A 144,179-nucleotide genomic window follows, 5' to 3' on the forward strand; every position below is an offset into this window, starting at 1 on the left:
TTGAGAGGCCAGGATTTTCTATAGTATTGTGTCATCTGCAAACAGTGACAGTTTTACCTCTTTTTTTCCAATTTGGATTCTCTTTTTGTTGTTGTTGTTTTTCTTCTCTGATTGCTGTGACTAGGACTTCCAAAACTATGTTTAGTGAAAGTGGTTGGGTCCTGAGTTTCGGCACCAAAAACAGAACAACAGCAAAAAAAAGTGTTCTTGCTCTTAGAGGAAATGCTTTCAGCTGTTCACTGTTGAGTATGATGGTAGCTGTGGGTTTGTCATATAATGGCTTTTATTATGTTGAGGTAAGTTCTCTCTATGCCCACTTTCTGAAGAGTTTTTATCATAAATAGATGCGGAATTTTTTCAAAAGTGTTTTTCTGCATCTATTGAGATGACCATTTGGTTTTTATTCTTCAGTTTGTTAATGTGTATCACATTGATTGATTTGTGGATATTGGAAAATCCTTATATTAGTTTAATAAATCCCACTTGATCATGGTGTATGATCCTTTTAATATATTGCTGGAGTTGGTTTGCTAGTATTTTTTTTGAGGATTTTTGTGTCTTTGTTCTTCAGTGATATTAGCCTGTAATTTTCTTTTTTTGTGATATCTTTGTCTGGTTTTGGTATCAGGGTGATGGTAGCCTCAGAATGAGTTCAGAAGTGTTCTTTTCTTTGCAATTAAAAAAAATACTTAAGAAAGGATAGGTGTTAACTCTTCTCTAAATGTTTGGTAGAATTCACCTGTGAAGCCATCTGGTTCTGGACTTTTGTTTGTTGGGGGTTTCTAAATTACTAACGCAATTTCAGTACTGGTAATTAGTCTGTTTATATTTTTTGTTTTTTTCCTGATTCAGTCTTCGGAGACTGTACCTTTCTGAGAGATTGTCCATTTCCTTGAGGTTGTCCATTTTATTGATATATAGTTGTTCATAGTAGCCTCTTATGATCCCTTGTGTTTCTGTGGTGTTGGTTGTAACTTCCTCTTTTTCATTTCTGATTTTATTAATTTGGGCCCTCTCCCTCTTTTTCTTGGTGAATCTAGCTAAAGGTTTATCAATTCTGTTTGTCTTTTTAAAGAGCCAGCTTTTAGTTTCATTGATCTTTTCTATTTTTTTTTTCAGTCTCTTTCATTTATTGCTGGTCTAATCTTTATTTCTTCTACTATGTTTGGGTTTTGTTTTCCTTTCTCTAGTTGCTTTAGGTGTAAGTTTAGATTATTTATTTGAGATTTTTCTTGTTTTCTGAGACAAGCTTGTTATCACTATAAAATTACTTCTTAGAACTACTTTTGATATGTCCCAGCGTATTTTGATCATCGTATTTTTGTTTTCATTTGTCTCTAAGTATTTTTTGACTTCTTTAGTGATCTATTGGTTGCTTCGTAGCATATTGTTTAACCTTGGTATGTTTGTGTTTTTTTGCAATATTTTTTCTTGTAGTTGATTTCTAATCTCATAGCATTGTGATCACAAAAAATGCTTGATATGACTTTAATTTTTCTGAAATTTCCTGAGACTTGCTTTGTTGCCCAATATGTGATCTATCCTGGAGAATGTTCCATGTGCACTTGAAAAGTATGTGTATGTATTCTGCTGCTTTTGGATGCTCTATAAATATCAATTAAGTTTATCTGGTTAATTAATGTTCCCTTTCAGGCCTGTTTTTCCTTTTTAATTTTTTATCTGGATGATCTGTCCATTGATGTGAGTGAGGTGTTAGAGTCCCCCACTATTATGGTTACTGTCAGTTTCTCCCTTTGTCTGTTAACATTTGCCTTATATATTGAGGTGCTTCTATGTTCAGTGTATATATATTGACAAGTGTTGTATCTTCTTGGCTTGATCCCTTGATCATTGTACAATGTCCTTTGTCTCTTGTAACAGTCTTTGTTTTAAAGTCTGTTTTGTCTAATGTAAGTATTGGTACTTTAGCTTTCTTTTGATTTCCATTTGCATGGAAGACCTTTTTCCATCCCTTCAATTTCAGTCTGAATGTGTCTCTAAATCTGAATTGAGTCTGTTGTAAGCAGCAGATTTATGGGTCTTATTTCTGCATCCATTCAGTCAGTCTGTGTCTTTTGGTTGGAGCATTTAGTCTGTTTACATTTAAGGTAATTATCAATATATATGTTCTTATTGACATTTTGTTTATTCTTTTGGATTTGTTTTTGTAGGCCTTTTCTCCCCTTTTCTTCTTTTGTTCTCTTGTGAGTTGCTGACTCTCTTTAGTGTTATGTTTGTCTTCCTTTTTCTTTTTTGTATGTGTCTTTATTATAGATTTTTGGCATGCAGTTACCAAGAGGTTTTGATATAGCAGTCTGTATTTATTTTGATATAGCAGTCTGTTGATGCTTTAAGTTGATGATTTTTTAATTAAATTAAATTTTATCTTAAATACCTTGTATTTGTATTCTCCTCCTCTCACAGGTACTGTTTTTTATATCATATTTTACATCTAATTGTATTGTGTATCCCTTAATTGCTTATTGTGGATACAGATGAGTTTACTATTTTTGTCTTTTAACCTTCCTGCTAGTTTGTTTGGTTGATTTCCTACTTTTACTGTATGTTTGCCTTTACTGGTGAGCTTTTCCATTTCATAGTTTTCATGTTTCTAGTGTGGCTTTTTCTTCTGCACCGAGAGAAGTTCCTTTAGCATTTGTTGTAAAGCTGGGTTGGTAGTGCTGAATTGTTTTAGCTTTTGTTTGTCTGTAAAGCTTTTGGTTTCTCCATCAGATTTGAATGAGAGCCTTGCTGGGTAGACTATTCTTTGTTGTAGGTTTTCCCCTTTCATCACTTTTAATGTATCATGCCACTCCCTTCTGGCCAGCAGAGTTTCTGCTGAAAAATCAGCTGATAGTCTTATGGGAGTTCTCTTGCATGCTTTTTGTTACTTTTCCCTTGTTGCTTTTAATATTCTCTCTTTATTGTTGTGTTTTTGTGATTTTAATTATAATGTGTCATGATGTGTCCCTCTGTGGCTTAATCCTGTTTGAGACCCTTTGTACTTCCTGGACTTGGGTGACTGTTTCCTTTCCCAGGTTAGGGAAGTTTTCAGCTACTGTCTCTTCAAATACTTCTTCTCAGGCCCTTTCTCTCTCTCCTCTTCTTTTTGGACCCCTATAAGGTGAGTATTAATGCTCTTGATGTTGTCCCAGAGGTCTCTTAAATTGTCCTCATTTCTTCTCATTCTTTTATTTTCTCTTCTGCAGTAGTGATTCCATTACTCTGTCTTACAGCTTCCTGATCTTTTCTTTTGCTTCATTTGTTTACTATTGATTCCTTCTAATATATTTTTCATTCAGCTATTGTATTCTTCAACTCTGGTTGTTCCTTATATTTTCTAACTCTTTGTTAAAAACCTCTAACTTCTTACTCTGTGCATCCATTCTCCTCCCAAATTCTTTGATCATCTTTGCAATCATTACTCTGAACTCTTTCTCAGGTAGATTGCCTGTCTCTTCATTACTTAGTTCTTATCAGATTTTGTATTGTTCTTTTGTCTGCAACGTATTCCTCTGCCACCTCATTTTGTCTAAATTTCTATTTGTATTTTTATGTATGTGGTTGGTTAGTTATGTTTCTTGACCTTGGAGAGGTGACCCTCTGTAGGAGATGTCCTATGCATCCTGGCAGTGCACTCCCCCTCTTGTCACCCAAGGGCCTGGGGACAGCTAGTCCTGAGGTAGGATCTGGTCTGTGTTGCATACTTGTTCCACAGGCTTCAGGATTGTAATTTTCTTGCTTCTGGTGTCTGCCTCTGGTGAGTAAGGCTGGTTTAGAAGATTTTGCAGGCTTCCTGGTGGGAGGGGCCAGTAACTACCCACTGGTGGGTGGAGCTGGGTCTTGGCCCTCTGGTGGTGGGGGCAGGGGCATGTCTAGGAGCATGTCTAGAGGTGGCTGTACACTCAGGAAATGTTTAGGCAGCCTTCTCTTAATGGCTGGGGATATGTCCCCACCCAGTTAGTTGTTTGGCCTGAGGTGTCCTAACGCTGGATCCTATAGGCTGTTGGCTGGGGCCAGGTCTTAGTGTTAATGACTCAAGCAAGATGTAAGCCTCTAGAGGAGTTCATGCAGATGATTACTTCCTGACATATCTGCCACTGTGTCTCTGTCCCCAGGGTGAGCCACTACCTCCCCTCCTCCCCAGGAGACCCTCCAAGACCAGTAAGTAGGTCTGGCCCAGGCTCCTATGAAATTACTGCTTTTACCCTTGGTCCCAGTGAGCATGAGGTTTTGTGTGCATCCTTTAAGAGTGAAATCTCTATTTCCCCAATCCTGTGGCTTTCCAGCAGTTAAGCTCTGCTGGCCTTCAAAGCCAAATACTCTTGGGGCTCCTCTTCCCAGTGCCAGAGCCCTGGGCTGGAGAGCCTGACGTGGTGAACAGAACTTACTCCTGTGGGAGAACCTCTGCAATGCAATTATTCTCCAGTTTGTGGGTCACCCACCTGGAGGGTATGGGATTTGATTATATTGCAAGACTGCCCCTCCTACCTGTCTCATTGTGGTTCGTACTACATGTCTTTAGTTATGGAAGATCTCTGGTAGGTTCCAGTCTTTTTTTTTTTCCAGTTTTATTAGGTAGAATTATTACAGTTTGACTGCACATACACATTATATTGCATGTCAATACATATATATGGTATACTGCACATTTTTTTTAGTTTACATATATGTACTGATTATTGCTTCTAAGAATAGATTAGATCTTTAGCTTATTAAGCTTACATAGTCATCAAAAGAATAAAGCCAACTACAAAATAAGAATCAACAGAATGTGTTAATCCAATCATAAAGGACAGTCAAATGTGCTTACACATATTCAAGAAATCAAAATAATAATTAGTTCATTTGTGTCTTTATTATTGTTGTTGTTATTTTTTTAGATTCCTCATATAAATCATGTCATATGGCACTTTTCTTTCTCTTTCTGGCCCACTTCACTTAGAATGACAATCTTCAGATCCATCCATATTGCTGCAAATGGCATTATTTTATTCTTTTTTATGGCTGAGTAGTATTTCATTGTATTATGTACCACATCTTCTTTATCCAGCATCTGTTGATGGACATTGGGGTCGCTTCTATGTCTTGACTATCATAAATAGTGCTGCTATGAACATTGGGATGCATGTGTCTTTTTTAATTTTATTTTTCTCCGGATATATGCTCAGGAGTGTGAGGTTCTAGTCTTTTTTATAGATGGTTGTTCTGCAGTTGTGATTTTGGTGTCTTCATGAAAGGAGGTGAGCTCTGGCTTTTTCTACTCTGCCATCTAGGCCAGCAGCCGGTTTTGCTTGGTTTCCTTGGAGCAACTTACTCCCTTTGGAATTTCAAGGTGGGCCAAGGGTGTAGGCAGGCCTAGTAGAGTGCCTTGAGTCATCCCATCCCACCTCTGCTGAGCCATGCAGAACCTCTCTTGGGGTCTCATGCCAACTCTTCCAATCTGCAAAGCTCATGAGAGGAAAGAAAGGACTTCTCCTACAGTTACTGAGCCAAGTTTGTTTGCCCAAGGCACAACATGCCAAATACTTAGAGAATGCCAAGGATTGCAGCCTGTTGTCTCTTAGATAATAGTTATTCTTATAGGGTATGTGGTGATATCTTATTCTGATTTTGATTTGCATTTCCCTGGTGATTAGTGAAGTTGAGCATCTTTGCATGTACTTGTTGGCTATTTGGACATCTTCTTTGGAAAAATGTCTATTCAGATCTTCTGCCCATTTAAAAAGTTGGGTTGTTTGTTTTTTGCTATCAGTTTGTATGGGCTCTTGATATATTTTGGACATTAACCCCTTATTTGACATGATTTGCAGGTATTTTTCTTCCATTCAGTAGCTAGTCTTTTCATTTTGTTGATGGTTCCTCTGCTTTGCAGAAGCTTTTCAGTTTGATGTAGACCCACTTGTTTATTTTTGCTTTTGTTGCCTTTGCTTTTGGTGTCAGATCCAAAAAATCACTGGTAAGAATGATGTTGAGGGGCCTAATGCCTGTGTTTTCTTTGAGGACTTTTATGGTTTCAGGTCTTACATTCAAGTCTTTAATCCACTTTGAGATAATTTTTGTGCATAGTGTAAGATAGTAGTCCAGTTTCATTTTTTTGCATGTGGCTGTCCAGTTTCCCCAACACTGTTTATCGAGCAGACTGTCTTTTCCCCATTGTATATTCTTCACTCCTTTGTTGTAAATTTATTGACCATATATGCATGAGTTTATTTCTGGGCTCTCTATTCTGTTCCATTTATCTATGTGTGTGTCTTTTTTTTTTAATTGAAGTATATTTGGTTTACTATGTTGTGTTAATTTCTGGTGTACAGCAAAGTGATTCAGTTATACATATGTTTTTATGTTCTTTTTCATTATAGACTATTACAAGTTGTTGAATATAGCTCCCTATCCTATACAGTAGGATCTTGCTGTTTATCTATTTTATATATAGTACTTAGTATCTGAAAATATCAAATTCTCAATTTATCTCTTCCCACCTTCTACCCCCTTGGTAACCATAAGTTTGTTTTTTATCTGTGAGTCTGTTTCTGTTTTGTAAATAAATTCATTTCTGTCTTTTTTTTTTTAAGATTTCACATATAAGTGATAGCATATGGTATTTTTCGTTCTCTTTCTGGCTTATTTCACTTAGTATGACACGTATTATATATGTCTATTTTAATGCCAGTACCATTCTGTTTTGCTTACTATAGGTTTGTAATGTAGTTTGATATCAAGGATTATGTTGCCTCCTGCTTTGTTCTTCTTTCTCAATATTTCTTTGGCTATTTGGGATCTTTTATGGTTCTATACAAATTTTAGGATTATTTGTTCTATTTCTGTGAAAAATGCCATTGAGATTTTGATAGGGATTGCAGTGAATCTATAGATTGTTTTGGGTGATGCGGACATTTTAACAATATTAATTCTTCTAATCCATGAGCATGGAGTGTCTTTCCATTGCATCTTCTTCAGTTTCTTTCATTAATGTTTTACAGTTTTCAGTGTACAGATTTTTCATCTACTTGATTAAATTTATTTCTAGGTATTTTTATTTCTTTTTTGATGCAATTGTAAATGGGATTATTTTCTTAATTTCTTATTCTGATGGTTCTTTATTAGTGTATATAAATGCAATAGATTTGTATAGTGAAATTGTACCCCACAGATTTCATCAGTTTATTCTAACAGTATTTTTGTGGCATCTTTAGGTTTTTCTTTTTATAAAATCATGTTGTCTGAAAATAGTGAAGTTATACTTCTTCCTTTCTAATTTGGGTATTTTTTAAAAAAATTTCTTTTTCTTTCCTAATTGCTCTGGCTAGTACTTCTAATATTATGTTGACTTTAAATTTGTGATTTTAAAATTACTTTTTAGTTACCTAAGTGATTCATGAAATGAACATCCTCCTTAAAACAAATAGAAACGTGGTAGATAAGGCTAAAGGCTTCCTTAACCACACCCTGTAACCTGTTTCCATCAATCCTGGTCCTTACCTCCTCTCCTCAGATGTTATCAGTCTAATGTGTTTTCTGCCAGCCTTATTTCTATGTATGGACACACTTGTGTATGTACCAATAGGAAATCACAGAATTGTGTGTGAATGTTCTAAAAAAAAAAAAACCCGTAAGTATCTGCAACTTCTTTTATTTATTAAAAATGTATTTTGGAGTCTCCCCATATTAGTTTGTATAAATCTGCTTCATCTATTTCTAAAGTTTCACCTTCAAGTTCAGTATTTTTGGTAATTTTCTGGCAGGTATACTCTATAGAGTTCAAAAAGTTCTCTTTTACTTTTGGTTTGTGAAGAATTTTTGTCTTAAATGAATGATGAATATCAAATGCTTTTCTTTGCTACTTTTTGAGATGGTCACATAATTTCTCTATGTTCTCCTTTTAATGTAGTAAATCGTAATGACACAGTTAAATACTGCACCATCTTTTGCTTCCTGAGGTAATCCTACTCAGTTTTGAGAAACACTTTGGTCATATCCTATTAGTTTTTATATGCTTTTGTTGTTATCCCATGTTTATTTTGATATATATTTTTATTTTATTTTATTTTTTAAATTTTTTAGGGAGGAAGTAATTAGGTTTGTTAATTAATTAATTAATGGAGGTACTGGGGATTAAGCCCAGGACCTCATGCATGCTAAGCACACACTCTACCAATTGAGCTATACCCTCCTCCCAATGTATGTTTTAAAATCTTCAGTCTCATGAGTTGTTTGTAGTTTTATTTCAGTTTTAGTATTAGGCTTATGCTGACCTCCTAAAATGAGTTAAGAAGTGTTCCCTTCTCTTCTACGTCCTAAATTTTTTTTTAAATACAAGATTGACATTACTTCTTTTTTAAATGTTGATAGAATTCACTGGTGAAACCATAGGCTTCTGGTTTTGATAATGAACTAAATTTCTTTTAAAGATGTAGGGCTATTCAAAATTTGTGTTTCATCTTGTTTCAAGTTTGTAAGTTATAATTTTCATGGAATTTGTTCATTTCAGCTAAGTTGTCAAATTTGGTGGCATAAAGTTGTTCATAAATACAATCTTACTGTTCTTTTAATATCTGTATGATCTATAGTGATAATTGATTTCTGATTTTGATGATTTGTGTTTCTTTTTTTCTTCATTATTATAACTGGAAGTTTTCTTTTAAAGAAACAGCTTTAGGCTTTATTAATTTTCTCTGTTGTTTGTTTTCCATTTCATTGATTTCTGGTTTTTATTATTTTATATGTCCTACCTTGGGTTTATTTTGTCCTTCTTTTTCTAGTTTCTTAAAGTAGAACCTTGAATCACTGATTTTAGACCTTTCTTCTTTTCTAATATAAGCATCTAAGGTTAAAAATTTCCTTCCAATAATTATTTTAGCTGAATCCTGGAAATTTTGATATATTGTATTTTCATTAGCATTTAGTATAAAATATGTTTAAAATTTCCCTTGTGATTTCTTTTTTGATCTATGGATTATTTAAAAGTATGTTTTTAATTTCCAAATACTTAGTGTTTTCTTAGATATATTATAGTAATTGATTCTTAATTTTGTTTTGGTTAGAGAACATGTATGATTTCAATTATTTTAAATTTATTGACTTGCTTATGCCCCAGGATATGCTCTATCTTGGTGAACATATGATGTGCAGTTGAAAAGAGTGTATATTCTGTAGTTGTTGGGGTTAAAGTCCTATAAGTATCATTTAGGTCATAGTGGTGATTGGTAGTGTCCTTTAGATCATCTGTGTCTTTAATGATTTACATAAAATTTTAAATACAGATAAATGAGAAACAACATACTGAGAGTCAGTTTTATAATATATCACATATAACAAGCAAAAGGTTGGCATTGGTAGGAATGGATATGTGCTGCTGTCCAAGTTGCCCTCTTCTGTCTGATTCTTTATCCTTACCTACTATTGTTTCCAGTCTCTCCAAATACTCTATCCAGTTGAGGATAAGATATGTGCACTGTATTTTTAAAGTCCATTTATACTATTAATTATAAAAATGCATGTAGGAAACATAAACTTTATTATTAATATCCTAAAAATCCACAAATAGAGCATGTGTCGTAGATGGATTGTAACTTCCAGAGTTCACAATGAGAGTTCAACAAATAATATATTGAGCCCCTACTGTATCTCAGGCTGTAATGTAGGAGACAAGATACTAAACACATAAATAATATTAGACAGTGGTTAGTGCTCTCAGGAAAATGAAGTAGGGTACTGAGAAGAGAGGGGCACAGATAACTTGTGAGTGTGTGTGTGTGTGTGATCTGTTTCCTCCTGGGATTTCATTCTCTTTATAAGGGTCACTTGGGGTCAGAATAGGGATAGCAAGATTGGATAGGGTGGTGCCATATATGATTGAGAAGGCATCAAACTTGGGAAGGTCTGTGGGGAGAGTCTCTGGATAGAAAATGCAAAGGCACTGAGGTGGGGAGAAGCTTGATGTGTTAAGGAAGGAAAAGAAGTCCATGTGGCTGGAACATGGTGCCAGCAGAGAAGGGAAAGATAAAGTCAGGGAAGAGGTGAAATCATGTAGGGCCTTGCAGGCTTGGGTGAGGATTTTTCTTAGTGTAGTGGGAAGCCCTTGGAGGATTGTAAGCAGAAGAGAGATATCTATTTCTTGTTTTTAAAAGATCACTGAGCATTTTATATGTAATAGATGGGCAGTCACCACACAAGGAAGGTTAATTAGGAGACTAATACAGTAGTTCAGGTGAGAAATAATGATAGCTTGGACTAGAGTGGTAGCTGTGGAGATGGAGAGGGTGATTAGATTATATTTTGGAGGAGTTGACAGAATGTGCTGATGGATTGGATGTGGGAGGGTGAAGTTTTGAAATGCCTATGAGAGGAATGTCAAGTAACTAGTTGAATATCCACACTTGGTGCTTTGAAGTGAAGCCATAGCTGGCGATAAAATTGAATCATCAGCTAGAGGACTGGATGAGACCACCTAGAAAGAAAGAGGAGATGGCAAAGAACATAGATTGAGCAGTGAACATAAGTTTTGCAAGATGCAGGTCCATGATGACTTGCTCAAAAGCAGTTTTGGTGAAAAGTTTGAGTGTGAATGTATTGAGAAAAAGTGAGGGGAAGAAGGAGAAACAAATGTACATAACTCTTTCAGTAAGTTCTACTGAAAGAGGGGCAGAGAAATAGGGCCAAAGGTGAAGAGAAATTTTGTAAATTGAAAGATCCTCTAAGCAGATTTATGTGCTGATGAGAATGATCCAACAGAAAGAAAGATACTGAGGTAGATGTATGAGTAATTTCCAGAATAAAGTCCTTGAGAAGGTGGGAGCTGATTCAGAGCATAAATGGAGAGGTTGTCCTCTGACAGGAGCAGGGATGCATCCTCAACTGTAGCAAGAGGGAAGGAAGAGAATGTGGGCTTAGGAGAAAGTATATTAGTGAATTTGGATGGAGAAAGTTGAGGGCAAATCTATGAGTAATCTATGAGGCAAGATCTTCAACTGAGAATAGATAAGGGGGAATATTAGAGGTTTGAGATGAGAAGATAAGATGTAAAACAGCCCAGAATTGGAAAGTCAACCTTGTAGGAAAATGCAGGAGGGAATCGCTCTGCTATTTTGAGTGAACTTACCAATGTTTATCTGCTCCTGGGCAAGCAAGGAGGGGTCCTTTTCCCTCTTCAGAGGAGGGAGTTAAGGTTTTCTGTCTATGGAAAGTGATGAAAAGACAGAGTTTATGTTGACAAACTAGCAGATATTCAAACATTTTATTAAATCCTGGCAATATTTATCCACTTTTAATATTTTTTTATGGGCAGAATCAGTAAATAGCTTAGAGCCTTGACATTGTCTAAGAAAGAAGTGTTTTTCAAACTATAAGCTGGAGGACAGGCTTACTTTGTATGAATCATGATTTCACAGTTCTCTGCTGGAAGAGAGATGATATTTAAAGTTGGTGAGTATTCTGGAGGGTATTTTAATAACTGGCAAATATTTATTCAGTGATAACTGGGAGCCTAGGTACAGCTTCAAAAGATTACAGTCTAGTTGGAAAAACACATAATTAAGAAAAATTAAATATTAATTACCACAGAATTTCAGTGTGAGTTCCTGGAGTTAAGGAGTGCTTCAAAGAGAAATAGGCAGAAAAAAGTTGGAAGGGGAGGGATAGCATAAACCAGCAGTTCTCAAAGTGTGGTCTAGGGACACTGGGGGTCCCTACGACCTTTTTAGACATCTTCAAGGACAAAATTATTTTCATAATAGTACTAAGATGTTATTTGTCTTTATTTATTCCCATTCTCTCACAAGGGTACAGTGGAGTTTTCTAGGGGTTACATGATATGTGATAGGACAGATCGAATGCAGAAGCAGAAACTAGAATCCAGCTGTCTTTTATTAAGCCAGAAATAAAACAGATTTGCAAAAATATTAAAAATGCCATTCTTTTCACTATTTGGTGGGGGATTTAGCTGTTTTTCTTAAAGACATTACCCATATTAACATGTAATAGTTTTTAAATTGTTATTCTTAATGAATTAATAAATAAATATTTAAAAATTGATCAGTTTTAATATAATATAGTATATATCAATAGATATAACCGACATAAACAAAAGCTCTTTGTGGATTCTCAGTAATTTTTAAAGGTTTAATGGGATCTGAAGACAAAAAATTTGAGAATTGAATCAACTGTTAGAACTACATATTGTGATGCAAAAAAATTTTTTTGGTTTGTTTTTTTTTTGGGGGGTAGTTAGGTTTGTTTATTCACTTATTTATTTGCTTATTTATTTAACAGAGGTACTGGGGATTGAACCCAGGGCCTAATGCATGCTAAGCATGTGCTCTACCAGTGAGCTATTCCCTCCCCTGTGATGCAAAATTTTGAGAAGGAAAGTATGCAACAAGGCATTTCACTAACTTCAGATATTGAAGTTAATGTCAATTCTATGAATTACAGTAGTATATTGCATATTGATAAAATCAGACACAAAGTATTTTGAGGTTATTTTGTGCTTCAGGATACAAAATACTGCATTAAAAGAAGAAAAAAAAACAGTCTCTGCTAGTCTGTGAATTAGCAAAAGCCACCTCTTCCTCTGGCCTCTTTACTGCCATCTAGTGGAAAATAATTATAATAAATATACAAATATTTAAGACTAGTGTGAATGATGTCCCAGAGAGTTAGGAAATAAATTTTTTAGGCAGAGTAAGGTCAGACCATCAGAAATCTTGAGATATGCAGTAGGTAGCCATTGAAGGTTCTTAAATGGAGTGCTAGAATGTAGGAATAGTTTGGGAAGCTCAGAGGAACAGTGGCTGGCAGGATAGATGGATGGGTGGGTAGGTAGATGGATGGTGTACGGATGGTGGATGGATAGGTAGGTAGCTGGACAGCCATCCAAGAGCAGGGTGGTCTTGAGAACGGGAGACTAGGAAAGAAGGCTCAAGTGTCTTGATACAGCCTCTCCTTAGTTGTAGCTGTTACTCTTGCCATAAACGGGCATGGGAGAATAGGGATGTCCTGTTATAGATGAACGCTGAGTCTAGGTTTTTGATTAGAAAAAATGAAATAATTGCCTTGAGTTTTTCAGTTTTCTGAGAGGAACACTGAGATAACTGCTTTGTTTCTGAAAGAGAGGTGAGGTAAAGTCTGATTTTCAGATATTTGGCAAAGTTAACATACTGTTCAGATCATTCTTTAATTAAAGAAAAGTTTTACTCTGCTGCCCTCTTCTGGATGTTGTGTAATTCTCTAAATAATTCCGCTGAATTGCCACTGAAATACAGGAACTCAGCTGCAAGAAAAAGAAATAGAGAAAATGGATATCAAGATAAAATGCAAAAAGAAATAAAACCAAACCAAGGACTATTCATACAGAAATATTTTCCCAACTTTTTATTTTGAAAATTTCTAACCTACAGAAAAGTGCAGTGAACAACCATATATCTGTTACATAGTTTCATCAGTTGTTAATGTTTTGCAACATTTCCCCTTCCCTTCCCTTTCTCTATATATGTATATGTATGTATATGTGTATGTACATATGTTTATATGTGTGTTTATGTACACATATATGACATTTTCTACATAATAACAGTACCATTATATCTTTAAAAAAGAACTGTGATTCATTATTATGAATATGTAGTTTATATTTAAATTTCCCTAATTTCAAAAATACCTTTTATAGCTGTTTGTTCTTTTGTTATTTGCTTTTAAAATTGGATCAAAGTCTAATTTAATCTACCCCCTGCTTTTATTTGTTTTTCATGACATAAAACTTATAAGGAGACACAACATTGTAAAATGACTATAACTCAATAAAAATGTTTTTAAAAAAACTTATAAAAAAAAACTTATAAGGGGATCAGGCCTGGTGTCTTGTATAATTTCTGTGTTCAGCATTTTCTGATTGTTTCCTCATAATTCAATTCAATTCATTTTTGGCAATATATATGTATATTTATGATATCTATGATATTAGATGTTTATGATATATATCATATATAAAATGTACTTCTTACTGTATCACATCATGAGTCATATCATTTCAGGCTGTCCCACCATTTTTTTTCAACATTTTTTATTTAGTTATAGTCATTTTACAATGTTGTGTCAAATTCCAGTGTAGAGCACAATTTTTCAGTTATACATGAACATACATATATTCATTGTCACATTTTTTTTTCGCTGTGAGCTACCACAAGATCTTATATATATTTCCCTGTGCTATACAGTATAATCTTGTTTATCTATTCTACATATGCCTGTCAGTATCTACAAATTTTGAACTCTCAGTCTATCCCTTCCCACCCTCCTCCCCCTTGGCAACCACAAATTTGTATTCTATGTCTATGAGTCTGTTTCTGTCCCACCATTGTTGATTCTAAATGTAGCACTTTTTTAAAGTGACAACTAATAAACTTCCAGTAATCTCAAAATGCTCTGTGGCCTTGTGAATGTCCCTTTTCCCAACAACATTTCACTCACTGATCAGCCAGGATTTTTGCCTAAGTCAGTTATACTGGAGTTCACAAAGTGATGTATTTCTAGTCCTGTCCCCCTTTCTATATTTGTTAGATAGTTTATTAGCTGACATTCTTCTGTGAAGAACAGCTTTCCCTTTCTCATTCTCTGCCCTCAAATAATCACCATGGGCTCATGATTTTTTTTTTAATTTAGTGTATTAATATCATTATTCCATTTGATAATCAAATTGTCCCAGACTTGTTCTGTAGGAATCCTATCAAGCTGTGTCCTTTTGATATGTCCCCATTAGTCTTATGTACTAGGCTCACTTTCTATTTTATTGTTCAAGATCTGGAACCAGCCATTTATATAAGGAGCCCTGTTTTTTTATTTAGGGAGTCAGCCTTAGAAGCCAAGATCTAGGAGCTAGGTGTGATCATTGTTACTAAAACTGTATTTGAAAAACCATGAATTCATATCCAGTTGCAATTTGATGTCTTTGGTATCATTTGATTTTCTCTTCCTTCTCCCATTCATATCTGGCTTCCTTCTCCCGCAGTGAAAACCCTATTTCCTAATGACATCAACGTATTTACTTACTTACTCTATCCCATAATACACAAAATACTTTCAGAATTACAATACCATTACCAAAACCAAATATTTCATTGCTTTCTTTTTGTTCTTTGAATATATCCCACTAAATGTATAGTCAGAAAACTGTATTAGTCAGAAATCAACTATATTTTTTTAGTCTTTGCCATTTTGTTCAACAGATCTAAGTTGACTATATTAGCTCTTACATTAGTCACAGAGGTAACAGAAATAAATCAGATACTGTTCCTATAGCTGCAAAACTCAGTCTCACAGAATAAAAATGACCAGTAACCCAAACATTATAGTACAGCAAGGGAAGGACCAAAAGAAGTTGACTTACGAGTGCTAAAGCATTACAGGAGAAAATCATCTAACACAGCATGGGTAGGGGTGACTTCCTAGAGAGATTAAGAGTAAGTCTTGAGGAACAAGTAGGAGTGAATCTAGTGAAGAGAGGGACATAGTTCTGGTAGAGGAGTGTAATAGCAAGAGAGACCATGCCCTGTGCTGGGAAACAGCAATAGCTGGTAGCTGGTAAGGTGTCTTGGTCATGAGAAGGTGATAGTTCAGGAGGTGAGAGAGTTGAGAACCATAGAAAGAACCTTTTAAACTATGCTAAGCATTTGTGTTTCCTTCTCTGAGCGTATGCCCCCTCTTTCTAGACTACTTCTTTTCGTTCTTACTCCTAGACAAGGTTTTTTTGTTTGTTGGTTGGTTGTTTTGTTTATTTTACATATAACAATATTACATTATGTTTTGGGTGTGCAACATAATGATTTGATATATGTATATATGGCAAAATGATTACCAAAATAAGTTTAGTAAACATCTGTCACCACATAGTTACAATTTTTTTTGGGGGGGGGATGACAGCTTTTAAGATTTACTCTCTTAGCAGCTTTCAAATATACAATACAGTACTGTTAACTGTAGTCACCATAATGTACATTACATCCCCAGGACTTACGTTGTCACTGGAAGTTTGTAACTTTTAACTACCGTCATCTACTTGTGCGACCTACCTAACCTCCACTGGTGGCAACCACCAATCTGTTGTCTGTGTATGTGAGGTTTTCTTTTTTCTCAATTTCACATATAACTGAGATCATACAGTATTTGTCATTCTCTGTCTGATTTATTTCACTTAACATAATGCCCTCAAGGTTCATCCATGTTGTAGCAAATGGCAGGGTTTTAGTCTTTTTTATAGCTGAATAATATTTCATTGTACATTTATACCACATTTTCTTTATCCATTTACCCACCCATGGACACTTGGATTGTTTCTATGTCTTGGCTGTTGTAAATAATGCTGTAACAAATGCAGGAGTTCAAATATCTTTTTGAGATAGTAATTTGGTTTCCTTTGGTTACATATCCAGAAGTGGAATTGCTGGATCATATGGTAGTACTATTTTTAATTTTTTTGAGGAACCTCCATACTGTTTTCCATAGTGGCTGCACCAATTTACATTCCCACCAACAGTGCACAAGGGTTTCCTTTTCTCCACATCCTTTCCAACACCTGTTATTTCTTGTCTCTTAGATTAGCCATTCTGACAGGGTAGGGTATGTGGTAATATCTCATTCTGGTTTTGATTTGCATTTCCCTGGTGATTAGTGATGTTGAGGACCTTTGCATTTACCTGTTGACTATTTGGATGTCTTTGGAAAGATCTCTGTTCAGATTTTCTGCTCATTTAAAAAATTAGATTGTTTTTTGCTATTCATTTTTATGGGGCCCTTGTATATCTTGGGCATTAACCCCTTACTGGACATATGATTTGCAGATATTTTCTCCCATTCAGCAGCTAGTCTTCTCATTTTGTTGATGGTTTCCTCTCCTGTGCAGAAGCTTTTTAGTTTGATGTAGTCCTACTTGTTTATTTTTGCTGTTGTTGCCTTTGCTTTTGGTGTCAGATCCAAAAAATCATTGACAAGGCTGATGTTAAGGACACTACTGCCTGTGTTTTCTTTGAGGAGTTTTATGGTTTCAGGTCTTACATTCAAGTCTTTAATCCACCTTGAGATAATTTTTGTGTATGGTGTAAGATAGTCCAGTTTCACTCTTTTGCATGCAGCTGTCCATTTTTCCCAACACTGTTTGTTGAGCAGACTATCATTTCCCCATTGTGTATTCCTTACTCTTTTGTCTTAATAATCTATCCATGACCTAAGTGGGGTATTAAAGTCTCCTACTGTTATCATATTGTTGTCAGTTTCTTCCTTTAGGTCTGTTAACATTTGCTTTGTATATTTAGGTGCTCCCACGTTGGGTACATAAGTATTTATAAATGTTATATCTTCTTGTTGGATTGGCCCCTTTATCATTATGCAAAGACCTTCTTTGTCTTTTATTACAGTCTTTGTTTTAAAGTTTATTTTGTCTGTTATAAATGTATCTATCCCAGATTTCTTTTGGTTTCTGTTTGTGTGGAATATCTTTTTCCATCCCTTCACTTTCCATATGTATTGTGCCGTTACATGTGAAATTAGTCTCTTAGAGGCAGCATATAGCTGGGCCTTGTGTTTTGTTTTGTTTTGTTTTTTTAAATCCATTCAGCCACTCTGTGTCTTTTGATTAGAGAATTTATTCCATTTACTTTTAAAGTAATTACTGACAGGTATATACTTATTGCCTGGTTTTCTGGTTGTTTTGCAGTTCCTCTCTGTTCTTTTTTTCTTCTCTTGCTCTCTCCCCTTTGGTTGTATAATATCCTTTAGTATTATGCTTAGACTTTTTTTTTTTATTATCCTTTGTATATCTACTATATGTTTTTGCTTTATGGTTACTTTGAGGCTCTTACATAACAGCTTACATATATAACAGTCTTTTATTTTATTTTAATTTTTTAAAAAGTTATTTATTTATTTTTTTCAGGGGGTAGGTAATTAGGTTTATGTATTTATTTATTTGGTTTTTCAAATGGAGGTATTGGGAATGGAACCCAGGACCTCGTGCATGCTAAGCATGTGCTCTACCACTTTGAGCTATACCCTCCCCCACAACAGTCTATTTTGAGTTAATAGCAACTTAAGTTTGAATGCATTTGAAAACTGCATTTTTAGTCTGCACATTTTGTTTTTAATGTCAGATTTTATATCTTTTTATTTTGTGTCTCCCTTAACTGATTATGGTAGTTGTAGTTATTTTCACTACTTCTGTCTTTTAATTTTCATACTGGCTTTATAAGTAATTAACCCACTACCTTTACTGTATTTACTTTTACCAGCGAGATTTATGCTTTCAAATGTTTTCTTGTTACTAATCAACACCCTTTCTTTTCAGCTTAAAGAAGCCCTTTTAACGTTTCTTATAAGGCTAGGTTAGTGGTGATGGATTCCTTTAGCTTTTTCTTGTATGGAAAACTCTATCTGTCTCCTTCAATTCTAAATGATAACCTTGCTGGGTAGAGTATTCTTGATTAGAGGTTTTTTTCCCTTTCATCGCTTTGAATATATTAAGCCACTCACTTCTGCCCTGCCAATTTTCTGCTGAAAAATCTGCTCATAGCCTTATGGGGATTTCTTCATATATGACAAGTTGTTTTTCTCTTGCAGCTTTTAAAATTCTTTCTTTAACTTTTGACATTTTAATTTTAATGTTTTTTGTTGTGAATTTTTTTGTCCTTTTTGTGAATTTTGTTGTGGATTCATCTTCTTTGGAACTCTCTGGACTTCCTGGATCTAGATGGCTTTTCTCCTTCTGGTTAGGGAAGTTTTCAGCCATTTTTTCTTTAAATAAATTTTCTATCCCTTTCTTCGTCTCTTCTCCTTCTGACACCCCTATAATGTGAATGTTATTCTACTTGATGTTATCCCGTAGGTCCCTTAAGCTATTTCACTTTTTAAAAATAATTTTTTTCTGAGTGAGTTCCACTGCCCTGTATTCTAGTCATTGATCCTTTCTTCTGCTTCATCTAGTCTGCTGTGAACCCATCTAGTGTAGTTTTCAGTTTTATTGTATTGTTCAGCTCTGTGACATCTATTTCATACTTTCTTATATTTTCTGTCTTTGTTGAAATTTTCATTGTATTCATCCATTCGTCTCTGTTGGAGAATGGAGGGAATGAAGAGTGCCCACTGAACTGAGAAGACATCTTGAGGCTGAAAAACAAGCCAGGCAGCTCTGTATCATCAGTGGATCAGTTTATTATTGGGTGACTTACTCACAGGGTAAGGTCTGGATCAGATGGACAAGGATCTGGAAGCATTCGCAGCTGCACTCTGCACTACCAAGGGGCCATTGGGACAATTTGTAGTTAACCTAGGGTATGGCTGTAGGTGCTTGGTAACAGGATGTGCATTCCTAAGTTAAGATTTATGATTGGGTCACTAGTCTTGTGGGCACCAGGAATACATCAGGGATGGTTTTCATCATTGTCTGGGGATTAACAGCATAGAGGCTACCTGGTCCTAGTGATTATTAAACAATATGTACTAACTACGAGGCCCTTGAACACAGAGAAGTGATTCATTTACACAGTACAGTCTTGGGTAAGGTCAGTGAAAGGACAGGAGAAACTGTAAGGGTCCAAGATGGCATCATTTATGCTAACAGCCATACAATCTCCCAAGTTCAGTGAGCATCTTTATGATCATCACTTTTAACTCTTTATCAGGTAAATTACTTATCTCCATTTTATTAAGATGTTTTTCTGAGGTTTTATCTTGTTCTTTTATTTGGAACATACTTCCATTTCCTCATTTTGCATTACTCTGTGGGTTTTTGTTTTTTTTTTAAATAGGTGAAACATATACCTTTCTCAGACTTGAAGGCATGGTCTTGTGTTGGTTATGAATCTTATGTTTCAACCTTTTTCTAGCTCTTGGTTGTCTCTCAAACCTTTATTATTTTCTAAACAGCCTGGTTTATTTTTCATAAGTTCGAGTTGTTGAGGTGTGCCAAGAAACTCAGTGTTTCATACGGAGGGATCTCAGTTAGCCCCTAGTTTCAGGCTGATTGGAACCAGACACTCAGGCATTCACTTTTAAAGTTTGCAAATATATGCTGTCCTATAGGACCATCACTGTAAACCCTGCTTGCCTGCAGATGAGATGAAGTGTCCCTCTGGACAACAGCTACAAAAATTGGAGCTTCAAATGAGTGTATAAGCTCCCTTCTGGGAGATTCCCATGAGCTGTAGAGAGGCTGAGGGAAAGCTCAAATATGGAGTCCCCTACCCTAGGTTCCCTGAAAGCACCTCCGTAGCTTCTAGATGTGTGGCAAACCTAAAGTCTGTCCCTCTGGCTGAAATTTAAGAACAAGTAAATAGGCGTTTTCCATAGAAAGAATGGAAGTGTGCTTCAGTCTGTTGTCTGTGTGGGTGGTAGACTGCTAAGAGCTGTCTCTCCAATTGTAACAGTCCGGTAGTTCCCAGGGACACAAGCCTCCTATCAGTGGGAGCATGCAGGCCTGGGGCACACCCCTCATCTTTAGTGGGGCAGCAGGAGTCCCCAGAGGCCTCTCCCCTTCTAAGTTGATGCCTTATGATTGGCAAATGAATCTCTTTCACATAGGCATTTTTCAAACTGCTGCTTTTGCACTAGTCCCTAGGTGCACACGAGCCCTTTAAGAGAGGTATCCCAGTTCCACACAGCCCTTTCGGTCCCCTGGGCATGAGCCTCATGGGATTTTCCAAGCCAGACACACTGGGGGCTCATCTCTTCACTGTATGTCCCAAGGGTTGGCGGGGACTGTTATGGGGCACAAACCCCCACTCCTCAGGGAGAAGTTCTAGATTTTTGAGATCCCTCCTGATTTGTGGGTCACAGCACTGAGGGTAGGGTTTTTGTCTCAGCCTCTCCTGCCTGTATCAGTGTGGCCCTTTTATTATTTATTGTGAAGGAGCTGTTCAGTTAGTTTTCAGGCCTTTTACAGGGGGCAATTGTTCCATATATAGCTGTAGATTTGATGTGGCTGTAGAAAGAGGTGAGTTCAGGATCTTTCTACATTGTCATCCTGGACCACCTGTGTGTTTCCAATGTGTAACCATCAAGAAATTACATGTAAAATCCAGATCTCCAGCTTCTTTTGAAAATTTAGAGGCTTTGGCAACACTGGGTTTTTTTTTTTTTTTCCATTTCGAATATGGCCCTCCTTTTAACATGAACTTGGCATTAACTCTCAGGTCAGCCAAAAGCTCTGCTAAGGACACTTCTAGCCCCACAGGCATCTGTGATTTTTAGGTCACTCATTCACTCATACAAATATATATTTTGCATCCAGTGTGCCTGGCACTGTTTCTGAACCGTTTACATGGGTTCTCTTGCTTCTCACAACACTGTTGCTTTCATTTTATAGATGTAGAAATGGAGGTTCAGAAAGTCAAAACAGGGGTTACACAACTGGCAGAGGCAGACCTAGATTAGACCCATGTGATGGCTCAGGCTCTGTGGTCACCAGGTCCACCTTCATCACCTAATTTAAAAGGCCCATCCTTTCCTCCTTTATGCCAATTCAACATGAGATTTTTGCATACAGCACAAATTAAAAAAATGACAAACCTAAAAATTGTAATGGCATGGCAGTTTGCATACATTTCTGTTTGTCACCATGTTCCCAATGACAGCAGTATTTCATGCATTTTGTTTTATAACAAGTGAATTACTGTATCAGTTCACAAATGCATTCATTGGCATTTTTATATGAGCATGATACCCAATATTTTTCTAGATTCCACCTAACCTGCAGATTTGGTCATTTTATAAAACTATTAATATCATTTAAATAGAATCAAGGAATAATAGAATTAATTTATAAATTCCTGTGAAGCAGAAAGTATTAACCTCAAAGTTAATACTTTCCTGAAATGACTGAAGTGTGTCCTTTAGAAAAATATCCAGTGCCTATTTTAAAAATGTGCATTTAAAATCACATACAGAAAGTTTAAAACAAATGTAGAGACACAGAATGGCTTCTGAACTCACAGTTATTCAATGACAGTTACCTGTCTTGCAGGGTTGGATCATCTAGTTTCTGATTCAGCTTGATCATTTGTGAAACGACTACTGAGCAGAAATATGAAGGATAGAAGTGGAATCCAGCAGCTAACAACCACAAGGTACATACAATCTAAGACTAAAACTGTGGGGCAGGGCAAGTGAGTTTCCTGGTGCAGCCTGGATTGCAAAAAGATTGAAATTGTCTCAATTCCTTATTTATGAAATAGAGTATAATCACTGTGTTGCAAAGTATGCCTGACAAATAGTATCTGGTGAATAAATCTTTATTCTCATTCTCAACAGTTTAATATAAGAAGTTTTTTTTAATGCTTTTTTAGAAATGTCATATGATATAGAAAGTTTTATGAACAATATCAATTAGGTTTAATCTGTGCTATCTGGGAACACTAATAGTATTTATGTGCATGTATATAACATGTCAAACTACATAAAGTAGATTTTTAAAAGAGGTATAATTGTCAATGTTTTTTAAAAAGAATACTTTTTAAAAAAAGCTTTTCTTGTCAAAAAGCCCTTTTTTGTTTGTTTTAAATTACATACTCTTATTTTTTAAATTTCTATTTCTATATTTTTTTTTTTTTAGGGTTAGGTAATTAGGTTTACTTATTTATTTCTAGAGGAGGTACTGGGGATTGAACCCAGGACCTTGTGTATGCTAAGCATGTGCTCTTCCACTTGAACTATACCTTTCGCTGAGAAATCCCTGAATCTTCTGCTCATTTTTGCTGTGAACCTAAAACTGCTCTAAAATTTTTTAAAAAATATATTTATACATATATGCGTTTAGGCAAGGGCAGTCTAGCAGGGGTTGGGGCCCATGCAGAGAAGACAGTTGAGTGAGATGGCAGCCTGATGAGTGTCAGGAGATGGTTATATGGGTGGGTGGAGATCTTGAGTAAATAAGTCAATATATTGAGGCAAATGGGAGCCAGGTTTCCTACTGTCCAGAAAAGGAGTTACAAATATGAACAGAGGGAAAGCTTGAATGAACCTGGGTGGTGGTAGACTGAAATTGGAAGATTGTTATGAACTCATGGTTTGTGTGTGTTATGTATAAGTATGTATGTGTATTTTGCATATGTGTAGAAAAACCCTGTAAACACACACACACACACACACACACACACACACACACATATTCTAGCTTTGTTTACCAAGAGGGCCTGGGAGCAGTGACACTCAGGAGCACTGAGCATATCTAGCACCCAGTTTTTTAATACGTCAAAGAAGTCAGGGCTCTTTGGAAAAATGGCTGATCCCAGGGATGAAGCAAACACACAAGATGGGTCTGAAAGTATGGAAGTATTCAGAGAATAATGGTGGCTTGTCAGTCAATAGAGAAGCTAGCTCCCAATGGCTAAATCTGACAATTTGAGCAAATATGTGATGACAGTAATGGATTTTATCTCACTGAATAGGAATCCACTTTGAATAATAAATAATAAATGAAAGAAGAGAAAGCTCTTCCTTACAGCAAAATGCCCATTAATAAAATATAGAAGGAATGTAGGAACTGGAAAACCACTATTTGGCAACCATCAGCAAGAAAACTAAGCACAGAGCTAAAGTTGGTTGAATAACAAGGTACTTATGTAATCTCAAAGTATCACCTCCATAAAGTACTTACTATAAAGGTAGATGTTAATTATAAAGGGAAAGAGTAACTTTATAGCAGCAAAGCCTACTCAGATGATCACAGTTGAGTATCACCAGCAATGGAACAAACTGACCTTGTATGCCTCCTGATGTGAGTCACCGAAAAACACTGCATCATTTCTGAGATACTCCTGCCACAAATGCATCCTCTGAATTGAATCCTGAGGAAGCACCAAACTCAAAATGTAGGACTTCTATAAAACAATAAACTGTAATCTTAAAAAATACTAAGATTGTGAAGGTCAAGGAAGAACTAAGAAATGGTTCTGGATTGAATGGGAAGAAGAAACACATTAACTAAGAGCAACACCTCATCTTGGTTTAGATTCTTTTGCTATAAAGGACATAACTGGGCTGCTGGCAAAACCTGAGTGGGGCTTTTGGGTGAATGGTATATGGGAGTTCTTTGTGGTGTTCATACTTTTTTGTAAGTATGAAATTATTTAAAAATAAATAAAAGTAACAACATTTGTTCAAAAACTTTTATTTACTATAAAGACAAAACACCAAAATAGGTACAAATACTATAAAATTGGTTCAATGGGGTAAAAATTTTAATTAAAATATCTCGATATATTTAAAATAACAAAGGATACATTTAAGCCAAATTTTCTTAACCCAGAGATTTTTTTGTAACATTTGCTTACACAGTAAGGTGCTAATAGAAGTTAGCCCTTAAGCCCTGGAAGTCTTAGGAATCATAGTCACACAGCAAATATAATTTCATTGTGAAAGTGAACTTTGGTAGAAGAAAAATCTATAGGACACCTGAGGTAGTAGAAACTGGAATAAACAGCAGTAGATGTTATTTACAACTTGAGTACCAAATAACATTAAGAACACAAAACAATTACACAATTTTCAGTCCAGCTTTGATCCAAAGAAAATAAGAATATTACATCACATTTGCATTGAAAACAAAACAGAACAAAACAAAACAAAAAACAAACACCACAATTACCAGCAAGCTGAGGGAACTGCAAACAAACTCAAACAATGGATTTTGACATCTAGAGGCAGTTTGAGTTTGAAATGTGGTGGGCATGGTGATCTACAAAGTAATACTGATTAGCTGAGGTTCCTCAGTTTATACAGTTTACATTTCTGTCAGACACAGTATTAATCTGACTAATGATCTTCCAGTACATGAAATGGCAAGAGTGCATCCTTTAAAGCTTGCACATAAGAGACTTGGAAACAATCTTATTAGAATTGTGAAAAATTCTAAGTAGACAAAAAAAAAAAAAAAAGAAAAAAAGAAAAACAAAAAACCAAAAACCAAAAAAACAACACATTAAGAGCTACCAAACTTCACATTTCAGTTCTATTTTTAACTCTTCAAATATTGCCAATCTTCCAACCAAAGGAATGTAAAATTTCACTAAGAAACACATTCATATAAAAAAAAAACTGCCTTTTAAAAATTATATGCAATATAGCCCTGTAAACTTATCTTGTAACTTATTTTACTTCCAATTTGTGTTGTACATTTAAAATGTACTCTATATAGCTTATTTAGTTTATCCTGAGTCTTTGAGAATAACCAATTCTATTTAACTCTGCAACAATTCAACTGGCTTCTGAAGAGTTAAAACTTATCTCAAAAAAGTTGTATTAAATACTTAATCAGTACTTGATTTAAAAGACTTACAAAGAAAAAAAAAAGGATAAAAAAGCTGCCATTTTCCATCAGGATTCCATGCATCTGAATTCAGCTCAGACAAAAACCATTATCTGATTCTGCAAAATCCAAGGAATTTGTGTGTAAATGAAATTCAATTTCACTTTTCTTTCTGAACACATTCTCCAAGTTCAAAGGAAATTTACTGTTTAAAAACACTATTACTCATTAGTTGAGTAATTAAGTCAGTTTTTCTTTTATCAACCAGGCCTACTGTAAAGAGCTGATGCATGGTAGAAGGAAAATAGCAGTTAACATGTTGTGATCAGTGGTGATGATGAATGATGGATTGTTACATACAGAGTAAGACTTAAATGATGTGAGGTTTCCTACAAAAGGAATCGATACATTAAAAAAAAGTCAAATAAGTTTCAAGGTAATCTTGATCTTGGTTGTGAGCTGCATCACAGAGAATAGTTGGTTTTCACTTAATTTAATCTGCACAAGAAGAGCAGTGACTGACTCAATGAAGGTAGTATTTTATTATATTCCAATTTTAAAAACAAATAAAATCTGTTTTAAAAAACTCTTGCAATAGCAAGATATTTAATAAACTCTAGTTCACACCTAGTTCCTTTTTTTTTCTGGTTTGAAAAGATCACCTTTCCCTGAATATTAAACAAAAATGAAGGTGAAATGAAAATACAAAACCATAATTTCCAAAAACGAAATGAATGGGCCAACAGTAAAATGCACAATGAACCACAATTGCCCAGGCATTGAAAAATATAAAGGTCAATTGTGGGTCAGAAAGAAGTTACCAACTTTAAAAAATATATTTATTTACTGCTACTCATAGCATATTCTGACCTAAAAGAGGCAGATACTGATTTTTATAGCCAGTGACAAAAAAAACAACAACAACAACAACAAAAACTGAACGGAATTGCAGAACCCCCTGCTTGTGATCACAATGTGAAATGGAAGAATAATAGAAACATTAAAATAGATCCTGAGCCCCTCAGCTGCTAATATTGCTGAAAAAGTGCTCCAAAAAAAAAATTATGCTTCTGTTAATTCATCATGCAAACTTCATTGCTTTCCTGTTCACCTAGGGCCAGTTCTCTGAAAGGCACGGTTTACAGTTTCTGCACAAATTGTGGACTTTTGCATACTAAGCTTAGGTACAGGTCATGATTTGTCAATCACATACTTAGGTAAAGGTTCCCCACTGGTCTTGTTCATAGCATGAAGGACAGCAGATTATCAGCGTGGTTCCCCACAAGTTTTTTTCTCTTGTTGAGCATCCTGTCTCCATTATAGTTTATTTGTATAATTGGCTACCATGTAGTACGGAAGACTGGATGCTTCAGTAGCTCTCTTGACGGAGGTCTGTCCTGAGGTTGAAGTTCTAAACAACGAAGAGCCACATCTCGTAAACCAGGAGACAAATGTGGAGGGATTGATGGAGCAGTAGTTGCACTAGCAATCTATAAGGGAAAACACTGGTGTTAAAGCTCTCCACAACTGGAACTTTTGATATAGAAGTACATGTGCATACATCTCCTAGCTTCTATATGTGCATCCTATATACAGAGGACTAAAACACAAGTGGGTGGACTTTCTGCTAACAAGGAGTCTATGGAAAAACATACCCACTGGATGGGAGGTTTTCTCTAAGAATCTTTCAAATTTTAGGATTTTAAATTTCTTCAAATACATCCTGATCAGAGGGAGCTACAGTTCTCTTTATTGTCTCAAATGAACAAGGCTAAGTATGCTGAAATCATTAGACAGGTTAAATATTCACTCAAATCAATTCTGCTTTCCTCATATTCACTCTCCCAAGGTTTGTCCTTTTTGGTTCATTGCATTTTGTTTTTTTTTCAGCACAGACAGCTATTCAGAGTAAGAAAGACTAAAACTGCCAGTCAATTAGGTACATCAGTAACACAAGTGCACTTAATTTTTTCAGAGGATTGAGGAAGTTATATAAGCATGGGGAGGACTGGAGGAGGATAGGGCAGGTGAAAGGTGCTGGGGGCTGGCTTGGAGGACTAGTACTGGCCACTTTGCACAGAGGAGACTGTGTATGCTAAGTGCTTTACTCAGGCCCAGCCTCATAATAATAATAATATGAATAATAATATGAATAACTCATGAAGTAGGTGCTTTATCACACCCACTTTATAAACAGAAAACAGGGTAGACAGAATAAGTAATTTTCCTAGTCACATGGCTATTAAAGGATGCAGCCAGGGTTTGAAACCAGATCTGTATGACTCCGAAGCCCAAGGTTTTAATCAGCACATGTCTAACTCAAAAGTTAAAAATCTCAATCACTACCCTATTCACTGGTGGAAATGGGGAGAATGGATTTGAGAGATGTCAGAAAGGTAGAACACACAAGAGCTGGTGTCTGACTTACGTGTGAAGTTTTTAAATATTGGAAATAATAAATCAGATGAAAAAAATCTGTGATTGTACCATACTTGAAGAGCTTCAAGTTTTAATTTGAAAGTTTGATTTGTGTATACATAGGTACATATTTCACCCGGGAGCAGTGATTTAGTATCTGCCAATTCAGTGACTTGATAGCATGTGGCTACTGTGGATAATGAGAACTAACTGTACATGCTGCCAACATCCACCGCACCACAGAAATTCCTGGACATAAATAAATATATATCTATTTCAAGGAGGATATGCCTTCATGTTATTTAGATTGACAGTTAAGGAGAACCCATGAAAATTTGCCTCCTGCCAATTTTAGCAGAAAGAAGTAATTTTAATCTCACAGTTACCTTAAATATCAAAGCAAGATGATTGGAGTGTTTCTCTGCATTCCAAGGTGGTTTAGCACAAGCCATTTCTATTATAGCACAGCCAACACTCCATACATCACAGCTCCTACCATACTGCTGACCTCTTAGTACCTAAAATAAAGCAGAGAGTTAATCTGGAAATGACTCATTAAAAAAAGAGAAAGCCATTCTGCTGTTATGGAGTGTAGTTCTTTAACTTCAGAGGCAAACAATGGTACAAACAACAATTTCACAGACTACCTGATATCTCATTTATTTCATTAATAGGCTTAATCTCCTATGTGGCACAAAAATATTTTGAAGGATTGTGAGATTCTGAAGAGTCATATCAGAATTTCAAAGCAGCCTCAGTGCGCCTAGTAAACAAACTACAGGACAAGATGACAATCAATAATCACTATGAACACAACAGAGGAGGCTGAATTTAGAAGAGCAATGCTTAAACAACTTCAGCTACTACAAGATTTGCTTTTGTGTGCTCATCTCCCTTTGGCATAGAGTGAACAATTTTTAAAATTTCTATTATGTATACTTTGGGTTTACTACAAAACAACCACTATAAATTACCCAATATTCTTTGTTAGAAATAGGTTTTAAAAGATTTGCTTAAAGGCTATGGAAAGGCAGGGATTAAGGGTCTGAAATCAAGGATATCATTGAAACCTTATCTTTAGGGCCATGAACTTCTAATTGGTAAGCATACAGTGGATAACACAGCAAAATTATTTGGCATAATGTGGACACAGAACTCTAAAATATTTTCTTTCATCACACTCAAAGCTGCTTCTCACCTCAGGTGCCATAAATGCAATTGTCCCCAATAATTGTCCCTGAAACTCTCCTGCACCAGTTCCTTTTGATGCCAGTCTGGCTGCAGCTCCGAAATCAGCAATTCTTAGTCTCTGACCTGTGCTATCAATTAGCAAATTGGCACCTGTCAACAGAAACAGCAAATGCCCTTATGTCTTAAAAACAAAAGAACAGATTAAAAACTCAGTAAACTACTACTACTGAAATAGGACAACAACGAAAGAAGTGAACTGCATGTCAGAGATTCAGAGAAATCTACTTTCCTCACTTCACTTCATTACTAAATGGCACACGGGTCTCCACAGTATAAGCTAAATGAAATCCAAAGCCTCAGAGGGGAAATCTGACAATGCATCAAGGCATAAGGAACAAAGGCAGAGATTTGGTAAAACTTTATAGTAAGTGTTAAACCTTTAATATAAAGATTCCTAACAAAAATCTTTCCTCAAAGTTAAAATTTTAGTGTAGTTTACAATTTAAGACACAGTTCTGTTGAAAAATACTGACCTAGACCAATTCAAATTTTACACTGTAATTTCATAATTACAGCTTAATAAAAAATTAATGTTATAAGATTAGTTGAATGTGTTTTGTCTAATACTAGCTAAAGGCATTCATGTCAGAAAACCAAAGTTGCTCTTAATAAACCAAACTGCAAAAGATGTGAAAGGATTTTTCTTAAAAGATTATAATATCCCAGTTATTCTAAATAAACCCAGGAACAGGAACTTCTGGGGAGGCAGTAAGACAGGGAATCAGAGACCTGGATTCTGTATCTGGTTTGCCATCAATCAGCACTACGGCTGTGGAAAATTCACAGTTTCTCTAGGAAGGCAGATTATATGACTCTGAAGGTTCTTTTCACTTCTAATAATTCTAGTGATTTGAATTACTCAGGAGAAACAATCCCATAGTTGATCTCAAGTCAGAAACTATCAACAAAAGTCCAAGTTTTAAAATTACATTTGTTTTCTGCTTATTGATAACAAGCAGATAATAATTAAAAGAATTCCTACCTTTGACATCTCTGTGAATGATCTGGTTTTCATGGAGATATGAAAGGCCACGAAGTAATTGTTCAGTATAGTTAATAACTACTGATTCCTTGAAAGCTCCATATTTACTGAGCAAATGAGCCACCGATCCCCCTAAAGACAAACATGTAATAACAATAATTTATCATAAATGTAAGCCAAAATTAAAATTGTTTATAACACTTTGGTTACATAAGCTTGCACAGCATGAGCTCACATTCACGTTTGAAATGTTAAGTTTATAATCTGCATCAGAAGGGAAAATAATTTAAAACCTAACACAGTCCAGTAATCTCAGAACCCAATCAGTCAGGAGACATTTTCACAGAACACTCATAAACTAGTTTTCTGGAAGGTCAAGATTTCAAAAAGCTTTAAAAGTTAACAATTTTGGATGGAACTGTTTCTCATATGTACAATTCACCTCTCTGTCTTTTTGACCAAGGTATCCAAAATGCCTTTCTTAATGACTTAAGTAAACAGTGGTAACATGTCATTTAACAGAAGGTAAAAAGAATGGGAGGAACTAGAAAACTCAGAGTCAGGCTTCATGTCCTACTGTTTACCAGTTCTGACCTGGAATAAGTCACAAACTCAATAAGCCTCATTTAAAAGTGTTTATAAGAGTCAACCTATATATAACCATCAACCCACCTACAACCAACATCAGAGAATATACTAAAGAACTGATTTGTAAATAGAAATACATTCTTCCAATCTGAAAAATCTAAGAAGTTAAATCGAGCACTTAAGTATTCATTACGTCCCGAGTCATTTATTTTACTGTATATACTGTATAATACAAAATAAAACTCAGTCTTTATTTAAGTAGATGACAAGGTTCAACATTATGCTTCAGTGCTAGTTTACCTTTCCAAATTATATCTTAATCAATTTTATTTTTACAGTCATATTAAAATGTCTCCTAAATCTGTCCAATTAATGATGGAAAGATATGGATCTTATCATATCAGGCTTAAAACAGTTATTCCTATAAAACAATGGTACACAATCATTTAAAAGAAACACTGAATAAGCTTCAAAGGTAAAGGTAATATTTTATTTATATTTAAAGAAGGACTAAATATTTACAGTTTATACTACTATGTTGGGGCAATTTGCTTTTAGAAATCTAAACTGTTTAATAAAAATAAGTGTTCATTAAATGGTTTTCCTAAGTTTACTATCAAGGGAAAAGCTGAATCTATGCACTACTATTTATAATTTAAAATACGAACATACCTGCCATCCATTCAATGAAGAGATTATAATTGCTCTTCTCACATGTGGCTCCCAACATCCTAATGATGTTTGGATGATTCAGATGGCTCATCATTCTTATTTCTTCTCTTAATGCTTCTACTACCTCTTCTTGCTCAGACGATGTATTTCTGACATATGTTACCTGTTTCAATAAATATGTTTACAAAGTTTTGAATTCTGATGAGTTTTTAATTTATAATTTTCACTAGCAATCTGATCTAAAGTGGACAAATCCAAACTAGTTTATATATTAATAGCAGTTGGCATTTATGCTTATGGATACAATATAGATAATTTATAAAAAACCAAATCAAGTTCTTTTAGATAGTAAGAATCCAACTTGAAAAGCAGTGAAATATGAGGAAATATTTAAAAAAAAAATAGTGGGACATGGCCAATCCTTCAAAACTATCCAAAGACAGTAAAAAATGAGAAATGCCCAATCACAGGAGAAGGACTAACATGACTTAAAAATGAAAGGTTTATCATTTTCGTATCTTGATAAGCATGCTTACTATAAAAAGTAAATCACAGAAATCCCAAGATGATGCTGTACCAGTAACATTGCTGAAAGGAGTATGAAACCACACCTCTATTAACCATAAAAAAGCACAAACAAAAAAACACAACCTCTATAAGGACCATCTTGATGGTGCATCTTACTACAACAGTAATGTTTCTACTTTCAAATAGAACTCATGATGCTTTTGGTGCTTTGGCAACATCTACTTTGAAATTTAGGCTTCTGAAAATTTAAAAGAACTAAAATATTTACATGTTGGGATATGTCCTTTATTTTTTTATTTGCTCATGTTTCATTTTTATAATTTTAATCATTTATATGCTCACTAGATATTTACCTGTTTAACAGCCATTAAAGTTCCAGTTCCCACATCTTGAGCCTGATAACAAGAAGAAAATGCTCCAAGGCCTATCTGCTGACCTTTCAGCCATTCAGTGTCTTCTCTGTAAGGCTGTTTTGCTTTGGTATGTCCTGGTAGAGTCTCTGGTGTCTACATATTAAATGAAAGCAATCTTTTTACTGTTAAGTTAATAGAGTAAGAGTTCATGAGATTAGCCTGGCAAGATATTACTCTTATTCAGTCTTGCTTCCCAAACCACCTATAAACTTGACCTCTGAATGGACAGTGTTGGTGACCAATGTCAAATGCATAAGTGATCACCATTGTAGAATCAACCAGAAATGCCTTTGAAATGGGCAACAAGTATTTCTATTCAAATAATGATACAAACACTGTTGTATAATTAATTTTATGTGAAAAACCTGCTTCTGATGGTTAACTCGTTAAAAGCCGTATTTCTGAATTAGACTTATTTCTGCACAATCCAAGGAAATGCTCCAACCTCTTAAAGAGCTATACTTACATCCTGTTGAATAATGATGATATCTTCTCCATTTTCAACCTGTAGTTGAGGAACTATGGGGAGGGCATCCTGAGACGCTGACATTGCCATGGCAATTGCTAAAGCTTCTTCTTCTTCAGCCTCCATCTTTTCTTTGCACTTTTGATTATGATTCACATCATCTTTGTAGGTATCATCATTTTCATCCTTTTCAGGAGACAGCACAGCAACTTCTGATTTAAAAGTTACTGTTGTGTCACTTGAAGGCATAGATGCTTCAAGAAGGTCCTCAATACTGGAGTTGAGCTCTGTATTGACATCTAATCTGCATTTCTCCTCTACTGGGGTGAACACTGTCTCATCACTGGGTATAACAGCATTACTACTACTGCTGCTACTGCCAATGCTGTCATCACATTTGGAACTACTGCTTAAATCAAGTGTCATGCTATTTTTTGAGGCATCTCCCTGTTTACTTGTGTTACTTGGGGTAGGTCGAGATGGCTTTGGCCTGTGTATATTACTGGAGGGCAGGGGTCTTGACTGAGTAAAGATTGGGGAAAGTTTATCTGAGTCTTTGTTTTCGGAAGAGTTTCTCTGGAACTGTAAAGAAAACTTGCGCTGTGTTTGAGGAGATGCAGAAGGTATTTTGCAGGGAGCAAATCCCTGAGGTCTATGCTTAGAGACATCTGTTATGGTGCCAGCTGGTACAGATGGGGAAGATGAAGAAGGGGTTGACAGGGCTGGGAACATGAATTGGGAATGATGCGATAAAGGAGAGGAGTTCAAACACTGACTGTGGGGTCTGCCTTTTGTTTGAACCATTGGCTTTGGTTGCTCCATTGTTGTTGAACTAGGAAGTCCTACTGAAACACTGGCCAGTCGGTCAGAAATGTCCTCTGAACTGGCACTCAACTTTGTAGCACATAATCCTTTTCCAGTTTTCTCTAAATAGTCTGTGTGCTCAAGGGAACTGTTCTCTGTGGCTTCTGGATAGCTGTTAGGGACAGATGCCTGCAAAAGGCTGTCACGTCGACCATCCAAAGTGTCTTCTATGCCCAGGTGGATGGCCTCAGCAATTTCCACCTCATCTGCAATATTCATCAAACGACGACGCATTCTGGTAAAATGAGTGGAACTGGAAACATTCAGCATTTCTAACAGTTTTGAAAAAACATGGGGTACTGAAGTAACCATTCTTGCAGAACTCAAATATATCCTTCGGGAGAGTTTACCAACCATTGAGTGGGAATTATCAATGGACTGTAGAGCAAAGGTTAAGAGGGACAGCAGCTTCTTATACCTGAAAGAAAAAACACATTCAATTATGAAACAAGTTAAAATTAATGTAAAATATATACAAATAAAAAGATGGTACTAATTTATATCTTGTACATTAAAAAATCATTTCAGTACAAAGAATCCATACCTTTTAAATTAGATAGTCTAGACTTCAGGTGTTTATGTCAATCAGATATTAAGGTATTAGTAACCTATATATGCTCTGTAATTTCTGAGTCTTTCATGAATCAAATGTGTCCTCCTCTGGGGGTGGGATGAAGTAGGTAAGAAGAGGAAAAGTAATACATTTTCAGAAGAAAAATTACCTGACTTCAATAGGTTCAGCTTGTGAAACATCAGTACTGACAATATGAGGATAAAATTCAGCAGGAAATTCCAACAGCAGCCTATCTATGAGACAAAGGCGGCCCAGGAGTTCTTGCCAGTTGTTTGATTCAGTTTGGTTTCCAAGAATACAGTTTAAGACGTAATCAACACCGCCAATACCAATGGATCCTACAAAAAGTAAAGTAAAAATAAATAACTGAAAAATAGTGACATTAAAATCTAAAACAAAACATGATCAAATGGTATAGGGTCAACAAAACTACTCTGAATTATATTAATTTAAAGAACTTCTCTTAGATTCCTATTTCTAATGTTAGCTGAGCCAATTTACAAAATTACTTCAAAATCCTGAAGCTGCCCTATCAGAAATCATGGGATTAGACAGTCTGCTCAGGAAAATGATAAAACATGCTATAGTAATTTTAAGTAAAAAGTTATTACCAGCTTTAAGTATTTCTCTGCCAACTGCCAACTCTCCTGCTTGGCCTTTGCACAATTCCAGTAGTGTCGATATAGACAGCTGACTTGTGCGACTAAAAATGAAAGGAAGCAATATCAGATTTGGATCTTGGATAAATATGCATTAAAAGGAGAGTAGTAATGTAGTGATGTAATGCCTTGTGAAAAGGTGGGAACAAAATGTTTTCAGAAGTGTTTGCTTTTCCACCACTAAAATCACATTAATGATGTCAGCATGAATAATATTTATTATTAGATCTAATTTCATAAATTTTATCTTATCTTCTATGTTAAACACAGAATATTCACTACTGGCTCTTGACAGCAAGTGTTATTTAAATGTCAAACCAGATAAAAGGTTTATTTTCATTATCATATCTTGTTAAAATAAAGAAGACTCAGACATTTTGATTTCTGAATTTTCACTAAGATCACTTGAATTAAAAACAAAATCTTCCCATCCAAAACCTTTATATTCTCTTATATAGCCAGAGTGAGTTCCAAATACCATAAAATCTCTTTACCATATTTCTTATGATGTTCAGTCATTCAAGTGACTATGCAGACAGCCTAACTTTAAAATTTCAGAAAGTGGGCAGCACAACAACTGCTACAAAACCACTGAAGTTCTCAGAAAGAAAAATCTATTGTAATATTAAAAAATGAAATGATTTGTCTATGCATTCTGCAAATTACTTATTAGTTTGCTTAATGTTTTTCAGATATTACGGTATTCTAAGCAACAAGAAAACTTCTAATACAATCTGTAGGCTTGTGTAGAGAATAAATAATGGAGGCAAAAGATGGACTTCATGAGATGAGAAACAAGTCAAAGTTAAGTGCTTAATTTTTGAGACCCTGTACAGACTACAACATGTGACTTAGGGAGGAAGACAAGGTTGGACTGAGAGAGCTCCAAAAGGGTGTAATGGCAGAGGTAAAACAAGAGAGATTTGATCTGCAGGGATATGAATTGCCAAAAAAGTGTGTACTGTAGCTATGTTTATTATAGGAAAAGTGGTCTTTCCCTCCCACTTTTTGGAAAGGGGGTGGAGGTAAGATAATCATTGGTCTAATAAAAGCATAGCTTGTGCTCATTTTTACTATCACCATACCTCATTTCCCTACCTCATTTCTTCATACCTCCAATTAGGGTTACTCCTGTTCCTTGCTGATTTTTAAGGATATTGCAGGGATCTATGGAATTTTTGTTGTATTGTTATTTGACATAAATTGTCACAATCAGAGTAAAAGTCCATTGCAAAGAAAGTAATGGAAGGGTTTGTTTTTTTGTTTCTGATAATGCAAAGTAGGTATAATGATTTTATTGGTTCCCATCTTGTGTAACTCATTCTCTACAATGAGACTGTACGTTATACATATGTCAGCTGTTTTTCTTATCAATTGGATTTTAGTTTAAGATACTACTTTAAAATAAAAGAGAATCAGTCATAATACAATAATGAGAAGGTCCATGCAGTTTGTTAGCCTGGTTTTACTTGCCACTAATTCTTCTCCTTAAAGAGCTTTAAGTATTACATATTAATTTCAAATCTCATATTAGAAAACAATATTTGAAGCCTCATCTAATAAGTAGATATTAAATACTAGATGTGAGGCTCCATGCTATTTTTTTTATTGAAGTATAGTTGATTTACAATGTTGTGTTAGTTTCAAGTGTTCAGCAAAGTGATTCAGTTATACATATGTATATATATTTTCTATTTAGATTCTTTTCCATTATAAGTTATTACAAGATATTGAATATAGTTCCTTGTGCTATATAGTAGGTCCTTGTTGTTTATCTACTTTATATATAGTAATGTGTATATGTTAACCCCAAACTTGTAATTTATTCCTACCCCTGCCTTTCTCCTTTGGTAACCATAGTTTGTTTTTTATGTTTGTAAGTCTGTTTCTGGTATGTAAATAAGTTCATTTACATCTTTTTTTTTTTTAGATTCCACATGTAAGTTATAGCATATGATATTTATCTTTATCTGTCTGACTTACTTCACTTAGTATGATAATTTCTAGGTCCTTCCATGTTACTGCAAATGGCATGATTTCATTCTTTTTATGGCTGAGTAATATTCCATTGTGTACACCCCCCCCCAACTTCTCTATCCATTTATCTGTCAATGGATATTCATGTTGCTTCCATGTCTTGCCTATTGTATGTCATGCTGCTATGAACATTGGGATGAATGTATCTTTTGAAAGTAGAGTTTTCTCCAGATATATGCCCAGGAGTGGGACTGATGGATCATATGGTAAGTCTATTTTTATTTTTTTAAAGAATCTCCACACTTTTCCGTAGTGGCTGCACCAATTTACATTCCCACCAAGAATGTAGGAGGGTTCCCTTTTCTCCACACCCTCTCCAGCATTTATTATTTGTAGACTTCTTGATGATAGTCCCTGCTAGCTTTTAATAAAAGAGTATTTGAAGCAGTTCATTAACAGAGCCTTACCTATTGACGTCTGCACACTTGACTAGGATGGTGTCCACAACTGGCCGGAGAAGCCTTTGCAGTTTGATTCTTTCTGCCAAACTATGGCAAGGAGTATATACTAGCATGGCTCTCAATGTTTTCTGGGAGGAGAAAACTGAAGGTCAGTTTAACTACATTTAAAAAGCATCAGAGACAATGGCATAATCTGAGACAATCTGAGAAACAAAATAAATAATGATAGAAACAGATTATAACCCATAAGTAAAATAAGAATCCACAAGTTGATACTGATACAAATAAAAAAACTGAATAAAGAAATAGATAAGGTAGAAAGGAACTATTTCTGTAATTTTTAAAAGTCTGAATTAACTTCAAGATGACAAGTTATTTTAAAAAGAAAATGAGAACAGAAGCCAACTTGAAAGAGCTCCCAATGGCCAAAGCAGGAGTAATTTGAGCAACAAAATAAAAGATGATAGTACTAAATTATAACTCACAGTATAAAATAAAAACCCATGAGTTTTGGTGATATAAGTAAAAAAGTGAATAAATACATAAACGGGGGAGAAGAGACAGCTTTTTACAGAAGATACAGAAGGAATAAGAAAAATAGAAAATCACCAATAGATCCACTGACATGCTAAAATCTGTGGTCAAATGTTGAAGACAAACAAGATATATGTGTATACTCTCCAAGTATCTCCCCCAAGACAATTTTTAATAGTAATTTTACAGTGCCCAGTAGACAGCACCTTAACCAAGTGATGAAGGCTAGCATCACCAATAATAAGACACAATGACACCATGTACCCCCTGATACAATGTACTGAGAAGGGCACATCACCTCTGGAATTCTTGCAAAAAAATGCATAAACAATCTAATCATGAGAAAATCAGATATACCCAAATTGAGAACCATTCTCAAACTAACTGGCCAATTCACTTCAAAAGTGACAAGGTCTATGAAAGACAAGGAAAGATTGAGAGATTGTCACAGATGGGAGAAGATTAAGGGGGCATGACAACTAAATGCAAAGTGAGATCCAGGATTGGATCCTAAAAAGAGAAAAAAGACATGAATGGAAAAACGTGAAATCTGAATAAAGTCTACAGTTAAGCTGTAAAGGATACTGTTGGGACAACTGGGTATATTTGAATATAGACTTTATAGTACATAATAGTATTGTTATTAATGTTAAATTTCCCGAGTCTCTTGACTGCATTGTGGCTATACAGAATAATGTATTTGTTCTTAAGACATACATGCTAAAGTATTTGAAATGTCATGATGCCTGCACATAGCTTTCGAATGGTTCATCAAAAAATGACATGTGGGGAGGAAGGGGAAGAGGGAAAAAAAGAAGGGCAAGGAGGGGAGAAAGGGAAGAGAGAGCTCTAAGGGCAAGAATATTTCTGCCTCCATTGTGCCTGGCACACTAAATAATTGTAGGGGAATCAGAATACAGTATTATTCACAGAGTCCCTGAACTCCAGGAGCTCACAAACTCAGTGGGAAACTATCTGAACTTAGTAAGAAATAACCAGACAGAAAGGCAGGATATTGAGCAGTTAAGTATGTCTGAAGGTTTGTGTTGGAAAATAGTAAGAAGGGGTAAAAAGTTGAACCAAAACAACTGGTCTTCTTCTATAGTATTCTGTAGTATGCTGGTCCCTCCAGATGCTACATAAAAAAACAGACCATGGTAAGATAAAATTGGGAATTAATGCATCTTACCCCATGATTTTATAGATTCTCAATGTATGCTAACTTATTGAAGGTTCCTAGAAGCCTTTCAGTGAACAGACCCATTTCACCTCATGTAATTCAGTGTTCATCCATTTTAACTGAACACAGAACTCCTTCTTCAGGGAACTTTTCATAATCCTGCCAAACTTCCAGAGAATATGCTTTAGGAAATGCTGCTGAAGAAGCAGAAACCTTAGGTTTCTGAGATGGGGAATAATCAAAGTAGCAGTTAAGGAATAATGATGGCTACTGTATATTCAACATTCTTACAGTGTACTAGATATTATGGCTAGAGAGTTCTACACAATCTCATTTCAAACCTAAGTGATAAATATTCTCATTATTTTATACGTGAGAGAGCTAAAGTTTAAGAGTGCTAAAATCACACTGCTAGCAAACCAGAGGACCAGAATTTGAATCAAGGTCTCTATGATCTTGACCACACATCCAGATTAACAAGTAGATTATTCAAGTATCCCAGTTGGGATGATTAATTGTAAGGTGACTTAATTCTGATTCCAAACTAATGCTCATAACTGCCATGCTATACTACCTCTACCTCTCAAAAAGATTCATCCGGTACAGCTATTATAGCATGGATTAGAAAAAGATTGAGAAGCAGAGAGATGACTGAGTTAAAAAAAAAAAAAACAATGAGATAAGAATTATTCTAAAGCGGTGTTTCTGAACTGGGAGCAATTTTGACCCTCAGAGGACACTCAGCAATGCCTGGAGACATTGGTTGTCATAACTGGGGAGAGGAGAGGGTTGCCACTGGTATCTAGTGGGTAGAGGCCAGAGATGCTGCTGAACATCCTACAATGTGTAATACAGCACCCCTAACCCCCAGAAAATAATTATCTGTGTCAGTGCCAATAAGTGCTGAGGTTGAGAAACCCTGTTCTAAAGATATATATACACAAAATGGGGAAAGTCAAATTAGCTTCTGAAATTACAAACAAAACAGCCTCCTCGTCATTCCGTCCCACTCATAAAAGACAACTTCTAACAGGTTGAACTAGAAAAACAACTCAGTAATCTATGTCATGGAATCCTCTCTTGCCAAAAGGCTTCTGAATTTCCATACAACAATGTTTATTAAAAATCAGTTCTTCTTAATGTCTGCTAATATCAAATTTAAAAACATCAAAGTAACTTTGATTGCTTTGCTATCCTACCCATAAAGAATTTTTAACTTGCTCATGTGTAAGGTAAGGCAAATGTAAAGATATGAACAGCAAAATATTGCTACTTAAGGGGAGAAAAGTAAACAGCATATAAGAAAACCTCAACAGATTAAAACAGTAAAATCCAAAGGAAGAGATTAAATGGAAAATTGCAGTTTCCTGGCATTATGAAATAAAAACAAAATTTGGATTTTCTGAAATCAGATAAAGTCATTTTACTGAATTGTAAAAATGATATCTACAACCATCAAAAAAAAAAAACCCCAAAACCCAAACAAACCCACAATACTATGGTTACAGAATAAAGCTACTTACTAAAGCAGCAACGTAAACTTTGTAGACAGGGTCAGCACAGACCATTGACAAAACGTTGCAGCATGCCTCTACCACGTCTCCTGAGATACTGGTCTGGGAAGACCCACTAGCAGCTCCAGCACTCGTGCTGCTTCCGCCGTTGCTCCCAGAATTTCCAGTGCTCTCCCCATTTGCCAATAGCAGAGCCCCACTAACATCGTGGGAAAGACGCCTGAGAGCCATCTCTCTTACATTCCAGTTTCTAGAAAATAAGCAGCCAACGAGTTCCATTCCAAATACCTATCAAAAACAAACAAAATGAATTCAATGTGAAGAAAAACTAATGAACCTAAAGTATTTTGAATTAAGCATGATTTTTAATTACCAGAGGGAAACCGGACATTTCTTAAATCTTCACCATACTATACAATTTCCAAATACATAAATAAGGAGGAATTTTATATTCAAGTTTAGCTGGTAATTATCAAAAGTCCTTAACATTTATTAGTTCAAGTAAAATGAAGAGAATGAACATTAAGTAGATGGATATATATGCATTTCTGTACTCCTATGCTTACCACAAAACAAACAAATCTGTGAAGAACCCCAAATTTGTATTCATATTAAGGTAGTTTACAGAGAAAAAACTGAAGCAAGATTTAAAAAAAAAGCCAAATCAAGAAAGGCACCTGGGCGGGTATTCAAGAGATAAGAGGATTTCTCCTACCAATGATAATGGTGCTTACCTAATTTTTTGTCTTGTACAAAAAGGTTAAAAAAAAACTGTAAAAAAACTACAATGAATGGAGTGGAAAAAAATCAAATGACTAAAGAAAAGCATTCTATGATGAAATCAGCAAAAGATAAGGATATAATTAAAGTACATATTATTACAGTTATTATCACCATGTCTGCAAAGCCAGAGAGTCCCTAAAGGAAAGAAAGGGTTCATGTCTTGACATTATGGACCAGTTAGCTAAAAGTAAACTTAATACCTAAGATAAGATATTATAGGAAAAATTTCTGAACATTAGAGTTGAATAAACACAATTTTGGGGAAAACAAATCACAACATATTTTTCATGTGTTCTGTTTTAAAGTGATAAGTAAAGGAGAATAAATCAATTAGAATATTTGAATTTATTATATGCCTGGCAGTGTTAAATAGCATACCCTATCTAAGTCTTAATTATGTCTTATATGATATTCTAATTTTAAAAACTAGGAATATATAGCCTAGTCCAACCTAAGCTTTAGCAGAACAAACTAGACCACTGCCTCAAAAAAATGGCATCCAACAGCTCAGTTACCAACTTGAGAGTTTTCCTGAGGACTCAAGGGGCAGGTGAGAGCCTATGTTAAATACCATTAATGAATGAGATAAATAGGGTATATTTATTAAGTTGACAAATTTTATTAGATTCATATTAGGTTTTTAACATGCTGAGAAAAGAGAATTCAAAAGCTGCAGGACTCTAATGATCATAAAAAAGAAATGGAAATAAATTTTACTGATATACAAACTTAATGAGTTATTGTGTCTGTTTACAAATTTAATATTTTTAAACAGAATTTACCAGATTATCAAAAATATTTTACTTTACTACTGTCTACTGGAGAGATTATCTGGTTTTGAACTCTACATTAAAAAAAAGTAATGGACTAAGCAGACAACAACAAAATCATCAGAATCCAACCAACAGATAATCTGATTTCCTGGGAATGAAAAAGCATTTAAGCAGAAGAGACAGTCAAGGAATGGAAACTGTCCTTACAAATAAAAATGACTAATATAAGGTAAATACCACATATTTTTTCTTATTCATCCACTTAGCAATTATTAAGTACCTAACATATGCCATGAGAATACAGAAAGGAGAAACTGAGTTTAAATGGCAACAAACAAGAAAAATGACAGCAATTATTCACAGGAATGGGATTAAACACTGGAACAAGTGGTTCTAGTGTCTATCCTTGGATAACTTTTTATGTCTGTTCAGAAAGAGATGTTTCTAAAGGTGGGAGGTGAGACTACAAAGAATTTTTGCAGTTTAAGCTCTATAATAAGTGGCATAGTATTAACACCAAAGGTAAAATTAAAGTTTTTCAATGGAATAAGAGTCATGATGGAGGCAAGCAAAAGTACATTCTCATATTATAAACAACTAGGAGACAACTACATTAATTAGTCTATAAATGCTTCTTTGAGAAATGAAGAATAAGAACGAGTTACCTGAATCCATGGCTCAGCTAAATCTTTATAAGCAGGAGGGATCTGCTGAGTTCCATAATGAGTAAGGTTAAAATTGCTCTCCTGATTCCTTCGTTGTGATCCAGCCAAGGGATGCTGCTGTGTGGTCTGCTGCTGTGCAGCTCGCAAAGAAGGGGAATCCACAGGGCTTGACAACTCGTGGCTAAATAAAAAATTAACAAAGCTTGCTAAAAATAATTACCAGGTTTAAATAACACTTTGAGAACAATTTTATTTCTTATTGAACATAACTCAAATCATTAATTCAAGACGGTTACCTGTAGAAATCATGGGATCGCCACTTAGACCTACAAAGGGGACATATTAAAGGCTCTCTATTTCTTCTACATTCTTCTGCCCCTGAAAAATTAAAGGAAAAAAACTTACAAAAATATAAATGTTTAACATTAAATATTTTTGTAATAATTGTTCATAATAGCTAGTACAGGATTTATATGGAAGGAACCTCAGAAAAATCATCTGATATATGTTTACCTAAAAGCAGGCAGGCACAGCATGTTAAATTATTCTGATGCTTGTAATTTTTGCAAATGCTGTTTTGTTAGTTATACAACATGTACTCTGTTTACTGTTTTACAAAACATTCTGCCCACTTGATAACCTGGTAGTGCTATTCCAAAAGTTGCTTTGATGTCGCCCTCTCTGTAATGCCTGCCTAGGTCTTCTTTTACTCCCTTTCCTCCACGTGCACCTTCCAGATCAGAGTTGTTTCTAATTCTGTGCACGCCTTCCATTACCACACGAATCATAGTTTATAACATTTCTTCACTCACACCGCTCACCTCCTAAGAGATCTTAAACACCAGTTTGTTGAAAACTTCACATAGGACCTAGACATGCTTCTCTTCTTCTCTCACCAGTCTCCCCAAAGGCCATGTTAAAATCCTAAATAATATAGCTTATACGGTAACTGTGTTGGGTAAACACAGGGAGAAAAAGAGCCACATACAAATTGACATGCAGTGGTGGTGCAGCTTGTTCCTGCAGCCGTCTTCACATACTGTCAGACTTTCTTCATCAAGCATGCCCAATAAGCAAATAGGACACATCTGTTCCTCTTCATCTTTTATACTGTAAGGAAGGGGAAATGAAAGCATTAAACATGTAAGAACATAACACCGAATTTATAATGCCGTATGCTAAAAACAATTTTGGCTTCTTTAGAATATGAAAAAATTAATTAGAAATTCTTACTTAGGACCATCTAATTAAACCATTTAAGAAGTATTTCTCCTATTAACATACAGCAATTTTTAATCCGATTCCCACCACCAGTAAGAGTACATTTACTGGATCAATGAATATAAATGTTTTAAAAAGTCACATTACTTTTTTCCAGAGAGGCTATACCACTTTTTTATACAGTAAAGCATATCCTTAGAAGAACTGAACTGTCTCATTACAAAGGATTTAATTCTGTAAATAAATCTGACATCCATATATATTTTTTAAATGAGTATTTCCTTAGTTATTAAGTTGTCTGGACAATTTTCACATGTTTCTTAGCCCCTTGAAATTCTTCTTTTGTGAAAATTCTCTTCATGCCCTTTACCCATTTATGTACTGGATGCCAGGTTTCTGTTTGCAGCTTTTATTTTGTTGGTAAGGTTTTATTAGTTATTTTTTATAAGCATATTCAATTTGTCCCAATTATCTTTTTTATTGTTTCTTATATACCATTTAAAATTAATGCAGCAGTAAGACCTCCAGATTAATTTGTTCTCTTTTTTACTGATTTTAGTCTTAAAATATTTATTTCAGATATAAAAATTTGTGATTACATGAAACAGTAATAAGATTACAATTTCTGTGGTTTCCCCCTGGGATACTGCCAATGCACATGAATCAAACTCCCAAATTATGGCCAGCGCTATTTAGAGGGTACTTTTTTTCATCTTGGAGAGAAACTTTCTATTTTAACTTTTGCTACCTGGTTTTAAGCATTTATTAATTTTTTCCAAAATAAAAAGCTACAGAAATATCAAAAGGAGAAATGCTCTAGAGTAGTTTTGGGTCAGGAAGCTTGAGAAATAAAGCTAACCTTTTCATTCTATTTGAAAGAGATGAGGAGTAAGAGAAAAGAGTCCTGAACTAGAAGTCAAGATACTCAGGTTCGTTCAAATGACTCTTTTGGCTTCATTTATCATTTGAACCATGTAAAGTAGAAAATCTCTAATGTCTCCCAAAACTCACAAAACCCCCATTCTAAAATCAATTCACTTTATAAAAACTAAGAAAATTCAAACATTTACTTTTCCACAGATGAAAAAAATCTCTCAATTCTTTATCACACCCTTGTCCTGATACCACCACTTTCTATTCTTCATGAATTTTGAAGTACTTACAATACTTAAAAGATTGATGGGATGAAAATGGGACTTAATCACTTAGACCACTGCTTCTCAGACTGGGGTGCCTGGGAACACATGGGAGGTGCCCTCCTAAGAGAAGTAGCAGTCCTTTCTGGAGTAATTTTTAAGAAACTCATTTTTACATTAAAACCAATAAGGAAATCTTGGAAAAGAAAGAAAACTCATGTGAATTTTTATGATAGTACTCTAATTTTTTCATACCTGTCATACTGGGTTGCATTTCAGATCCTTCAGGGTTATGAGTTTATTCTTTTCAGTAACTAGGCAATGGAAAAGTTTGAGAAGCACTGCAGATTTTAAGTAATAACTATGATTAACAGCTACCATATCTCTTAATGACAACTTATTATTCTCTTTGTTTAGAAGAGTCTGCTTATGTTCTCACAGATGAAATAGACTGTAATGAGGATTCCCTGAGAGTATCTATGAAAGAAATTAGGATGTCATGAAACTTAAAAATCTTGTATTTGGAAATGATTTTGGATAATCACTTTGCCTTGAAAAACATTTACATAATGCCTCAGCTTCATTATCTGCAAAAGTGATAAAAACTACCTAATGAGACAACATACTAAGTGCTTAGCACAAAGTAATGACTGATAAACAGTAGCCACTTATTTTTTTACCTACCACGTTATTTTTCTTATGACATGGACATTTATTAGATTCTGATATTTAAGGTACTATTTTCAACACTGTAGTTTTCAACACATAAAGTATATATATATATATATATATATCTCAGATGACCTTTAATATTTTTTACCCTTGATTTTAACTTGAAAGCCAAGATTCAATAGTTAAATCATTTTAGAGCAACTTAACAAGTATATACTTATAGAAATTATCCCTAAAATTAAAAAGTAACACTGGATTAATGTTTTTAATTCCTTAAAAAGTACTAACCTGTTTTCTGAACTAGATGTAGAAGTACTAGATGATGACAATGTATGAGAATTTGACATGCGTGAAACAAACTTCTGGATGGTGTTACGAGATGGAGCTTTGATCCTTGAGCTACGCCTACTGTGATATTTCTGGAACAAACTCTCAACCTAACATTGAAAAAAGACAGTAACAATGATATTTGTGCCATGATACACATATGAAGAGTTGAATTATTTGCCTTTTATTTAATAAGTTTTTCATAAAGCCAATTCAAGAGCTTCAAAAGTAAGAATACATACAGCTTACTAAGGACAGTATTTTTACAGCAGGTCAGTGTTTACTTTTTTTCAGTCTATAAGAAAAACCTAATTAGTCAATAGATGATAAGAGAAGTATTTACAAATATCAAGTAAATCTTACATACTTTCACACCTTTGAAATGACCACTGTTTATTTAAATTCAGAGCTCATGGAAAAATTTCAGGAATATACCATAAAAATTTGTTGACAATTTTATTCTAAAGCATTTATTAAAAATTACCTCAAAATTCTTTAACGTTTTTCTCCATAACATTGGATCTGAAGGTTCTAGCTGAAATACCCGGAGCATAACAAATAGCAGATGAATGCAAAATGTTCCACGCCCACAGCTGCAGTTCTAAAGAGTTTAAAACAAACAAACCAACTTAGGGTTTAATAACTCTGCGATTCTATTAGAATTCCTAATTTGGTTCTATGAAAACTCCTAACTTGATCCTTTTTAAAGTATTTCCAAGTTTATTATACTAAACTTTCTATTAATTTGCTTCTTATCCTTAATAGAATAATATATATAAGGATATGCAAGAAAAGCCCACAGCTATCTCCATTAATTAATCTCTTATTTTTGGTTTATTAAATAGACCTAATTTTATTCTGACGTGTATTAAATCCTAGTAAAACCCTTCATAAATACATTAAATAAATATGTTTATTAGTTTCCAAAATATATTTTAAACTCCCTTTACAAGAATTACATAATTGATCTAAATTTAAGAATGTTATAGTGTATAAATCTGAATTAGGACCAGATACCAATAAAATATAAAATGGTGATGAATCCTACCTGAGGCCCGATAAACACGCGGTATTTATTGTCTGGGCTGTCTCCTCCAATTAAGAAAGAGTTGGGTCCTATTTGCTGCAGTAAGTACAGCCTGGCCCGCATCACTTTGTTTACACGGCGGTTTGTTTCCTCAGGGCTATATGGTGAGAAGCCATCTGGTGAAGGCGCTCTTCGAGGTGGTGTGATTCTCCCGCTCTGAAACTTCACAACATTTTTAAAGTTAGGTTACTTGCTCATTTCTCGATAAGAAACAATGACCCCAAAAAAGCCATGTAGCATTTTATATTCTGAAAAAATGGCCCAAGATGCGACAAAATGCATTTGCAAATGCTTTTGTCTGACATAGTTATCATGAGTAAACTTCTAAAATCTCACACACCTAATAATAAATCTTTGGCCAAGAGAGCCAACTATGTGGTAATTTTACAAATTATAAATATCTGACTTCTTTTTAAAGTATTTTGTAAACCAAAATAAAAAGCGTAAGAAATTTGTCTCATAAGCAGGCAAAATGCCTTGTTTTTTAGTGAAAAAAATTAAGCATCCAATTCCCTGCCTTCCACTTAATGCATTTACCAAATGCTGTTCTGTGACTGGTAATTTACAAACAGCACCAAGAAATTCCTCCCATGGTACACCCTGTGGAGAACTAATGGCAAGTGACTCTTCCCAAATTAAGACATCTTACTGGAGGCTGATGAAAACTCTCCTATAGTGAGGGTGATATAGCACTCTCACTCTACTCCACTGATTCCTCTAGAACTTGGTCTTTTCATCAATGCCCAGTGGAAATTCTAGTTTGATGCCTAACTAGTTAAAAGATAAAAAATATCGGTGAGAGCAGGAAGCAACTAGAAGCCGCATACAGTGCTGGTGAGAATGTAAAATGGTGCAACTGCTTTGGAAAACACGATCCAGCAATTCCACTCCTAGGTACAAACCCAAGAGAAATGAAAAGATATGTCCACATAAAAACGTGTACAGGAATGTTCACAGTAGCATTATTCACAATAGCTAAAAGTGTAAACCAAATGTCCATCAACTGATGAGTGGAAAAACAAAGTATGTATACCCATACAATAGGATATTATTCTACAATTTAAAATTGGTAGAGTACTGATTACAAATTATACCATGGATGAACTTTGAAAACATGATGCTAAGTGCAAGAAGCTAATCACAGAAGATTATACATATTATATGATTCCATTTATATAAAATGTCCAAGATAGGAAAATTTAATATAGACTCAGAAAGTGGATTAGTGGTTGTCTAGGCCTGGGGAGAGACTGGTCTGGGGTTTCTTGTTGGGGTGATGAAAATGTTTTAAAATTGACTGTAGGGATGGCTACAACTCTGTGAATATACCAAAACCCAATGAATGGTACAACTGAAACAGATGAATTGTATAGTGTATGAATTGTATCTTAATAAAACCATTATTCTTTAATAGGCAGTTACTAAAAAGTAAAACAAAACCAGGCATACATGTATGCACTATTGGACTTGCTAAGTATTCAGACTACGGATATGCTCACAGATGTACAAAATGACACATTGCATAAAAATATTTTTGCAGCATTATTTTTTTAGTAATGAAAGTTAAGGAGGAGCATAAATGCTCATTAGTATGTAGTTCATCCAATAAGCCATGATTTATCCAAATAATGAAATGCTAGGTGGCTGTTAAAAAGAATAAGGGAGTAACTTTATCTAGCATATATCCCACAGGGGGAGACACACTTCTGTATATACTTGTGGTAGTCTTTTACTTTGATGGCCCCTGTGAACTACAGCTCCCAATATTTACACCCTTCTGTAGTCTCCTATCATTTTAATTCTGGATTTGGGCACGTAACTAGCTTTGGGCAATGAGTGACTAGCAAACAAGATGCAAGGGGGTGGCAAAAGAGCTTCCACATTGGAATTTGCCCTCTTGAGAGACTTTTTTTTTCTGCAACAGAAATTTATTGTCTCACAGTTCCAGAGACTTAAGTCCAAGATCAAGGTGCTGGCAGGGTTGGTTTCTTCTAAGGGCTGTACGAGATAATCTGTTCCATGTGCTTTCCTACCTTGAAATACTTATTGCTACCCAATTTCCATGCTATAAGAGATGCCAACAGCCCCAACTGTTCCAGCTGAAGGACCAGACATGCAAGTGAAAAAGCAGTCATGGATACTGTAGCTTCTGCAGATGCCACAGGAGCAGACATAAGACACTCCTGACCAATATGTAGATTCATAAGCTAATATATGATTGTTCCTGTTTTGAGTTTTTAAAAAGTAGGTAATTTATGTGTCCACATAAAGCCAATAAATACTGTTGAGTATCTTGGGCTTTACTGTAAAATTTTTACTTAAAATTTACTTATTGAAGCATTAATATGCTCTAACAACCTCAAATCCAAGGAAACCCAAATCTCCCCCCTGGGGTCACTATATTTCAGTCATTTTCTCCATTTACTCATTTGCTCTTCAAGGTTAGAAAGTAAGTTTTAACTTGTATTTCTCCCAGTAGAAGTCTGTCTGTCTGTCTGTCTCAGGAAGTTAGCACCTATCTTTTTGCAAATCTCTTTGATGCCTGGCTTAATACAGAAGACAGCTGGATTCTCATTGATGCTTCTGCATTCAATCTGCTATGATATGATATTTTGGTTAAAGAACATGAAGAAAATCTGGCCTCACACAGATAAATAGTTGGAAAAAGTAAGCCTTCCCAAATAATAATGAAAATTCTTCTTTGATACTAATATTAAAGGAGTGTTTTCTTAAAGGAGGCTGTAATGTGGAATCTGAAACCACAGAAAAATTTCTTCTACTATTACAATAAAATCTAGATGGTATATCTTACATACTTTGAATGATCTTACATACTTTACTCAAGAATGATCCTATTTCATGCACTGGTTATACGGAAAACTCTGGTTTACTGAGTTATGCAGATCTTCCAAACATTCACACATTTCATTGAGCAATATACAAATTTGATATCATTGACCTACTAGAAAAGTCTAAGTATTGGGAGGCTATCAAGCTCACAGTGGTAGATACGAGTTTTCCAAAATTCTAATTTTTGCTTAAAATCTCAAATTTTACCACTAGTGAAAAAACCTAATGGTTGTTTTCCTTGAAGTGAATATTAATTCTTAAGTAAAGTGTCTGCCAAATACTCAAGTGAAGAGTACAATGTCTACTGGTATAGCTTTAATTCAGGCAAATGCACCAGCAGCTTTACCCACCATTTAATTGTCAATGCAGTGAAAGGGGCAAATAACATGTCAATTTTATTACAAAATTAATTTTGACCTAATGGATCTATAGAAAGCATCTCAGGGCAGGCCCCCCCCACCAAGAGCCTGTACATCACACTTTGAGAACTGATGCTCTAACAGATGGCTAGCCAATCTTTTCTGTGTTATAAACAAGTTTAAAAACTGTAGGAACTTAACATATTTGCTGAAACATTAACTTACAGGCACCGGGGAAACTCTTTTTCTCCTTACTCCTGGAGATTCTGATTTCACCGTGCGCCCTGATGGGGAGCTGCCGGGGGAAGGACTGCGTCGGCCTTTGGGCGCTGGGGAAGCAGTGCTCGCCTGGCACTCTCCTTGAGACTCAGCTGCCAAGTTATTAATTTCAGATCCATCTCCTTTAACAGGGATTGGTTTTACCACCTAAATTAAAATTCCAGTATTTTTATCACTTAAAATATTTAAAAAATAAGTAAATTTGAACATAAGACAAGAAATGAACTCAGTGAGTTTTTTATTATGCAATATTATACAAATACAACAGATAATATATCAGCTTTTATTTACTATTACTTTATAAACCATAAATGTAAGACTGTTTTTACCCACACAGATTTAATTCATTTACGCTTTATGAACTAGTTAAAATGTTGTCATACATTACTTTAGAAGATTTGGAATTAAGATCCTTAGACCTTACCTTAAAAATAAAACATCAAAATAAAACTAGAAAAATTGCTTTTCTTTTTTGCGTTCTAAGTACAAGATAAATCTCTAATAAAAGGATTTTAGATGCTGACATTAGAGGGCAGTGTTGCTTTAAGCATTACCTCTCCCACCCAACCAAAGGGTTTAGTTCCTAGAATGGTTTGCTTAATGAGCATAGTTTAGCAATGTTCTGTTCAAGTGGCCAGGATCTCAAAGCAAATAAAACTACTGCATTTAAAATAAAGAAGGGAAAAAAGGCTTATAAGAGGATCTTTTTATGCTTAATTTTCCATTTCCTCCTACGCTTTCTTTCTTATAGCAGGTAACCCATAGCCACTCACCACAGGGCCTCTCCTATTTCTCCTTTCCAGCCATTCATGCTTCCAGGCTGGCATACAGGTTGCCTTCAGTTTCTCCCTGATCATTCGTTCTTCTGGGCGATCATCCATCTTGTGCAACCCCTTGAGAGTTTCTTTATTCTCCATCTCGCGACTAAAATGGAGGGAGAAACAAGGAGCATGAGATGTATATATGAAAAATAGTTCTGAGAACAAATAGAACAGCACGGTTCTATTCATACTTTCAGTGGACATGTAAAGCTAAAAAGATAACTGCTAAAAACTCCAATGATTTAAGCAAGATATGAAAATATCATTGTGAAACATATACTACTCTACTGTTGCATTTACAATGTGGATAGTGTTGAGTGTTGCCTGATAACGTGAGTTTAATGCCTATAAAAAGAAAGGTTCTATTTAGAAAGTGCATGCTTACTAATAGTATTAATGCAGACCTTTGTTTCTAGGTAGTTAATAAAATGCATCCTAAGACATTAAAGCACTGCATTAATACATTCATGAAAACTGCATTGTTTCTAATTATACCACTCTAGCATGCTCATATTAGAGACAAATGTTTAGAAGAGTATTTTCTACTCTTTACCCCAGATTCCCAATAATTTAAGTTAATACAGATAAAATCTGGTGAATATGCTCATTTTCTGAAATAAGCTAAATAAGTATTTAATAAGCTAGGTGAAACCTAACTACACCTTCTATGACCTCACGATGTTTTTTCAAAGCCTAAATGATTTAATTTATTTTCTCAGAACATGATAAAGCACTTGGGGTACTCTATATGTAGAGAGTAAAAATTATCTGATACAAAAATTTTGATCTTTATTCCATATATAATGTGGCATTATCAGAATGAAATAACCTACAAGCTGGTAACTTCTGAGAACTAATTCTACAAACTAATTTTACCTAATGGGTAAAACATCCACAAATTTCAGAATACACTCATATCCATATGCAGATCTATATGCAACACAATATATATAGGTATGGATTTTAAAACTTGGTTTATAAGAAACAGTTAAAGCACTGCATTCTGGGGGAAGTAACAATTTTTAAAATACTAAGCTAACTTCAGTAACTATTTTGGAAATTCTATAAGGCTACAGAAAATTTTTTTTTTATAACACTGATAGGAAAAGGAAATAGTCAAGGAAATACCAGAGACGATAACCACCAGCTCACCAAAAAGTCAAATTCAAAATCCTGTAGGAATTTTCCACTAATCCTAACTATAAAGCATGAGTATTTTCAGAGAACCAGCAAAAAAAAAAAAAAAAATCTACTTAAAACGAAATATGCACTAGAAAGGAAATAGTTAACTAGTTCTACAGAAGCATCAGTACTGTAAGGGGAGAGGAAACCAGTATGTTAAATACCTCTGTGCCAGAGACTAGCCTAGATATTTTTAAAGAATGCAAAGAACACATAACATTTGAAACTTGCAAATGGGCATTAAAATGATTTCTACCACACATATAAAAATTGTCACAAAGAAAGAGGCAATATGAGAAGGAAGGAAGGGAATTTGATTTTCTTATTTACTTAGAAGTGTTTGGCTATTTTTCCTGTTCTGAATATATCATAAAGTGTAAATGTTAGGGGTGGATCAGGAGGGAGGGAAGGGGAGAAGAAAGGAAGAGGGGAAGAAGAGACAGGAGAGAGAGAAGGGAGAGGTGGCCGAGAGGGTGAGGGAAAGGAAGGAAGCAGAAAAGAAGGGAGAAGAGGTTGGGAAGGGTGGAGGGAGGAGGGAGGAGGGAGAGGTGGAGGGAGTAGAGAGGACAGAGAGAGAGAGAGAAATGTTTTCTCAGTTTATCCTGCTTAGTCAATACTTATCCAGGGACGCTCAGATTTATATAGGCAACCAAATTTATGGGCTGACTGCATACTAAAAATTTACTCCCAACTCTGGTTTGAAAAGCACTCCCCCTGACCCCCTCCCCCCAGTAACAATGTTATAAGGTGGGGCTAGGTTCCCAGGCTAGTTCTCAAAATAAGTCACCCTGTAGAACTGCAGTGCATTTGTACAGGAGAAACTCCTGTACTCCCTGACAAAGGTGCTTGTGCTTCCCATTGATCCTAAAAGTCTCTCCTCCCCTAAATTTGCTTTATGAGTATCTCTTCTAAGTTCTGTATTTTCAGTCTCCTTCCCTGGTACCCACTCTAACACACAGAGGACTCGCCTATCTAAACAAATCTTCCTGAATGATGTGGCCTCCTTAATGTTAGCATGATTTGCCTCTTCTTTCCACTTGTTTGAAAAATACTATAATCTTTCAAGCCTATTTCTTATTATAAAGAACAGAGGATGAACATAGTAGTAGCTTAACTTTTAACTATTGCACACATCTAAGATTATTTCTTTAGAATAAATGCCCTGAAATGGAATTACTGGGTCAAAATGTACACAAATTAAGACTTCTGGTAATACTGACAAATTATCTTCAAGAAAATACATCTTCCATTCACAACACCCAGGTCAAGTTGCCAATTTAGCTGGTCTGAATTAGTGATAGACTCCTAAGGGGCTCCTTCACTTTGAATTTTACTCCAATCCAGACTTCAGAGCAGCCAAGGTCACTTCCCCATTAAAAGTCTCCCCCTGGGGTTTTCCCCCTGGGGTTAGACTAAAATCCAAAATGTTATGGCCTATGAAACCCTGCACCAACTGGTCTTACCTCAGCTGAAGTCACCCAGAACCCACCTCTGCTCACCCTTCTGTTTTTTTCATTGCCTAAAAAACTCCAACATCTTTCCTGGCTCAGGTCTTTTGCACAGGCTGTTTCTTCTCTACTTTTCACCTCATTAATTTAGCTTTTCTTCAACTCCTAGAGACATTCCCAGTCTCAGTTAGGAACCCCTAGTTCCATTTTTTTTCTTAGCTCTGTTCTTTAAAGTGCTCATTGCAATTTGCAAACCTGTAACAACCGCCCCCTCCCCCCCCTACACACAGACACTCCACGAGGGCAGGGACAACTGCTTCATCTGAGGCTGTATAACCAGTATCTAACCATGTCTGGCTTACAACAGGTATTAAAACAATTATCAAATGAATGATCATTTATTAACATCTTTGCCAGCCCTAAGGGCCTTCCCAGTTTTAAAACTTAATGAGTATTCATGTTATTTAATCTTTCTCTAGTTCTGTATTTAATTAAGACTAGGTTCGCAGTTTAGATGTTATTCTGTAGAACAATTTTTGTCGTTCCTAAATTGATCTGCAAATATAAACCTAAGTGTTTTTTCTAATGTCTTCATAATAATTGTATATTATTAATTCTAAAATGTGCATTTTTCACACTTAATATCTCTGAAATCTGAATGCCTCTTATAATCAAATGTTGTTGTAATTTAATTGGCAGGATTTTATTTCCTTTCTTCATGGTATACAAAATAGTGATACAATTTATAGCCAATGGGGTCTTCGATTAAATGAAATATACAGTGAATCCTTTCTGCTTGTCAGGAAAAAAACCATACCTGAGTACTGAGTTTCATTTATCTCTGAAACTGAAACCAAATGGGGAAGAAAAACAAGTTTTTCTTAGATACTTTTATGTTTTGTTACAGTCCTAACATATAGTCTTTATGGATCAGACATATACAGGTTTTTTTCTTTTTACCAGATATATGTATGTGTGGGTGCATGTATACAGCAGTGATTTGTCATCTTATCTAATTAATATCATAGCTATAGTAGGAAACTTTTTTTTAAAACACAAACTAATCTAAACAGATAGCTGCATGAGTGTTTAGGAGAGTTATTTTTGCCCCATCTATTACCTAGAACCACACTTGTTATTTCAACTAAAATAATAGCTTGTATATTTCTGTCTTTTTAGCAAAGCAAACATACATATTTTGGGAAATACTTTGAAGACTTAAAAATAAACAATAAAATTTTAGCCAGATAATTATAAGAAACTTAAACATTGCTACAGATTAAGCTTTATCCTCCTTTCCTGTTTATTTAGAAAACATGAGGTTTCTTGCTTTTTTTGGTTTCTAAACATTCCTCAGAATGAATCTGTGATTGACCTAAACTTCAAAGCTTTTCCGCCTGAGATTAGGCTGTCTCTTTCTAGACCTATACAGTTTGCCTGCTAAAAAATGAGATGGTTCAATGGCCCCTCCTCAATGATGCCACTTGACCCTCCCTTTATATGACCCACTGTGGCACCAGGCATTGTTGACTGGACTGTCACTCTTGCAGATCTCCCTTCCCTTGTTTTGTAGGAGATGGTTTTTCCCTACTTTTGCTTCTAACACTCTGACTAACCTCATTAGTATCATATACTAGACCCTCTTCCTGGAGCCCCTTAAATGTCAGCCACTGTCCTCTTCTTACAGCACTAAAATATTCCATTTATAAGCGTACTAAGATATTTCATACCCCTCTGCCTTTGCAGATGATTTGTTTCCTGAACAGGAATACACTTTTTGTCATATCATATGCCTTCAGTAAAGAATTTCCTACCACCATTCTACAGCAGTTAGCCACTCCCTCCCAGTATGCTTATATTAATTATCACACAGCAGAAACTCAAGTATCTGCTGAAGTATCTGCTTCCCTCACCACATCAGGAGCTCTTCTGGGACAGGTTACCCCATCTTATTCATTCTTCTATCATCAGTGCCAAATGTCCTGGTCTAGCCACAAAAGGCACCCTACACGAGGTCAGAGGGCCTATCCAGCCACAGCCGCCTCCCGGATGAGGGCAGTGTCTGATGCTTGGGGCACCATTCTTTACACATTTGAACCCAGCCTGCAGTCCACAGTTGGTTGGTGCAAGAATGTGCCCTGATCTAAAGACCTTCTACACTGGATGGTGCTGTACCTCTTAACTAGACTCTTTCTCTATGGGGGTTTAAACACAAGATCCATGGATAGTGGGTCACTGCAGGAAAAATGGCCACCAAAACTGAGGAAAAGAGAAAAGTAGTAACTAGCAGCAATAAGAGAGAAATAAGGGAGAAGAGAGGGAAGTTAGTCAGAAGGAAGATGTGGTTAGAGACGGGAAGAAGGGAAGAAGCAATAAAAGTAAACATAAGAGTTGTATTGTACCTGGGCCCCTGCTATGCTGTTAGACAACTGGTGCTACTTTCCTACCTCCCTGGGTGGTGAAGCCCTATGTTCCCGTTCCCTGGAGGCCGCATGTATGCGCGGCAGGGCAGTGGAGGGAAGTAAACTCTCATGTGTCTTTTGTCCCTGCAACCCCAAAGAGCCTGACTAAAACATTAACTCAGCACACTCCCTGACCCAGAGGACATTCAATAAACACTGAAAAACATACTCCTACCAAGTTTACCATAATTTCTTTAAAGTATTTCTTAAATGGTTCATCTTTAGCATGAAAATATGTTAGCCAACAACTAGTGATTGGAGAAGTAACTGCCAGACATATCATAACCAAAAAAGTAAATGTTACGTGTCAGGCAAGGTGTTAGGTGTTTTATGAGTATAAACTGTACCCTCCCAACAACCCTATCAAGTCATTACCACCTAAGGCTTGGAGAGGCTGGGTTACATGCCCAGGGTCACACAGTTGGTAAGCAGCAGGGACAGGATTCAAACTCCAGTGGATCAGCCTCTGAAGCCTGTGCCCTTAACTGGCCACTGTCAAATCTGATTTTGTACAACAAATTGGCATCGGATATCTATGTTGATATCTATTGATGAGAATACCAAGAAGTTTAAACATGTTATTTATTTATTTATTTGTTTTAGTTGCTTTAATTTTTTTTAACATTTTATTGAGTTATAGTCATTTTACAATGTTGTGTCAAATTCCAGCATAGAGCACAATTTTTCACTTATACATGAACACACATTCATTGTCACATTTTTTTGTCACTGTGAGCTACCACAAGATCTTGTATATATTTCCCTGTGCTATACAGTATAATCTTGTTTATCTATTCTACATATGCCTATCAGCATTTACAAATTTTGAAATCCTACTCTGTCCCTTCCCATCCCCTGCCCCCTTGGCAACCACAAGTTTGTATTCTATGTCTATGAGTCTGTTTCTGTTTTGTATTTATTTATTTATTTATTTTTGATTCCACATATAAGCGATCTCATATGGTATTTTTCTTTCTCTTTCTGGCTTACTTCACTTAGAATGACATTCTCTAGGGACATCCATGTTGCTGCAAAATGGCATTATGTTGTCTTTTTATGGCTGAATAGTATTCCACTGTATAAATATACCACAGCTTCTTTATCCAGTCAGCTGTTGATGGACATTTAGGCTGCTTCCATGTCTTGTCTATTGTAAATGATGCTGCTATGAACATTGTGAAGTAGGGTTCCATCTGGATATATGCCTAGGAGCAGGATTCCTGCGTCATATGGTAAGTCTATTCCTACTCTTTTGAGGAATCTCCATACTGTTTTCCAGTGGCTGCACCAAACTGCATTCCCACCAGCAGTGTAGGAGGGTTCCCTTTTCTCCACAGCCTCTCCAGCATTTGTCATTTGTGGACTTTTGAATGATGGCCATTCTGACTGGTGTGAGGTGATATCTCATCATAGTTTTGATTTGCCTTTTTCTGATGATTAGTGATATTGAGCCTTTTTTCATGCGCCTATTGATCATTTGTATTTCTTCCTTGGAGAATTGCTTGTTTAGGTCTTCTGCCTAAACAAGCAAAATTTTTGGATTGGGCTGTTTGTTTTTTTCTTATCAAGTCGTATGAGCTGCTTATATATTCTGGAGATCAAGCCTTTGTCAGTTTCATCATTTGCAAAAATTTTCTCCCATTCCTTAGGTTGTCATTTTGTTTTACTTATTGTTTCCTTTGCTGTACAGAAGCTTGTAAGTTTAATTAGGTCCCATTTGTTTATTCTTGCTTTTATTTCTATTGCTTGGGTAGACTGTCCTAGGAGAACATTTTTGAGATGTATGTCAGATAATGTTTTGCCTATGTTTTCTTCTAGGAGGTTTATTGTATCTTGTCTTATGCTTAAGTCTTTGATCCATTTTGAGTTTATTTTTGTGTATGGTGTAAAGGAGTGTTCTAGGTTCATTGATTTACATGCTGCTGTCCAGTTTTCCCAAAACCACTTGCTGAAGAGACTGTCTGTATTTTGTTGTGTATTCTTGCCTCCTTTGTCGAAGATTAGTTGACCAAAAGTTTGTGGGTTCATTCCTGGGCTCTCTTATTATGTTCCATTGGTCCATATGTCTGTTTTTGTACCAATACCATGCTGTCTTGATGACTGTAGCTCTATAGTATTGTCTGAAGTCTGGGAGAGTTATTCCTCCAGCCCTTCTTTTTTCTTAATGCTTTGGCAATTCTAGGTCTTTTGTGATTCCATATAAATTTTATTATGATCTGTTCTAGTTCTGTGAAATATGTCCTGGGTAATTTGATAGGGATTGCATTAAATCTGTAGATTGCCTTGGGCAGTATGACCATTTTAACAATATTGATTCTTCCAATCCAGGAGCATGGGATATCTTTCCCTTTTTTAAAGTCTTTTTTAATTTCCTTCATCAATGGTTTATAGTACTCCTTGTGTAATTCTTTCACCTCCTTTATTCCTAGGTATTTTATTACTTTGGGTGCTATTTTAAAGGGGATTGTCTCTTTACTTTCTTTTTCTGTTGATTCATCATTAAACATGACTTTTAAATGGTGAGTTTTACTATAAGAATTAAAGAAGCACATTAATTCTATTCATTAGTAGAGCACTTTGCTATAATAGGAGTAACAAAGACTATAATGATCATACGAAACTTTTCTGGAAATTAAGGGGGTTTAACCCTAGAGTACATAAAGATATCTGGAACAGTTTAGATTATGGATAACTTTATATAAGAGAATCTCAATTCTCTCAGTGTCTGGGTAATGTCAAACAACACTGGAAAATACACTGAATTATTTGGGACAGGCAAAATTCAGAGCCACTCAACTGAGGTCTACTTGTGAAGCTCTTAGCAGCAGGAATTCATATACTAAAACCCATAAGCTTTGTTACTCAGAGGAGCGACAGCAAGGGAGGAACTCTCTCCCAAAACAAAACTAGACTATGGTGGGACCCTTAAAATTTAAATTTCCAGGTGAAAGGCAAGAGAAGGAATGACTTTGGTAAGGATGAGGAGAGTGTGATGAATCATAAAGGCTAACAATAGAGGCTAACAGTCCTTTACCATGGGCAGGGCACTGTGCTAACAGTGCCATGTGGGTCATCTCAGTCAGTTCCCATGAAAATAGGACTCTTCTCATGAGAGTGGGACTCTTGCTATCCCATCCACAGATAAGAAGAAAAGCAGGGAGGTTTATGTCCAAGGTGATAAAGTATAGGTGAAAAATACAGGATTTAAACTCAGATGAATGATTTCCAGGGCAGAAGGAAAATTAATATTTACAAGTGCTTAAAATTTGCTGACCTAGATCTGAGGCCAAAAAATCTGTATCTCAGTCCTGGAACACTATTTTCCCTTAAGATAATTTCTCCAGAGATATACTGTCATTGGCAACTGTTGGCCTTTTCCCTCTTCTAAGCACGGATTAAATAAAATCATTGGTAAGGGCAACCCTTCCATCTTTATGTAATGCAACATTTATAACATATCCAATTTTACATAAGAATAATATGTAGAAGTGGCTCATATTATGAAAATTATCTCTAAGGGATTTCATTCCAGGTTATGCTCAGTAATGTTTAGCCCTGAGAACTAAGGATGGCACAATACCTATTTATTTATACTGAGAAACAGGCTCCCCCACCCCAGTACAGAGTAGACATCTTCTCTTTAGCACAACAAAGGACTCTCGTTTTCTTAATATGAATATAGCCATGGTATAGTCAGTTTTATATTGAATCTCTACCAGAGTCTTTATCAGAGGGAGAAAACTATTTCTAGTATTGTGTGCAAACCTTCCTATTCAGTCATTTGAAGGATACAGGCAAAGAATTTCATCCCCCAAAAAGCTCATTGTTATGTTCTGGTTAGTTACATCAAAAGTTAGCTAATATGGAGATCAAATAACAAAGACAACAATATAGCTTATTATCAACAATTATTATAAGCAGTTTAATTCTGCCTTACTGATTTTGATTGATTCACATTTATAAATTGTTCTAAACTGATTTGTACATACTAAAAATCAATTTGTCTGATATCATGAATTAGTTTCTATTAAAATATCAGTGCATTTGAATTTTAAGATAATAATTATTCTCCAGCAAAAATTACAGGATTCTGAAAAGTAGAACATGGTATAAAAGCTTAAGTATGTATGAAATTAACCAAAATTAAACCATAAGGATTAGTGGCTAATCATACTGTAAATACTAGCTGACCTAGGTCAACCTAGACAAGGAAAGTGGAAGTTCTTTGAGGGTAGGACCTTTCCCCTGGCATGTCTGGCAGCCACAAACAAAGCACCCAGAGCAACAGATGCCATGAGCTTGATAAGCAATTGATGATTTGGAGTTGGAGTAGCTGGTTATCACTTCCAGTCAACAGAGATCTGGGAAGTAACACTGCAGATGTTGTGCCCAGCACATGTAACGGACACACACACAGCCTGTTTAACCCATAACTTCTACCACAAATGAGTGCCTTTTGGACACATAAACAATTTCAAAAAGAATAGGAAGAATCAAAAGGCTTTCTACTTCTAAATTAGTAATCAAAAAAGATTGGTTTAATATCACCATACAAATATAGTAACAAAGAATTTACAAAACACAGAGAGCTACTAGACAGTATCAAACCATTCTTACAGGTAACAACAATATAGAAGGATTTTTTTGGGAGTCAGTTACCTCTGACCAAGTCTATGCAATAAACTACCTATCTCAAAGCCTCCCTTTAAAGAACACAAGTGAATCAAAAAGAAAACTGTATTTTAGCTGTATAATGTTTCTGTATTTTTTATATGTATATGCTAGAAATGTATGAATATACTTAAAGCAATTGATATGCTACAGAATACTGAATAAACTCTAAGGAATTGATTAGTAAATTATTTCTTGTAATTACAATAGTGTGCTACAAATTCGGATACCATTAAAATACATTTTTTAAATGTACATAAGATACTGATAACTACCAATTAGGACATATTGTATGATTAACAGGATATATTAAATGAAGAAAAAAAGACTCTAGGTTTCAAGAATCACATTTTTGTTTAATTCTGTAATTACATGATATTCAGTGTTACTTTGGCTCTGTGGAGTAACACTGAATATCATGTAATTTAATCACTGATGACATCAAATAGTCCATCCAAATCTGGAAAAAAGAATAATTCTTCCTTCTAAATATGCTAAGACATGAACATAAAAATCATCAAATTAATATAAGTATGAAACTAATTATGTGTACTTTATCAAGCTGGGGGATACATAACAATCAAATATATGTACTGACAAGTGTGTAACTGACCAGTCAAGAAAATGTCAAACTGCAATAGAAGTTAAAACTCACCAGGAGGAAAAGATAATTCAGACAGCTCAAATACACAGCAAAATTCAAGGGGAAGTAGCTATGCAGAGATTAGCTAGACTATTAAAATTGGTAAGAATTTTAAAGAAAACTAAAGGAAATAAGATGTATCAAGTTAGGTTAGGAAGGACATGAAAATTCTAGAAGATTGGTAATTTGAAATCAGAAAATACTGTTTTTAAAAAAAGCAGTCAAGGAGAACCAGAGTTGAAGGCAGGCATCTCTTCAAGTTAACACCCCTTATGTGTGCGCATAAAAGAAAACAAATCAGACTTAAGTGAAACCAACATGTTGTCAGTTCTGTAATGTCTTAAGACTCAAGTTCAATGAAATTCACTGACTTGTCACAAATTATGAACTAAAAATTTGATGGCAGTATTTATGTAGACAAGTAAAAATTGTAAAAATGGCCAGAATTGGACAGAAATGAGTTTTGTGATTTTGTAAGATTCACCACCTCACAAAATACATGAAAATCTTAGTGACAGAAAAACAGTAAGTGCACTTCTGTTATCGGTGACAGACAAAACAAATGGACTAACAAGTTACCAGCTGTTACTGGAACATTTACTACTTTAAGTATTTTTCAAAAATACTTCTCTTACTCCTCAAAGTAATCACTTCTGTAACAAAATTTCTAAATATTACTATTCTTCCACCCATCTTTCCATGGGAAAAATTCACACTATTCTCACTCACAAATTCAGAAGATCTATAGGTCTAATGTAAACCACTTTCTGAGAGCCAGTGTTTACAGGGGACAGTTTAAGACCAAAATGGTCCCATTTCTCATTATTTCTTTCCAATATAAACCCATGAAAGCTTCAAATACTTTTAATCCTGTAGGCCTGTATTCTTTTGATATTCAATGCTAAAAATTCCACTGTTTATTCCTTCCTTTGTTGTGTCCTTGATAACTGACGAAGAACCTTTAGCAACCATTGGAAAAAAAAAAGGGACGTATGAGCATCCTCTTCCTTAACTGTTGAATATAGATCAGTAAGCAAGGAAAAGGATGCTACTTTTTTTCATAGTATTTGGCTAAATGTGTATTTCCTTTCAAGAATTCCCCTTTCATGCTACTTGACAAACCTAGGGTTGGGAATGTGTAAAAGACAATTGATACATAAATGTAAGTGAGCTTTTTCACTACATAGAGAAGTAGATCACAACTCCCTACACCAATACTGGGGCAGTTTTCAGCAAAGCAGTGTCCTGTCCTGTCCTCCATCTAAGGGCACTGGTACATAATTCATGGCACAAAGCAGGTATTCCAAGGGGAAGAAGATGGCTGCTCCTTCACCATTTGGGGTTTCATCAGAAAGATCCCAAGTCAGTGTTGGGCAGGGTAGGGGTAGGGGGGTCTGATATGTTTTCCTTTGGAACCTCCTCCAATGGGAGTGCAGCTACATTTTTACAAGTCAATTATTTTGAAAGAAATGTGGCAGCTCAGTTTAAGTATTCTAAGCGATCAAATGAACAAAGCTAATAATTGGGAAATTGATCTGTTACTGTACATGTTCCCTTCCTCCATAGTTTAAGAAAAGAGGTTTAGAGTTTAAAATGTCACATTTTGAGTACCTTTTATGTTAATAAACACCTTTGGATTATTATTTTTTTTAGTTATATATCATTTAATTATGTTTATTTAATTTTTTAAACATTTTTATTGATTTATAATCATTTTACAATGTTGTGTCAAATTCCAGTATAGAGCACAATTTTTTAGTTGTACATGAACATATATATATTCATTGTCACATTTTTTCTCTGTGAGCTACCATAAGATCTTGTGTATATTTCCCTGTGCTATACAGTATAATCTTGTTTATCTGTTCTACAATTTTGAAATCCCATCTATCCCTTCCCACCCTCCGCCCTCTTTGGATTATTTTTAATGTTCCCAGATTAATGGAGGAAAAGGCATATAGTTCTGAATTAGAGCACAAAGTCTTCTACAGCCTTTGCTAGGAGAATGATTTCTTCCAAATCCTGTGGAACAGCTAGCACCATTTCAACAGTACTTCCCTCTAGCTGGTGGAAAGGCACGTTAACTGGGATGCTCAGAATAAGGAAAAACGACTTCCTGACAAATGTAACTTTCCTTCTCTATGCTTTTTGCTAGAAAACCTCTCTGCTCAACGAATGCTGGCATGCCTACTACACGTAAGCCCTGGGCTAGGCAACAGAGATACAAATACAAAGTGGGATAAAGAAACAAAAGATAAATAGGACAGCCCTCTATCCCTCTAGGTGCTTAGTCTAGCAGAACAGAGAAAACAGATGCCAGCTCTGATATAATAGAAGTATTTTAATACATCATAAATAGTTGCAAGGATGGAGTGGATCTCCATCCTTAATTTTATCTAGGGGAATCCTGGAAAGATCTATAGGTACAGGTGCAGTTCTGTTACCAGTGACAGACAAAACAAATGGACTGAACAAGTTACCAGCTGTTACTGGAATGTTTACTACTTTAAGTATTTTTCAAAAATACTTTTCTCTACTCATCAAAGTAATCACTTCCGTAACAACCTACTGTAATGCCTGAATAATTTTAAAGAAAAGAACAGGACTGGCAGGCATGGATCTGATGAAGGCTGAAATATTTTCTTAACAAAAGAAACAGCTTTAGTGAAAATAATGTTCTATAAAATACTAAACAGCTTATAATTCTGCTGTTTAGGAAACACTAGGTAAAATAGTTAAATGCATTTATTTAAAGACCTCTGTGCATCATACTTCTCCAAGTGAGAAAAAGAAAAGGAAAAAAAAAGAAGGTACACAGCATTCTTCACACTTATTTACTTATATGGCACGGAAGTCCTTTTTAGCAGAACACCTCTGACAGAGTAGTAGTCCTTGAATTAAACTGTGAGAAAGCTCTACTGGTTCATCTCTAGAGTCCTTTCTGATTCAAATTAGTCAGTAGGTTTAAGAAGAAAAGTCCAGAGAAGAAACTAACACCAGCTGTTTTAATGTCTTAATATATGACTTCCCAAGCTATCATAAAATTCAGCGATTGTCTTTAGAGCAACTGACACTCCAAGAATTTGAAATATGGGGAAAAAGATTATTTGACAGCCAGCTAGAGACGGGTATATTCACCTGGTACAAACCCCATCCTAAGAGAAGTGGGTGTCAGACATTCAAACTTGGCCCAGTCTAACCACTAGCAGAGGCCAGAGTCTGTCACTAAGATTTGCTCCTGGCCCAGTCCACTTACTCTCTGCCAAAGACTTAGGTCTGGGGTGAAGACAAAGAAGACATTAGCCAAAAAAACCAAAAACCGCCTGACAAGCTATTTTCTTTAAAAATCTTTAAATGTCTAGAGGAAAGCCCCAGAATATGAAATAAAAAAGGGGCCTGGGGCACAGTCCTCACTCCACTGCAAAGCCCTGGAGCGCTGGTGCAGCAGGAGCACCCATGGTCTCCCCCACTGACAGCAGCACTCCTGGCGGTGTCTGCTGGGAAGCAGGTCAGGCGGGAAGCAGCATCAATGCCCAGCAGAGGCAGTGAGACCAATGTGGCTGAAGGAGGTGAGGGCAAGGGCCGAGGAGGCAGTGTTGTTCAGGGGCGGCAATAGGGAACTGACCAAATTCATACACCGGTGCATGGGCAGCCCACACTGGAGAGTTTAGGAAGAGGAGGGTTGTCTCTTAGGGGTATTGAGGGTAACGGCCAAACCAGTAAAATCTGGGTTGTATCCACAACAAAATCAAAAGGGCTTCTTGTTCAACAAAGATGACATAACTTGAAGGACACGTTCCTAGGATAGGGTAGATAAAGAAGTCATACCACAAACATAATCAAGATGTATGGCATGGAGATCAGTGGCATGAGTTCTGGAGCTAGAATGCCTGGGTTCAAATCCAAGGTTTGACACCTACTAGCCATATGGCTCTGGCCCAAGTTATTTAACCCCTCTGTACCTCAATTCCCTCACTAAGAAAAGGATAATAACACCCACCACATGAAGTGGCTATTAGGATTAAATAAGTCAGTATGTAAAGTGCTTAAAAGGAAGTTCACCTCCCTAATTTCCTCCCATTAATTTCTTCTGTAAAATGGAGGCAATAGCTAATATTTATGATGCACTTCCTACGTGCCTTTCATTTTACGCCCTTTACTTACAGTTCTCACCTCATAGAGTTTTAAAATGAATAAACATGGATGAAGCACTTCAAACAGTGCCAAGTGTGCGATAAGCACACAATAATGGAACCTCCATGACCACCACAGTCATCACTGTTTCTGCTGCTGCCGCTCCTCTTCACGGAGCACCTCCCCTGTGCTAGGTACTGCGCCAGGTGCCGCCAACACATGGCCCGAAGTCTCCCACACGGCAAGACACATAGTCTCCACTGCGCAGATAAAGGAACTCTTACAGCGAGATTAAGGGACTTGACTAAGAATCCACGGTGAGTGGGGATTCTGAGTTTCAAAACCAGGTCTCTCTGGCTTCAAAGCCTTGTGCTCTTCCTGCTAGTCTCTGTTGCTTGGTAATTTCCTGTAACATGAAAGTCAAAAAACAGATGAAAACAGCAAAATACAACTATGTTTCTAGTTTCGGGAGGTAACAGTGTTGACTCATCTGGAGTGAGACACCTGGCTGTACAAGGCTGCTACGGGTGCAGGGAGGGAGGGAGACCAAGGAGGTTCTAACTGCTGCTTCAATAATCGATTCTTCACAGACCTAACTGCAGCAAATATAATAAAATATTACCATTTATTAGCCACAGGTGAAGGTTTTATATTATTCTATAATACTTTCCCTCTGTATTTTTCTGTATGGTTGAAATATTTCCTTAAAAATAAACATGTGGTACTGAATTATTACTCTCTACATTGTGGGAGGCTTCATGGAACCAAAGTAAAATAATAGAGGACTGGGGAGTCCGGAGATTCAGAGTCAAATCCTAACTAGGCCATTAACCAGCTACATAGTCTTAAATAATTCACAACATTTCTGGAGTACAAGAACTTACAACTCCCAGGAGGAACATTCAAGGAAGGAGAGACCACAAAACATAGAGTTTAAGGTTGTTGTTTTTTTATTTTTTTTTACACTGTAAACATTAACTTTTCTAGCCTTCTTTTTGTTTTTCATGAAAGAACTACAAATTTCTCTTCCTTAAAAGACACATAACCATTCGGCATATTTAAGTGTGATGAGTCAAAAAGATCTGAAGTATGCCAGAAATGAGAAATGAAGGCTGGTGGTGCTCTGGCCAAGTCTCAGCTCCAGTCGTGACAAGTTTCCAATCTGAATTCTAACTTCCCCAGCCCAGGGCTCTCTGCAGCCACACAGCATGCTTTTCCCATAATCTGCTTTCATAATTTCAGAGACGCTTAATCTGTGTCAAATCACAAAGGCGATGGTTTACTTTTTTTTTTAAAAGGAGAAAAGCTGGGATAGTGTAAACATTTAATGAGTCATTCTGAGTGCTAATCTGAAAACACAATTACTGTTAAAATATTTTTGCTTTTGTATTGTTAAAAATCATAATGTTCTCAGAGAATGCTTGCAATTTAGCCAATTAATACTCCTTATTTAAGTAACATGAGTCAATGTCACTGCAACTTATTTACTTACTTTTTTCATTTTACTTTTAAGATCTACTCTCTTAGACACAATTTACTCTTTAAACTGAAAAACAGAAACAAAAACAAAAAACCCAGTGACTCAACTTTGGTGAATTACATCTGGTGTTCAGGCTATAAGCCTGACATATTTGGGTTAGACAACATAAACATTTTATATGGAATGAATTGTAACACCGTACACTATGTATTTTGTTTGTTACTTACTTCAGGATTTTAATACACAGCATTATCCTTCAGTGGGCTGTACAATTAATCTGTCTAATCAGCAAGTATAAACCAACCTAGCATACACTTCACCTCCTCTTACAGAAATTACTCTTACACAGTCTGCTAAACAAGTGGAAAAGCTGGAGACAATTGACGCCTAGCAACATATTAAGCCAAAACACCACAAATGTGCCAATTAACTGCAGATAATGGCTATGTGAAATTCTCAAATGAAATATTTTACTTCTGATACTGGTGTATTTGCTAGTGTTCTCGTTTTCAACCTTTCATAGAGAGGAACTACCAAAAAGTATCACATGGTTTACTGTGAAGTAGGTATCTGGATCTGCAGGATAACCTTAGGAATCTCCCCAAGTGACCTATGGCCAAGCTGTGACCAAACAATCTCTGTACTAATATCCCCAGTAGATCCTCAATCCCCTTCAGTTATTCCTTGGAATCATTTCTTCCTAACCATTTGCTCACCCATTCCTATTCCTATATATTCCATATATCCATCTTAAAACAAACAATAAACCTTTGGGCCAGTGAATACATTAAAATAATGGAAAGGTTTTGAAGCTTCCAAAGTGCTGAATCATGTTTTCGTTTCAGTTTTATTTTGGTTTTATTTTAACTGGTTTTGGAGGCACAAGCTCCCTCTAAGAATATTAGCCACCCTAGTTAATCCACTGAAAGATGGGACCAGGAGTGAATCTAACTTCTTTGTTTACTGTCTGTCATAAACTACCTATTGGAGTTAACTATAGCACACAGTTGGAGAAACTAAGAATTCAAAGTGAGACAACACTCTAGGAATGGAATGGGAGGGAAGAAAAAATATCTTCATTCAGTAGGTGGCACTCTTTCCTTAAAAATGCAACTTAGGCAACTACTAATATCAAAGATGTCATCTGCCCTCTAATCACTTGAAAGAGAAGCCACAGGAATTCTGATACCCTGTCCCAAATATCGTCTGAATCATTATTTTCTGTCTACCTAAAGGTCTTCTCATTTCAATGGAATTCTGGAGGTGTTCATAAATATGCCAATTTCTTTTCACTGTAGCAAAAGGTACAATTTAGTAGAACCAATTGCATTTATTTTAAACTGGCAGGTTTTGACTTATAATTTAGCCTGGTATATATGCTTCAAAAGATATTCATCCTAACTATTTTCCAATTTTAATGAGTTATAAAATAATCTGAATGGAAATGGGACAAAGGACTGTACCTATAATATGTAAATTATGTTATTGTTTTATTCTCGTTTTAAGACATAACAGCAACTCTTTTTTTCAAAAGCATGCATGTGAATATTCTTTGTAACCAGAAAAACTTTGACTCAACTTTGACTTCATTGTCATTCTGGCTGATACTTAACCTCAAACTTTTAAGTTGAAAAACAGAAACAAAGCAGGCAATTAATAAAATGTGAGTTTATCAGTACACAAAGGGAGCAAAACATAAAAATAAAACTTGCCTGGTTTTCCTTAGATATATCTCTTGGTCTCAATACCCTGTAGTTCCTACCTCTTCACTCAAGTTCCAGGGTCACCCTTTCCTTGGAGAAACTATCCCAGATGCAGCCTTGGCCTTCCGCATTGCTCACGGCCCCTCTAACTCAGTCAGGCGTGAGGAAAGGTCTTCCTCTGCCCTAACTCAGCAAACAGCACTCTGTTATAATGGCTTCTTACTTATCTGTCTCCCACATTTGACTAAGGTCCTTGAGGGCAAAAGTGGGTCTTAACTTTATGTTCCCGCCCTAGCAGAAAATCTGGCACATGGCAGATACTAAATAAACATGCACTGAAAAAAGGAACAGACTGATCTTTCCCCTCGGGCTGTGTTTTACTTGAGAACAAGGCCTGTGTCTTACTCATCCACCACTTTACAGCAGTGACTCTTAATGCTTGGTACTTGTACATGGCAGGTTGTGAGGAAGCAACATCCTTCCAATATGAGTCTCCAGACCAGAAAGATCTCTAAGATATAAATAAGCTTCACTAAGGCCCTTATATAAACCAAGTCCCCACCATTAATTCTAGGGGCACTGCAGAAAGAGAGAGGAGCTGGGAATACCAGTAAAAGTGACAGATTTCATCCCCAGTAAAACATTAAGAGATGGTCAATAAGAGAAGCCCCAAACTATGAGCCTAGACACATGTATTTCAGTGAAAAAAACACTATCCCATAACTTTGGAATTTGTCCGTGTCTTTAATTTTGTTAATGCCTATTGATTTTTCTGTAGCTAATAGAAAGAAAACATCCTGGAGAAAACCCCAAAAGATTTCGTGTCTGGGAGGGGAAAGGCAGAAGCCACAAGACTACATCCCACTAGGAAGCAACCTGAGTGGGAGAAAGGGAACTAGCTGAGGGGGTCCGTGATTAGGGTGCCTCCAGGGAAGGGACAGCGCTAAAACCCCAAATCCAAACTCCTCACACCTGGATTCTCCTAGTTTGGGGGAAACAGCTGGCAGGATGCATCTGAAACCACATCATAAGTATGAAAAATAGAGCATCTACTTTTAGAATGTAAATTTTGTTTCAAGATTTGGGAGAGGGGTGCAGTGATAGTTCTGTGTTAAAAATACAAGTATGACTAAAAGGTAAAATTCAAATAATTAAGGTAAACTCTGAAAACTAGGGACTTGAATCAATTTTGTTCAGTGTTCCCCGGAGGGCAGGCTGCAGAGCAGGCTCCTGGGTACTTTCTCTTCAGCAGAAGTTTGCTGAATGGATGACCAGAACATAATTTATCTATGGCACAACCACTAGCCACACATAAGTAATAAGTCACCCTCTACTTGAAGCAGAGATAAACTGCATTAACTGCCAAGTATCAGCAATATCTCTACCAAGAAAGTCTATCAGTTATGCAAGATAATGAACAATATTTATAGGGCTATTTTCTAAATATGCCCTAAATTATTTTTCTAAAAAGAAATCATTTAAAAATACTGATGTTTTATTATTACCAAGAAAGTATTCTTGGATCACCTCCCCTGGTTTATCACCACACCACGCCTTCAACATCAAAATCTGACTGGCTACCAGTCAGGTATGCTCACACCCAAGTTAACACGGAACCTGGACAGTATTTCTGTGCAGTAACGACAACTGACAATTAGGAAGAGGGTAGAGAGATGCAACAGCCACCAGAAGGCTTCGACAGAAAGCAATCTTCTGAACACATGGACCAGGAAGGTCACTTTAGTGTTCAGGTCATCCTAAGGGAAGGCCACAAAACATGAAAAAAAACGTGCAAGTAGAAACCATGAAATGGGTTCCAAGAACACTTACAACCACATTTTTGTGAAACCATAATGCCTATGAGAACAGGGATTTCTGTCTGTTTCATCACTGCTGTATTCCTAGTGCCTGGCATGTAGCCAATTCTTTATAAATTTCTTGAGTGTGTGACTATTTTGTTATACCATGAGCAATAATAATTTAAACACAGAAAACTCCTACCAACATCTTCTATAACCATGGCAAACTTTCAATCACAGGCTGGCTTCCTAGTCACTATGTGGTCAAGTACCTTCCAAGCTCCCTCGAGAAATGTCAGTATTTCTGAAAACCACACCCAGTAAAACTCAGGTTTTAAAAACCGACCTTGCCTCCTCTCTTTGCTCCATCTCTTCAGCCTAATGAATATTCTTCTATCTTCTTGCCTTAAAACAAAACCCAACCAACCTAACCCCCAAACACTTCTTTACCTTTGCAAATCCTTGGGCTTCCTGCCTCTCTTCCCCTCCATCCTCCTCCAGCTTCTCAAGAGGAGTCATGCTTCCTCACCACCCTGTCATCCCTTAAGGAAGCACAGTGGCTCCAACGTCCATCATTCCACTGAAACTGTTGGTCTTGAGACAGTCCCTGCTGCTCTTGGTCCTGCCCAGTGGGATAGCTACTGCTGACCATTTTCTTCTTGGGTAAAATTCTCTCCTTTACCTCTCAGGTGTCATCTGTCCTGTAGGTTCCTCTCTGCTCTCTTCCAGGAAATCCTGGCACTCCTCAGAGGGAGAAATCTGAGCTAGAATTCCCCACCCTGCTTTCAGAGGTATGGATATGAGCCTGGGCCTACCTATCAAGGAATTAAAATTGCCTATTCATTCCTCATCCTTGGCAATTGACTCTGAGCAACTCAAGATTCAACTGAGCAAAGCTGTCATTAGAGAGAAACACTGTAAGGAACCATGAAACCTGAATCCCAGAGGTGGAATCACTATCAGTAAGACATAAAACTAAACATAGTTTACTTTCTGCAAGTTGTTTAATTAAAAGCTGTATATAATTATAATACATATAATAAAATCATTTTCGGGAGTCTGACACTGAATCATTCTGGATTTTTTTTTTGAGGGGAGTCAACTCAACATTTTTATTAAGAGGTCTTTCTTACAAGTACAACAGTGTTTCTTTCTTCATCTTTTTCCTTCATTGCCTACCCTAAAAGGACAATCAGCAGGCAGCATTTATGAAGATGTCCTCATATCCAGTATATACAAGAATGCTGTCAAATCCAGGTAGAACCTACAGGTTATCCCTCAGTTTTCTCCAAGAGCGTCTCTTGAAACTAGTTACCAGTAATCAATAACTCACTAGAGAACACAACTGAATTATCTTGTTACTCCCCCAGCTCTTATCTGGGGATCAGCTCCTAGCACAGTAGTGTACACACAGTATGTCAGTAAACATTACTGAGTTTGAAGAGACAGTATAAGTTTCCATAAGCAGTACATATATAAGATTTCTGGGACAGCAAACACATTACTATTATTATTTAAGAAAACAAAATAATGGAATATTAGAGACATAGTTAAGGGCACAGATATTTATCTTGTCTTAAAGGAGATTTCAGTTTTACCTGAGTGACCTTTCTATAGTTAAACTCAAAGATAATCTCCTTTGTTGGAAAGGCATAGAGTCAGGGAGATTACTGAATTCTGTCAGAGCCAGTAAGCTCTTGTAATTATTAAAGAAGATGCCTGCTGAACACAAATAGAGATCCCATACTTGATAAGCGGGCATTCATTAACTTATATTACTAGCAGAGAACAAACATCAGTAAGAGAACAAACAAACTGAAGTTCATTTAGGCATAACTTCATATTGGATGCTGGCCCTAGAAATTAGTATCTTTACTCAAGTTAGTAAATAGGCACAACCAACAATCAAAACACACCAACTGAAAGAATGCTGAAGTCTGAATTTAGCTTTAATTTAAAACCACTGAATGAAATGAAAATCACTAGCTATTTTTTTCATGACCTATTTATAAACAGCTCTAATAGCTATGTTTAGATGTAAGAAGTTTCAAAATGCCTGAGGTACCTGAGGCAGCTACCTCAGAGCAGGCACTAGGATGCTCAGGTGTGAGCCCAGGAAAAGGGGAAGAGGAGGGAGTATGTGTAGACATAGAGCAGAGAGCATCAGGAGTTCTGTTTTGTTTTAATTGAAGCACAGTCGATTTACAAGTGTTGTGTTAGTCTCTGGTATACAGCATAGTGATTCAGTTATACACATATGTGTATGTTCTTTTTTGTATTTTTCACTGTAAGTTACTACAAGATGTTGACTATAGTTCCCTGTGCTGTACAGTAGGATCTTGTTATCTACTTTATACACAGTAGTTAGTATCTGCAAATTCCAAACTCCCAATTTATCCCTCCTCTCCCCCTGACCGCCTCTTACTACTTCACTTGGCTGGAGAGGCCCCCTAACTTTTCTGAGGTATTCCCACCAACTGTAAAATGAGAATGATGCCTATGCCACAGGGCGAAAGCTCCCCAAGTGTTAGCAATGACCACCTCTATTGCACATGCACTCAAAGCACATCTCCCATTGTGGGCAAAGGTCTGCGCATTGAAGAAATTCAACCGAATCTGCACCCTGAACCTCTGTTCTTTTCTGACAGAGTAAACACACTGAAGCCTAATTTTGTGTTTACAACTGGTCTTATTTTATAGGAACTTCACATAACAATGAAAAATGTGAAAATGTTTCACTTCTGTTTCCTGCATATTTTGGAAGATCTAAACATAATTTTAAAAATCATCACCAGGTATGATTTTTACTTCAATAAAAGCCAAAAGAAGGAAACGAATAAGATGATGAAATCTGTGCTCTGATGTAACTCAAACCTATCTCCTGATTTAAAAAAAATACAAAAGTATGCATAAAAGAGTACAATCTTGGCATCGAACTGCCAGGGTTCACACCCAGGCTTCACCTCCTAGTAGTTGCCAAGTTAACCTGACCTCTCAGGGTCTCTGTTTTCTCATCTGTAAAATGGGAATAAAAACTGCACTTATGTCACAAGGATAGTACAAGGGTCACCCAATAGTACGGGGTCAGGAGTCACCCAATAGTATGAAGACAGGAAGTCAGCCTGGAGTAAAAAATATGCAGGTAATCTGACATGTAAAGAAGACTTGATCACAAATACAAACACTATCAGTGTTCAAGAAATAATTTATAAAATGAAGTTTATTTTTAATAAAGAACACAGAAATACAGGAAAAAGTGTGAATGCACTGGCTCTATAGGAACATTACTATAGCACAGAATTCTGTGTAAGTTGCTCACCAAAGATCCTGTAAAGACAGGTTCCAGCACAACCTGCCAGTATGGAATGAAAAGTCAGTACTAAGCAAGACTTGTGTGTGTGTGTGTGTGTGTGTGTAGGCATTTGGGGAGGTAGCATGTGTATGTGTAGGGGGCTGGGGGCATAAGAAACAGAGACAGAACTCAGAAAAAACAATTTCATCTTGGCTCAGTGTATGGCCAACCATATTCTCTTCTTAGATAAGAAATTTCTACTAATTTGTCTTTAGTAATTAAAATACATTCAGTATTTTGGGGAACCTTTAACAAGAATAAAGCATTATATTACATAATGTAATTCTGAACACATTTCTTTTGCAAGGTGTTGTATTTAGAGATAAGCTGACTTCATACTCTACTGGTTTTCTATATTATCACCAAAACTTGGCCCAGGAAATAAGAGGGAGAAGAGAAATCAAGAAGTTCTTGAGTATAAACCTTTCTCTTTGATGCAAAAACTGCCTTTTGAATGTAAGCCCAATAAGGGAAGGCTTTGTTCTCATATGTTTTGGGCACTATTTAAAACTCTCCTAGCAAATCCTCTTGCAGTGGAGGGAATGACTATCCACCTATGAAACTGCAGGATGATTTCAGTTTTCATTGTGCAAATGATGGTCTAGCTACCTTATTTATTCATGACCAAACCTGTAGCCAGTTATCATAATCAGTCACAATAGGCTGGAAGAATGGTGCTAAGACAACCAAGACTCAGAAGGACTTTGCTTTCTTATCACAGCCTTGTCTGGAAATCATGTGTTGTTAGCATGCAGTAAGTGCTCACAATACCTGAGTAACTGATCCCAACAATCAGAAATGGAGAACTGCATGGGTTTTGACGGAAGCAGGAAGGGTCAAATATCCTTCACTACTAGGAATCTAAGACAAACAGTAATTACTGCTAGATGTCCATGTGCTCAGCAATGAATTATGAGCAGCTCAGTTCTATGTATGCAAATAGTGAGGGCAAGAGAGTTCTCTGTGAGTATGCTTCCAACTGGTATAACCACAATGATTAAATCAGTTTAAAAGTTCTATTCCAAAATGACTTGAAAGTCAGATTTTCTAGAATTTGAGCCCCAAGTGATTGGATTAAAAAGAAACAAAAGATTCATAGTGAGATTCATACTTTTCAGTAATTGCCAACTCTGTACAAATTATGTGAAAAGAACCCCCTAAATAGAATCAAGTCTAAATTTTCACAACTAGGAAACAATACAACTAAGTGTCACTGAAAAATGCATTTTAAAAAGTTTCAGTAAAAAAAAAGTATGTATACATATGTATATTTATAAAAAGGTCTTTATAAACATAGGAAAAAGTCAAAGGATTGTTTTGCTCATTAGAGGTTATCCCTAGGGAATGTCCCTTCCTTATACAATTAAAGTTGAGGGAGAAAAAGACAGTTCTTAACAGCAGTAAAGTTACCAAAAATTAGACTTAAAGTTATTTTCAAAACTGTGCTCTAAGTATATCTGCTAAACACAAACATGCAAATGACCTTGCCCTATTTTCTCCACTTTGCAAAATACTGTTCTCCCAGCATAGCAACATGCTTTTAAAAGATTAAATATTTTCTCATCATTTAATGTCAGTTAACAAATATGATTTCTCTTTTCTGAGCCTTCATTCCTTTTCATTTGTATTTCTCTTTATAGCTGGTACCCATGTTTAAAATTCCAGGAGTTTATAAGTTCAAAAAAATAATTGTTTCAATAATTAGAACTAAATTTAGCCATAAGAAATAGTTTTCAAATGAAATTTTTGGAATTTAATCTGCCAGAGCTTGCAAGGAACCAAAAGATTATGTAAGCCAACCTCTTCTTTTCATAGATGAGACCTAGGAGACCAGTCTTAGGTCCTCACAAAGTCATGAGAACCCTGATCTTCTATTGATGACATGCTTTCTCCCACATCAGGTAATTCTGAATGCTGCATTTTCCATTATTCTCAAAAATAATTTCAAAATAATAAGGAAAAATATATGGCTCTCAAGATGATGTATAATCTATACAAACTGCGTCTGCTGAACCAATGGTAACTAGTAAGGTAACTGTGAGTCTCTTTACTTCATCCTCATCTGTACAGTCCAAGGGTTAAGGAGCAAATCTTCACAGTTACTTGCAGTGATGTTATTGACAGTTAATGTTTACTGAGTGCTTCATTAACTTGTCTAATCCCCACCACTCACCCCATTTTCAAGATGAGAAAGTTGAAGTTCAGAGAAGTTAAGTGACTCCCTCAGAGTCCAATGGTGGTAAGTGACTAAAAGGTCTGACTTCCTGAACCCAGCTCCTTATCACTACCTTGCACTGCCTCTGAAATGTAATCGCGTAGTTCCAAAACCACATTCAGGAACAGAATGGCTGGGATTCATTTGCCTGAGAACATTTCCCAATCTGTGAGCCTCTGAAACCCTGGGGAACTGTTGAGAGTGCAAGAGCCACAGCTCCCAGACTGTGGCCTGACTGTCCTGCACCAGCTCCCATGTGACTCCTCCTTGGGCCTCCTGACCCACTTCCTAGAGCAGTACAGTTACCTGTCAAACTACAAAGGCTTTTTATTTTGCCCTGAGCAGGGTGATCTAAGGATTGCCAAGGGGAGCAACAAGGAGGAGAGGGCTCTGCATGGTTCTCTGGCCAGAGCCAGGAATTTTGTCCCCTGGCTTGGCTGCTGAGCCCTGTCTACACCCTGCTCTTGGTCCAGACAGAGCTACCTGAACTACTCACAGTCCTCCACATCAGCACACAAGCCTCCCGCAGACTTCTGGGCCTGTGTGTGTTCTCCACACACCCCTGCCCCTATCCCGAGGCCACAAAACCTCCCTGCAAGTCTCTTTCACCTGTTTAACCCTTCTGTGGTCTTCAGGACCTGGTGGACCTCCCATTTCCCAGAAAACCCTCCTTACCCACCTCTATTCCCAGCTGAATGAGGCCAGTACCACCCTTGTCATCAAGTAGACTGTTACCTTGTTCAGCTCTTTCATGGGCTTCATTCCTGCTGGTCCCCCAGCACCTTGGTGCCTGGCTCACAGCAGTCACTCCAAGAGTGTTCTTGAAGGCATGACTCTGCCCTTGTCAGGAGTAATGACAGCACTGACAGTGGGCACTCACCCTGGCATGTTTACTACCCTGCCCTTTCATTTTCTAGAAAGAACACCCACAGACCAGACAAAAAGATTTGGAATGACCCCACATCAGATGTGCTTGTTTTCCTACAACCCATCAGCTCCTGTGGAGGCCAGGCAGCTGATACAAACCTTGTGATGGACGTGTCTAGGCCGTGACCAGCTCTGTGCTTAAAGCACTTGAGCATGTTTGTTCTCTGACTTGAGATGGTCTTGGATTATTCTGGATGACAGCAATACAGTCACCACCCCCCAACCCAGCCATAGCCACAGGACACTGATTCCAGGACCCCTTGAAGATAACAAAATCTGCAGCTGCTCAAGCCCTTATACTGTAAAACTGTGCGGTATGGTTCCTCTGGGTTCCCAAGAGCTCTGCAACCACAGACACTGAGGGCAGACTGCAAGCTGCCTGGCACCAAAATGTCATCCTGAAACTGCACCTCTGAAATTTTAACACATATCAACAGAGAAATCTGACTCACTTTGCAATAATGTATAACTTTTCATAAACACTTGTTCAGTAAGGCATGACTGCATATGCGATTACAAAGGAAAAACTAAAGAGGTTTAAAAGTGGCAAATCTAACTTAGGAACTTTAAATCAAAGAGTTCAGCAGAATTTACAATATAGTACTGACTTCTAGAAATAGCCACATTTATGTTTAGTAGAATATCAATAATTCTTCATTGCAAAGGGACTAAAACATATTTTTTAAAAATCTCACAGAAGAGACAAAATGATTATTCCAGACATAAGAAACAACATTTAGCACATTGAGAAAAAAGGGCAAACTGGGGAAACAAAAACGAGACCTTGGCACTGAATGGCTGGAGCAGGGTGTTCTGGAAGGGGAGCTGAGAGGGGAGCAGAGCCCATTATCAGGAGCTTCTGAGCTACAGTAAGGAGTCTGGACTTTATTGTGAGGATGAAGAAAAGGTTTCATGGACAGAAATGTCAAGATCGGCCCTGCATTGTAGAAGACTCGCTCTAACTGCGGTGTAGAGAAAAGACCAAGAGGACACGTCCGAAGGCGGGAGGCTGGTTAGGAAGAAGACCTGCAAGAACTGGGATGAGGTGACAGGTGTGACCCTGGGTTAGCAGTTGTGGGGGTGGATTCCAAGGCTAGCGGACAACTGGCAACAAGAGAACTGGAGACTGATTGGATGCTGAGGATGAGAAAGCCAGAGGAGGAAGAGCATACCAATTAGGGAGATGGTGGCAGGGATTACCAATGGCACCTCAAAGGACCAGGAGATGTGAAGGGGAGGATGGAGAAGCTGAGAAAGTCAGGGATTCAGTTTGGACACGTGATGTCTGCAGTACCTGGCAGAGCTGTACCTCCTGGAGAAACTATCCCAGAGACAGTTGGATGCAGGGTTCTGTCATTGAAGCCGAGACATTTAGGCACCAAAATATTAATAAGAATAATTCAGCAAAGATACAGCTAATAATCTTCCAGTATATCTTATTTTCTTTAGTAAATGACTTTCTTTAAGAATCTTTGTACAAAACTTGAAATGTAGTTATTTAGGAATTTAGACCCTTGTTGCAAGAATAAGATCTGAAATAAATGAATTCGGGAACTTTCAAATATTTGAAAATTTAGTATGTGATAAAGCAGATACTTTTCATCAATAAACAGTGCTGGGACACCTAGTCAATCATTTGGAGAAAATAAAGTTAGGGCCCTATGTCACCCTTAAACTTCTGATGGATCAGAGACTAAAGTATTTTTTTTAAACCTATAAAAATATAATTAGAAAAGGCTGGATAATCTTGCAGTAGGGAAGAATAATAGCTATTACCTATACAGTGTTCACCATGCACTGTTTTAAGAACTGCTCAAACACTGTCCTCACAACAACTCTGAAGTAGTACCTTTATTTTACAGTTGAAGAAACTCAAGTGCAAAGAAGTTAAGTAGCATCCCAGGTACCCTGCTTGATAGTAGTGAAACTCTGACTAGTACTCGGGCATCTGCACTACACAGCACTCCCTCCCTAGAGGGCCAGTCTGTAAGACCTGAACACAGGAATAATAAAACAAAGAACTGAAATTTGAAGACATATTTAAAGCTTCTTTATGAAAAATACTATAACTGAAATTCATAAGTCATAACACAAAAGTGGAGGAAAACAATTCCAATAATGTGAGAGCTAATATTCTAATATACAAAGGATGCTTAAAAATCAGTAAGAAAAACAATTCTCTCTCATGTGTGAAAGGAAATGCACAAAAGGAGCTTGGAATTTTTAATAAACACAACTGTAATATGATGCTAAAAAGCTAAGAAATGCAAGTTAAAATAATAAATCATCTTTCATCCACCACATTAGCAAAAATGTAAGTCTGATAACATCCAGCGTTGGCAAGAATGTGGGGCAATGCACACTAGCATGTACTGTGAGGTAAATGTACACTGGCACAATGTTTTACAAAGCAATTTGGCTATATGATAAAATTTAAAAATATGCATATCCTTTGACTCGGCAGTTTCACTTCTGAATATTTACTTAACAAAGCCAAATGCACAAACGTATGAAAATGTATATACAATGGTAGTAACTGCAGCTTAATGTAACAACCAAAAAGCAAACAATATAAATGTCTAGAAACAGGAAACTGGTTAATGAGACGGCCGAATAATGGGATAGGATGCAGTTATTAAAAATGGCAGCTCTACGTTCATCATTAAGGTAACTAATAAAATACTATTGGGGAGGGTATAGCTCAGTGGTAGAGTGTGTGCTTAGCATGCATGAGGTCCTGGGTTCAATCCCCAGTACCTCCCTTAAAAAGGTGAACAAGTAAAACTTAATTACTTTCCTCCAAAAAAAAAAAACAAAAAAACTTAGAAACTACTATTAAGAAAAAAGCAAACTGTACAGCAGTCTATGTAATACGGTCCTTTGTTAAATGATAAATACATAAATATTTAAAAAATTGTTGTTTCTTTCAAAAGGATTGTCTAATTATTTTATTAATGAAGTTTAATTCTATAAATTCTGAATCCCAGAAAAATCATAAGGACTTGTATAGGTGCCAGTGTACCACAATAACTGAAACATTTTCAAAGTTCAAAATAAATTTAGATTAAAACACTAAAACTTTTTTCAAGAATATTAATATCTATATTAATATGTCACATCTTTTTTACAATCCAAGGTTCAGTGAAAAACAATTACCCATGAAGAATTTAAGAATACCAACTGAAATCCAGAAAATCCAATTAATTATTTTGAAAGAGAAAAAAGAAGAAATGTGAAACATCTGTGTCAAAACACTCAACATCTTAGAGCATGTAAACATTAAAAATACTTTCACAAGTAGCCATTTTATTAAACTGAAAACCCTGCAGTAATTAAATAATTTGGTCAATGGTACAAAGCTGGAGATTACTGTCTGACTCCTCAGTCTAGCCAGGAAAAGGGTGGTACATGGTGGTGGTGGTGGTGGTGGTGGTGATTAACTATTAAGCGTTTTTTTTAAAATGCAAGGTATAAAACAACTCAGGCCAACAAATAAAGAAGAAAGATTTTCCCACACAGCCAGTCCACAAGACATTTCTAATGAGCAGCATGTGATTTTATGTAATTCTAAAGAATGCTTCATTTATTCAGCATCATCAAAGCTACAGGACCACCTCTTCCAGATAATTTAGATGTTTACCCCTCTGAGGATTGAAATACTTTCTACAACTATCATGGATAGAAATCTTCCTTAACACATTAGAAGCTTTCTAACTTAGTTCACTGAGTAGATGGAAACACGATAACCTTGCAGTAACAAGCCACAGTCGTCACCACATAAAGAACAAAACCAGTCATATAAACTTGATCACTCTCATTTTACAGATAAGGAAACTGATGCTCAAAAAGCAATGTTGGAAAGTGCTGTGATTTAATAAATTTATCATCTTAGAGGCTATCCAGGTATGTGGAACTGAACGTTCCAACACCAGGTGGCCCCCAGTTGCAATATTTAATGTCCTCTTCTCTCTTCCTCTCTCCTCCCTTCTCTGTCAGGTCTCTACCTATATTCTGCCTTCAGGGAACTATTCTCTTGCTCACACTGGTAGCCCTTCTAATTGGCTGCTTTCAACTGCTGAGTATTAGGGACACCGAATGGAAAAGACTGCAAGAATAATAATTTAAATAAATGTCAGCGAATCCTGAATGAGTACCCTTGGAACTCCTCTTAAGTGTAAAATCAAAGAACTTCAAAGCGCAGATTTTGTTACAGGCCCTTTGGCAGCTAAGAGCCTTTTTCTCTTACTTCTTAGTGCTAAACCATGTTCTAGATAAGGGAGGCTGCCAGGTATAGTTACCGCCAGTAAACTTTAAAACGTTTTCTGTTACCAGGGTTCCTGGCTCCTGAAATCTCATATAGTACGTGCCTAGCAAATCTTTTCTTTAATGCAAATGTGAACTATTTATCCCAAGTTGAATTATTATCAATAACACAAATTAATATATTTTGGATACCCTAAAAATGGTATCCTAAGTTTGGATCACATTCTGAGAACTTGAAAAAAGGAATCATTAAATTAATGCATAACACCTTCATCTGTATATTTACTCACACAGAAGCGCACACGCACACTCAACTTCCTAGTAACAGCCGAAGAAATACACACACACAGCAGACACTTCTCCCTGTGGTAGATCATCACGCAATAGAGCTATTTCTTCTGTACCACATTAAGCTGTCCTCCTTCACCTGAGGTACCTGGTGTGTCTAATAGTCCAGATACCTCCCAGTGAATCTATCGCAAACTGACAATGTGGAAACATCAACCATCTAGGCTTTTGCCATCTAACCCCATCACAGCTAGGTCCTAGACTAACTACATCTGACCAGGCAAAAAAAAGATGACCCACTAGGTTGAACTTGCCATGTCATTATTACCCTCACCTATTTATTCAACAAACATTTCCAGAGTGTCTACTTGCTAGGTGCTGGGTCCCTACCCTATCACAGGCTCTGCCCACTCAGGTCTTATAGTTTCCTGGGGAAGGCAGCTAGTCACCAAATAAGATAAATGTAAAATCTCAACACTGACAGTAGGAGCACGGTGCTACAAAGCCGGTCTAGGAAATCAGAGAAAGAAGGCTTCCCTGAGGAAGAAGCATCAGTGAGCAAAGATCTCAACACTGAGGAGTGACTCAGGACTGGGGAAAGTGCTCCCAGCAGAGGGAGCATGCCATGCCCGCCAAGGCCCTAGGGCAGGAGGTGGTATGCTGAGTCTGAGGAAATGAAAGAAGGCAATCCTGCAGAACAAGGGCGAATGTGATCTGAGATGGGCCTGGAGAGGCAGGCAGGGGCCAGGCCAGGGAGGGGCTCCAAAGGACATGCTAAGGATTCTGTGGTCTTGATCCAAATGGAAAGCATTTGAAAATTTAAAAAATCAATTTACTTTTTTGAAGGAAAATTGTTATAATCAGATTCACATTTAAAAATGATCACTCTGGCCACATAATATGGAGAACAGATTGGAACAAAGAAACTAGGAGACAGGGAGCAAGTTAGAAGGCTACTACATTAGTCCAAATGAGAGATCATGGAAGCCTGGACTAGGGATGTGATAGCAGGTCAAATCACCAGCCTCTGATGATGAACTGAGTAAGTCCTAGGTTCTGCTTCTGCCATTTCATGAGCAGGGAACTTGTTAGTAAGACAAGGTGTAGGGAAAATCCTGTTTGGTTTTAGATATCTGAGTATGGATGTGTCATGTAGACAGTTAGGTGTGGTGTTTAGGAAAGGTCATGGCTAAGAAAATAAACTCTGCAATAATTTGTGAATGGCCAACGATTGATCTAAAGGCATTAATGATGGGGGCGGGGGTGGAGGAGACAGAATGACAGAAGGCCTAGGCCTGAGGATATTCTAATAATTAACATTCAAGAGGATGATGAGGAGCCATCAAGGAAGGGTCACCAGGGTGAAGAAGAAAATCAGGACGGCTCACCTATCAGCCCAGATAACTAGACACTCAAATGCCAGAAACTCAATTTTCTCAGTATTTGACAGTGTACACATGACTCCAATTACTTTGTAACTACACAGTTATTAAACTAATTATTGTAAAGTTTACATTATATAAAATTGATCAAAATTAACCACTACTTGCTAAATACCAACTACTGCTACTAAACATCAAGCAATGCACAAAAACTCTTAGCAGTTCCTGCCTTCAAAACTTGCCTTAAGTTAGACTATGATTAAAATCCCATCACAGTAAGTGGTAAATTATGAGTTAGTGTATCTTCCAATACATTTATTTAACAATAACCATTTTGGGAAAATTAATTCATCCCAACACTCATGGGCACCCAATATTCATGGGTGCGTGACATTAGTCTAGGTGCTAGACAATGACATAAAGAATAAACAGTTCTTTGTTAGCAATTGATATTTAGTACTCAGAATGCTGTAAGACCAGTTATAGGATTGGTTGATTCTATTATCAGTTAAATGATTGTTCGTTCAGGCAATAAAGAAACATAATGGTCATGTCTGTCTGTCAAGAGTATAACCTCCACCCACCACCCAGTATCTGCCCTCTCCTCACTCCACATACACTTATCATCATGCTTACATGTGATAAACTTAGTTAGCGCACTAACTACAGCCCCGTGTAAGCTCCAGGCACTTCCTCCAGTCTTCAAGAGGTCCGAGGGTTTCATTAATAATTCCCAAGTGACAGACTGTACTTTCAGAAATACACGCTTGGTGGGTCTTAAGAACGTAACAATTCTTGGCAGTCTACAACCACTCAATGTTTTAAACCAAACTAACCAGACCAGTATTTCAAAGGCCTCAATCACTAACAGTACAGAACTTCTTTCCATACCAAACATACCTAAACCAACCAGGATATGCCATAGAGTAAATGAAGACCAGGATATCTTCTTGATTATCTTACACCCTAGAGCATATTTTACATCTCCCAATGTTGTTTTCTTAACTAGCTGAGTTGCTGTTACTAATAATAAAAGACTAAATTTTAAAATCAGCCTTGGCAGACACTGAGTTTCTTGCTCCCATACCCTCATTTTAATGTTTTCTTTCAAAAAAGAAAAAAAATCACATCTGAACCTGCAATTCTACATTATTTCTCTTAAAGAGTACAGGCAGAAATAGTCTGAAACTAATCTGTATCTAAATTCCTTTTTCCATTGCTGTGGAAATGGAAAAGCTACAGCATATATCTGTCCTAAGAAAAGTGAAAGAGACCAAAGGAAAGGAGCAAAAACTAGGAGACCAAATGTATAAGCAGAAAACAGAACAAAGCCACCACCCTTAACTGCTAACCTGGAAAGTCCATTAATCCCTCAGGAAGTTAGGGAGGCATGACTACTCACTGCAGGAATACAGTGTGGAATGTTGTGGGTGAGATTCAGAGCACTGATTTTTAATCTGGGTGCCCTTCCATATTCCCATCTCTCTTACAGCACTTAACATGGTATTGTGAAACATGTTCGTACTACAATCTGCCAACAGAAACAGAGGCTGTGCCCTGGTAATATTTTTCTCTATCACCCAGACCATCACCTTGCAGAGGTTCATAAATGTTGAATGACTGAAATCTGAGACAGTAACAAAGGGGCAGGGCCCAGCTATACTGGAATAGTTTCTCTCCATGTGTGATAATTAAGATGAATAAGTGATGCTGATTTCAGCTTCTCTATCTCCTTCCACTTATGATGTAAACAGCATAAATCAGGAAATCTAAGAAACACCCAGCACTAATCAATTGTTCTTCTTGCCTAACATAATAAGGTGATCTAAGTACAAGTCATTTATTCTCTTTGTTTAACATGATGAGATGATCCAAGCAGTTTACCTGTATTACATGTACAAGGCCAGGTTACAGAAAGCTATGTACACATCAGATACACATACAGAAAGATACGCACACACACACAGAAAGCTATATACCCATTAGGGGACAAACACTGGCAACAGCATTTGAGAGGTTTTGAGATCTCTCAATCTCTTATTGACTCCTGCGGAACAACCTCCTCCTTCAAAATCATCAATTAATCTGATTATTAATTTGAAAAAGAAAATGGAAGCAGCAGAGAATGGTGGAAAGAAAGGGAGACCGACTTGGGTTTGAATCCTAGCAAGTCTTCTGGTTGTGTGATCATGGGGCTTTAGCATCACACAAGAGTTTCTACCTCTTGAAAACAGAAATTACAATGCACTGGAAGGCTGCAGTGATGATGAAATGAAATAATACATATACAACTTGTCTGACACACAGAAAGCAAGAAAAGTGACGATATAAAAGGTATTTAAACATATCTATATGCTCAATGAACATGTTTTAGCCACAGTTAACATTCTCTTAGATTCTTGCAATAAGAACACTCAACTCGTCTCACTGCTTTGCAATGAACCATTTACTTTAATTCTGTTCCTGATGATTTCTTTCACATTTAAAAATGTTCTTAAATTATTTCTTAAAGACATCTTGGGTTGATTCCTAATACTGCACATTTCCTCACACTAGTCTTCTACCCATTTACAGTTTTAAGTAGGTGTAATTTTAGACTTAGGATATGAAAAGAGGCCAGGACTGAGGAAAACAACCAAGTCTAAGGAATATACCTGGTATGTTTGATACAGCAAAGCATCTAAGGTTATGAGGGCAATACAGCACAGCTCTTAGGCAGCCTCTGGAGACTATTACTTTTCCATGCCACGTTCTCCTGTTGCCTTCATAGAGAAATAATCCTCAAGCCAAGAAAATGGAATACGAAATGCAAAAGTTGTGCCTTCTAACTCAGAGCACACCTAAATGCCCTATATTTTTCCTTAGGGGAATCCACTCCCCACTAACAGCCTTGCCGCCCCATCATTTCTTCTGGAATGCTCACAGCAACTGTCAAGGCTGATCAGCAGACAACCTAGGCAAGCTGTAGCTGGTTCTTCTGCTCTTGTTGAAAGCAAAGAACACTCCTTTCATTCCACATTTTGAAATCTTTAAGTTGATAAGTCCGGTGACCATTTCTAAAACATGCAACATATGCTTGAGGTGCTACAGAAGATGTAAAAGAATACCAATGAACAGGGCTACTTCCTGTTTTTTGTATCTAACAAAATGGAGTTATTATAGTGTATTGGAAATAATATATTAAGGAATGTTGGTTAACCAGTCACTCTTGCCAGAACCAGATATGAAAAGAAAACAAATGTTGGCAACAATTCTAGCTCTGATATTTCTCTTTCAGAATTATATTTAATAAGGTTAATCTTTGAAGAATGCATTAATTTTCTTACCTGTTTTAAAATAGAACTTAGAGACAATTCATAACAACAAAACTTACACATTCATGTAAAACTAACTTATGTAACTACGTCTATTGTTTTATAAAATCCCCAACTTAATTTTTTTTAATCTTATTTTGGGATAATAATGTTCCTATACCTCCTCTAGTAAATAGTCATTAAATTATATTTTCAATCTAGTAGCTTCAAAAAGGAAGTGAAAGCTGAGGGCTATATGAGGTTATAAAAGCAGCCTATGAAATAGCTTTAGTTTTAAACAAAAACTAACATTAACAAGTACAGCATATCTTGTTCTTTCATGGGGCCAGCAAATTGATAGTTAGGTTTTTTTAAGTTACAAAAATAGGATGGAGTAATTATATCTACCAAACTCACAATAGCCTGTTCAATGGAGAGTAACACTGTAATTTCTCTTCAAAGACAGTAAATAGGAAGAAAAAGCCCCTAATTCTGTAATATAAGGAAAAATTCCAAGCCCTTGGGCGCCACTTACAGGCAAAAGACTTTCACTGATTTCAGTTATTACCCTGAAAAAGATGGATGGACTTAAAATCTTCTGTTTTTAATATGAGTATTATATATATAATTTATGCTACAAAAAATGTATTTTCAACAATTCCAATTTCTACATCCAAAGATCAAAAACTGAAGGAAATTATGAAATTTTAAAAATCATCCATTTCTCTTTCAAAAATACAACAGGTCTTTAAATATGGAACTCCAGACTCATACCAGTGAAAATAAAAAAAAATTTCAAAACCTCAATGTTAGATTTTCCTCCTGAAAAGTAGGAATGTAACTACTGTCAAAAAAGTAAAACGTAAAGTTCAATTGAGATTTTATTAAACTGCTTATAATCAGTGTTTATACCAATAAATTCAAATGAATTTCAACCCCACTGACAAGAAAATTGAAAAAAATCACTATTTCAAAAGGATAGGGAGTCAACATTTTACTATACATTTTACTATATTTTATTATAGTAAAACAAAATATTATTTACAGTATTTTACATTCTATAAAAGGTTATGACATTTGGGGTGAAAAAACAGCATTCTGGCTAGTGAAATTCATTAAAAAAATTATGCTGATTAACCCATTATTTCATACATTGTGCAATTATAATCCACCTCTTAAACAAAGAGGAGGGGAGTCTAAATTATAAAATGCAAAACTTAAGCATGTATTACTCAGTCCCTGAATTCTATCTGCTTCCATCTTCGTCCTCTTATTTTGAGTGGAGACAACACTGAATGTCTATACATTAAATTTACAGGGATCCTTCTTTTACTGTAGTCTGCTCATTAAGATGACTAGAATGCTGACACTTGCTAAATTATTTACCGTATCCAAAAAAACTGGTCTCATGAGAATAGATGAAATTGATTTTTCAAATTTGGGGTTTAATATTTTTATCTGGAGCTCATTTGTAGCAACAACTGCGTGCAAAATTTACTCTAGTCAAATTTTAATACAATGTGCACAGAAGCAGTAAAGTGTAGCGGAACTAACTCTTGTAAGACTAAGTTACATATACAGGTGCACACAGAAAACTGTAACAGTCACAAATCTCCTTGCCTCTCAATATTGCCATGGCACAGTGCTGACCATATTTTTAGGATTTTTGTTTGTGGGAGGAGGGAAAGGGGCAACTTCCAAGTAATCAACGAACTATAGTTTTAAACAAATAAGTAATCAAGTTCCCCCAAAGGTGCCGAATCTCTTTAGATAATTAGCCAAAACCAATGATTCCTACTGTCAAATTCGTCTCACAAGGGAAACATACATAAAGCAGTCCTTAAAGTTCTCAGAATAAGTCAGGAAACTCTAGAGAGCAACGGGTGACTATCACAAAAACATTTCCAACTCAAAATACCCATTAAGCCTGTGCTTTGCATACACTAGTCAGATTTTTTTCAAAACAAGGATTACGGATGTCACACTTAAAAGAATTTCCTTAAACATAAAAATTTCCAATTGCCACAAAAGGGTCAGGCCAGGAACTGTTGGTCTGAGCTACCTTACAAATACCGTAATGCATGATGCAGCACAGGACTGTCTGAGCCGGAGCCCACGGCACTGAGTCCCCTGGAATCCGGCAGTCGGCCGCCCGCCCGCGCAGCTGCACGGAGCAGGAAGCACCGCACCCGCGCCGCCGTCCCCAACCACGCCGGAGAGGCTGCGGGGAGCAGTCCCCACCGCTTTGAAACTGAATGGCTGACACATCCGGTCCTGGCTCTTACACCACTCCGCCAAATGCAAACTTCAAAGGCCAAATTCAAACTCCAAACAGAAGTCACTCAAGTCTCAGTGGTGCAGTCCGCACTCCCAAGAACACTTGAAGCCCCACTGGGGGACGCAATCAGAAAACCTCATGTCCTAAAAGACCGCAAGCCCAGCGGGTTTGCAGCCCGTCAGCCCGCAAAGCTTTTGACAGACGTTACGGAGACATCCACCAGGAGCTCCCTGCGGCCAAGCTCCGGGAGCGCCGCCTTCGTCCCGGCCGGGATCCCAGTACCTGCCGAGCGGCTCTGCCTGTCACGGCCGCGGGGACCGCGCTGCTTTCTCCGCTGCCCTCCGGGCCCCCGCTCGGCCTCGGGCTCGGCTCTCCACCTACCCCGCCCCTTTTTTGACCACCGCCCGCCTGCAGGCTCTGGCCTCACCTCCGGTGCCCCCCGGGACTCTCGTCTGCGGTCGCCGCCGCCGCACTGCTCCCCGCCCCCTATCCCGGCCTGGAGGCAGCACCAAGGTTCCGCGCCGGGGCTCCTCAGAGAGCCCCGATTCTGGGAGCCCCACAAAGCCAGCCCGGGCCCCCACACCTTATCTCAACTGGTCCTCGCAGCGCGGCTTGCACGCCTGTCACATGTCTGCAAACAATAACAAACTCTCCGGCACGTCCCCGCCGCGGGCCCCCGTCCCGTCCCCCAGGCCAGGTCCGGGGCGCCGCCCGACGCCCATGGGGTTGAAGGGGGTGCCCAAGGACTTGGGTCCAGGCGAGCAGCGCGCAGCCTCGCTGCGCAGATCCCCGGGACTACGTGCGCGGTGCCCAGGGTTCATTCATTGCCCTCACCCGCCCGCCTCTGAAGTCTCCACCGCGCCCCCAGCCGCGCTGCTCACCCGGCGAGGGCCACCGCAGGAGGCGGCTCGGCGGCGGGCGTCCGCTTCTCCCCGGGCTCGGCCCCCGCGGGGCTCGGGGCGCCGCTGTCCACTGCGGCCGCCGGTTCGGCAGGGTGGGCGCCGCCGCGGTTCGCGGCTCCGTGGGACGGCGGCACCGCCGCTGGCTGGAAACCGCTCCCGCCCGCCACCGCGTCCGCGGGCTCCGGCGACGGGGAAGTGGAGGAGGACGGCGGCGAGGCAGCGAGGAAAAGCGGCGGCTCCGGCAGCTGGTCCAGCTCCACACTCCGCACTTTGCGCAGCTGCCGCCGCCGCCAGTCCGCCCGCTCGCGGCCCCCGCTGCCCGCCTCCCGCAGCAGTCCGGCTGCTGCCGCGGGCGCGCTGCTCGCCTTGAGGGCCCCTCCGCCACCGCCCTTTTCGGGGCTCGCCGCCCCGGCGCCCGGGAATCCCGACGACGAGGCGCGATTCCCCGCCGCCGCCGCCATTTTCTCTCGCGGGCTACATTCGCTCGGCCCCTGCGAGGGAGGGAGGGGGCGGGGAGAGTGCAGGGGGCGGGCGGACGGGCGGGCGCTGCGCCTCCAGCGTAGGGCCGCCTGCGCCAACTGCGTGAGCGCGGCCCTTCGGGCGCCTGGCCTGGACTGACGGGCGGGCGCGCGGGGTTCCGCCGCAGGGTATCGCGAGCGGCAGGTGGAGGGGGCGGAGCCGCGCGTCCGCCGGCGAGGTGGGCTCGGACGTGGCCGACGCGGGGGCGCCTCGGGCTTAGTGCACCGCACCCGCCGCGCCGCCAGGTAGTCCCGGGCTGCACCGGCGGGAGGAGGAGCCTTGGCGGTGGCCGCGCCGCTTCCTCTCCGCTGCAATCTCGGCCCGGCTCGGCCGGAGCTCACCCAACGGGAGTTGCAGTTCGAACTTAGGTGTGTGGTGGGTTGAAGGGACAGCAGGCGAGAGGGTTTGCAGTCTGTCATTCGCACAGCCCTTTGCAGTGGGCGTCGGGGAACCCGGGCGCGGACCAACCCCTCCGGTTCCCCCTCCGCGCGGGACGCGCAGGTGGCGCCCTGGGCTGTCGCCTGCTGCAAAGCGAAAGGAACCCAAGGTTCAGCAGGCGTGCTGCCGCGGACCAAAAGATAGTTTTTTTAAAAAAAAGCCTTCCTCCTCTTTTGCCCCCGTACTCTCAACTCGTGCTACAAATAAAACAAAAGTTTCCTGCATTATCTTGTTCATAACCTGAAGTCACAGATTTGGGACCCCTCTCTCACCCCGTACCCCGCCCCCGGCTCGAGATAGAAGCGAGGGCTCGGGGAATCTCTGAAGATCTTTATTTTTAATTTCGCTGTCTTTGGGGAAAGCAGCGATATTCAGGACTACATAGCGCACGTTTGGGGAAGGAACCAGGAAGTGCTCGATATTGTCATCCTCTGCCAGGTTCTGACCCTCCCCGAATCCTATGCCTCTAGCTGCACGTCCGTCTTCCCGGCAGGGCTGGGCCACCGTCTGGGTTCCCTCCGCCCCCACCCCTGCTGTGCCCGAGTTGCCTATGTGTCGATGCGAACCCTTCCAGTCCCTGGGGGCGTGTGGCGATAACGTGCTTTGGAATGGAAAAAGCACTATTTACATGTTAATGATTTATTTAGACTTTTCTTCAGGATTCAGTGTGGCGTTTATTTCTCCCGTTCCCTTCTTTTCCTCCACCCGGTTTGTCTGTGATGGGAAATCTCCCATAACCCGGGAACCGAGTCCCTAGATTTATTTTGTGAAACATGAATTAAGGCCAGAGAGTAGGGGGCGGAGGGGGAAGGTTCCTCAGGAAGAGGAAGGAGAGCTCTGTCTTGTCAGTATTCATATATTTAGACAAGTCTAAACTGTCTACGAAATAATTCCTTTGACTTCTTGGAAGTAAAATGAAAGCCCCCTTCCCGGTATAGATGTTAACTGAGGAGGGTGGTGATATCCGAGGGACTTTTAAAACGGGTTCAGGTTTCGTATTAGCTTAGTGTTTTGAATACTGCTGCAACATCTACCATAAGATACTTTTAGTTACAATCAATGGTACAAATTTTGAAACTTTAGATAAATCTGTTAAAATGTTAAGTCTCATTTAGGCTACAATTATACAGTCTTTTAAGGGTAGCCAAGTGTATCATCCAAAGCAAACAGTAGTTATTTCCCAGGTCTTCCCGTATGGCCACACCCACCAAACCCTACATTGGAAAGAATAAATCTTCCTCTTTCCTAGTCAGATCAGAAAACCTTTGAGTTGGCACACACATACTTAGGTACCTGTAAATGAGAAGAGTAAGTAGATGCCACCTTCAGCCTTTCAAAATTATTCCAATTTTGATGTTTGGCCAGAGTAGCAAAGTAGAATGGGATTCCAGCAAAACATTTACTTTTGCCTCTTCATTTGTACACAGCGATGAAAATGGGACCAAGTGAGGGGTGTACCAAATTCAAACACTATCAACTAGCCACAGTTCTCTGACCTTCTCCATCCATCACACCACCATGGAGAAATCTAAGTGCTGGTCTTTCACCTAGTTTTTGGTGCTTTGAGTCATCTGTTCCTTAACCTTTTATGTAAATATCCGGGTTGTCACTGTGCATCTAGACACTGACAAACCGATTTTTTTTTTTGAAGAGAGAAAAATAATCAAAGGACATGCTTGACTGAAGAGTGTTCTTCCTCTGCCATATGTCAGTACGAAGTCTTCATTGAAGATAATTTAACCCATGGGATTGCTACCATAGTTTTTGCATTTTAAGACTCTAGCTCTGGTTTCTGTGCTTTTGCATTCTGCTTTATAATGTTGCATAAAGACATATGTCAAATTGCCTAAATTTGATTTCTTTAATGACAGAAACGAGACTTGCGTATCTTCAAAGGTTGCTTGTACACTGAAAATTCTAGTTACTATTTCTAAGCTCTTTATTTCTATCCTCTCAGATACAAATGTTGCAGTGATTTCATTTATACCAGGACAACTTTGGTAACCTTTACACCAGTGCTTTACAGATCACTGCTTCTACGTAGTGCTCCTGGGAACTGCCTAAGCCACACTTCAGTTTCTACATCACACTCATTTGGAGGATCCAATTTAATATTCCTCATCATGCATGAATATCACTGCTATTAGAATGAACGGATTTAATATGCACTGGCAGCAATATTTCAGCCTGTCCATCTTTCATCATATATTTATTAAATGCCTACTAAGCACATACAAAGAGTTTTCTTCTCTCGACATACTGGGTTTTTTTCTTCCATATTTACAAAATTAAATAAAATGTTCCCATTTGCAAATATTTTTATTAGTGGATATTTATCAGGCTAACTCTGGTAGAATTTCAGATCCATCAATGTGTGTGTGTTTTCATGCCTCTGTTTGTGAGATCTATGTCTTAGGTAGACATAGAGAGTCAGAAGGTAACCTTGAGAATAGAGTAAAAGCTGGTGTTCTGTCAGACTTGTAAATATTTATTATGGAATACTTGCAGGAGAGTTGGGGCTAGAAGTAGGTTTCCCATCTTCTTTTCAGACATCATACTTCCCAGGTGTTTCCAGATGTTCTAAGTCAGGAAATTTGTCATTCATGGGATAATTGGCCCTCTACAAGAACACTGTAGGTGATATTATAGTATAAAGTTTCTTAACCTACCTCCGTTTCGCTGACTTCTCCAATAACAGATACCTGTCATTCCCAGCGTGGTGTGTAGCATACAGAGGGATGCCACAGCATGATGATTGCCCATGACACCTGCACACTTCTGCTGCCACTGGGTGAGTTATGGACCCCAAGAGAATCCATTATATTTGGTCCAAACCTAATTACACCTATTGTAACTTTCCTTATGGAATTTAATTAAGTACTATTAAACTGATTATTAAATTAATAAAATGTAAGTATGTATGTACAAAACGAAAGCTGTTCCAATGATAACTAAGTTAAATGCTTTGAAAGAATGAATGAAGGTGAGACACTGAAAAAAAGTCTCTGCCAGATTAGTTGTATGATGATTGTGAAAGATGGGGCAAAAAGCATTAAAAAAAAAAATCTGTAAGAACTTTGCATGTACTATCACTTCTCACTTAAATTGAAAGAAACTCAAAGTGAAAATTGTAAACAATTACATATATGAGAACGATACATGGGGCTTTGAATAGTGGACCCATACTCAAAGGACCAAGACCCTAACAGCCAAATACTGGTCAAAAAACCCCAAACTATACAAAACAAAACCCTGCTATTTATGTTTTAAGCTAAAAGAAAATATTTTATGCCATATATATTTTATTTATTTATTTATTCATTTATTTTTTTATTTTTATTTTTATTTATGATTCCTTTTAATTAACCAGCCACCTAAACATTTTACATGTAGTTGTATGTACTTCAAATCAGAAACTCAATTTTGTAGTAAGTAATGAAAACCGGTTGAATTGGGATTTTATATTTAAAAAATAAAACTGCAACTTATGACATTTGATCAATCTCAGTTAGCAAAATTCTGCTTGCCTTTGCAACTCTGCACTGATTCTTTGAATTATTTGAATGAGCCATGTTGGTTGCTGTTTTTTGATGTATGTTGTGATATTCTTTTTCCAATTTATTTTTGTGGCTTGATAATAACTATCATTTTTGCAAAAAATATTCAAAGATTTCATACATTTCCCCAAGGTACTCCTACAATATTCAGTTGCTTTCTTTGAATCTGTATCCTTGTTGGTTTTCTCTTCCTTTGTGGTCCACTGGTCCAGCTCTGCTAAATCCTACACTGACAAGACTTTATATGTGATGTAAGAAGTTTTGTACCACTTCCAGTTGCTTAGTCAATTTCTGCATCTTTTACAATATTTGCACCTTCACTTTGCAATGGATTCGTGTTGTTTTGGGGTCAAAGCTGCTAAAGAGGTATACAAAATTGGTATCCACTAGAGCAGTGCCATGCCATCTGATAAAATATAATGCAAACCAGAAATGCAAGTCACATACGCAATTTAAGATTTTCTAGTAGCCACATTAAAAAAAAACAACTAAAAAGCAACAAATGAAGTTAATTTCAATAATAAATTTTATGTTCCATACTATATGCAAAATGTTACTATTTCAATATGTAATCAATATTAAAATATTACTAATGAGATCTTTTACTATTTATTTTTGTACTAGATTTTTGAAATTCAAGTGCTCAAAAGGCACATATAGATAGTGATGAGTGTATCAGACATCACAGCCCTAGAGCCATTGTAGCTAAGAGTTAGGAGTTTCATGGTCTATTAAATGGCTAGTTAGGCCAGATTAGTGTATACCTAAATACCCACATTTTTTTAAAAAAATCCACATTTATATGTTCAGGAGATAAAGAATCACAATAAATATAAATTAGTAACATATAACTAAGCAAATTAGTCTCTACTTCAAATAAATTTTAGGTACCATTGTCAGTTATCTTTTAAACTATAATTCTGATTTTGTCCCCTCTCCTCAAACTCTTTAGTTGTTCCACCTTACATAGACAGTAGAATCCAAATTCCTTCTTTCATTCATTCAGCAAATATTAAGTATATTCATTCCCATGTACTGCATACCATGCAAAACCCAGGAATTCCACAGGGATCAAAGTAGACATGCCATCTACCCTGATGGAGCTCCCAGTCTATCACAGCCCTCTGCTTTCCACCACTGGCTGTTCAGTGCTCAGCAGGGTTCACCCTGTCCTGCGCCTGGGCTCCAGCCACAAATAGCCATTCCCCAGTTCGGGAACAGGTCACACTCTCTTTCTTCCATGCTTTCACCCATGAGCCCTCTTCTCCCGAAGACACTTCCTTAAATCCACCTCACCCCCAGACTCTGGCCACCACCACCCCTGGGCCAGTCCCATTCCTAACATTTGGAGTCTCAGGGTGAGTACAAATGAAGGCCCCATACAACACTTAAAATTATTTAAATGTCCACATGTAAACCAACAGCAGGTAAAATATGTTTTAGGCTTCTACCTTGATAACTATACCTTTGTAAGGACAAAATTGAATGCTATATGTAAAATTATGATTTTTATATGACTGACAACAAAATATTAAAGACAATTGTATTTATATCTGTGTGCTCCATTGATGGGCTGATAATATATAAGGAATAAAATAAAGACATATATTAAATTCCTATTTTTATTTACACAAAATTTCTAATTATATTGTTATAATTGGGATTTTTCACACAATTTGCATTTGCTCACTTGAGACAATCTAATTACCCATTATTATTAAAAGACAAAATTTATTTTAAGACATGAATTTGATGAATATCAAAATTTTAAATAAAATTATATAAATAAAGCTGAATTTTTAACTTTTTGAACATTTAATTAAATGTCTTTAAATATTTTATTAGAATAAAATCATTTGAAATTCCAGCATTCAATAGCCATATGGTTGCCAACGTAAGGAATAGTGACACCCTTCACACGTTTTGTCTATACCTCCATAAATACATATCTAAGTCATACTACTGCTGAATATTGCAATATTTTTCTCAGTGTTTATGTGCAGCTGTTGTGAGTACTGCCCTAATGGGTAGGTAGCGCAATACCAATGAAACAGGACGAAAAGAGAAGCAAGAATGTGGACACTCAGATAAATAGGATATGACACGTTGGTATTCAGGAATCCATCACATTCCTGTTAGCAGAGGGGCAGATTTGGCAAGTTAGCTTGTCTCTTCTCTTACTAAACACTTCTACTAGTGAGATTCTCCCTGACTGCAAGTTAACATTGATCTCCAATGTCGGCTGCAGCATAGCCACAGACCTTCTTGACATGTCAGGGCCATGGGACAAGTCATGTGAAGGTGTTGGTCTTGAGAGCAAATGTTTAGGGTTATGGGTCATGATGAGTCAGCACAGCACACCAGACCTGAGTGACCACGGTAGCTGTGCATTCTTTAGTAAATTTGTTTTTCCAAGTGTGTCATGGATGGTGTGTTGTATCCTCCTACCCAGGTCTGAGGGAGGTACTGCTAGGCACCTGCTATGGGTATGCCCCGTTCCACGGGGCACAGAAGTAGAGGGAGTGAGACAATGCCCTTTCCCTCAGAGGACTTCCAGAAACTGCCTTGTGCAAGAGCTACTTTTGTCCATGTCCATGTTATCCACCACCTTATGAGACCCTGGAGAAAGAGACCATCTCCTCTTTATCATTCCTGCCTCCCTAGAGTCCCTAGCTCAGTGCCTTGCAAGTAGTAGATGCTCAATTAAGAGAAGTTGGTGAAAGTTGTTACAAAACACTCACTGTTGGGGGAAGGAAGGTATAGTTCAGCAGTAGAGTGCATGTTTAGCATGCACAAGGTCCTGGGTTCAATCCCCAGCCCTTCCAAGAAGAAAAGTACCAACTATCTAAGACTCCTCAAGATTTGATCCTTAATTCCAACCATTCTCTTCCTAACAGGGGAAGGGTTCTCCTTCTTTCAAATAGTACTATTTTATTTGCAAATATAATTGTGCACTTTCTTTAGAAGAAAGTGAGAATTTATTTCTACATGTACTCTAATTGTCTCTTATTGGGGATAATTGGGAAAGAGGAAGGGAGATCGAGAAAAAGGGAGGGAAGGGAGAGGAGAAGGGAAGGGAGAGGAGAAGGAAAGAGAGAACGGGAAAGGACTGGGGAGAGGGAATCTAAAATGCAGAAGACAATGGCAGAATTTGAAAATATATGTACATACATATGTGTGTATATGTATAACTGAATCTCTTTGTTGTACACCTGAAACTAACGTTGTAAATCAACTACACTTCAAAACAAAATTTTAAAAAAATTAAATTAAAAATAATTTTAAAGAAGAAGAGAATGGCAGAAAAGGAGCTGTATTTGTAACATAGGAAACAAATCCGAGAATTTGTAGGAAGAGGATCCTGGAAAGTTTCCAGGGAGTGTAGGATGTTAGAAATTATTGATAATTATAAACAATTTATTGAGCACTTACTATATGCCAGTATGGTGATAAGTGCTTCATGTATATTAACTTATTTAATCTACACAACCCTATGAAGTAGGCACCAACAGCATCTCTACTTTACAGATGAAGAAACTGAAGCACAGAGAGGTTAAGTAACTTAACCAAGGTTACTCAGCCAGGAAGTAGTGAAGGTGATATTTGAAGTTAGATACTCTGGCTGTACAGCCCATTCTTCTAACCTTAAAGCTGCAGTAGATATCCATTATTACTAACATAACATATAAAATTTCTTTGTTGATTTTCAATGGTTAGATATTATTTTCTTAGTGAACATAAAAATATTCATAAGATCTTTCAGAGTTTTTGCTTCAGTGAAATTTTTATTCCCTAATGCTTTAAGCATCTCAAGTGAAAACTTTACCATGGGTATCTTCACTAACATACTCGTTGAATGGGGAAAAGGATAGTATACTCTGTGTTATTTTTTTAACCCAAGGTTCCAAGCTGTTTTAAATCTTATATTTAAAAAAAATCTTCGTATACCAAACATAAAAAATGACCTTTGAATTACTATGAATCTTTAAATTCATTACACAAAGAAATGGAAATTAATAGCTAATCTAAATAGTCTCTGAAAAGGTGTGGTAGAGGTGGCTGCCCACCAAATTCCCTCTCTCCATCCATTGCCATACAGTTATGGTTGGGAAGCAGCTGCTTAGCCATTGTGGGGACTCCATTTCCCAGCCTGCCTTGCAGCTAGGTATGGCCATGTGACTGGTTCTCATCAACAGAATATGCACCGTGGTTTCAAATAAATGGCACTGACTGAAGACAGATGACTACAATGCCCTGTGGGATGGCAGAGCAGCAGAACAAAAGGGTCCCTGAATGACTAGGTGGAGGACAACCCCTCTAGACAACTTCCTGAATTCCTTCCCAGGAAAAAAATTCAATTTTTTTGACTAAGGAATAAAATTCTAGTGTCTTGTACCATTACTTGTTTAATCTTTTTGTTATAGCTGTTTAATATACCCTAAATAATACAGTATAATTTTCTTTGTTCTCTAATGCATTGTAATCCTTATAGCTTTCTATAGGAGAAGCAGCATGACATAGAGACAAGACAGTATGGTGTCCGTCGAGTCTGTGTTTGAATCTCAGTTCTTCCATTATTAGCTACATGACCTTGGCAAGCTGTACACACTTTAGTCATTATTAATGAGGGGATATACTGTTAGAAGCTCACCCTTTTCCTCTCACCCTTACCACTACTTTGTGATGCACCAGCCAGATTTCCATGCTAGCAACTGCATCTCTCTGGCCTTCCACGTGGCGAGCTGGAAGTGGGCTCCCCTTCCCAGTCCTGAGCAGTCCTTAACCAGTGATGGAAGTTGCAGTGGTGTATTGCAGGTGGTTTGCACCAACTTATAAGAACCCAGAAAGCATCTCTTCCCAACTCCAAGTTCAGTGATGTCACACTGGCAGCTTAAAATTGACCAATGGTAGTGTTTATACCACTGGAATTAGCAAACACTGCAAATCCGAACTCTCCTACCCTCTCCCAAGAGCTGTTTGTTAAACATTGACCAACTTTTTTACCCTTGATGTAGGATAATTCAGGAATGTGTTCTACAGTGATTTCTGGATTTTTTTCCCAGCAGGATTAAGCTCCAGCTACTCATAGTGGTAGCCAGCTTGGAAATACAATCTTTATTAGCTGCCTTCCCAGTGTAACTTCTTCACTACTCTGCCATCACCTCCCAAACAACTATTTGCATTAGAATCCTGTCCAAGTTCTGCTTTTATGGGAACTCAAACTAGGATAGGGGCTAGCAATAAATAAAGTTGAAATTATGTCAAGTACATAGCACTTAATAGGTGCATCACAAATATTCGCTCTTCCCTGCGCTGAAATAGTACATGTCTAAAGCAAACTCAGCAGTTATTACAGGCTAATTAATCATGATAGGAATTGAATGTATGCATTTAAAACTCAATTGTCTAAATGGCCAATAGGCACATGAAAAAATTCTCAATATTGCTAATTATCAGAGAAATGCAAATCAAAAACTACAATGAGTTATCACCTCACACCAGTCAGAATGGCCATTAAAAAGTCATTAAAAGTCCACAAACAATAAATGCTGGAGAGGGTGTGGAGAAAAAGGAACCCTCCTACACTGCTGGTGGGAATGTGGTTTGGGAAAATAGTTTAGAGATTCCTCAAAAAACTAAAAATTGACTTACCATATGATCCAACAATCCCACTCCTGGGCATACATCCAGAGGGAACTCTACATGCACCCCAGTGTTCACAGCAGCACTGTGTACAATAGCCAAAACATGGAAACAACCTAAGTATCCATTGACAGAGGACTGGGTAAAGGAGCTGTGGTATATTTATACAATGGAATACTACTCAGCCATAAAAAATAAAATAAAACTCGTTTGTCTAAATACATGAATCACTTCCAATGGCTTTAAAACTTTCATTATTTTAAATAGAGTTTTATCATGATAAGTAAAAACTGTATATATTAAAACTCAAGATAAATCCCTAACATATACATAGAGACAAAATTAATTTAAATCTACTCTTGTGAGATACAGATCTCCAGGTTTCCTTTACATTGCTGGTAGCTATAGACTTCTAATAAATTTAAGGTCTCTGACCTCTTAATTGTCTTGATGTTTCTTTAGCAGTTGTCAGGTTTTTAAAGTTTTGTTTTTTATTTTAGATACTCGTGCTGACCTCTTATTTTATGTCACCTTGGAATAGTGATAGATGCCAGGATCCCAGTATTCTAGAAATAAATCACACTGGAAAGCTCTTTTAAAGTTGCTTACAAAGATATAACCGTTCTGGATATTTTTCTTTTAAAGAGGTCCTTTTTGATGTCTTTATGGTGAAATTATGATGAACATTTCTTACCTTATTTTATTTCAAGGTAAATGGGGTCTTAAAAGACTAAGAACTGAGAATGTTTTAGAAAAGCCAAACTGATCAGTTTCTGAAGAAAGGGCATGATGATTTAGTAGAAAAAGCACCAAACCAAGAGCCGGGAGTCTCAGATTGTTACTACTTCTGTCTGTGTTACACTGGGTGAGTCATTCAGTCACTTCCCTTCCCTGGGTCTTAGTGCTTCCATTTTCAAAGTAAGGATCCTGAACTAGAGGACATTTAACATCTATTTCAGCTTTACTATTTTATAAAATTCTAACACATACGAACAAAGGCCCCAGTTCAGATTCTGTGGTTATCATTTACTAGTCCTGTCTTAACATTTCATAGGCTGTAAGGCAATAGGAAAAGGCTTCTGGTCATGTTGGGTTTTTGCTATTGAATTTGTTATGTCAATTACTATGTGAAAATCAGAAAATAGTACCTTTATGGGGGAAGGGGGTGTGGAGAAGGAGGCAATAAAGTGTTTTTCCTTAAAGTTTTAATGTTAGAAGAAATGAATGATTCTTGATTGTGGTTCACCTGCTGATTTTTAAGTGTGTTTTAGGTTAACTTATTGTTAATCATACATGCAAATTAAAACAGTAAGAGTTATTTATTTTCTATCAGACTGACAATATTTAAAAAGGTGCCTGGTGTGGTTGAGGACAAGAAGAAACACTCACCATTGGCAGGATTTAATCTGTACCTGTTAGCTGAGGTCCCCCCCAGAAAGCAGAGCCAGAGACACGGGGACAGGAGTTGGGGAGTGAAAAGAGAGAGAAAAGCCAGTCCAGGGGACCCCTTTCCATTAGTGACCACCCCTGTGGGCAGTCAAGACTGGATCCCTCCAGGACTTTCTGAGGAGCTATGTAGATGCGCCTCCCAATTGCCCACTCAAAGAATGGAGAAGGCTGAGCCAAGAGGTGTTAAGTCTTTCACATTCCGAGGTTTGCGCATGTGCCAAAGCTGATCAGGGCCCCACAGGCACACAGTCTGAGAAACCCTGGGGCAGAAGTGAGAGATAGCGAGGTGAGGCTGGAGTGAGGTGCCGTCAGGCCACGGACAGCTGCATGAAGCTGCAGCAATAATGGAGGTAAACAGTGGGCCAAGATGTGAGGTGGGCACAGGGCATTCAATACAATACCACAGTTAGAGGGCAATGTAAAATGTTGTTCAAAAGTTTAAATAATCCTGTGCTCTGAAACAGCGTCTCTACTCTGCAGAGAACTATTTTTATTCTATAGAGAACCAAGAATGTCCTTTAGAGCAGTGTTTCTATTCATTCTATTCAATAGTAACAATAAACCAAATGTCAATTTGTAGCAGTTAGATTAAGAAAATTATGCTAACCAAATTAATATTCAGTAATGAAGAAGAGTGAAAAAAAGAGTAAAATATCTCGTTCTGCCTATATATTGTATTGACACAGAGAAATTTGTCTGAAATGTAGTTAAGTGGAAAAGAAGTAGCAGAACATTATATGATTCCAATTTTGAAAAATCTATGCATATATTATTTTATATATATTTGTATTATATAATACTAATATGATATGATACAATTTTTAAAAATATATTTCAAATACATATACAATGGTTAATAGCACTCTTGGGAGTTGGATGGAGGAAACTTCACTTTTTATTTCTATAATCTTTGTACATTCTAAAACAGACTTGTATCTGTTTTTCAATAACAAATAAATAATAATAATCAATTTAAATAATACATAAAAATGTAAAATGATAAATATTTGCAAAAAGTGTGCCTTATTATTAGTGATTTTGTTTTGGCTAAGTTTTAGTTAGACTGAGATAACTTATCTAATTTTTGAAAATAAGTATTTCTATAACAAATCCACTAATTTCCATATATTGCTAAGTTTACATTTTGGGAAGTCAGGATGACATTAAATGCTACAATGCCAGGTTCTCTTTTGGAAATATAACACTTTATAACTGATTTTATTTGCTTATTTTCCCCCAACTTTGGTGGTGAACATTTGAGTTGGTTATGAAGACTTCTGCACTTCACTTTAAAATTACAACACAGAAGAGACTGATCCTTGCAATATATTCAATGTACGCTGTGGACCCAGTGTGCTTTTTAGTACGTTAGGTAATTAAATAAAGTGTTTTTGCCAAGTCAAAAAAAAAACCCAAAAACTAAAAAAGAAATACAGCTCATGAGGTGGGGGAAACAGTCTTGATTTGGGGGCTTAGTTTAGTACCACCCTGTACTTCCTAAGAGGACATCTATCATTGACTTCCATCTCTAATTAAGTTACAGAGAAAAATGATTTCTAAAATGAAAAAGTAAAAGTGTCAATGTAGTAGTGGCTCTAAAATGCAGGAAATTTCTGCAGAGGGCCCTCCCCTTCACACGTATTTACTGGCAGTTGCAGGATGCATCTGTTGCTTCAGATGATTTAATGGGCAGAGAGTCTGCAGGGCCAAGCTGGAGGAGAGTGCGGTAAGATGCAGAAGCTTGAACAGAGGCATTTACCCTCCTCAGTTTTGTAGGTTACAGTCTGAGACAGGCAGAGGAAAACTCAGTATGGCTTTTCTTTAAGAAGTGCACCAGATGGTGGGGAAGTCACAAGACTATCTTCTTTACTACTAAATAGATTTGTGTAAATGGGTGGGCATTGTTGTTATAGCTCATTAGTACATATGAAAACACTGGAATGCCAATTCTTTTTGAGGTAACAGTGGATGAGGCAGAAGACCATGGAAATAAATACCTCATCTTATTTTAATCACTTTTAATATCTCAGAGGGTCTCAAAATTTTGTTTTAAAGATTTATCTCCTTTAGAAATAGATACTAAGTAGGGGAACTCATTCCAAGAAGACTTAGGTTTTTTATTTTTCAAATACTACAATGTTCAGGGATGACAATTATATGGGCATACCATTGGAAATCAAAAGCTTCTGAAATACAAGAACGTTTCTAAGCTGATTTTTAAATTGCCATCTTTACTGAAAAGCAATTCTTTATCTTCCTGAAGCAGCTGACCATATGTTGGTACTTCAATTCTGCACTGAGGGCTGAGGAGACCCAGGACATTTGCATTTTTCTATTTTCCAACTGCTCTGCAGGCCTGTTGGCTAGGCCCGGTGTTCCTCACTGCAGTTTCAGGCCCAGGCCCAGCTCTGCCTATTCATGTGGCAGTTACTGATTATCATCTGGTCTGGCAGAAGAGAAGAGGCAGCTCCCAAACAGTCTGGCCTGTCACATACTGGAGCTGTCAGTCTCCGGAGAGGCTGAGCATATGTTCAGAGTGGCCCCTCCTAAGTCAGCTGAGTTTTGGCCTCTTCACTTGTATCTTTCTTTTTCCTTAGAGGCTATTTTCTTTTTCTTCAAAGGGAAGTATCTCAGCATCTGTCATAACTTTTCATAATAATCTAATCAATGATAATAATGTCAGCTTAGGTAACTGATGAGAGGATGGCATAAAATTACAAGTTGGGTTCTCCTGTGAAAAGCTGCCGTTGTTTTTACCCGAGGAATTTGCTGTTGGATTCATTGCCTCCCTCAAAAATGTACAGACAGGAGCCTGGGGCTGTCCTGTGAGCTTACCAATAGCTCAGAGAAGGTCTTAATCCTTGTTTATTGACATTGGATTATTTAATATTCCTATTATTTTTGCTTGCACCTGTACTTTGCCAAAAATGAGTTGATTATTTTTAAGGGAGGAGGAATACCATATAATCCAGAGAATAAAATAAATTAAAATTATTGGTAGGAAGACTAAAATTGGGGAAAACTCATTTACAAGAATCAGTAATTTTTTCTTTCTTCATTTGACTTTGATGAAAATGCGTTCACGTGGTTTGCCATGTGTCTCTCTGATTGCCCTTTCTCAGTCTCTTGCTGATTTTCTCCTCAGTCCTTAGGTCTCTTTTCTTTTAAATCCACTCACTCCAGGGAAGATTTCATCTTGTCTCTTAACTTAAAAAATAAAACAGTAATTTTGAATTTGATTCATTCGGTGTTTGCTAAGGGCCCCCTGTGTGTCAGGGGTTTTTGCATTCTGTCACCCCATTTAATTCTTCCACAGCGCTTTCTCCCAATGGACCTAGTTCTTCTTCCCATTTTACACACTTGGAAATGGAACCTCAGGGAGATTTCAAAATCCTGCCCCAAATTACTTAGCTGTCAAATTGGCAGGAGAGGCTGCTAACCCTGCATTTGGTATTCTTCACACTACATATCACGCCTTCCAGGAAGAATAAGAGTATTCTTTGTATAACAGTTAGGCATTGCTTAATCAGTCAACAAATATTTATCAAGTGCCTATTAGTTACCAGGCACTTAAAGGTTTTTTGAGTAGCGATAGTGTAATCACTCACAGGTAATAGTGTAATCACTCAACCAGCGCTACTGTGGGCAGCAGTACAAATTTCCCAGTAATTCACTGGAGTTAGATGTGTAATTGGTGATAAAGGCAATATAATTTCTTCGAATGATGCTGAGTAACTCCGACTGGGACCACACCACCTCATTAGCTGTAACTCACTGAGGTAGCTGGCCCACAGCAGAGAACGCGGGACTGGAGTTTCACAACAGATTCTTATGCATTTCACTGGAAATACCCAGCATGTACAGCAGGCATTCAGGCTAGTCAAATGCTTCATAACAATCACAGTTTTGTATTTTCTCAGTTTTGTATTTGAGTTCTTCACATTCACCTTCTCAGTAAGTCTGTTTCAAAGTTCAGCTCTTTCTTCTTCTTCTAAAGATAACTCACATGGATAAGGAAGAAAAAAAATCTAATAAAGGTGCCAATAAAACACTTTGCTTTATAAAGCCCTCATAACTGAAGGAATGCTAATCAAACTTTCTCTCTAAATTAAGTTTTGGGTTGACTCCAATATGGAAAAGGCCAGCTGCAAAGGATATAATCCCAGAAATTTGCAAATCCCAGAAATTTTACTTATTCTTTGTCTTTGACGCTCATCTTTTCTATTGGCATTCAGTAGGGCTGATAGAAATCCGTTGGAGATGAACAAATGGAGATGGTTAAAACCGAACAGAATGAGCTCATAAAAAAAGCGTTGGTTGGTCATCAGTGAACAATAGCCCATAAAAAATATCATTGTTTTTCAACTCTTAACTTCAGAAGAGTCTTTGGGTGAAATGTCACCTCGCCTTCCTGAAGTGCTTCCCTTTACCAAGTAATTAAAAATTTAATTGAATTCAAAAGGGCAGAATAGGCCCTCAGCATTTTACACTTGAAGTATAATCAGTATCTAATTTGTCTAAATGCATGGCTAAATGAAGGGACATTATCCAACAACACATGGCGTATACTTGTTTTAACCGTTTTCCCCTTTAATATTTATATGTCGCTGATTAGAAATAATATTATAAAATAGTGGTTTTAGCCAGATGACCTGAAAGTCCAATCAGAACAGCCCAAGTCTAGTTTTTCTCAAAATGATGATGAACGAACGTTACTGTACTTGACAACCCACTGCAAGAACCTATGTGCAAGTCTGTCTCTCCTCCGTGGCCCAAGGGGGAAAGACAAAGACAAGGCAAATACAGCAGAAAGCTTCCATTCCATCTGCACCTTCTTATCACCAGAAATATACCCCCTTAGAAAATCTCAAAGGGTTGGTGACTTGATTCCAGATCGGGAGAGGAAGTGAAAGATGGTGTTCGGTTTATTAGTGGAACAAGGGAAAGAGCAATTCCTGTGGGCATCAGATGGCAAGTTCTAGCAATGGAAAGTGAAGTAGGTAGGTCTAGTAGAGGAAAACAAAGGGCCCCATGAGTGCAGCATCTGGTGATCAAGGCATCTCCCCCCAGCCCCTTAAGTAGCTCCTCAGCCACCCATCAAGCCATGGCAGCCAAATCAGCAATTTGGAGTTGCAAAATCTCCCTACAGCCCCGCAGCAGGATTTAGAGTGGAGAGAATGTTCCCCGTTCCACTGCAGTGGGGAAAGGTATTCTGGAACACTGATTTGGAATTGTATGCATTATTTTCTCCAAAATGATATTACACGTTAGTTTGGTGCTATAGGACCTCGGTGTTATAGCCTTTTACTGAATATTCAAAGTTACAACAGGTTTTCTGTTATAAGATTTTCTAAACTGCAGGTCATAACCAATTGGATGATTAGGAAATTGCATTATTGGTTTGCAATCAGTATTGATAAAAAAGAAAAAAAGAAAGAAAAAAAAGAAAAAAAGAAAAGAAAAAAGAAAAAAAAAAAAAAAGAAAGTAGAATAGAAAATACCAGAGTGCACTGCCTGAAGTTAGGGCAATGTGAATCTTGTGTGTGTGTGTAATCACACTGTAAAGGGTAAAAGTGTATCCCTTATTGTAGGTTAAGTAAAAAAGGATTCAAGGTCATTGGATTGGGGATTGTAGGACCAAACCAGCCTTTATACATTCCAGTTCTAGTTGCTGAATCAGGCACATCAGCAAAAATCAATTCATTGACAGTGAATTTTGCCACAAGCAGTTCACCAAAAATCAATTCCACAAATAATTGATTCACAGAATTATTAATTCATTGCCTTACTGGGGACTTTCCTGCATTACAGTTTCCTTAAAGCTTTGCTATAATCCTTTAACTAGAGATCTGTTAGACTTGTTAAATGTCAGTTTGGCTACCAGTCTCACAATTTAGATACCTCTGTCCCTTTCTGCCCTTGGCCATGCAGCTAGCTCTTGTGGTAACACAGCTGCAATGAATTTTCTGACAAAGTTTAGCAAATTTGTCATTTGGCAAATAGATCAGTTGGTAAATTAACCTATGTCCTACTTATATCTTCTCTACTCAGGAAATTCTTTTCCAATCATTTCTATTCATAAGGACCTCTCTTTTCTCTGATCCCTTTCACACTCTCTCTTTGAACCACACTGTACGTTATGATCTGCTATGCTATTCTCTAATTACCTTTATCACTTAATTGTATCATACCATGTTGGTATGAACAGGTCTCTCTCACACACACATACTAACTTTTGAGCAAGACTTCTTGGGTTTGAACTTGATTCTGCAACTTAGTGCTTATGTATCTTTGAACAAATTACTTAACCTCCATGTGCATTGGTTTCCTTGTCTGTAAAATGGGAATAATTGTAGTGCCTACCTTAGGTGTCAGTGAGAGGAGTGAATGAGTTAAAACAGGAAAAGCACTTAAAATAGTGTCTGAAACACAGTAAGTACTACATAAGTATTAGTTATTACACTTCTATATAAAATAACATATATAAGGTACTCATAGGTAAAGTAACTTTAGAAATGATAGATTTGAGTTTCTTTTCACCTAACTGCTATCAACATTGAAAGATGGCTTTTTGTAACCTAACGTCATCCATTTACCATGGCTTGTTTATGGAGAATCTATTATATCCTTAGCTATGTGGAACCAAGAGGGCATTTGAAAGAGGTATAAAGCAAAGGAGTTGATAGTGTAGTAAAAATGATGATACGGACAAGAAACAGCATGTGAAAGTGACAGCCCTGTGCAAATAAAGTGCTGAATCCTACCCTTAATCGTTATTATGAAACAGCACAGCATATGAGATTGTGCTAATCGTATAAGATGGACAATATAATGTTAGTTCATTTTTCTCTAAGCACAGACTATTCTCATAATAAACTGGCTCAAGATTTCAGCCATCTTAGTATCTATCTCTCCTCCACATTCAGGCACTAAGCCTTTTCCAACTTTCCTAGGAAACTCCTTTAAGTTCTCTCCCATTTTCCCCCCATTCCCATCCTCTCTGCCAGAGTCCAGTTGTTCCTGGATTACTGCAGTTGTTTATTAATTTATTTTCCCCATTCCTCCTCCTCCCTTCTCTTCTGCCTCCCCCTATCTAGTTCTTTTTTTGTTGTTGTTTTACCAATATAAATAGTTTAAGGACTCAAATAGTTCACAAGTTTTGTTATGAGAAACAGTATTTCCCTGCCTCTCTTCCCACTATTCCCCCTTCTCAAAGGCAGCCACTGGCACCTGTTTTATTTCTTTATTTCAGCTGCTTATTTTCACGCTTCTCTTCATGTGTTTTTGAGCATGCAGTATTGCTGCTTCTCGATTATTTCATATCAGGCATTCTCTGTTGTCTTCCCATCAGAATAGAAGAGAATTTAGTCTCTTTTCTCCTCCTCATCATGCATTGGCCCATCCTCCCAGCAGTGTTAAATTGTAATTTGAGTTATCTATTGAATTCAGTGTTTTCATTATTATGACCACTATTTACCATTCAGTTAATCCATGAAAAACAATTGTTGTTTTCCCTGAAGTTAATGTAAGCTGCTGTTATTATTGTTGTTATGTTTTAGATTTGTAAATGTCTTCATCCAGTTCTGCTCCTCTAGGGTGGTTATTAATTCATCTTTCAGAAGCTCAGGATCGCCTCCCAACCCCTACATACACAGAGTTTTTTTCCCAGGAATGTGCATTCATCAAGATGATCCCTGTAGTATAACATTTCCTTTCAAATGTTGATGTCTGGCGCCTTGCACTCTTTGGAAGGGTCAAGTAAGGAAGAAAGTTCACTTATGTATTTGCATGCTCAGAATTCCCAGGTGGCCTTGTGTCTGCAAATGTCCTCTTTTGTCCATAGGTGAAATCCATGGGGTGCTTTTTAATTCAGGCCTCACAATGACCTTGCCATCAGAGAACCCCATCGAATGTTCTCTTGTCAGTTTTTTCCATAAACCTGATACTTGTGCTGGTGACAACTGCTACCCCAGACATGTCACGGTGGCCACCTTCTGAAAATGTCTGCTCATGTGTGCACTGGCTCCCTGTCAAACTCTTCTCCAGATCCTTTGTCAATTCCTCTGGTGGGAGTTAAAAAATTTGTTTTGTTGAAGGTTGTCCTGGACTGAGATTTGTGGGATCCCTAAGAAGGCTAGTAATTCAGCACCTTTCTAACAGCTATTATTTGAATATGCATCTGGTGAGAATGTGGAAAAATCAATGTTCTACTAACAAAAACCAAATACCTCCATTTATTTTCAAAATACCAAGAAGGTATTCAAAAGCGGTGCAAAACAAAGTCTTTATTACATGCATACATAACATATTATCTTATCTGGACATTCCTGTCATGTCAGTTTTCTGTCTAAAAATGAATAGTTGAGTAGCCTTGGTCCCTTACATTTGCTAAGGATACATGGATGTCATTACAAAGTCATAGATGTCTCATTCACACACTGTGGTTTTTATATTAGCAGAATGCTAAACCCACTTTTTTCAGACTTTCATCAGCTTTTTGGAAAGCCTTTTTTGAGGGGGGGTGCTATTTTTCAAAAAGGATAGTTTCTTGATATAAGAAAATAAACCATTTTCTCATTCCAGGTAAACCTACTCACCATGCGTTACTTGCTTTCAGAATATTAGCTGACAGTCATAGATGGTGTCAGGCAACAAGTGGCCACTTGTCCCAGGATTGGTGACACAACCATTGTGGTAGCACCACGAAAACTGCTCCTGAAGATATAAAAATAGTCAATGAAGACAGACTAATGCCTTGCAAAGGAGAGATTTTTTTTGGTTTGTTCATTCATTTTTAAATTAGAATTGACACCCTAGTGGGGGAGTGAAACCAAGTTCAATATGGCTACATAGATGATAGGTAGGTAGATATCACAATATCATTTGTATAAATTAAACATATATGTACACAGCTGTATCACTATGATTTGAGCTTGTCTCTCTGTGCATATTTTATATACACATAATTTTAAAATACACTCCAAAAGCCTATTATTAAGGCATTTGCTCAGCTTCAGTTTGAGCAGTTCAGCTGAAATTATCAGAGATAGAGCAATTGTCCTAAAGGTCTCAAGAGTTTAAAAAAATAATGCCAAGAGCTGAGATCTGGTTGAAGAAGGAACTTTGAGGAAGAAGGAAAGCTGCCACATTCACAGAAGGGCTTTGTTTGGGAGCATTGCCTCAGTCCCAGCAAGAGGAGCCTTGACGTTTACATCAACCCAATGAAGAGAATGACAAGACACTTCCACAAAGAGGAAAAGACAGCTTTTATGTAAAATAATCACTAGGACTTTGTTTCAAAACCAACTGTAAAAAGGATATGTGGATTTAAAAAAGAAGTATGTTGTAAGTCAAAAAATATATGCAATCTTGAGGAGGAGCAAAGTTGGAAGAGTCACACATTTCAAAACAGATTAAAAAGCAAAAGTAATCGAGATATTATGGTACCAGCATTTAGATCAATAGACTGAAGGGAGAATCTAGAAATAAACCCTCACATTTAGAATTAGATGATTTTTGACAAGAGTGCTAAGAAAATTAAATGGAGAAATAGTAGTATTTTCAACAAATGATTCTGGGACAACCAGATAGCCACATGCAAAAGAATGAAATGGAATCCCTACCTCATAGCATATACAAAAATTAACTAAATATGGATCAAAAACCTAAATGTGAGAGCTTCATAAATTTTAAATTATAAAACTTTTGGAAGAAAATGTAGGGATAAATCTTTGTGACCTTATGCTTCATAATCATTTCTTAGATATGACACCAAAAGCACAAGCAACAGAAGAAAAAAAAAAGACAAATTGGATTTCATCATCAAAATGGAAAACTTTGTGTTTCATAGGATACTATCAAGAAACTGAAAAGACAGCCCTGATAAGGAACTTGTATCTAGAATATATACGAAGAATTCTTCCAACTCAATAATAAAAAGATAAATAATCTGATTTTAAAAGGGGCAAAGCATTTGCAGCAACATGAATAGACTTGGAGGGCATTATGCTAAATGAAGTGAGTCAGACAGAGAAAGATAAATATTGTATGATATTACTTTTATGTGGAATCCAAAAAAGACAACAAACTGGTGACTGTAACAAAAAAGAAGCAGACTCACAGATACGGAAAACAAACTAGTGGTTACTGGTGGGGAAAGGGGAGGGGTAATAAAGGGAGTAAGAAAGTGGGAGGCACAAACTCCTGGGTGTGAGAGAGGTTCAAGGTTGTATTGTTCAGCATGGGGAATATAGCCAATATTTCGTAATAACTGTAAATGGAAAGTAACCTTTAAAAATAAAAACAAAAATAAAAAATTTGAAATAAAAAATACGAATTGGTAGAAAAAACAAACAAACAAATAAATAAAAAGAGGGCAAAGGGTTGACATAGGTATTTCTCCAAGGAGGATATACAAGTGGTCAGTGAGCACATGAAAAGATGCTGAACATTGTTAGCTACGGGGGAAAATGCAAATCAAAAGCACACTAAAATACTACTTTACACCCAGTACTATTGTTATAACAAAAAAGACAGATAATAACAAGCATTGGTGAGACTGTGGAGAAATCACTGATGGGAATGTAGAATTGTGCAGCTACTTTGAAAATATCTGGTCATTCCTGAAAATGCTAACCATAGAGTTACCATATGATGCAGCAGTTCCATTCCTGGGTCTGTACCTAAGAGAACTGAAAGCATATGTTCACACAAAAACTTATATGAGATTGTTCATAGCAGCATTATTCATAATAGCCCAAATATTCATCCACTGGAGAGTGGAATAAAAAATATAAATCCATACAATGAAATATATAGACGTAAGAAGGAATGAAGTATGTACTGATTTGTGATGCAACATGGATAAACTTGGCTATGTTGCGTGAAAGAAGTGAGACACAAAAGGCCACAAATGTTGTGATTCCACTTATGTAAAATGTCCAGAACAGGCAAATCTATAGAGACAGAAAGCAGATTCGTGGTTGCCAAGGGTTGGACAGAGGGAGGATAGCAAGTGACTCCTTGACGGTACAGATTTTCTTCTGGGGAAGATAAAAATATAGAAGACTCTATTGTGATGGTTGCACAACTCTTGTGAATGTACTAAAAACCAACAGACTGTCCACTTTAAATGGGTGAAGTGTATGTTATGTGAGCTATATCTCACTAAGACTTCACAAAAAATACCTGCAGTTAAAACAATACTACCCATTTTGTAAGAATGTATGTAAAGTAACCATGCACATTAAACACATCAGATGTGTCACAATGGCTGAGTATGAGGGTTCCCAGGAGGTGAGCAAGGCAGTCTCAGCATTTTGGTTCTTCAGCCTCATCTTTACCCCCATCTTTTCCCTGTTTACAATCTCAGTTCACTACTTTAAACACACGTAAATATCCAAATGGTTCTGACCTAGTTTAGTCTTAACATTGAAACGAGGGAACCCTCTTACTCAGCTGGTCTGTGACTTGCAGGTTCTTCAGTCCTTCTTGGTTAAATAATAAAATTTTCACATGCCAAATTTTGTTCTGGAATGATTTCTTCCTTTTATGAAGGCATTACATTTATTTAGATTGGACCACTGATCACACATTGCTTCTGTCTGCTTTTGTGTTGTTTCCTTCTGTTGCAATTTATGCTTTAATGTACTTAGTCCTTTTCTTCCTGATCAAATTATAAATCTCTTAAGGGCAAAACCTTTATTTTTTTTCATTCCACACAGTAACTGTTATGATTCTTTTCATAAAACAGGGAATCAATAACATTGATTGACAGACTGTTTGACAGTATTCTTGGCTTTACTAAACTGATTTGGGGACTCACAAAACAGTCTCAGGTGGTATTTCCTACTGTAGCTCCACATATGTGTTTTAAAAGATCAGATTTTTAGATTACTGTGAATTTTATCTCATATACATTTTGTCTTTGCATATACTATTGTCTTCACATAACTTGAAAACAAGTGACTTACAATTTGTAATGTGACAACTGGACATTTCACCCATCACTTCATTGGGTACTACACAGAATGTCCCAGCTAGTCCCTGCTTTCAGTAAGTTTGCTAAAACAAGTTTATAAAAATACAAAGCCCTTTGGTAAGATCGTATGGGCTTAAAATTAATTGGTTTAAAGCTGTAATCATTGTTACAATTAACCTTATTTTTGAAAACTAAACGTGTATATATTTCTACATGACCTTTATTTGCAGAAGTCTGTAGCATTGGCTGGGAAAGGCATCTTGGCAATCATTTCAGTAATTGTGCCCTATCAGACACAAAAGCAATCCTGAAGCTGGAGAGTATAGCCTTTTCAAAAACAGTTCATGTTTCATATTCAGAAGGTCGTAGGTCCAAATTCCACTATCTTTCGTTCTCGTTTTGTGGCAGAGGATGGGAAAGTGTAAATGAACATCTCAATGTTAGGCTTCAGCCCTGTGGTACTTACTCATTCAATTACTTGAGTGTTTGCTTTTTCAGGCTAGAATATGAGTCCTTAAACCAGTAAGAAAGCTTAGAACCTCTAGTAGCTTTTTCTAGTCACTTAGAGGGTTTAAATAATGAGTTGCCTTAAAGAGTCCTTTAGCTTTACTGAGACAGTGCAGGACTACCCCATAGATTATGATGTGTTCAGGACACCAGCAAAGCCGAGGACATCCTCCCACTAAACATAAACAAGTAAACTTTGACATATTTTTTCATAATGTTCGCACTCAAAAATGTAGAAAGGAACTCTTTTAATTTCAGCATGCATGGAAGTTTTGTATCGAAATAAAAATTTGAATTACCAGTAGGGTGAGAGGACCCCACAATCTTTTCAGTGTTTGTGGTCTCCAAAGGGCCCTATTGCAAGAAGTTACATAGTATGTGTATAAAGTCAAGTGAGAATTCTCTAACTCCACATACACAGTTGGATAATCTAATTTTTTGCAGGTGAAATTAAGATAACATTTTAGAACCTGGGCATATGGAAACTCTGTACTACCGGAAAGAAATCAATTGGAATTAAGACCCAGGCATGCCTGAAAGCTGGTTATCCTGTTTCGAATATCTAAGTATCAAAGTCAGTCACTCTGAAAAAGCCCCCAAGCACTGGACAGCCACTCTGGCTTCATTCAAACAGTGCGTTCTAGATGGATTCATAGGGATCAATTATAGGCCTCTTTCCCTGCTCCACAAAATTCTCTTCTTTGACATTTACCCTTTTCTAAAACCAACTAAAATGGTTTTATTTGTATATATATTTTTCTTCATAATTTTATACATATTTGATATCATAGTGACAATGAGAAGAATTTTATTATTACTTATCAAAGAATGCTTTTTCATATATGGTTAAGGAGATGTAAATGTAGCTGATGACTTCACTTGAGGAGCACAGAAGTAAATGAAGCTTATAATATTTTGCTTCTTAAATTATTAAACCATATAAAATTACAAAAATTGATGGCAATAACAAAGAGTTAGATACTCACTAACCAGCTTGAATATGTACTGGTATTTTGAGATTTTCTGTTATTTCTTTGGAGCTTAGTTTTGTATTATGCATTTCTATGTGCTGTGATAGGAGCTATTCCCCAGGACCACTGTCCTCCATGTTCTTGGAACCAGTTTATGTTGCTTTCATATTGGTTAAAAAAACAAAAAACAAAAAACAAAAAACAAAAAAAACTTTGTACCACACAACCCTATGGAGCTTATATAACTTAATATAAAAGCCCTTTAAAAATTGGGAAGATCTGATTAAGAATTATTATTATTGCATTTTATAGAGAGAGCAGTGGTCCTAACAGTTGAAGCATAAATCAGATTCACCCAAGGGCTTGTTAAAATCATAGCTTCCTAGGCCACATCCCCAGAGTTTTTGATTCAGTAGGTCTTGGGTGAGGTCTCAGAATTTGTTTCTCAAATAGATTCTCAGGTGATGCTGAAGCTGCTGACACTGAATTCATACTAGCTGTATAAGCATCACCGGGGCCACTCTTTGAGAATCACCTGTGTAGAGGAACCAATATATTTTCTTAGCATCTTTTGGCATTAATGCTTTCAGAGAACTTCACTTTAAAACTATTTTATAGATGAGGAATTTAATGAAAAAATCAGTTAGGTGATTTTCCAAGGTTTTTACTAATAAACAAGCACTGGAAACCCCTGGGATTTCTTTACCTGGCTTTTGTTGCAACAATTTAAAACTAAGATTAAATCATAAAAATATTTTTAATGGACTACTCCTCTTTTTTACTTGAAGATTATATCTCTTTTTAATTATTTTCTGGGGGGAAACAATTAAGTTTATTTATTTACTTATTTTATCTTATTGGAGGCACTGGGGATTGAACCCCAGACCTCATTCATGCTAAGCACATACTCTACCACTGAGCTATACCCACTACCCAAATTATATTTTTATATTATTTATTCTATAAGTGAAAGTTGGCTGGTCTTGATAATATCAACGAAATTCATAAAAAGAATCCTAGGGTCAAGTGTAAATATCAGGAAACAAACTGAAGTACTACTTTCATTAACTAGACAGGAATAATTGGTGGAGAAGTCTTATGTCTACATGGGGTCAAAGAGCAACTCAGTCATAAAAGTTCTAGTCACAGACTAGATACTAAATAAATCCTTGCTTATCAACTAAATCCCATTAAATTTTTTTGTTTCAATCGAAGACCTGGCAGGTGCAGTATCTTCCTGAGCTTCTTACCTAGGCCCCCTATTCAGAGTGTGTTCTGAGGTCCAGCTGAGTAGGCATCACCTGGGAACGCACTGAACTGCAGGACCGTGGGCCCCACTCCAACCTTCTGGTCAGAATCTGCTTTGTAGCACAAGCCCCGGTTGGTTCAATGTGCGTGAAAGTGACAGCTTTTGAGATTCCACATTCCTAAGATGCTCTTTGCTGGTCCACTTAACCACACTTTAGCAGGACTCTACTCCCTCCCTGTCATTAAAATGAACACCTTTGAAAAATTCTACCTTTGCTAATCAGTTCAACAATTACTCAATTCAGTAAAAATTTATCAACCCTATGGACACTGTCTTGAGGAGGGAAAAATAAAGATAGGCAGGAGCAGCTCTCAAAGTGAAGTAAGTTCGGTGGGCAGTGTTTTAGAACAGTGACAGTCATATCTGATTGCTCCAAACAGCAACGCCAATGAACCTAACTAAAATATATATTATGTATAAACTATGTTATATAATTAATATGTATATAATTGTAACAAAGAAAGCCCAGAATCCAACTTCCATAAAACTTTCGTTTGAAAGAATGTAAAGCAATGGTGAACAGAGAAAACTATACAGAACTTAGATGGAACCCATCACATTACATTAAGTACATTATTTGATTTGTTAAAGCAGTTCCACAGCCATTGTTTTGATTCATAGGCTTTTGTACTTTAAGCTATGTACAGAGTAACTGGTGTGAAAGAAACACATTTGATTAGAACGTGCATTTGGGTCAAAGTGCTTTGGAGTGTTTCCAGCTTCAAATATAAGAAGGATCGTTTCAAGGCTTGGCTAACATTCTGGTGCTGATTTGTGCTACTCAAAATGAAGGAAAGGAAATATACTAACTCTTATGGTTTGAAGATAAATGTCAATCTGCAGCCTGAGTCGTGTGTGTTGTGACAAAGCATATAGCTGATGGAAGTGAAACCACATGTGTTGGACTAAGACTGGACTGAGGCCTGTGGATCTGGATTCCACTTCTTAGAAGGCAAGTCCTTCATTCATTTATTCACCATGACCCTCCCCCCTCCAATTGATATCTAAGCTAAATTTGTAATGATACAGTTTTCTGTTGATGCCAGAGCATGAGGGCAGATTTTCTTTCTGTTTTTTTTTTAATGAAAGAAAATGTGAATATGGCTCCTGAGAAACATATTATTTCCATAACAAACATTCCCATCTTTTGTTCTTTCATCTTTTCAGTTTCTCTAGGGTGAAGAATTAGAAGGCTCATGGGTAGGACAGTCCCTACCTGAAAGGGCTTGGATAACATCAGCAGGTTATTTTTTTTTCCATGTGTTGGTTTAACAATGGAGCAATAGCCCATTAAGAAGAAAGTCTGAGAGTATCTTTGTTGACAGAATAGCTTTCTGTCTCTATCTCAAGGACATTCTAATTTCAGTGGATATCTAGTAATGTTGGGTAAATCCACCCATCCATCCACCCATTTTAAAAATCTTTTTTTCTTTCATTCAGCCATCCATTCAACAAGTGTATATACCAAGTGCCTTTTAGATGCCAGGCACTGTGCTCAGTGCTGTGATACAAACGTAAAAATACTTCAGTCCCCAAACTCAAGGAGTTTCCGTTCTAGTGGGAGAGAGAAACACTCAAAGAAATAATTTTAATATGGTAGGATACATGCCATTATGCAGGTATTAGGGAAAGTAATGCATTGGTGCCCCTATCACTTTCTGGTTAGAACAATAATAACTTGCCAGGCCTTCAGAGTTTCAGATTAACTGGAGTCTAGTTTAAATTGTGTTCCTCTTACTTTGTAATTATTTGGCCACAGACAAGTTAGGTGACCAGTCTGTGTTCAGTTTCATCATTTGTGAAGTGGAGATAATAATTATACCTCTTGCATAAGGCTGATACCAAGATAAAACAAGTTAATATAAGTAATGTGCTAGAATTAATGATGTTTAGCAGTATTTACTTATGCAATGTAAATGCTGATTATAGTTATCGCCCCTTATTTTCAAGATAGATTTAACACTCCATTGGAGCAGTAGTCTCCAAAGATCATCTGTTGAAAGTAGGAAGAAAATACTAGAACATCTATTCCTAATTGTTTTCTTATGCCTTTTCAATTTCTACTTTTTGTCTTATAATGCATAAAGTATTAGAGAATATACATATATAGTTTATTAATGAATGAATCAACACACATACAGATATTGGGGTAAATGTTAATTTCTTTTCGCTGGTATTCAGTCCAAAGCTTAGAAATAACTGTATCATTGAAGCATATGACATTCCTGTCTACAGAAGAGGATTGCAATTTATAATTTATAATATATGCTTTACATACATTACATCAAGTGCCAAGAAGATCCTGAGCATATTATGTACTTTTCAGCAGCTCCTGATTCTTGCCAAATCCACATGGACAGAGCTGAATGGTGCAGATAGGCATACCAGAGGAAATGAATTGAGAAGTCAGTCCTACCTTATGCCCTTGAAGAGGCATTTGCTAGGCGTTGCAGGGCCTTAAAGAAGTTGGCTTGTATTTTGCTAGCCTATGTGCTAATTACACACACTCAACAATCACATGACAATGACACATGAAATATAAAATCCATTGGAATATAAATTGAACATATCTTTGACCAGCGTTTTCTCCAGTGTGATGGGTAATGAATGATCTTTTTTGGCATTTGGTTTTCTGAAATTTTAGAAGTTCTATGAGACAGGCACACAGAAACGTTTACTGTGGAATGCAATCTGGTCTTCCTGTCTACATGACTCATTTTCAGATTTTCTTGTGTAAAAGAAACTGAAAAGGCTACCAAAACAACAGCTGCTTAGCTATAAATTACTAAAACAAGTCTCTCATTCAAGATTATTATTGAAAGGCTTTATTTAGTGCAATTTACAAGTTCATGAAGGATTTTATTTAACACATTCATACTTGATATAGCTTTTGAAGCCATTTAGGAAAGGTCTGGGGATTATACAGGAGCAACCCTTTTTTCCCTTGCTGAGAGCTTGAAGATTAATTTACATAAACAAAAAAGGAAAGCCATGTTTGCTAGAAGTTCCACCCATGTTGGCTAGAAATTCCATAAGCTCACTACATATTTAATTGGGGTTGCATTAAAAACCCACTCATTAAAAAACAAAGCATATCAGGTGGAAAGAGAGAGTTATCATCAACTTCTCACTGATTAGAAAGATAACAGAGGATGTGGTGGTAATTAGCAGGAAACTTGGGGGGCATACAAATTATTAGCTTGTGAAATTTTGTTCCTAGCTTTAAAAAAAAATACCTATTGCTTTCACCAAAGCTTGTTTTTCTAAATTGAATTATTTTCTCCTTTGGTTCCATTTTGTATTTCTTGATTTTTAAGAGATGAAAATCCAAAGCAATTGTCTTAACACAGGGTCTACTCTGCATTTGGTGCTGATTCATGCCTGCCTTGGGCAAGCCCTCACCTCCTCCTTCCTCAGTTTCTCCATCCACAGAACAAGGGTATAATGCCTACCTCACAAGCTTGCCATCCATTAGCTAATGTTGGTAAAACATCTCTAAAGATGGAGTGTCCTGATTATTGCTCCTTCTGATATACTTGTGTAATTTAGGACATACACTCTAAATTTTCCAGTGAGAATGAAACCTTTAGTTTCTCGTCTTTTGATTGTGTGTGTGTGTGAGATTTGGCCTTTTAAGAAAAGCAAATATTGTGAACTGCTGGTTAATTTGTTAATGAAGTATGCATTACTTTGCATGTTTGACAGACTATTCCTGGGATATTCATAATAATCTGTAAGTGGTGGGAAGTGTGAGGAGGGCTGTATTGGCTTCTTAAGTGTTTGTTACTTAAAAAATTTTGAGGATCCACTAATTTTCTCTCTAGAATAAAAGAATGTTGAGAATATGAATCCCAAATGCTAGTTACTTTCCTTACATAGATACTTCCTTCAATAATTTCCAGATTTAGTGAATTTTCTCTTTTTAACCTTAAGGGTTCCCCCTTCTCCAAAGAACTCTAGAGCTGCAAAACCCCCCAGGCATGGCTTGTTATCAGTGAAGCAGCATACACCTAGTGAGCATCGCCTGTCCTCTAGTCCTGCTATAGAAGATGTGGGTCAGTTATTCTCCGAGTGCTGCCTCAGGACTAGCATCACCCGTAAACTTGTTAGAGAAATTCTCGGATCTCATTCGAGACCTCCAAATCAGGGCCCCTGGGACTGGGGCCCAGCAATCTGTGTTTTAACAAACTCTCTAGGTGATTCTGCTGTTTGCTGAAGTCCACTCTCTGGCGGATACAAGTTGAGGCAGAGTTTTGTGACTTGTAGATTGTCCTCATCTGTCCTTGTTGCCAGCATGTGGGCTGCCATAGGCTGCAGGGCACACTGTCCACATAAGCGCATCTATCTACTGATTATGTGCCTGCGCTCTTGGGCTTAGTGTAAGAAATACCCTGTATTATCACTTCTTGCACATCCACTCTCTAAGCAGGGGTAGGTGTTGAAGTTGTGCTAGGAAAGGGAAGTTCTCTCACCTGAATTCAGTTCTTCTTGGATTCATGAACCCCACGTTACAGGGGCTAGGCAAGGGCCCACACCTGTGCAGAAGGATATTTAAAGGTGGTGGAGGGGTGAGCCCAGCATCTGAGAGTAGACGCAAGGTGGGTAGCAGTGGTAGGAGGCACAGCTCTTGTTTGTCCCTGTGCTTTGGGCTCTGGGATTGTGGTTCTTGTGGTTTAGCTGGGCAGAGCCACTGGACTGTCCCAGCAGATTCTGCCTTTCCCGGGGAATGAGATCCTTTCCTCCAGGCAAAGTGGTTTTCCCCTCACGTTCAAAAGTAAGTAGCTGGTGCTCTGGTTCCTTCCAGAAGCTGCCTGGTAGCATTTCGCAGGGCCAGTGTGGGACTGGGACGTAAGTGACCATGGATGTTTGGGCCTCTTGGAGGTTGAGTGAGGAAGGAGGGAAATACTCCTCAGCTGGTCTAGCAGGAAAGGAGTATGTTTCCTGGTCTCAGCTCTGCAGGCCCGATGGGTGAGGTGTTCTTAGGCTTTGTGGCTGATGTACTTAATATCCTGAGTGTGAGGATGCTCTAAAGTGTTCAGTGTATGTCTGGTAGCCTGGACAACTACAGTGTGTTAAGAGACAAGATAGGGCATGTGGCTGGTCCCAGGTCAATGGTAACCGGGATAATTGTCCGCTCCAGGGCTGTTCTTCTTGGCTTTAATAGGAGTGGTAGGTGTTGGGAGTAGAGGAAGCTCTGTCCGTCCCTGGCTGCTGTGGAGTCAGGAGCTGGCTTTGTGGCTGGGTGTGTATGCGCTGGGTCTGCAAAGTCCTGGCCCTGCTTTGCGAGGCTATGGGTGGGAGAAAGAGGCTGAAAGGGAGGTGGTCTAGTAAGCTTCCTCCACGGGACGTTCTGTGATAGCAGCCTCCTAGAGCGCCCTCGGTTCTTCCTTCCAGGCCCCCAGATCCTATATGGTTACTGGCTTCTCCATTTTGAAGCAGCCCCCTTCTTGGGGGTTTCCTTGGTACAGCTGTGGGCCTGGGTGCCTCCTGCCCGCCCCACTGCTGAGCTAGTTCTAGAGTTCGAGGATCGTTGAAGGGGCACAAAAACATCCCTCCTGGGTTCTTTCCCCATTTTCTTTCTACCCTGTCAGTCAGAGAGAGATCACTATTGGAGATCTGTTGTTGCCTAAGGTATTAGGTAGAGCTGGTGCCCACCCTGATGGCAGAGGAAAAGGTCCCATCACTGATGTGGCTGATGTCGGCCTAAAAGAGTGTGTCCACACCAACAGCAAGTGGGATATAGAGCTGCTGGCTGTGTCCTTGCCCCTCGCACAGCCCTTTCTGTTCTATCTGCCTCACCTGCCCGAGCTCTTGCTCCCTGATGTGGAACATCTGGTCCTGGGGTCCCCAGGCCATTGTCACTGGTAGACAGGGCCTAGCCAGGCGAAGTGTCCAGCAGAGAAGTTCTGTCATCTGCAGGATCACAGGGCAAACCTTCACAGAGATACGTGGGGAGAGTGTATTGTTGCCCCCAAGACTTTCAACTTCCCTTACTGTCAGGACATGCCTGACCCTGAATATTCATCTCCGTCAGGCCAACTTTGAGTTAAGATGAGACATGGAAGCTTGTTGTTTTCTGGGGTAGTATTGGGATGACACTAAGTGCTCAACTATCCAGGCACATCTCCTTTTTAGCCAAAGATGCCATTGAAGGTGGCACTAATGTAATCTAGTGCTAATGTAGTATGTCACATCTCCCCCCATTGTGACTTATTACTTTTGTCCAAAAGAAACGTCACGTTCCTGAAGCAGCCCTGATCCAGGAGCTTTTCCCCTATGCCCTTCTTCTCCTCAAGCACATCTTCTCTCCTAGTCTACTGGTGCCCGTAAGTATGGGGCTGTGACTGTCACAGCATCCACCCTCCTGTCCTTCCTGCAGAGGGAGGCTCCTACCTGCTTCTGGCTCTTCCAGATCTGTGGTCCCATCAAGGTCAGGCTTTTCTCCTTGATGGTCCAGGAGGATGGACACAATATGAGTGTGAACATATCCCTGATAGAAAAATGGGGCTGCCTTTAGTGTCCCCTGGAGCCTCCCTCTGGCCCCACAGCCAGGCATATCACTCAGCAGCTAGTTCTCAGGAACTATGTTTCAATGAACACATAAAGGACTTCAGGGAATGTGAAGGAGAAGAAGGGAAGGAAAGAAAGGAAGGCCTAGGACTTTAGTGAGGGGCTGGGGTTAGTTCTCGTAGTGACAAGAGTTCTTTAAGGGAGGTAAAATTTGATTTCTAGTTCTCAAAACACAGTAAGAAGGATGGCGTTATGGGGTAGCCCCTCCTTGGACACTTGTCTTTGATGTGTGCAGAGGCCCCTCCAGTGCCATTCTCATCATCCCTATCCCGGGGGGGGGCCTTGTGTCAGGGTGTCTGAATATTAGTCTGTCCTGGATTGGGTGAGTTGGCCAGGCTCAGTGTCACCTTGGTCAGTTAGGAGGGGAAGGAGGAGCTGGAAGGGGTATGTGTCTGCTCTTGGGTTCGGGGTAGAACTGTTACTGGAGTTAAACAAGGCTCTGCTTGGGACCCTTTAAGGCTATTCCTCTCTTCCTGTTGGTCTCTGTACCATAGGCCTGTGACTGGGCCAAAGCTGACTTAGGCCTTAGATGGTCAATTCCTCCCCACCTAACATTCCTGGACTCTCTGGAGTAAGTGAGGACTCTGTCCAAGGGAGCATTGTGGGTGACCTGTCCAAGGGTGTAGGACACCAAGGCCCTGGCTACTGGTGAGAGTCAGCTGAGAGTCTAGGAACTGCTGGGCACTGTTGGAGACTGACCAGGGTGGGAGCTTTGGCCTCACAGAAGGATTAAGTCTCATTATCATTTAAGAAACTTTCTCCCTAAAGACTGTTCAGTTATATTCGCTTTTTCACAATCTTTAATAAAAATCTTCTGACTACTAATGTTGTGAGTCTTACATTAGATACCTCTTAATGTCGTGGAATATCTGAATCAGAATGAGTGAATATATTGGGTCTTAAGTTTTAGTCTCAAGGATCAGAGAAAAGAGAAGCAATTCAAATGCTCTTCAAAATGTTTGTCCAATATAGTGTTGGCTCAAATGACTTCTGGTTTTAGGTTCTAAGATCTAGCTAACAAAAATATAAGGAAGTACTCCACTATAGCTATTAATGCAAAAATAACTTGTTAGATGTTGGTGCAGAAGAGAAACTGAAAGTTCAAGATGACACTCGAGAATCCTAGCAAAGGGAGGAATATATCAGTCACTTTAGGAAATAATCTTAAGATCGCTGTGTTTTTTGTTCTCAGCAGATGTTCATAGTTCTTCGGGTTTGCCTGAGTCTTGCAACATAATTTATGTAGTTGACGGTCCAGGAGAACGGTGGTAGGGATAAGGGGCTGAATTAGAAGACAAAACAGTCCCTGGTTCTGGTCTTTTCCAAGCTCTCAGTTTTGTGGTGTTTTGTAAAGTGGATGTACAAACTTGTAGTTTACTGGATTTTTAGTACTTCTGCAACTGAAGTTCTAACATGTTTATGGAAGTAGTTTGTGCTTTAAATGTAAAGATTAGCAAAGTATATAATTGAAAGACCCACCTTCCACTACTGATCTTATCCTGAAGTCACTACCATTAGGCTGGGTGTGTGCCCTTCTAGACTGCTTATTTGCATGTGAACATAGTTTTAAAAAAAAATCCTGTAGCTCCTTGTTACAAAGCGTTAAGAGACATTTCAAAAATACAGTACTCAATTGATAAACACTGGTTTTTAAGTAGTAGCTAAATAGTTCAATAATCCAGTTAACTGATTCATTATTGGTATCAAAGGATCTTTAAAGTTACATGCTGTTCCAGTGCTATGATGATCTTTGAGTACATTTCTTCATGTCCTGGGAGAATTTCTCTAGGAGAAAGTGCTAGACGTAGAACTGCTAGTCAGATGTGACTCGGTCTTGCTGCACAGCTGAACTTCCTTCTAAAAAGGACTTTATCAGTTGATACTCATCAACTGTGAGTTTCCATTCTCTCCCTGCTCCCACACACACTGGGCAAGCTGATTTTTGTTAATCTGATTATTTCGTTCTTTTAAGTTGCATCTTTAAAAATAAGGATTTGAATATCTCTTGTAGGGCACTCATTCTTTGAATTTCTTTATCATGTTTTCTCTTTTCTCATTTCTTTATCAATCATTCTTCTGTTTTCTCATAGAAACTCTTAATATGTGGCAAATCTTCTGCAGTTTATCTTTTTTAAAGTTTATTTTTTTTCTGCATGGAAGTTTTATGTAGACAAGTTCAGCCCTGCCTTTACGGACTCTAGGTTTCACGTTTACTTAATTTTTCCCTATAAAAAGGTCGTACACATTCTGTACTTGCTAGTTTTTGTGTTGGTAGTTTTATTTACATGTTTCTTCCTTCTGAAGTTTGTTTCTGAGTACGGGGAGGTGAATGCATCTAGGGCTGGGGGGTATTATGGGCAATGAGGTATGAGTGGAAGCCCGCAGGGTTTCCAGGAAAGCTTGGGCTTTACAGCTGGGGGCCTAGCAAACTGCTGGGGCGATGTAGCAAAGAATGGAAAGAAGAAAGCTGGAATGACCTTGGGTCCCGTAGGGCAGAGGTCAGCAAGACATTTCTGCGAATGGCCAGATAGTTACTATCTTACACTCTGTGGGCCCTACCTTGTGCAACTACTCAAGCCTGACATTGCAATGTGAACGCAGCCGTAGAGGAAATGTCAGCAAATGAGCATAGCTGTGTTCCCCACACAACCTTATTCACAGACACTAAAGTTTGAATTTCTTAAAATTTTCACTTGTCACAAAACATTCTTTTGTTTTCTTTTTTATCATTAAAAAAAAAAACATTCTTAGACTGTGAGCTGTACAAAAGCCAGTAGTAACTGGCCCATGGGCCGTAGTTTGCCGGCCTCTGCCCTACGATATCATACCATTGCTAGCAAATCTCTCTCCTGACTTACGTGAGAAAATGTGTCCTGATTTGTTTAGGCCACTGTTAGTTTTTTCTGATTACTAGCAGTCAAATGCATGCTTACCCTGATAAGGATCTATTTTCCAAATAGCCAACTGTTCTGACCTTTTTATTGGCTATTCAAATTTTGCCCCCTTGATTTGAAATACTGTTTTAATCACTTTTTGAATGAGTCCTTTTCCTACATTCCATTCCAATCCACTGATTATTGTCCATTTTCACATAACCATTATCAACTTAATTCTATAGTTTTAATTATACTTAAGATTCTGGAAGGGTTTGCTCTATATACTAAATTGTCTTTCTCATCAGTTCTTACGTCTTTATTTTCCCCAGTGTATGTTAGAATAAGGGTGAGTGTCATAAACTTTGATTTGGGCTTACACTGAGTTTATAGAGTACCATGTGGAGAAAAGACATTGTGGTAAGTCCCACCCACAAACATGATGTAACTTTACATTTAATGAAGAACAAAAAGACCTGAGTAAGTTTCCTTTTTCCTCCTCCCCTGTCCTCATTTAGGCTATGCCTATTTCTACTTAGGTTTGCTCCCAGAGTCCAGGTTGTTACTGTTGTAAATGTGAACAGGACTATTAATTGGGCTCACTTCTATGCTGATTGGTATAGGATCAGTCCTATTACTCTTCCTGCTCAGTAACTGAAACCATGTAGACCTGGAGCATTGTTTTTTATCTAACACTAAAGACCAACTCAGAGTTCAACAATTTCTGGTCCTTTGGAAAGTTCTACTGAATAGCTTCTATGTTTGAATTAGGTGGAGGTATTAAATACTAGTGCACTCTACCACTGAGCTACACCCTCCCCCTGGGAAATTTTTAAATGAATGTATTTGTAATAGTTACACTATCGAGCACCAAGTGCAAGGCCCTTCTTTTACTCCTTTAAGCCTCTTACAACACTCTAATGTAGGTGCTGTTTTATAAGGGAGGAAACTGCGGAATGGTGGTTTACTGAAGAGAGGGTAGGTAGTATGTATATAGGCGTGTAGTACGGGTAGCAAATATCTCAGAGCTTCCAGGCACACATCTCTGGAGGTATATCCCTGGCCTACTCAATTTAAAGTTTTTCAGTCTTTAAATTAGAATTTCTAATTCATAAATAAGACCTGGAGTTACATTGCATGTTTCGCAACTAGAAGGAAAAAAATTTTCTAATTTAAACTCATCCCAAATTTTCTCATTCACGCTAATTTCAGCATAAGCTGGGATTTTAGGATGAGTGCTAGCTCTGGATAGTTCAGTCATGACAGGGTTATTTTTATCTCTTTAAATGAATTTTGTAAAGAGAATTTGTAACACCTTTTAATATAGAAGCAACCTAATTATCCAACAGATGGATGGTCAAAAGATGTGGGACATATATACATATACACACAATGAAATATTACTCAGCCATAAGAAATGAAATCTTGCCATTTGTGACGCTGTGGATAGACCTACAGGGCATCATGCTAAGTGAAATAAATCATAAGAGAAAGAGAAATAACATAGGATTTCACTTATATGAAGAATCTAAAAAACAAAACAAATGAACAAACAACAGAAATGGAGATACAGATACAGGGAACAAACTGGTGGTTGTCAGAAAGAGGGATGGGCAGGAATGAGTGAAATATGTGAGGGAGATTAAGAGGTACAAACTTCCAGTTGCAAAATAAATGAGTCATGGGTATAAAATGTAAAGTGTGGGGAAAATAGTTAAAAATTATATACTATCTTTGGTGACAGATGGGAATTAGATTTATCATGGTGATCATTTTTGTATCATATGAAAATACCAAATCTAATGTAAGTCCATTATACTTCAATTAAAAAAATTCATAATACCTCTTAAAAATTTTAGGGAGATGGGGATCAGACTAGGACTCTAAAGAGAAATTTCAGTGTCTCAAAGAAGATTTTGCACAGACCTTTGGGGAAAAGTACATCAAAAATGCATATGATGTACAATTTTCTATTAAAATACGGTCTTCATTTGTCATCCCTACTTATTTTACAGGGAGAAGGAATAGTCTTTCCTTCTGGGTTCTACTCTCCTGTGTGTGTGTCTTCTGTGTCCACCCCTTTATTTTCATATTGGTTCCCCAAGGCGTTTGTCCTTCCCTGCTTTGTTTTATTGAGCTTTGCAACAATAGCCCATCCACCTTCCACCACACTGTGTCCAGTTACAGCATGTCCAGTTATCTCCGGCTGGCTGGTCAGAACTCGGAGCAGCCGTGGGTGGGATCCTATGGCAGGACTGAGAGGCATGTGCCCCTGGCTGGCTGCTCTGTGCCCTGTTCTGCCACACCCCAGAAGATTAGTTTTTGGCATTCTCTTTTATTGAAGTATAGTCAGTTTACAATGTTGCATCAATTTCTGGTGCACAGCATCATGTTTCAGTCATCTATATACATACATATATTCCTTTTCATATTCTTTTTCATTATAGGTAACTATAAGATATTGAATATAGTTCCCTGTGCTGTACAGTAGAAACTTGTTGTTTATTTTACATGTAGTAGTTAGCATCTGTAAATCTCGAACTCCCGGTATATCCCTTCCCACCTCCTTTCCCCCTGGTAACCATAGTTTTTTTCTATATCTGTGAGTCTGTTTCTGTTCTGAAAATAAGTTCGTTTGTATGTGTGTGTTTAAGATTCCACATATAAGTGATATCATATGTTATTTTCCTTTCTCTTTCTGGCTTAGTTCACTTAGAATGATGATCTCCAGTTCCATCCATTTTACTGCAAATGGCATTATTTTATCCTTTTTTTTTTTTATCAGATTTTTGAGACACCATCTTGCCCTAGGGATTAGGTCTGGTTAAAATAAACTGTTCAGAACACTCCTAGAGAATGGTTATCTGGGGAGGTTTGGAAAGAAGAAAAAGAGTCATCTCGGCAAAGAGAAAGGAAAACAGTACAGGAAATGGGGGAAGAGATGGGGGCAGAGGTTTAAGTTCTTATCACAGCCGGACTAATGCATCTTGCTCTGTATCATCTAAAATATCTCCTTTGACCAGCATGTTACAGGATATCTGCTGGTAACTGCCACTTATTTCACAATCCTGAATTCAAGGGCGCCCATGAGAGAAGAATACAGTATCTATTGAAAAGAATCTCACATGAAGCCCATTGTGCCATCCCCTAATTTTATCGTGAATCCAGGCATGCTGACATATTTTAAATGGAGGATCTGTGTACAGGCTCACTCACTGCAGACAAGCCATTCTCCTGCTATGTGGAAATCTCCCATTTCCCTTCCCCACTGTGTCTTTGGTCAACAGTTATAAACTCTCTCAGACAGCTGGTTGTGTATTAAAGTCTATTTATAACAGTCAACGAACAACTGCTTGTTTATGGGGAATCGTGGCAATTTTTGCTTAGGAAGGACAATTGGGGTATTTCTTCTGTAGCGGAGCGGGTTCAGCCGCTGGACTCCACAAACATTGCCTCACTTGTCTTCTTAACATTCTGTGGACTGAGGTTACCCTGGGTGCTAATGGTGAATTCAAACCCGCACAGACTGCTGGTTCTTCAGTCAAGGTTCTTGGGGGCTAGACAATGGAAAACATGAAACAATAATACTTTGTGAGGAACAAAGAAGTAAAGAAGTACAAAAGCACCCGTAGCTTTGAGGGACAGCATACAACACTCCAAATCTGCACAAGAGTTCATCAAACTATAGACTTCTTTCCCCCTCCCATGGCTCTACTTAAAGTATGACCATATGATAACTCGTTAGCATTCAAAAAACTTCCTACTCTGCTGGCTCTTGGGGTGCTTTTTTATTTCAGAAATTAAAAAAACTAGAGCATAACACAAAACTAAAATCTACTGGTCATGAATAGTCAGTGAATTATGCTATCAGGAAAAAAAATCTGTTTGAATTCCTAGAGAATGTCTTGCATAATGTTTTCCTACTAGCTATAACTTTAATGTGATGGCTTCCCTTCTTCCTCTATTTTTTTGAATAATGGGATGGGTAATGATATTTAACTTGAAAATAGCATGTATTTGGTTTTTAATATAAATATAAATATTTTCTTGTATTGAAAAGAAACTGTCACAAGTATATGTTAGAAAGCTCAATTGAGTAGCTTTACCCTGAAGATAAAACAAAAAACTAAACATAACCATTGTTCACGATTATCAGTCCAGAAAAAAGAATGTGCCTATACGTATCTATAGCTGTGTCCATTGAAGAGTTTTAAATAAATATATTTAAATTCTGCAACAACTTGGTTCATCTCTTGGTTGACTGATTCTGATTTTAATTTATTCCACATCATCTGTAAAACTAAGCACATCTTGTTTTATTGTGCTTTCTCCAGAAGATAATAATGGTTACAATAAATGGGATTTTATGAGTGACTCTTAATAGCAAATGAGAACTTATGTAACTTTCCAAACGGTAAGTTATCCCTGAGTGACTACTTACCAAATTTAAATGCTTTTGCTGGATTTAGTAACTTTTGGGGAAGGATTGTTTAACCCTTATTGTTCTATGTATATTTGGAAAAGAAGCAGCCTTGTGTTGCTGGAACAACTTGTTCTTAATTCGGTACTAATCTGGGACTGCTTTCCAGAAACAGCAAGTTAAAACCTATTCATTATGCTCAGTAAGGCCTCTTTGAGATTTGGTCCTGGGGCATTTTTCTTTTTGTCTCTGCTGCAGCAAAAGGTAAATTAATAATGAGGTACAGATGAATCAAGCCAAAGCTCTTTCAAGGGGAGCCTGTACACCAGTATCATGGTTTCAGTGCTTACATTTTGCCTAAAGTCTCAGCTTCTTCTGGGATACAAAACTGCAAAACCTTCTGCAGAGGCTGGAATCAGTTTCAGGTTGTTCAGACAAGCTCATCATTCTTTTCTCCTGGTTCCCACCAGAGGCAGAGCTGAAGGTTGAGCTATTTAAAGCTTTTCTTGTGGCCACATAGATGTTAAACTGTCAGAGATGGGCGAAAGAAGTTAATTCATCTCAGATAAAAGCTCCTTTCTGTGGGTTTATCAGTGAAAAGTAGTAAAAGTTTTACATTGACTGATGTCTCTGTGAGCTATTGGAGGTGAAGACAAACAACTAAAGCAGGAAGATAAAGAATTAATAGGCCAAAAGAAATATTTTTGGAATTGTATTCCATATGTGAATATAGAACATGCCGAAGGGAGTAGTCAGTAGAAACCATAGTGGTATATCATTTAAAGCAGAGAAACCTAGATGTATTAGTTTGGGAACATATTCTAATATGGTTTTACTGATGAACAAATCAGTGTGGATTTTCCCTTCTAACTGTTAAAAGGTCTGCAGTTTTTAAGAACTGAACACTCTTTGAGCAGTAAGATCCATGTAATTAGAATCTTCCCACAGACTATGTAGCTTTTAGAAAACAGAAGCTATAGCTCTTCTGAGCCAGTCAGTCCCAAGGTACAGAATGAGCCTCTACTCAGAAGGACACACTTAGAAGAAGCCAGCAAAATTCCTGCCAGGCAGTTTGGGGGCAGAAGGAGTCTAAGAAGTCTTCTTTTCTTTCTTCTTGAAAATCACTGATACGGTGGGTTCCTAGGAATGATGAATGGTGATTTTGAGCATCCTTTTTCTTTGTTTGTTTTCTTTTTTCCTTTTTATTACTGAAACCACAGAAAGAGTAGTTTCCCAGGCACACTGAAACAAAGAAATAGAAAGCTTTGGTGAAAGCATGTTCTAGGAAACTTTGAGAGAGTGGGGGTGGAGGGGGGAGGTGGATCATTCAAGAAAATGACTGAAGTTCACTGGTGACAGAGCAGAGATTCAATGACAGAGAGAGAACAGAGCAAATGTAGGACAAGAGCTGTAGGAAAGAGCTGTAGGTCTGCTGGATGGAGTGAAAATCACTGGGGTGCCGAAGAGATGGCAAAACCATTTGAGAGTCCCTTTGGAAGCAGTGGGTGCCCCTGGCACAACTGAGGGCAATGCTCTGTGCTGGCTTGATTGGGCCAAGTTGGACATGGGGCCACTCAGATGTGGTACATTAGAATCTCCATAGAAAGGATTGCTTTATAGCAATCTATATGAGGGATGCCTTCCAAGACCCCCAGTGGATGCCTGAAACTGTGGATAGTACTTGTCCATATGTCCTACATTTTCCCTATATGTACTTTCCTATGGTATAGTTTAATTTATAAGTTAGTCACAGTAAGAGAATATCTGAGTTACCAGCATCACTACTCTCAGGCTTTGGGACCATTATTAGTAAAAGGGTTACTCGAACACAAGCACTGCAATCCTACAACAGCTGATCTGATAACCAAGATGGCTAGTAAGTGACTAATGGGCGGGATAAACTGGACCAGGCATGATTCATGTCCCCAGGGGGATAGCATGAGCTTTCATCATGCTACTCAGAGTGGCACACAATTTAAAACTTATGAATTGTTTATTTCCAGAATTTTCCATGTAATGTTTTAGGACCACGGTTGAATGGGGGAAACCACAGGAAATGGGAGACTATTTAAAATCCTCTCTAGGTAAGTTTAATGTGCAGCCATGAAATCAGTTTCTGAACAGGGAAATAATATATGTGGGCTGTGAGCGAGTGACTGTTTCAGACAAGATCTGTGACTTCCAGCATGGAAACCCTCTTAGCTGGTAACCTCGGCAGGTAATGCCTACTTCATGGAATTTATTGGGAAGGTTATCCTTGTGGTTGAGCTCAGAGGTTTGGAATCAAACATGCTGGGTTCAAATTCTGGGTCACCCATTTACTGTAGGGAAGTTGCTTATTTTCAGGTTCCCCATCTGTTTGTAATAATATGTGTATGGAGGATTTAGTTCTGTAGCTGCCCTGAGCATGCTGCTTGGCATATGGAAAGGATGCAAAAATTTTGCTGCCCCTTTATTCTCCCCTCCTCCTCTTCTTGTTACTTTTAACACCTAACAAAATGTGTAAAAACCTAAAGTTAACCTTTCTTCCCACTTCCAAACTCTTTGTTAATGCCCATCATGGGATACTAACAGAACGTAAAATGTTATTTTATTATAACATACCTACTGTGTAATGTATAATTCCTGCTGCTTGTTGATTTTTTTCCTTTCTCCTAAATTCAAATCTTTCATCATACTGTGGGTAGAATGTATACAAGGACTAAATGCTGGCTGTCTGGGTAGGATTCAAGTCAGATTAAATGTGACAGCCCTTTGTAGAAAGAAATAATGACATCACCACCACCTAGATATGAACTGAATGTATTAAGCACATCACATGGACTGCCCAACTCAATACAGTATCGCTTTGAGGTCATTGATAGAATTGCCTCTTTTTTTGATAAGAAAATAGAAGTCTACAGAAATTAAGTCACTTGTCCAAGGTCAGAGAGCCAGTGTGAAGCGGGAGAGAAAGAATTCTAAGTCAGGCGGGCTGGCTGGGCATAGTTCTGTTGGTAACCTCTATGCTTAACAGGCCTCACTTGCTGTGGGTGTCAGGTTCAAGGTCCTCCAAGGCAGGCCTGCTACTACAAGGGAAATGGGAGCACTCAAAAGCCTTTTCCTCTGAGTTGCAATAGCAACTTTCCTCATACATAGATTGCTTTCAGTGACACAATTTTTACACTGTTATTTTGGAGCATGGTTTGTATGCTCCTTTGTTTACATGATTTGTGTATATCCACGTATCTCTGCAAACTTGCATGTAAGAGAAGGGTTAAAGGGCAATGAAATGTTCTCGGAAAAATTATATCAACTTAATTATTTTTAAGATTTATTTTTCTTCTGATTATAAAACAGATAAAAATAAATCAGAATACAAAATAGCATGTACAGTATCCCAGCCTATTTCAAAATGGGCTTTTACATATGGAAATTTACAGAGGAAAAGAAAGCCTAACTGTTAACACCAAAATGTTGACAGTGGTTATCTCTATAATGTGGACTTGGGTTGACTATTGCTTTACCTTTATGACCTTTAGTCTTATCTGAATATTTTTTCTTATGAAGGGCATGTATGACTCTTATAATCCAAAAAATGAAAATACATGCCCACTGTAGAAAACTTGGAAAAATCCAAAGAAGTATAAGGAAGAAAATAACAATCATCCCATTCCTGACACTCAGTTAAAAATGCTAACATTTTGGCAAATTTACTTCCAGTTATCTCTATACATATGCATATTATGTGATCATAAATTATTTTTTACAACTTGGGGGACTCCATTTCCTTTCTTTCCCTTTTTTTGGGTTAATATATGCATTTTATGATATTAAATACACTTCTCAGGCATTATTTAAATGGCTACATCATAGATCATCTATACAATTTACTTTACTGTCATGCTTTTTCTATGCTTTTGTAGCGATTACCAGTGATATATTAAATGAATCTTGGTCCATATTTCAGAATATTTTCTAGATTCCTAGAATTACTGGGTTAAAGCGAATGATCCTAATTCAGTTATCTGTTAATTATATAATAAACTGATCTAAAACTGACAATTTATTTTCTACAGTTCTAGGAATTAAATGGTCTGAACTTGGCAGTTTTTTCTGGGGTCTCATACAGTCAAGGGGAGGCTGGGGCTGGAGTCATTAGATGGTCATCGGGCTGGACATTCAGCTGGGCTTCCTCAGGCACATGTGATGCCTCAGTGCTGTCCAGTGAAGTGGCCTGGATTTGCTCCATGGCTCTCAGGGTCCAAAAGGCAGGAAGGGAAGCTGTCAATCCCTTCAAAGCCAGGGCCTGGCACTGGCACAATGTCACTTCTACCACACTCAATTGTTCAGAGCGGCCACAGACCAGCCTGGCTTCCAGGGATGGAGGACTGGACTCCACCTCCAACACGCCTACAGGGAGGGGAGGAATCCATGGCCGCCATCTTTGGAGCCAAGTTACCACCAATCACTTTTGAAAATGTATTTTAGTTTGGTACAGTTTTAAACAAACTTGTGAAGTGGCTGAATGTTACAAAATTCTACAGAAAGGAATCTGTATCAGAAAGAAATCACACTAATGCCCCTTGAAGGAGAGGGTGAGTGAGGGAAGCGGGGCTAAGATGGCTCAGAGGGCACTGTGTGGACAGAGTGACAGTCATTGTTGGGTGACTTGCTGTGCCTCAGGCAAACACTGAAACTTCCTGTCCTCTGAGGTTCAGCTCAGGCTGTCCCTGGCCAGTCCAGGCCTCCAGGGCCAAACGGCAGCCTGGGCAGAGGTGCCGGGGGAGAACGGGTGGGGAATGCTGGCTGGCCGGGGCCCTGGGGCAGCCCTTCCTGGGGAAGGATTGGAGATAGAGCTGTGAGGAGAAGGAAGCAGGGGCCACAGGACAAGATGACTAGCTGAGACAGAGCTTCAGCTCTGGCCTGAAGATACAATATATCCGCAGTGCTTGACTGTGCCAGGCATTTGTCTGCCTGTGTTGTCTTTCTGGGAAGGGTTGTCATTTTGCTTGGTGTGAACCCTCCACCCAGCAACTGAAATCTAACGTTCTGCCCTAGTGGAAACTCCGCCACATGGTATTGTGAGGTTCTCAAATACTTCAGGAACAGGAAGAACAAGGACTCATCCTTCACCTGCCTCAGTTGCTCCTCTGCCCGCCTCATGTCACTCTTGAGCTTCCCTCCTCCCCCACCCACCCCTGCCCTTCACCGGAAGCAATCCCTTCATCCTCTGCTGTCGCAGACCTCCACGGAAGCAGGTGGGGGACCATAAAGGTTAGGAGCGTGGCTTCTGGGGTTCACTGCTCAGGTTCAGAGTCTGGCTCCATGACTTATGAGCTGGGACTTTGATACTTGTGCAGCTTCTCCGCACTGGGGCTCCCTCATCTGTGAAAAGGGGATTTAAAGTTAATTTCTTCTCATTTGGTTGTAGTGAGGGAGGAATGAGTTAACTCCTTCCTGTAGGTTCTCAGAACTTTGTATGGTACACAAAACACACAAAGCATTAGTTATTGTAACTTTGTACCACTTTTTTTTCATATTCTTCTAATTTTTAATTGAGTTTTAACTTTTATTCTTTAGAGCAGTTTTAGGTTCACAGCAAGATTGGGCAGGAGGTACAAAAATTTCTTTTACATCCCCTGCCCCCAAATACACACAGTCTCCCTCCTTCATTGTTACCACCTCCCATCAGAGTGTTGTACATTTGTTGCTATCAAAGAACCTACAAGTGATAATAGCCCAGAGTCCATAGTTTATGTTAGGGTTCAAGCCTGGAGTTGTACATTCTGTGGGTTTTACCAGATGTATAATATAGTATCTGACAGCTTAGTTTCACTGCCTTAAAATCCTTTGTGCTCCATTTGTATCACTTTTAATCGCAGCTTGCCTCAAATAGTAGATTTTAGGACATTGCTTAGGTATGCTTTGTTTCCTCTTCCAAACTAACCAAAACTGAGTTGGTTTACTTGACTTGTACAATTTTACTTGCCCAGGTATACAGAATAATTGGGTAATGGGCAGATGGACGAATGACACCTGAGGATAGGTTGAAAGGACTCAAATTGACATTAGATACGTGTTTTCTTTTACATACTTCAGTATGTTTCATGTTTTCTATGAACATCCTGTATTTTAGTCAGAAATAAACAGCACCAAAGGTGGGTTTTGTGCATCTGTGTCTGTATGTGGCTTAAAAACAAACATACAACTTGTTCTCTGTTCCTTCCCCTTCTCTACTCATTGATTTTTAGCCCTGGCTCATCTTTTGGAAGTAAGCGCCATGTTATCTGTGGTGGGAGGCACTGAGTTTTCCCGTTAGTGTTCACTTGGGTCATAAAGGGCACAGACTCTGGAGCCAGATGCGTGGGTCCAAATCCTGGTTTGGGCCTTCCTTGCTGTGTGAACTTGAGCAAGTTACTTACTCCTCTGTGCTTGCCTTGCTTCATTTGTGAAGTGGGTCTGATAACGATAACATACTCAAATTTGTGAGGATTCCCTGAGTTAATGCACATAAAGTGCTTAGACAATGACTGGCACGTATTACATACTCTTAAGTGTTAGCTCATGTTTCTGTCATGCATGAAAGCTTTGTAGGACACCCAGGACCAGCCTAGAAGTTTCTGTTCCAATTCAGCACTGTTGAGGGTCTGCGTATGCCCTGCCTTTTGTACTGCCACACCCACACACTGGCCTGAAGTACAACTCTGACAAAAGGAGCTACATTTCAATCTTAGTACAAGCCTAACTGTAGGCTTCTGCCACCTTTTGAACAAAAGCTCTCTTGTAGTATAATAAACATGTCAAGAAAATAATTAAAAACTTAGATTGGTTGCATGCTAAATTGTTAGGGGGGAGCCTGCTTGCTCCCTGGATCCTGCTTTTTCACCCTGTAATTGCAACAGCAAAATGTAACAAGTAAGATTGGAATGCGAATTGAGCCACTGCTGAGAGTGTCTTGTTGGAGGTGGTCCAGGCAGGTCTTGTCACCCCACATCCCCTAGCATCTTGGCAAAAGGAATGAGAATGTATAGGAGGATATCACCCTCCCAGCCAAGGCACTCATCTCTAGACCCTTTATCATTAGAGACATGTTCAATGTTGTGACTTCTTCCAATCAAAGTCAAAGCTGAAGTTAAGTCCAAATCCAAACCTCTTGGGTTATTATTATACTTTTGTTAGCCTGAGGTTCCCTGAAAGTTCCTACACTGAGCAAGGTTTGATTTGGTCAGTGTAAAAGTCTCAGCAGAATTATCCTATTTGCAAGAACTGGATGATGTGTCTTACACGAAGGAGACTTCATTCTCAAACATTTTTGAGCAAATACTGGGCTCCAGGCACTGAGGTAAGTGCTGAGGGTATAGTGGTCAACAGGTCAGTGAAATTTCTCTCCTCATGGAAGTTCCAGTCTGGTCAAGAGTCAAAAGCTGACTTGTGAATCAGCAATGTCCTATGCCTCAACACAAGAGAGGAAACAAAAGCCCCGCACTTAAAATAATTTTTTTTTATTTTATTATTAACTTTTAGAGGGTAGGTAATTAGGGCTTTTAGCTAATTAATTTTAATGGAGGTACTGGGGATTGAACACAGGAGCTTGTGCATGCTAAACACACACTCTACCACTGAACTATACCCTCCCCCCACCCCCCACCTTTTGTCTTTTTGTAAAGATCCAGGATTTTTTCCTGTGATTCCAGGTCAAATCTCAACTAGGAATGTCTAATAAACTTTCTTATCCCTCCCCTTCTCTTGACTACTCCTCTTTCCAGATCCTCCTTTGCCATGCTGGCTTCCCATTCAAAATGTGGGGATGGTGCTTTTGATTGGTGGATGTATTAATACGGATGCTCCAGAGAAACAGAAAAAAATATATATATATATAAAATCTCTGATACATATATTGTTTATTATAAGGAATTGGCTCACGTGGTTATGAAGGCTGAGAAGTCCTAGGAGCTGCAGTTGGCAAGCCTGGAGACCCAGAAGGCTGATGGTATAGTTTCAGTCTGAGTCCAAAATCCTAAGAACCAGGGAAGTGAGTGGTGTAAGTTCCAGTCTGAGTTTGAAGGCAGGAAAAGAGCAGTGCTCAGCTTGAGGAAGGTCAGGCAGAAAGAATGAATTCTCTCTTACCTGCCTTCTTGCTCTATTCAGGCCTTTCATAGATTAGACAAGACACACCCAAATTGGGAAAAACAATCTGCTTTGCTCAGTCTTCTGACTCAAATGTTAATCTTATTCAGAAACACACTCCCAGACACTCACAGACATACCCAGAGCGTTGTTTAACCAAATACCTGGGCACCCCATGTTCCTGGAAGTTGACACGTCAAATTAACTATCACAGTGGAGCTTAGCTGCAAAGGAGGCTGGGAAAATAAGTGTCAAGGAAGGTCAGATCCTGGGTTAATAAGGAGAGTGACAAAAGTTTCCTTCAGGCTGGAACCCAGTTTTCCTGATCCTAAGTCTAGTACTTTCTTCACTACACCATGGTTACCACATTTTATCCCCGTTTACTTTAAAAAATAAAAAAAAGCTGGTGGGGTGAGAGAACACTGAGAATTCCATTCTTCAGAGTGTATTTAATTATTTCTACACTGGAGCAGATGCCATGGACTGATGTTTTTTCATGGGAATTCAAGCTCCATTCTCTTTGGCAGAAAGTCCTAACTATTTTTGGAAGTTGGAAAAAAATTCAGAGAATCTGGTTCACTTTTGGTCATGTACAGTAATGTTATTTTTATGTATCTAGGACAGTGACATGGTCAATGCTTATTTTTAATTGGCTTTCTGGGGACGCAAGGATGGGCTGAGAGGTCGGGAACAAGGCAAGAGAGTTGCAATTGGCTGGGATCCTGTCCTGATGGAATCCTCACTCGTGAGCAGAAGCCCTCTCCTAAGAGATTGCTTCCCTTCAGAGCTTCCAGGCTTCCTTCTGGTCTTCTTATTTCCTTTTGATTCCAGCTAGAATGTTCTCTAAGATTTGGGGCAAAGCGCTTTAGTCCAAGAATCAGGATTCTAGTGTTTGAGTTGTAGTTCCGTCATTTAATTGCTGTGGGTGTTAAGTGAGTTATTTACTCAGGGTCTCAGTTTCTTCATCTCTGAAACCAAACCATTGGATTAGATAATCCATAATCAGGGTGTTCTGGCTATGAATCAGAATATCCAAGTATAAAAATGACTTTAAAAATAAGGGACATATTATGTCAAGTTCAAAATTCTGGACTTAGGGTTATTTCATGGATTGGCTCAACTCTCAGTGAGTTATCCAAAGATGTTGGCACTTTGTCTTTTGCACGCTCATCTTCAGCATGAGGTCTCTTCTGATTGCTCTAGGTGACTGCCATGGTTCCAGGTGTCAAAAGTCCATCAGATCAAAGAAGAGAAGTCAAGATTACTTCCTTGGGAGACTTTTCATTAGGGAAGAAATCTTTTCTAGGAGACGCCAGCAGGCTTCTGCTTAGGTTCCATGCCATAGTTTCAAAGGAAGATGGGGAAAAGCCCTGCAAAATACTTTCCATTCCCAATACTCTGTGACTCTTTGGTTCTTTGACAATTGTCTTCAGTGAATACAAGGATCAGGCTTTGGTGCTGTTGCTTGAGTGTTGGGTCTTGCGAGTCTCTGGAAAGATGAAGAACAGTGGCCTCTGCCTATGAAAGGTACATGGAGTGAGCCTGGGCAGTACCCTTCCGAACATTTTTCATGGGGGAAATAATGAGTTGTCTGTTTAGAGGAGTAATTTCTCTTTAAATACAGAAATATCATATAAATATACCTAATATATGCTTCCTATAAAGTTTGTGTTTTTTGCCTGATTTCTTTTTCTGTACTGCATCTTAATCACATTGGAAGTATCCTACTTATCGCAGTCATAGGTTGAGTTACCTGGCAGCAGACACTGAGCCAGGGATTAACACCTGCAGCTCTCTGTGGTATAATTCTTCCTCTGAGACTTGCTGTCAATTCCACGTGGCATCTTTTCCTATTATGCACACTTCCAACACCATAGTTTCTGTAGATCATATGGCCCTAGTGGTAGGGCTAATTTTTCCATAGCTTGGACCTACTGTAGAGCCCTTTTCTGTTCTAGGCCACGCAGAAATCTGGCAGCCTTTTGTGTCACCCTGTATATGGGCTGGCAAAGAATCCCTAGATGGGGGAGATGCTGTCTCCAGACCTCAAAAGGCTCACCAGGGGATGTGCTCCCTTCCTAATGATACAGCAGGGTCCTTCCTCCAGGGGACTTGTCCACATTTTCAATCTATAGGTTCTGAAAACTGGCTTAGGTCCCAGAACTAGGCAAGGATTGTGACCTTTTACTGGGATGAGTGCCCTCAGTCTCCCAGTTACTTGCCCTTAACTTTTTCTGCCAGTGCAAATTGAGTAGTACCCTTGTCTGTCATCTATTTTGATGGCTCTTTGTCATTCAGAGTCTACTTCTAACTCTTCAAGTTCCATAAATCTTCAGTTACATGCCTCTTGATGACTGTAGATGATAAGGTGGTTTGTGAGCACAACGAGACAGAGTCTTCTTTTGCAGATTCCCAAAAATAACTGGGGAGAAGTGTATGTTTCAGAAAGGACTATCTATCCGGATACCTGATAGTCTGTGGGTACAAGTGAAGCAAAAACAGGATTTGTGTGTTATTGATATTACTGTGACTTCTTTTTATATCCATGGACTGGGAAATTGTAGGAGCATTTGAGCTATGTTAATTTAAATCTTTTGGGGGGTTATTTATAATAAATCTTGATACTTTGTAGCATTGTGGTTAATTTTGGAATCAAAGAAACATGAGTTTGAATCATAGCTCAAACACTTAATATTTTCTGGTAAATCATTCACTCTTCCTGAGCCTCTGTTTCTTTGGTAAAATGGGGATAATACCTACCCAAATATTTGGGGAGAAAATACGGTAATGTACCTAAAGTACTTAGAACAGTATCTTCAACAAAAGGCTTGACAATGACATACACACTATATTTTAGGCTTCAATAAGGCAGGGGCCAGGCCTTATTGATTTTTATATCCCCCACGGTGGCTAGCATAATGTCATGAACACTGTAGGCACTGAATAAATATTTGTTAAGATAATTTAAGATAACCTCAGTAGTGCTTTGATTTTTCTGTTAGAAATGCCCTGTACAAATTCAAGACATAATGAGAATTATATACTCTTCTTGGGGCATGCTTTTGATTCCCTATCAGTAGACTAAGCATTTTGGAAGCTGTTTGACAGGAGTATTGGTTTTTTTCCTTTTTAATTGAGTGAACTATGACTGCTTGCCAACTACCCCTTGTGAACCTGTGAAAAGCAGGATGCAAGATGGCAGCCTGGGGATGGAGCAAATGGAGAGAAAACACTGTTACCAGACATGCAGCTGCAATGTGGCCTCATTATCACAATGCCCTAATTAAGGGCTGATTAGTTATTATTGATAATTCAAGTATCCATAATGAGCTAAGCTCCTGGGTGAGAGATGGAGGTCCAAGGATGAAGGTAGAAATAAGTGACTGGATAAACCATCACAGTTCCAACAAAACATTTCACCGAGTGTGAATGTTCTCTGCACTGCCGAAAGCTTCTTAATTTCATTTCTACCTTTAATTGAATGAAGCCTTGAGAACACTGAGGCTTCGGCTTGGTTCTGTCAGAGTATATTTAGTACCACAAATCAAAATCTAACAGAAGCTTTTCTTACAGAACAAAGATAGGAGAAACAAGGCAACTGGGTTCACAGATCAATTCAGAGTAGCCCGTTTTAAAAATAAGTACTAAATTATAGAGCACTTTCTATAGTACAAATATAGATCCAACAATCAAATTGAAAGAAGTTAAGAGTTCTGCTTCCCAGGCCTTAAGTAAAGGTGTTATCTGCAGGCTGGTAGGTAAGGTAAAATAAACTAGTGAATCAATACTCAATATTTATTTTTTTAAGTACATATTTAGGACTTTAGAATAGCTATAAATAGAGTATAACCTTTAAAAATTAGGAATCACTGTATTGTACATCTGTAACTTATATAACATTGTACATCAACTAAACTTAAAAATAATAAGTTGAAAATTTTTTAACCACATTGGCTAAAACCACAGAGTAAGAAATCCTTTTATTATATTTTTAAAGTGCATATTTAGAACATTTTTTTTGGTGGGGGGAGATAATTAGATTTAGTTATTTATTTTGATGGCAGTCCTGGGGATTGAACCTAGGACCTCGTGCATGCTAAGCATACATTCTACCACTGAGCTATACCTTCCCTCCCCTCACAGTGCCTCTTAAGTGTTTTCTGTGCACAACACAAAAGACCTTGTGTACCCTTTCCCTCAGTTGCTCCTTCTTGCTACCCAAACAGCAACAAAGATCTCAAGAATCAATGGAAAGAGACATGCCATTTCTGAATAATAAGAATAAAGAGTTTTTAAAATACAGCATTGCAAAAGAAGTGATTTAGACTGAAAATAAAAAGTGCAAAGTTATACTATAAACATAGATTCTTGGATACAATCCATAAGATGTTTGTCCACATTCTGTGGCCCAATTTGGGGACGTGTGGAAGTGAGGAGTTACTTAGCTCCTCTCTTGAAACTTCATTATAAATATGGGACTGGAACATGGTGGTGTTTATTGAAAGGGATCTAGAAGGATGCTGAACAAAAAAGTCCCCTATCTTAAATCTTTAGTGCCTTTAGATTCTGAGAAATATGCACTATGTGAGTCCAGAAGAGTCAGCCATTTGGCCTTTGGCAAGCAAACTGTCTCTGAATTGCACTTTATTGAGGGATGTCTCTTTGAAATAGTGACTTTATCAGTCAAAGTTGTAATTTAAGACTGCAAATGGGATTGAAATATATTGGACTTTCCGTTTTCTGACTTGACACTCAATATTTCTCAACCCTCCCTCCTTAGAATCACCCAGCATATGAGCTCTCCGACATTGGCACAGCAAATGGATAGATAATTCTTGAATCAGTGTGACCTCCTTTTGAGCTATTGATATTTTGCATGTAGATAGAGCCCTTCTACTCGCTGATGAAGTATCAAGCTCAGAAAGGAAGAACCTAGCTTTGTGGAGGGAGGTAAGTCATTTGGAAGGGAATTCAGTTGCCTTAGAAACAAAAATATGCTGATACTATCCAAACCCCAGCTTTTTATTTTCAGGCCTGCGTTACAACCAGCCATTCTACCAAAAGAAACCTCAGCACACCCCTAGATTTTAGCCCTCCTGATGTAACTACCCTGAGTGGCTAAACAGAACTGAGTGATTCCATAGAGGCATTAGTGAACTTCCACTTAAATATTGCAGATTCTCTGCCAAATATCACAATTTTTTTCTTGACAGCAAATAGGTAGCAGGCCCATATGTTTCTAATGCCTGCTGCAAATGAGCATGAATACAGACAGAAGGAGAATGCTTACTGTAAGAAAGGGGTGTGCTTCCAACCTACTGTTGTTCTATCAAGCGCTGCATTGGAGCAGCCCTGTTTGATGCCATTTGTGGTTGAGATTAGCAATTACAATGAAAATCAGCAATTGAGCATCATGGTGAACAGGATTCTCGCGTCAAATTGCTACTTTCTTTGTGGCTTTGGACACGTTTATTTAATTTTCAGAATCTGTTTTTTTAATTGAGGTACAGCTGGTGTACAATATTATATAAGTTTCAGGTGTATAACAGTGGTTTGAGTCTGTGTTTTCTTAACTGTGGGTTGATAATGGTAATACCTTCCACAGGGTTGTTGTAAGGATTTAATGAGAGAACCCATGTGAAGCATGTAGAACAGGGCTTGGCACAGAGTTAGGGCACCATAAAGGTTAGCTGTATGTATGTGTTATTATAATATTCTGTTTTGAAGGGCAGGGTACAGAGTCCAAAGAATCATTGATCTAGGATGTGTATCAAAATTTTCAGTTTGGACTAAAGACAATTCATGCCTCTGAAATCACAGGCTGATGAAAGGTTAACAAGTGCTACATGTAGACTTGTGTTATTTAAAACTTTGCTGGATTTAAAAAAACAAGCTTAGCAGTGGGATAATTATGCCTGAAATCTGCTTACTCTTAATCAACTGCACTCATTTAGAGGCCTTACCATTTGTTTGATTCTGAAGAGGAGTCTAGTGGGCTGGTGGTTAACTGGGGGATTTAGAGGATTTCTCTCTTTTTGGCAATGGGGTGGATCACATTTGTGCCAACTCTGGG

At 37.8% G+C, this 144,179-nt stretch overlaps 1 protein-coding gene across 2 annotated transcripts; it reads right to left on the minus strand.

Moving 5' to 3' along the window:
• Nucleotides 1-24,196: 24,196 nt before the first annotated feature.
• On the minus strand, nucleotides 24,197-90,247 carry MAP3K1 (mitogen-activated protein kinase kinase kinase 1). Of its 2 annotated transcripts, none has more exons than XM_015240713.3 (20): nucleotides 89,741-90,247; nucleotides 51,292-51,442; nucleotides 50,465-50,665; nucleotides 46,992-47,192; nucleotides 46,428-46,544; nucleotides 45,905-46,053; nucleotides 43,576-43,697; nucleotides 42,884-42,965; nucleotides 42,588-42,768; nucleotides 40,376-40,654; nucleotides 37,145-37,266; nucleotides 34,653-34,744; nucleotides 34,190-34,379; nucleotides 32,604-33,885; nucleotides 32,078-32,230; nucleotides 31,197-31,359; nucleotides 29,937-30,068; nucleotides 28,902-29,044; nucleotides 28,090-28,221; nucleotides 24,197-26,775 (listed from the first exon to the last, which is right to left on the minus strand). In XM_015240713.3, exons 1-20 carry the CDS (start codon nucleotides 90,220-90,222, stop codon nucleotides 26,626-26,628), a joined length of 4,524 nt encoding a protein of 1,507 aa, XP_015096199.3. In that variant the 5' UTR covers nucleotides 90,223-90,247; the 3' UTR covers nucleotides 24,197-26,625. The 2 variants fall into 2 exon arrangements, with proteins under 2 accessions (XP_015096199.3, XP_072814749.1); XM_072958648.1 differs by lacking the exon at nucleotides 89,741-90,247 and adding an exon at nucleotides 88,644-88,849.
• Between the last annotated feature and the right edge of the window lie 53,932 nt (nucleotides 90,248-144,179).

Source organism: Vicugna pacos, chromosome 3, assembly GCF_048564905.1.
Source record: "Vicugna pacos chromosome 3, VicPac4, whole genome shotgun sequence".
Lineage (NCBI taxonomy): Eukaryota > Metazoa > Chordata > Mammalia > Artiodactyla > Camelidae > Vicugna > Vicugna pacos.

Bases quoted from the DNA above. Each gene is read 5' to 3' on its own strand.
- MAP3K1 (XM_015240713.3), bottom strand. From the start codon at position 90,222: ATGGCGGCGGCGGCGGGGAATCGCGCCTCGTCGTCGGGATTCCCGGGC. The intron at 42,966-43,575 runs GTATGTGGCTCT...TTAATTTTTCAG, and splicing joins CCACCACTGCATGTCAATTT to GGGCAGAAGAATGTAGAAGA. The intron at 33,886-34,189 runs GTAATTTTTCTT...TTTTTCTTTCAG, and splicing joins GCTGAACCTATTGAAGTCAG to GTATAAGAAGCTGCTGTCCC.